Source organism: Heterodontus francisci, chromosome 13 (genome assembly GCF_036365525.1).
Source record: "Heterodontus francisci isolate sHetFra1 chromosome 13, sHetFra1.hap1, whole genome shotgun sequence".
NCBI lineage: Eukaryota > Metazoa > Chordata > Chondrichthyes > Heterodontiformes > Heterodontidae > Heterodontus > Heterodontus francisci.
The window spans coordinates 34654823-34770660 of record NC_090383.1 but is presented as its reverse complement, the minus strand read 5'-3'; the positions used below and the strand labels follow the sequence as shown (position 1 = coordinate 34770660).

The following is a 115838-nucleotide window of genomic DNA, read 5'->3' as shown; positions in this document are numbered from 1 at the left end:
ATTGGGTAGCCTCAGCAATGTAGTGGCTTCTACTTCCCTAGGCTGGTTCTCATGATCTGTTCCATGACACCCACTCCCTCTGTGACCCCAGAGGGGCATTATAAAACCGAGGAAGCACCGTCGCATGCATGCGTGTGTGCACACACACACACACAAAGAAACAGATAGAGATGGGAAGGTGTTTTTTAGTTGGGGGGGGGGGGTGTGGGAAAGAAAGGTGATGATAAATCTGTTGAATTCTCTTGAAAATCAAGTTCTAGATGGATGTAAGCCTGAGATGATTGTAGATTTCTCTCTTGATTGAAGGTTCTCCTGAAGATAGTAGGTTACTTCTAGCTCTCACTGCTGTATACTGTAGATGTTGGATTTTTTCAGCAGGGCACTGTGCTTCCTTGCTTGGCTGGAACTCAAGCTGTTACAAGTAACTTCACCTTCTGGGTCAGTCTGTCTGGCTGTCCTTTTTTAAAAAAGAAAGACTGTCACCTCTCACCTCCTGGTAGGAGACATTCTCACCTCTGCCCCATGGTGATTGCACAATGGCCCAGGACGTGGCTACTTCACACCGCCTTTGTTTCAGTTGAAGACATTCAATCCTGGAATGTTTTTAGGATAGGTGTAAAATGGGTTTCATTAACACCTTTTGGTTTTGAAGATTTGTCCTTTGTCTTTATCGAATATAAAAAGGCCAATCCTCTTTTCTTTGGTGGCCATTTTGGACCATTGTTCACTTTTAAAAATAAAGTTTCTTTTTTTAAAGACAAAGTCTGTTTTTCATAACTCTTCAAAATTAGTCCGTCATTGTCGTATCATCAGACTTTCAGTGTGCGTGACATGTTCCTGAATCAAATGATCCCGGACATTCAGGGCTTCCTGGTGAGACCTTCATGTCCTGTGCCATGCCCAGCCACCTCCTTTTGTAGCTGGCACCATCTCAGTGTTCTGCATCCTCCCACTCCATTTCATTCTCCTCTCCCACCTCCTGCTTCCTTCGAAGGCCTATCTCATTCCAGGATCTCACCGTCGTCAAGGTCTACACCACTCTGGAGGGCCATGTTATGGAGTGCACAGCAGACCATCACAATGAGTGAGACCGCTGCAGAAGTGTATTAGAGTCCAGGCACCTGAACTGTATCTTCAGAAACCCGATGGCTTGCTCAGTGGTTGTCCTAGTGGTAGAGGGGTGAGTGGCCATCTCTTCAAAGAATATCCCTTGTCCCCGAGGATCCAAACCCATAGTTTGAAGATTTGCAGCAGCCAGGACTGCCGGAGGATGAAGGAGTCATAGCAGCTGCCAGGAAAGAAAGCGCACAAATGGAGGAAGCTCTTAATATGGTCACAGACCAGCTGAACTTTGAGGGTGTGAAAGTCCTTTCTGTTGATTAATCTCACTGGCCTGTTCCTAGGCGCCTTGATGGCCACATTTTTTTTTAAAATTCATTCGTGGAATGTGGGTGTCACTGGCTAGGCCAGCATTTATTGCCCATCCCTAATTGCCCTTGAGAAAGTGGTGGTAAGCTTCCTTCTTGAACTGCTGCAGTCCTTGGGGTGTAGGTACACCAACACTGCTGTTAGGAAGGGAGCTCCAGGACTTTGGCCCAGCGACAGTGAAGGAATGGTGATATAGTTCCAAGGCAGGATGGTGTGTGGCTCAGAGGGGATCTTGCAGGTGGTGGTATTCCCATGCATCTGCTGCCCTTGTCCTTTTAGGTGGTAGAGATGAGGGTTTGGAAGGTGCTGTTGAAGGAATCTTGGTGAGTTGCTGCAGTGCATCTTGTAGCTGGTACACACTGCCACTGTGCATCAGTGGTAGAGGGATTGAGTGCTGAAGGTGGTGGATGGGGTGCCAATCAAGCAGGCTGCTTAGTCCTGGATGGTGTTGAGCTTCTTGAGTGTGGTTGGCGCTGCACTCATCCAGGCAAGTGGAGAATATTACATCACACTCCTGACTTGTGCCTTGTAGATGGTGGACAGGCATTGGGGAGTCAGGAGGTGAGTTACTCGCTGCAGGATTCCTAACCTTTGATCTGCTCTTGTAGCCATGGTATTTATATGGCTGGTCCAATTCAGTTTCTGGTTAATGGAAACCTCCAGGATGTTGACAGTAGGGGACTGAGTGATGGTAATGTCATTGAATGTCAAGGGGAGATGGTTAGATTCTCTCTGCCTAGCACTCGTGTGGTGTGACTGTCACTTGCCACTTATCATCCCAAGGCTGGATGTTGTCCAGGTCTTGCTGCATCTGGACACGGGCTGTTTCGGTATCTGAGGAGTCCCGAATGGTGAACACTGTACAATCATCAGGGAACATCCCCACTTCTGACCTTATGGACCTTAAGGGGTGCAATAATTATGCCCTGCACCTGGGGAAATCCAGCAATGGCAGCGAAACCCACTGCCCTCTGTCCCTGCAAGGCCTCATGTATCATGAAATTAATGATTTGTCCAGTTCGCACAAAAAGGGCATTAGTGGCCTGTGAGATGAAGTGGTGTGCTGCCATTTGTGATATGCCACCAAGGTCTGCAACAGATCCTTGGAGGGAGCCAGAGGTAAAGAAGTTCAAAGCCACAGTGGCTTTGACAACTACTGGCAGGGCATAGCAATCAGCACTGTGAGATCTTCGGCAGTGAGGGCACAGATGTCTGTGACGATCTGCTTACATGTTCTCCTGTGGCACTGGGTCTCAGTCACCTTCGAGTAGCTTCATTGGTGGCAGATCCTATGCAGAGGGTATGGCCTTCGTGTTCTTCCTGCTCCTTGTTCCTCTCTTGTGCCCTTCCTGCACAGGATGTTGCTCCTCATTGCCTTTGGGCCCAAAAATCTGAGAGTTGTGTCCCCATTTCCAGCTGCTGCTTCCTTAGTGCTCAGCTGGTTGCTTAGTTGTCTTTGGGTGCCTTGCCCCTGCTCTTCTGACCCCTGCCCCACAATGCCAGCAAGGTGATGATCCCCTGCATTGCCCGAGCACTGACTGCCCACTCTCCCTGCCAATTGCACAATGGCAAGGGCACCTGTCTCCCAATAGCCAAATCCTCCTCTGTACCAGTGAAACTTTTATGGCTCCTAGGTAATTCCCTGGAGTGACCATGACTGGCTCCCTATACTGTACCTGCCTCCCTTTACCTGGTCTGCCCCAGACAGTGTGTGTAGCCTGTGGGTCCCTGTGAAATTCTAAACGCCTTCCATCATTAATGAGCTCTTAAACCACCTCAGTTCCGAAGAAGGGTCACTGACCCGAAACGTTAACTCTGCTTCTCTTTCCCCAGATGCTGCCAGACCTGCTGAGTATTTCCAGCATTTCTTGTTTTATTTGTCTTAAACCACCTTAGTTGGCTTTGAAGTGGGACCAGAAGGGTAACATTAGTAGAATTAGTATTAGAATGTATTAATAAGTTTAGACAAATCACTGTAGAGGCCCATTGAATGATGGAATGCTTAACCACTATGCTGGGATTGCACAACTCTACTTAATTGCCTCCACATCTGTGTAAATATGCTGTCCTTGCTTCACTAATCAAAGAGATAAGGGGAAAGGTTGGAGACGAGACAAGATGCAGTAAGCAATAAACCATGGGAGCTGGCAGCTTCAAAGTTTGGGAGGAGATAGCAGGAGAATGTTTGTGGGGCAATATAATCCAGGTTATTGATCAAGCTGTAGACCTGAAATGTGTCAGGGTCGTGTGAACAATCAGTAATGGTTATTGTATTCTATAAATGTGTGCTACAGACTCTGTTTCACTTCTCCCTTGCATATGCTTGGAAAAATAAAGTCCTTATTTGCTTTAATCCTGTGGACTTGAAAGTGGTTATATTTTCTCCACAACATCCTTAAATCGGGGATCAGGTGAACATGTCAGGAGCGTCGTCGCAAAATTGGCCAGCACTGGTATTTTCAATTCCCATCGGTCTCCATTCCCATCCTCAGCGGGGACCGAAAATACAGCCACGGGTGTCCGATTGATTGCAACGTCTTCAGCAGGGGATCTGTGGAGGAGAGTGAAGTAGACAGCTGGCAGGTAATGGAAGGGAATTCCAGAGGTTAGGGCGTAGGCACCTGAAGGCACGGCCACCAATGGTGGAGCGATTAAAATCGGGAATGCACAAGAGGCCAGAATTGTTGAGCGTAGCTATCTCAGAGGGTTTTGGGGCTGGAGGAAATTACAGAGATAGGCAAGGGTAAGGCCACGTTAGGATCTGAAAACAAAGATGAGAATTTTAAAATTTAAAGTTACGTCATCAGGAGCCATTGTAGGTCAGCAACCACAGGGTGATAGGTGAATGGGACATAGTACAAGTAAGGACACAGGCTACAGCGTTTCAGATGATCTCAAGTTTACAGAGGGTAGAAGGTGGGGAGACCAGCCAGGATACAATTGGAATAGTCAAATCCAGAGGTAACAAAGGCATGAATGAGGGTTTAAACAACAGGTGAGCTGAGATACGGACGAAGTCCGGCAATGTTACGGAGGGAACAGAGTTTGGAAGGGGGCTGAAAACAATGGTTTCAGTCTTCCATTATTTAACTGGAGGAAATTTCTGTTCGTCCAATACTGGATGCTAGATAAGCAGTCTGATAATTTAACAAAAGTGGAGCAGTTGATAGAGAGACAGTGGCGAAGTAGAGCTGGGTGTCATCAGTGTACAAGTGAAAACTAATGCTGTGCTTTCGGATGGTGTCACCAATAGGAGGGGGCCAAGGAGATCCTTGGAGGACACTAGAAGTAACTGTATGGGAGCAGGAAGACATACAATTACTCTGGGTACAATTAGATAGCTAAGAATGGAACTAGGCGAGAGCAGCCCATCCTGGTTGACAGTGGAGAGGCATTGGAGGACGATGGTGATGTCAATCATGGCAAAGACTGCAGACAGGTCAAGAAGGATGAGGTGATTAGTTTACCTTTGTCACAGAGACATAGGATGTAATTTGTGACTTTGATAAGAGTCAGTTCGGTACTGTTCGGAGGGATACAAAAATGGAACTCCGGGAAAGCTGGGAATGGATTTGGTAGGTGACAACACATTCAAGGACTTAGCAGAGGAAAGGTTTTTTATTTATATATTTAGAGATACAGCACTTTTCGCATTTAACTATACATATGCGGACCCCAGGAGTTGGTACCCAATTTACTACGAACTGCCCTTACCATTATTCTTAACGTAAAATCCGGGACAATAATTCTTGATTGATGTTAAAGGGCGTTAATTGTGGTATTTCGCAAAACTACATGTTTTAAATCAAATGACAACAAATTTGAAAAGAGTAATAGGGCTAAGTATAATGACATTAGTCACAAATAGTGGCACATTTAAAATGCCATTTTCAAGAGAGATGCTCGATATTGCTTTGCTTCCCTTGATCCAGTGCGGTGCGGCTAACTGCCGCTTCACTCCTCTCCCGCGCTCCCGTCAGAGACCGTTACCGCTAGTCCTCCATTCGCGCCTTACATTTCGTCAAACCGCCTTAAAAGTTAACAACCGGGAGTTTTTTTTTATTTGACACACACACACACGCCGATGTTTGTTCAGAAAACATTCCACGACTCTAAATAATTTAATTTTTAAAAAGTAACCTTGTTGATAAAGAGCCGCAGCGAATGGAACACTAGCGAAGTTTGGTCGGTTGTCCTGGTAAAATGTCGGTGGCGGAGGAGGACACGGAGCTGCGGGACCTGCTAGTGCAGACCCTGGAGAACAGTGGCGTCCTCAACAAAATCAAGGTAAATGCCAATACGCCTTCACGCTCACTAGTCTAACTACTAGGCCACAGCCTATTGGCAGCATTTGTTGCGAGGCTGCTGGTTTTCAGAGGCCCAAGATTCCGGTGAAGCTTGTGTCACCCGATGATGAGTTAATTTAATGGACGAAACTTGAGCTCGTTCCTTTGGGGTTTTATCGATGTAGCCGGCTCCGAACGGAAGGGAAGGTGAAATTTATTTTCAGATCCTGCCTCCTCCTCTTTCTGCCTGTCACAATAAATAATAAGCCACTGCTATCCAGTTCAGAGCATTAGCTGTACGTCCCAAGTTCTCATGACCGAACCTTTCTAAAAATGACATCACGGGAAATCAAGTGTACCAACTCGGTGTAAGTCAGTGAATTGTCAACAGAAGTGGGAAAACGTGTTATTTTGCAAATGAGATGTCATACCAAGGTCCGGTCTGTCTTTTGACTTGGATGTAAAAGAGCTATGAATAGAGCAGGGAGTTTGCTCAGTATCATTGCAAACATTCAAGCCTCAGCCACCACCACCACAATCTTCTTTTGCTTGAAGAGCAGCATTAAATATTTTAAATGTTAATGCCCATGTTTGACATCCACTTTTTGGGTTCTGGTGATCGGGAGCAAGTAGAAGCTAATCCTGTGGGAAGGATATTTGTGAACAGTGGTCGACAAGAAGCTCCACGCCGTGGATAGCCTTTCCATAGTTGCACATTGGGCTAATCTTCATCTTCCATTTATGGTAGTAGGTGGTTGCAGTGCCCATATGAAGTTCTGATGTAGTTCACAGTGTATTTATACAGTGTTTTTAACATTTAAAAAATTCCCAAAAACATAATCAGACAAAAATAGATGCCAAGTCGAAGAAGGAGATGAATATTAGGAAGGGAGACTAAAATTTTGATCAAAGTTTTAAGGAAGAGATGGAGAGATAAATGGTTTCATGGCACAGAGCTTCTTGTCAACACTAGTTAGGCCACTGCTGGAATACTGCATGCAGTTCTGGTCAATGCACTACAGGAAGGATGCTATTGTATTAGAGAGGGTACAGAGGAGATTTACAAGGATGTTGCCTGGATGGGAGAATTTTAGTTATGGGTAAAAATTGGATAGGCACAGTTTGTTTTCTTTGGAACAGAGGAGGCTGAGGGGAGACCTAATTGAAGTGTATAAAATTGAGGGGTCTAGATAGATTGGATAGGAAGGCTCTATTCCCCTTGGTTGAGGAGACCATAATCAGGGGTATAGATTGAGGGTAGGAGGTTTAGAGGGTCTTTTTCAGCTTGGAAAGATGTAACTAGTGGAGTGCCACAAGGTTCAGTCGTAGGGCCTCAATTATTTACTATCTATTTTGATGACTTGGAGGAAAGGGCAGTGTGTAATATATCCAAATTTGCTGACGATACAAAAATAGGTGGGAGGGCATATTGTCATGAGGACATTTGGAATCTTCAAGGGGATATAGATAGATAGATTGAATGAGTGGGCAAAAACCTGGCAGATGGATTTTAATGTAGGAAAGTGTGAGGTCATGCACTTTGGTAGGAAGAATTAAAAGGCAGACTATTATTTAAATGGAGAGAGACTCCAAAAAAGTGCAGCACAGAGGGATCTGGGTATTCTTGTGCATGAAACACAGAAAGTTAGCATGCAGGTGCAACAAGTAATTAAGAAGGCAAATAGAATTTTGGCCTTTATTGCTGGGGGTTGGAGTTTAAAAATAGGGAAGTCTTGTTACAACTGTACAGGGTGTTGGTGAGGCCGCACCTGGAGTACTGTGTACAGTTTTGGTATTTAAGAAAGGATATACTGGCATTGGAGATCAAAAGAGATTCACTAGGCTGATTCCTAGGATGAAGGGGTTGACATATCAAGAACGGCTAAACAGGTTAGGCCTTTATTCATTAAAGTTTAGAAGAATGAGGGGTGATCTTATTGAAACATACAAGATTCTGAGGGGTTTGACATGGTAGATGTTGAGAAGATGTTTCCACTAGTGGGGAAATCTCGAACTAGGGGACATAGTTACAGAATTAGGGGACGCTCATTTAAAACTGAGCTGCGAAGGAATTTCTCCTCTCAGAGGGTAGTGAATGTCTGGAATTCTCTACCCCAGAGAGTTGTGGAGGCTTGATCACTGAAAGTATTTAAAGAGGAGGTAGATAGATTTTTGAAATATTGGGGAGTTGAGGGCTATGAGGAGCTGGCACAAAAGAGGAGTTGAGGTCTGGGGCAGATCAGCCATGATCTTATTGAATGGCGGGGCAGGCTTGAGGGGCCGAATGGCCTACTGCTCCTATTTCTTATGCTCTTATGATTTGAGGGGAAGTTTTTTCACCCAGAGAGTGATGGGGGTCTGGAACTCATTGCCTGAAAGGGTGGTAGAGGCAGAAACTCTCAAAACATTTAAAAGGTACTTGGATATGCATTTGAAATGCCGTAACCAAGAGGCTACAGACCAACAGCTTGAAAGTGGGATTAGGCTGGATGGCTGGCTGGATGGCTACCTGTCAGCCAGTGCGAATGGCCTCCTTCCGCATCATAAAATTTCTATGATTTTATGATTCTCGGGAGGGAATCTGGAGCTTGGAACCTAGAAGGCTGAAGGCATGGTCATCAATGGTGGGGCAAAGGGTTGCTTAAGAGGTCAGAGTCAAAGCCTATGAGGTTGGAGGACATTAGAGATAGGAAAGGGCCAGACTGTGAAAGTAGTTTAAACCATTATAATTCTACTCTTCCAGATTCCTTCAGTGAGACAAATTGGCTGGTCAGACATCAGAGCTTTGAAATATTACAAACCTGCATGGCCTGGGGATTAAATTACCAGGATCTGCATTAGAGGGTTGAATCTAGTCTGGGACTTGCATTGCAAACATGTCATCTTGGAGCTCCCTCAACTGCAGGGAACCCCATTCACTCTATTCTTTTCTCCATCTTCCCCCTTCAGTTGGTAATTAGACAAGACACAATGCGTGAGAGCTGCTATCCTGATGACTGCATGCAGCCTACTTTATTCCATTAACTAGATGTTCCATCAGTTGGAGGTAGAGAGCTATAGAAGCATCTGGTTGCAATTGATTCATGTACCGGCACTTAATTCTGGAATGTAATGTCTTCCAGCAGATGTGCCCCGAATTCCAGAGTTTCATCACCAGCTATACAATGGATTTCTGCCTTTACTCTAGTAGAAGGGGCTATACAGAGCTGCTTGTAATCCTAGTCGGCTTGATGTTCTAAATGTTCAAATTCAAACCCAGTACTAAGCTTACTCTTCACCAACTGCTTAGTCCAGGCCATAAGTGGAAAAGAGACAAGCTCACTGACTCTTCTGCCAGGGTAGCCAGTGGCCAGACAATGTAGTCTGGACACCTTTTATGTGTTTACTGTTTGTCCCAAGTACACCTAATGATTTGCTAGATACTCATGGATAGGATGAAGCCCATTAGTTTCAATTCTAAGGCTTCTGAAACATGAAAGAAAACTGTTTGAGAACATATTTTCTGCCACACGATTTAACCTACATTGAGACCATACGCTCACTGAAGAAAGACCAAATTACCCGTTGTCCTTTTGCATTACTGTTCGAAGGACTGTGTTCAGGCTGAAATTGACATCTACCGGGGACCCAGCTACTGAAAAATCGGGACAAATGCTTCTTGTGTCTTTTAATCAATACTTTTTGAAATATTCTTTTAAGCCATTGTCATGCTAGGCCCTCACCTGCCAAGAATGAGGCACATTAATTTTGTCATGAACATTGATTTTAAACTGTTACTGGAGTGAAGAAAGGATTTGTTAAACAGATCAACCGTGGCTGGAAAAGACATTTGCATATTAACAGATAGTGCTTGGAAGGACAAAGGACCATTCTCTGACACATTCAACCCACAATGGACCTTGATCACCAGGTATTGTGTGTAAGAGGAGCATTCCAGAGACTGCGAAGGTGATGCAATGCAAGACGTGGTCAGACCAGTTAGTCACATGACTAAACCTGCTTGGCAACCTGGGTTTTTCTGAATTGTACACAATTTGAACAGAGTGTGTCTGTTTGCTCCTGGACTGAGAAGATCTCTCCTGTCTGCTCCGATCTCTTTCTCACGCAACTCCAAATCCAATGAAGACACATGAACCCCAAGATAGAAAAGTCTCCTACAGCGAAGAATACTGGGCCCCAACGAAAAACAAGATCTGCTTACAATCAAGGACTCTACAGTGAGCTCGAAGAACCGTAACAAAAACTCTTCAGATATTGCCTCAAACTTTTCCACTTTATTTTTCTTCTGCTCTTTTCTGTCTCTATTTGCATGTGTGTATCGCATATACATGCTAACGTGGGTGCATCGTGTAGCCGTAGGCATTGACCGAATTAGAGTTTAAGTTTAATAAATTTCAACTTTTCTTCTTTAAGCCTAAGAAAACCTGTTTTTGCTGGTTTCTTTGCCTTATAATTGGAAAGCGATGAACAAGGATTCACCAAGGGGGAGATAAAAACATAGTGTGTTTAAAAATAAAACCCTGTTACAGTAAGACCAGGTGAAGGTTGAGAGGAACCCCTAGACATCTTTCTCACCTGGTCGTAACACTATGCAAAGCTGTAATGGTGCACTTGGAGGCCCCCAGCACTAGATATCACTAAGTCTATTGTCCAAGGCAGTGAGTAGGTGCAATAGATCCCTATAGAGTCCTCTATAATCTATCATCATATGTTAGAAATTATATGGACAGTCACTGTAAGGTCATACGCATAGAATGCTATCCAAAACATTGCTGATGCACTCAATGAATAAGATAGATGAAGGGAGACAACACTGCCCCACATCTCTTTCAAGAGACAAGTTCAATAAGTCTACCTTACTCGTCTCATCTTTGAGCAGAAGTATACTTTTTTTTAAATTTGTTTATGGGGTGTGGGCGTTGCTGGCCAAGCCGGCATTTATTGCCCATCACTAATTGCCCATGAGAAGGTGGTGGTGAGATGCCGCCTTGAACTGCAGCAGTCCATGTCAGGTAGGAACACCCACAGTGCTGTTAGGAAGGGAGTTCCAGGATTTTGACCCAGCAACAGTGAAGGAACAGCCATATAGTTCCAAGTCAGAATGGTGTCTGGCTTGTTGGGGAACTTGCAGGTGGTGATGTTCCCATGCATCTGATGCCCTTATCCTTCTAGGTGGTAGAGGTCGTGGGTTTGGAAGGTGCAGGCTAAAGAGTCTTGGTGCATTGCTGCAGTGCATCTTGTAGATGGTACACACTGCTGCCAGTGTGCGTCAGTGGTGGAGGGAGTGAATGTTTGTGGATGCGGTGTCCATCAAGCGGGCTGCTCTGTCCTGGATGGTGTCAAGCTTCCTTACTGTTGTTGGAACTGCACTCATCCAGACAAGTGGAGAGTATTCTTTCACACTCCTGACTTATGCCTTGTAGATGGTGGACAGGCTTTGGGAAGTCAGGAGGTGGGTTACTCGCTGCAGAATTCCCAGCCTCTGATTTGCTCTTGTAGCCACAGTATTTATGTGCTGCTCCAGTTAAGTTTCTGGTCAATGAAACCACCAACCCCCACCCCCCCCCCCCGCCCCCCAAACACAGGATGTTGATAGTAGGAGATTCAGCGACGGTAATGCATCAGGAGATGGTTAGATTCTTAAGTGGTGAAGCATGTTAGGAAGAATAAGGAGGCTACCTGCTCCTTGGAAAATATCTGTAAATGGGGAAGAGGGGCAAAGGAATCTAGGAATACTGTACCGATACATAATTCACTGAAAGTAGTGATGTAAATTGCTAATATGAAAACAAGAAATGCTGGAACCACTCAGCAGGTCTGGCAGCATCTGTGGAAAGAAAAGCAGAGTTAACGTTTCGGGTCAGTGACCCTTCTTCGGAACTGACAAATATTAGAAAAGTCACAGGTTATAAGCAAGTGAGGTGGGGGTGCATTCGCTGCTCACAGTGTGGTATCCTCTACATTGGGGAGACCAAGCGCAGACTGGGTGACCACTTTGCGGAAATCTCCGCTCAGTTCGCAAGCAGGACCCTGAGCTTCCGGTTGCTTGCCATTTCAACACTCCCCCCTGCTCTCATGCTCACATCTCTGTCCTGGGATTGCTGCAGTGTTCCAGTGAACATCAACGCAAGCTCGAGGAACAGCATCTCATTTACCGATTAGGCACGCTACAGCCTGCCGGACTGAACATTGAGTTCAATAATTTCAGAGCATGACAGTCCCCCATTTTACTTTCATTTTTAGTTATTTTTTCTTCCTTTTTTTTTTTACATTCTTTTTTACATTTTTTACCATCTTTTTTTTTTGCATTTATTTCATTTCATCTTAGTTTGTTCAGTTTGCTTACCCACTGTTTTTTTTTCAGGTTTGCACTTGCTGCTGTTCAATATTCAGTGTATTAACACCCAATCTGTACTAATGCTTTGTCTTTCAACACACCATTAACATATTGTTTGCCTTTGCTCCGTGACCTTTTGGTCAGCTATGTGGCCTGGTCCAATCTGCACCTTCTCCTTTGTTATCTCTTGCCCCACCCCCACCTCACTTGTTTATAACCTGTGACTTTTCTAATATTTGTCAGTTCCGAAGAAGGGTCACTGACCCGAAACGTTAACTCTGCTTTTCTTTCCACAGATGCTGCCAGACCTGCTGAGTGATTCCAGCATTTCTTGTTTTTATTTCAGATTTCCAGCATCCGCATTATTTTGCTTTTATTATGTAAATTAATAAGGCTATTTAAAAACAGCAAAGTTCATTTCGCGAGTGTATGTTAAAGTTTGACTCTCTGCTTTGTTTGTATAATAGTAACTATGTTACAGAGAAAATGGATTCATCAATTTGAGGTGCTTGAGCATTATGACAATATATATATAGTTTCTCTCTTTGCTTACCCTTTTCAACTGTGTCATTCTCTTGTTTGCAAGTTAAGCACTTTTCCGGCTCTCCATACAGCTTTAATGTGCACTCATAGCACCATTGACAGGATTGCGGCTGCCTGCAATGAATTTGGACTAACCATCAGCCTCAAGAAAACGAACGTCATGGGACAGGACGTCAGAAATGCTCCATCCATCAATATCGGCGATCACGCTCTGGAAATGGTTCAAGAGTTCACCTACCTAAGCTCAACTATCACCAGTAACCTTTCTCTCGATGCAGAAATCAACAAGCGTGTGGGAAAGGCGTCGGCTGCTATGTCCAGACTGGCCAAGAGAGTGTGGGAAAATGGCGCACTGACACGGAACACAAAAGTCCGAGTGTAGCAAGCCTGTGTCCTCGGTACCTTGTTCTATGGCAGCGAGGCCTGGATAACGTGTGTCAGCCAAGAGCGACGTCTCAATTCATTCCATCTTCGCTACCTCTGGAGAATCCTTGGCATTAGGTGGCAGGACTGTATCTCCAATGCAGGAGTCCTCGAGGCGGCCAACATCCCCAGCATGTACACCCTACTGAGTCAGCAGCGCTTGAGATGGCTTGGCCATGTGAGCCGCATGGAAGATGGCAGGATCCCCAAGGACACATTGTACAGTGAGCTCGTCACTGGTATCAGACCCATCGGCCGTCCATGTCTCCGCTTTAAAGACGTCTGCAAATGCGACATGAAATCCTGTGACATTGATCACAAGTCGTGGGAGTCAGTTGCCAGTGATCGCCAGAGCTGGCGACAGCCATAAAGGCGGGGCTAAAGAGTGGCGACTCGAAGAGACTTAGCAGTTGGCAGGAAAAAAGACAGAAGCGCAAGGGGAGAGCCAACTGTGTAACAGCCCCGACAACATTCTGCAGCACCTGTGAAAGAGTCAGTCACTAGAATTGGCCTTTATAGCCACTCCAGGTGCTGCTTCACAAACCGCTGACCACCTCCAGGCGCTTACCCATTATCTCTCGAGACAAGGAGGCCAAAGAAGACATATCTCCATTTAATGCAATACACTGTCCCAAACTATTACTGCACTTATTATGTCTCCAACATGCATTACTGGCAAGTGCACGCTGCTTCTTTTATTAGCTTCTACTTTATTGACTTTCAAGTTTTACACAGGCCTTAAGGTTGTATGAAGCCTTTCCTGTCGAATTTAAATGCTTTTTTAGAAATTTAGTATGCCATATTATGCAGCTTTTTGATATTCACTTGTGTTGTTGTGACAAAAATAAAGCTTTTTCATCTATAGGATTTCGCATGGTATAGGGAATCTTTAATTCTGTCATGATACATAAGGGATTTAAAAACTAGCTTCACCTATATAAATCATATCTGACATTCATTCAATGCATTTGTTACAGATTTTAGTTTCTGCCTGTTTGTGCCTGGTGTATTTGGGAAGAACCAAGCCATTTAATTCAAATATTGGCACTCTATGCAATTTGTTCAAATGTGTGTTTGATTGTTAGCTTTTTTAACTTAACAGATATTTATTTAAATCTACTTGTTTATAGTCATTAAACCGGTTTTGTTCAAATTGGGGAGTCAGTCTCAAGCCGTCTAAGGAAGATAATCATACTAGGTAGCTTTTGTAGTTGAGGGGAAAAAGCGTGAATGCAAGAAATAATATTGTATCACAGTTTAATGAAGCAACTGTGAACTCTATTGTTCTGTATTACTTTGCATTACATGAAGTTTAGTACCTCCTGTAAAAACAAATGACCTCAGCTATTTGGTTGCTCTGTTTAATGAATTTAACAGTTAAGTATACTCTGCCACCCTCCAAAGATGAGGGCACAGGAAATAAAATGAAGAATAATCTCTGGGCAAGTCATGGCCCTGAATTTTACCTAGATATATGGGTATGTGAAGACATTCTGGAATGTAGGAAGCTGGAACTTGCCTGCAAGAGTTTCCTGAGCCACAGAAACCAAAAAATATGTGGAGTAAAGAAACACCAAAGACATAACCCTCAAACCAAGTTGAGCAGGTTGGTCAGGCAGGATTTGCTGCTCCAAAGGCATATTAATACCTATTACTATGTAATTCACATAGGTAATTTTCATATTTGTTCCTTATGATCAGTTCCATTATTTTTCCGATTGTTGATGTAAGCCTAATGAACCAGTCGTATGGGTTTGCTTTGTTGCCTTTATTAAAATTGGGTACCTTGGTGACTTTTTTCCAAACCAATGGGACTTCCTTCTGTGTTTATTATTTCCTCATTATGGTAATTAACTCCTTGTAGACTTTGTCCTTAAACTCACTAAGTGCTCTCAGATATATATGATCTCTGAGAAATTATTGGCTTTCAGCCTTTTTAAACCTGTCAGATGTTAGAAAGAAAGTCATTAAGAAAGAAAATCATTAAGTGTAGTTGCAGAACTTCCTATAGTGAGCGGGTTTCAACTTTATCCTGTAGACGTAAGCAACATGAGAATGATTTATGGCATGCAGTATCCATACCCTTTTAATGATCAGGTTTGGTGCTGTGGGGCCCTTCCTGCCCCCGATAAAATGTATTAAATTTGGAGTCCCTGATAACCTTAGCATCAATGTTTGAAGAATGTAATTTCTCTGGAATAACCTTAAAGGGAAGTGAGGTTTAAGGAGAATACTTATTGACCCTGTCTGGCATTGCTTTGGCTTTTTTTTTAAGTTTTAATTTTTTTGGTAGCTTGGAGGCAGCCAAGTAAGGTTCCTCTTGCTTTTTGTAGTGTTAATTAGAACTAGTCATGGTGGGAGAGCTATCTTTAAGCTGACTTGAGGGAAACTATAGGCCCAACTGATTTTTTGCTTTAAACTGGAATGTTTGCTTTCTTTAACTCAAAAAAATCTGACTGAGATATGACTCTTTATGATTATGATCAGAGCAGTAACGCAAGCAGCTGATGCTTTAACCAGATGAACATGTTAATGACAGGAGCACAAGCTATTGGAATTACATCTTCTATGTTGCTGTCATGCATTTTCCGTCAGTGTCCCTTTTTTTTAATAGATTTTTTTTTCATTTGTTCGTGGGATTTCGACATCGCTGGCAAGGCCAGCATTTATTGCCCTTGAGAACATGGTTGTGAGCTGCCTTCTTGAACCTCTGCAATACATGTGGTGAAGACATACACACTGGGCTGAATTTTACCTGCCCCCCCGACACTGCGAATCGCGGCGCGGGGGCCGGTAAAATACTGTGGGGAGAAGCCTGCCTCGACCCCCGACGTTGAGAAGGACCTGCCGCGTATTACTGGCGGTGGGGGGGGGGATCTCGCTGCGGCACCACCCCCCTGCTGCTCGGCAGCAGCGGCACCCCAGTTACCATATTCAAAATGGTACTGACCTCTGCAGATTATGCAGCCCTCCCAGCTCTCAATGCACACTTCTGCATTTTACGTTGAATGGGCGGCCGTCACATGCAGTCCCAATCACGAACAGAAAAGCCGGCAGGTCATCAGAGGCTGAAGGTTTCGCTACGGAAGATAAGTTCTGATAGTCAGGGATCTCACTCTGCATTCTTAAAGGGAGGAGGGAGGGGGATATTCAGGGCTCTCACTCAGCATTCTTAAATGGAGGAGGGAGGGGTTGATATTCAGGGCTCTCACTCAGCATTCTTAAATGGAGGAGGGAGGGGTTGATATTCAGGGGTCTCACTCTGCATTCTTAAATGGAGGAGGGGGGATCACAGGGGGCTCAGCTTTTCATTCTTAAAGGGAGGAGGGAAGGGGGTCTGGGATTACTGGAGGGAAAGCTCTGCAGTTATGAAGGGAGGTACTGTGTATCCTCCCTCCGTAAACAGTGTATGCTCTGTGTTTGTTTGTGTGTGTGTGAAGGAGCAATGGCACTCTAGTCATCCTGTGTGTGGGGAGGGTACCAGAAAGGGGAGGAGCGTTAAGATTATATGGAAGGTGGGGGCAATCGATGCAGCTGGTAGGATCTTGATGTGGTCATGTTGTGCCACTCTGAGTGTTAGCCTAGATGAGCAGTGCCATGCCATGCCACATGGTTGATCCATGAAAGCACCTAATGTACCCCACCAATCCCTGCCCCGTTGGGAACCTTTGAATAAATGAAGGGTTGAATTTTATTTATCACATGGAAATTGGTATGGTTCATCCTTCATTGTGTGATCCTCTGCTCCTGAGGATCCGTATGCGCCGGAACCAAAATCAACAGGCAGGTGCGGACCATGCAGAGGGCCCCGGTCATGAGCAGCAGCTCCCAAAGGGAACTTGCCATTGCAGTCGCTGTGCATCTACAGGCCACACGTGACATGCCATTGGATATCAGAGCACCAGTAGCAGAGTCGATTGCGCATGTAGAGAGGGGGGGGTGACACATCTCTGTGCCTTGCTCAAAGATGACCTGCAGCTCATGGGCTTCGGTGAACATCCTATGCCTGCAGTCCTCATAGTGGCAGTGGTTCTCAAACTTGATGCCTGTGCAGCTTTTCAGGGGTTCATTGGAGACCTTTGTGGGGTCACACAGTCAGCAGTGCACCACTGCATCAGGGAGGTCACCGATGCCCTGCACCGGAAGGCCAGTGAGTATTTCCGCTTCAGGTCAGACTCTCACAGCCAGGTCCAGAGGGCCATCGGGGTCAGCACCATTGCTGGAGAACCATAGCTTTTAATGTTCATAGACTGCATCCATGTGGCCATCAGCCCTTTCGCCAGGCTACCACCTGCAGACGTCACCATTAAAGAAATCCGCTCAATCTAGGTGAAGCTGGTATGTGATCACCGGAGATGCTTCATGTAAATCTGTGGCCGCTTCTCAGGCAGCTGCCATGGCACCTAGACGCTGCCCCAGTCCCAGCTGCCACCGCTGTTCACTGAACTGGCTCAGATGGAGGGGTGACTTCTTGGAGACAAGGGCTATCCCTTGCAGACATGGCTCCCAACACCAGTGAGGGACCCTACCACTGCTGCAGAGGCGATATACAATGCCAGCCACTGAGCTACAGGAGCCACCTTTGAGCAGGCGATCGGCATGCTGAAAAAGCGCTTCCAATGCTTGGATAGATTGGGTGATGCCCTGAACAATGGACCGAAAAGGCCAGCTCCTTTCTCTGCTGATCGTTGTGCTCTGCACAACTACACACCCAATAGGAGGCAGGCCTGGTATGATGAAGAGAGACATCAACAGGATTCCTCTTCGGACTATGAGGATGCTGAGGACCCACAGCAGGAAAGGTGCATAGAGGGCAGATGGCACCCAGGCTCTGCATGCAGGGCTAACAGTGAGCTAGGGATGTACAACAGTGGCTTATCAGACAAAGGCTCTCTGCTCCATAGGAACTGACATGAGCTCTGCAAACCATACATCACTCTTGCTCACCTGCTGTGCACCAGTGCACATCTGCAGCATCCCTGTGTAAACCACTAGAGGCAGCAGACTGAGCCAATGTCCATGTCTCTACATGCATGGAGATGCTCATGAGTAATGGTAGCATGGCTATGTTATTGCATACGTTGGCTCTCCTGAAGGGCCAGCGGTGCAAAGGGATGTGACATTGGCGCTACACGCTGGCGCGCACCATTCACACAGAGAAAAGGACACACATGTTGATGAGGAATATTTAGTGAAAGACATATTTACATTGCTGTGACACCTACAAGAAGCAATGTAACACTTGAGTGGAAGAAGTTAATCGCAACTTCACAGGACATTGGGACGCAGCAGGGTAAGTATGTGGTAGCAAAGCAGAAATGCTGGGCAAACCCAGCAGGTCAAGCAGCATCTGTGGAGAGAGAGAAGCAGGGTTAACTTTCAGCTCTGTGAACTTGGCCTCCCTCTCTTTTTTTTTCTTCCTCTCTTTTTTTTTTTTCTTCCCTCTCTTTTTTTTCTCCTCTCTTTTTTCTTCCCCTGTTCTTGTTTTCTCCCAACCCCCCCTCCCCTCTTTTCCTTCTTTCCACAGAAGTACTACCGAGCTACTCCTGGTGTTGGACATTGAAGTCCCCCAACCAGAGTACATTCTGTGGCCTTGCTACACTCAGTGCTTCTTCCAAGTGGTGTTCAACATGGAGGAATACTGATTCGTCGGAGTAATAGGTAGTAATCAGCCGAAGGTTTCGTTGTCCATCTTTGGCTTGATGCCATGAAACTTCCTGTGGTCCAGAGTGAATGTTGAGGACTCCCGGGCTCAGACCCTCGCGACTATATAGCGCTAGGCAGCCACCATATCCAGGGACGTTAATGGAGGGGTCTGGGACATTGGCTGAAAGATATGATTCTGTGAATATGACTCTGTTAGGCTGTTGCTTGACTAGTCTGTGGGGCAGCTCTCCCAATTTTGCCTTAAGTCTCCAAATGTTAGTGTGGGGGGCTAGCAGGGTCAAGTGAACTAAGTATGCCTTTGTCGCGTCTGGTGCCCAGGTTGATGCCAAGTGGTCCATCTAGTTTTATTCTTATTTGACTTTTTTGTAGCGGTTTGATACAACTGAGTGGCTTACTCGGCCATTTCAGAGGGCAGTTAAGAGTCAGCCACATTGCTGTGGGTCTGGAGTCATGTAGGCCAGACCAGGTAAGGATGGCAGATTTCCTTTCCTTAAAACAATAGTAAACTGGGTGTTTACGACAATCTGGTAGTTTCATGGTCACTATTACTAAGACTAGCTTTTTATTCCAGAGTTACTTAATTTATTGAATTTAAATTTCCCAGCTGCTGTTGGGGGATTTCAACTCATGTTTCTGGAGCATTAGTCCAATTACATAATTACAGTTCTGATGAAATGTCACAGAGCTGAAACGTTAACTCTGCTTCTCTCTCCACAGATGCTGTATGACCTGCTGAGTATTTCCAGCACTTCCTGTTTTTATTACATATTACTATGCTACCATTCCCTTCACGGGTCAGATATAAAATGGTTCAAATTTATAAAACAGCAGAAAATCACAACTGAGCAAATAGGAAACCTACCAATGAACAAGCAGTGCCTTTTTTCATAACTTGGTGTCTCTGTAGGGAAAAAGCTGGAAATTTATAAGCACTTGCCATTCTAGAGGCAGATTTCCCACAGCAACAGAAATAAGTCTCTAATTTACACAGGATGTACATATTGTAGCACTTAGTTGCCAAGGATTCTTTGGGGTACTAAATGGACAATCTAGATTAAATACAACTCTTTTGTAGGATTCAGTTTTCCTCAGTGTAGTCTCTTTTCTCTGTGTCTCTGTTAGAAAAGGATTATCCAGAAATAAAGCTTCTCTAATTTTTGTGGTATTTAATTGTGCATTACATAGTTTTAATGCTTCACATTATAATACATGTATTATATGAATGATTGTGTACAATCACGCAAGAGATTTCTGTATCAATTCAAAATGATCACATACTATTTTGGTGCTGAAGCTTCACATGGTTCTGTTTCTGCCATGGGCTAATGTTGCTTAGAACGCTTGTTTATATACAGAGATGTTGCATGAATAGTTGAGGCTGTAGAACGCTTGTGAGTTGCTCTTGATAGCTAAGAACAATTTCTCCCAGGAACTTTTGAACACACAACAGTCCCCTAAGTGAGATCTGTGAAATATCTTTCCTAATTGGTGAATGTAGTTTGCCTGAAGCCCAACAACCAATGCCCCAGATGACTGACTGATATATAAAAAATTCTAAAAATACACTCTTCTGTAAAATAACAATAAATATCCATTGAATGTGAGTTAGTCTAGATGGAACATATATAGAGTATAAGGAAAGTTGAAAAATGTCACCAAGTCCCATTACTAGTCTGATTATAAATGTAAATCATGAGCTGCTGAAGGGTCTAAGTAGTTTATTTGTCTGTGCTGTTTAGCGAAAGAACCTTTTTAGATGAGCAAAAATCATAAGTTTGAGGCAACAGAAAATAGAATGAGATCAAACTGAGTATTTTATGTTTCAGGCTGAATTACGGGCAGCTGTATTCTTGGCGCTTGAAGAACAGGAAACCGTTGAGGTAAGTGCTGTGTAAGGCACTGGAGTCATTTTCAACAGCTGATAGTGTTCATTGAAAATAATTATGTAGAATGTACAACACAGGAATATGCTATTCTGCCCAACTGGTCCATGCTAGTGTTCATGTCCTACGTGAACTCCCTCTTCAACACACTTTATCATCTCATCATATCAACATATCTTTCTATTCCTTTCTCTCTCATGTGTTTATCTAGTTTCCTCTTAAAAGCATCTATGCTGTTCACTCGACTATTCCTTGTGGTAGCAATTTCCCCACTTTCACTGCTGTCTCGGTTAAAAAAGTTTCTCCTGAATTCCCTTTTGAATTTATTAGTGACTAACTTACATTTATGACCCCTAGTTTTGGTTTCCGTACAAGTGGAAATATCTTCTACACATTGACTCTATCAAACTCTTTCATCATTTTTTGAAGACCTCCGAAAGGTCACCCTTCAACCTTCTCTCTCAGAAACTAATCTGGAGGAATGTCCAACAGTGACAGGAACTAACCTCTGATTCATCTCTGGGATTAGGCACATCGAAATTGCTTTTATATAGTGCTCGTTTTTTCTTAGGATGTTCCAACATGCTCCACCTACAATATAGTGACTGCTGTTATGAAGGGTAATACTGCAGCTGTTTCATGCACAGCAAGATCAGGCAAGCTACTCAGTTAATCTGGGTCTTATTTTGGTGGCATTGGTTCATAGAATCATAGAAATTTACAGCACGGATGGCCATTCAGTCTATTGTGTCTGCTCTGGCTGACAAATAGCCATCCAGCCTAATCCCACTTTCCAGCTCTTGGTCCGTATTGTGGTAGTTTTCAGCACTTCAGGTGCATATCCGAATACTTTTTAAATGTTCTGAGGGTTTCTACCTCTACCACCCTTTTCAGGCAGTGAGTTCCAGATCCCCAGCACCATCTGGCTGAAAACATTTCCCCTTGAATTGCCTCTAAGCCTCCTACCTCTTACTCTAAATCTATGCCCCCGTTTATGGACCCCTCAACGAAGGAGAAAAGGGTCTTCCTATCTGCTTTATCTAAATCCTTCATAGTTTTATACACTTCAATTAGGTCTCCCCTCAGCCTGCTTTATTCCAAAAAAAACAACCCAAGCTTATCCAATCTTTCCTCGTAACTATAATTCTCCAGTCCAGACAATATCCTTCTAAATCTCCTCTGTACTCTCTCTAGTGCAATCAAGTCTTTCCTGTAGTGCGGTCTCCAGACTATTACAGCATGCAATACTCAAGCTATGGCCTAACTAGTGTTTTATAAAGTTTGAGCATAATGTCCCAGCTCTTATATTCTTTGCCTCAGCTAATAAAGGCTAGTGTCCCATATGCTTTCTTGACCACTTTATCTACCAGTCCAGCTACCTTCAGGGATCTGTAGACATGCACTCCAAGGTCCCTCTGTTCCTCTACACTTCTCAATATTCTACCTTTTATTGTGTACTCCCTTGCCTTGTTAGCCTTCCCCCAGATGCATTACTTCACACATCTCTGGATTGAAACATAGAAAATAGGAGCAGGAGTAGGCCATTTGGCCCTTCGAGCTGCTCCGCCATTCATTATGATCATGGCTGATCATCCAACTCAGTAACCTGTTCCCGCTTTCTCCCCACATCCTTGATCCCTTTCGTCTCAAGAGCTATATCTAACACCTTCTTGAAAACATACAATGTTTTGGCCTCAACTGCTTTCTGTGGTAGCGAATTCCACAGGCTTATCACTCTCTGGGTGAAGTAATTTCTCCTCATCTCAGTCCTGAAAGGTTTACCCGGTATCCTTAGACTATGACCCCTAGTTCTGGACTCCCCCACCATTGGGAACATCCTTCCTGCATCTACCCTGTCAAGTCCTGTTAGAATTTTATAGGTTTCTATGAGATCCCCCCTCACTCTTCATTTGCCATTGTGCCACCCACCTGACTAGTCCGTCAATATCTTCCTGCAGTCTGCAGCTTTCTTTTTCATTATCAACCACATGGCCAATTTTTGTCTCATCTGCAAATTTCTTAATCATACCCCCTACATTCAAGTCCACATCATTGACAGGTATCACAAAAAGCAAGGGACCTTGTACTGAGCCGCGCAGAACCCCAATGGAAGCAGCCTTCCAGTCACAAAAACACCCATTGACCATTACTCTTTGCTTACTGCCTCTGAGCCAGTCTTGGATCTAAATTGCCACTTTGCCTTGGATCCCATGGTCTTTTACTTCTTTTACTTTTGTGACCATGCTGCCATCTGGGACCTTCTCAAAAGCCTTGCTAAAATCCATATAAACTTCATCAAATGCACTACACCCCCTGCCCCCAACCACCACTGAGGTTGGGCTGACTGGCCTGTAATTACTTGATCTATATCCCTTTTTCCTTTTTTAAACAATGGTGCAACGTTAACTGTCCTCCAGCCCTCTGGCACCATGCCTGTAGCCAGAGAGGATTGGAAAATGATGATGGTCAGATCCTCTGCTATTACTTCTCTTACTTCCTTTAACAGCCTTGGATACATTTCGTCTGGACCTGGGGATTTATCCACCTTCAAAGATGTTTAACTTCTTAATACTTCCTCTCTCACTATGTTAATTTCATCTACTATTTCATACCCCTCCTACCTGATTGCAATGTCTGCATCATCCCTCTGTTTTTCCAAACAGACGCAAAGTATTCACCAAGAACCATGCCTATATCCTCCACCTCCACATGTGGGTTCCCTAATGCCCCTAATAGGCCCTCCTCTTTCTTATTCTTTATGTATTTATTTTAAAAACTTTAGATTTTCCTTGATTTTCCTTGCTAATATTTTTTTATACCCTCTCTTTGCTTTCCTAATTTTTAAAATTTCACCCCTACACTTTTTATATTCCTGTAGGATTTCTGCAGTTTTGAGCCCTAGGTATATGTCATAAGCTTCCCTTTTTTCTTCATCCTCTCCTTTTAAGCCAGGGGTCTCTGGATTTGTTAGTCCCACCCTTTTTCTTGAAGGGAACATACTTGCTCTGAACCCTCACTATCTCATCCTTGAATATCTCACACTGATCTGCCACTGGATTGCATTCAAGTAGCTGTTTCCAGTCAGTTTTAGCTAAGTCACATCTCAGCATGTACAATTACCTTTTCCCAAATTGAGAACTTTTATTCCTGGTTTATCTTTGTCCTTTTCCATAACTATCCTTCCACCTGTCCAGTTTCATTCCTGAGAACTAAATCCAGAACAATCCCTTCTCTTGTTGGGCTTGCAACTGCTAAAAATGTTCTCCTTAATGCATATTAAGAATCTGCCCCCTCTCTGCCTTTCTCACGAATTCTATCCCAGTTGAAAGCGGTCGGTTGAAGGAGGATTTTTAAAAATTGAATTTGGGTGATATAAGTGTAGTATGTGCAAGTATTATTACTTCTATTTTGATCAGTGTTACATACCACTAGAGGTGACCTAATATTGCCTCCTTTATCCAAGTTAGAAGGATTAGCTACTGTCCACAGGACTGTCACTGACCTCATCTATTCTGGAGATCTTCCCTCTACAGCTTCCAATCTCATAGTCCCACGGCCCCGGACAGGTTGCTTCTACCTCCTTCCCAAAATCCACAAACAGGACTGTTCTGGCAGACCTATAGTGTCAGCCTGCTCCTGCCCCACTGAACTTATTTCTTCCTATCTTGACTCTTTATCTTTTCTCTTCTGGTCCATTCTCTTCCCACCTACATCCATGACTCTTCTGACGCACTATGTCATTTTGACAATTTCCAGTTTCCTGGCCCCAACCGCCGCCTCTTCACGATGGACGTCCAATCTCTCTACACCTCTATCCCCCACCAAGACGGTTTGAGGGCTCTCTGCTTCTTCCTTGAACAGAGGCCCAACCAGTCCCCATCCACCACCACTCCCTCCGCCTGGCTGAACTTGTTCTCACATTGAACAACTTCTCCTTCAACTCCACTCATTTCCTTCAAGTAAAAGGTGTTGCTATGGGTACCCGCATGGGTCCTAGTTATGCCTGTCTTTTTGTGGGATATGTCGAACATTCCTTGTTCCAGTCCTACTCAGGCCTCCTCCCCCAACTCTTTTTCTGGTACATTGATGACTGTATCGGTGCCATTTCCTGCTCCTGCCCCGAACTGGAAAACTTTATCAAATTTGCTTCTAATTTCCACCCTTCTCTCACCTTTACATGGTCCGTCGCCGACACGTCCCTTCCTTTCCTCGACTTCTCTGTCTCCATCTCTGGGGATAGGCTATCTGCTAATATCCATTATAAGCCCACCGACTCTTGCAGCTACCTCAACTACACTTCTTCACACCCTGTCTCCTGTAAGGACTCCATTCCATTCTGCCAATTTCTCCGTCTCCGACACATCTGCTCTGATGATGCTACCTTCATGACAGCGCTTCTGTCTTCCTTTTTCCTCAACCGAGGAATCCCCCCCCCCCCCCACTGTGGTTGACAGGGCCCTCAACCTTGTCCGGCCTATTTCCTGCACCTCTACCCTCACCTCTTCCCCTCCCTCCCAGAACCGTGACAGGGTTCCCCTTGTCCTCACTTTCCACCCCAACAGCCTACATATCCAAAGGATCATCCTCCACCATTTCCGCCACCTCCAGCGTAATGCCACTACCAAATGCATCTTCCCCTCCCTTCCCCTGTCAGCATTCCACAGGGATTGTTCCCTCCGCGACACCCTGGTCCACTCCTCCATTATCCCCAGCACCTCGCCCCCTTCCCACTGCACTTTCCCCTACAATCGCAGGAGGTGCAATACCTGCCCATTTACCTCCTCTCTCTTCACTATCCCAGGCCCCAAACACTCCTTTCAGGTGAAGCAGCGATTTACTTGTACTTCTTTCAATGTAATATACTGTATTTCTTGCTCACAATGTGGTCTGCTCTACATTGGGGAGACCAATCGCAGACTGGGTGACCGTTTTGCAGAACACCTCTGCTCAGTCCAAACGCATGACCCCGAGCTTCCGATTGCTTGCCATTTCAACACTCGCCCCTGCTCTCGTGCTCACTTCTCTGTCCTGGGATTGCTGCAGTGTTCCAGTGAACATCAATGCAAACTCGAGGAACAGCATCTCATTTACCGATTAGGCACGCTACAGCCTGTTGGACTGAACATTGAGTTCAATAATTTCAGAGCATGATGGCCCCTCCCACTTTACTTTTATTTTTAGTTCTTTATTCTTTTTTTGTGTGTTTATTTTATTTCATCTTAGTTTGTTCAGTTTGCTTACCACTTTTTTTCATGTTTGTACTTGCGGCTGTTCAATTTTCAGTACGTTAACACCCTATCTGTACTATTGCTTTGTCTTTTAACACACCATTAACATATTGTTTGCCTTTGCTCCATGACCTTCTGGTCAGCTATTCTGTGACCTTGTCCTATCCACACCTTCTCCTTTGTTATCCCTTGCCCCACCCCCGCTTTACTTGCTTATTACCTTTCACATTTTCTAATATTTGCCAGTTCTGAAGAAGGGTCACTGACCTGAAACATTAACTCTGCTTCACTGTCCACAGATGCTGCCAGACCTGCTGAGTATTTCCAGCATTTCTTGTTTTTATTTCAGATTTCCAGCATCCGCAGTATTTTGCTTTTATATTATAAAAGGATTGGCTAAGTGTGTTTAGAGATTAATTTCAGTGATGGATAAGAAACTCTTTAAATTCCACTGTCAAAAATAGTCAATTTCCATGCAATTCTCTGTTCGCCAGTTTCTTTCCATCTCCTCTTTGTATAATTAGCAAGTAAAAATTGTCCCGTATATTCTTCCCCTTTTCAGCTCTCTCTTGTTAAATATACTTGTGCAACAGACTTTGAGTCTTTTGTAGTTTAAGCTGACTCAGCTGCCCAGTGTTTGGGGAACAAAAGTTCACCATTACAAGCATCAGAAATAGAGGTTGAGAAAGAAAGGTAAAGTTAACCAGAGAAATTGGAAATCCAAAAATAATCCTCCTTCTCTATTTCAAAGTGAACAGAAAAAGTGAAGAGATAATAATGCTGACAAAAGTAAAAGAGTAAAAAAATTAACACAATTAGCAAGTTTTAATGGGGTAGAAATTGGGTTTCAAGCAACTAATTCTAATCTGTTTTTACAGAACCAAACACCATTGGTTAATGAGAGTTTGAAAAAGTTTTTGAACACAAAGGATGGTAAGTGTTGTTTTATTGAATTCAAGTATGTGAAACAAATTAAGGCAGCAAATTCTTCATATAGACTGGGATAGTAATAGTGTAAAGGGCAGTGTGGGGGAAGAGTTTGTTCAGTGGAATTTTCTCAATCTGTATGTTTGCAAACCAACGAAAAAGGAGGCATTGCTGGATTTGATTCTGGGAAATGAGGGAGCCAAGTAGATCAAGCATCAGTAGGGGAACATTTGGGGGAACAGTGATCATAGCTAATGTAAACCTTATAATACAATGGAAAAGGACAAGGAGCAATCCAGAGTAAAAATACTTAACTGGGGGAGGGCCAATTTCAGTGGGGTGAGAACAGATCCGGCCCAGGCAAATTGGAATTAAAGATTGGCAGGCAAAACTGTAATGGTACAATGGGCTGCCTTTAAAAAGGAGATGGTTTGGGTACGGTCGGTAAATTCTCACAAAGGGGAAAGGTAGGACAAACAAATTCAGAGCTCCCTGGATCACTAAAGCTATAGAGAGTAAGATGAAGCAGAAAAAGGGTGCATATGACTGATGTCAGGTGGATAATACAAGTGAGAAACAGGTTGAATATATAAAGTTCAGAGGGGAAGTGAAAAAAGAAATAAGAGAAGCAAAGAGAGAATATTAGAAGAGACTGGTAGCTAACATAAAACGGAATCCAAAAATCTTCATAGACATTTAAATAGTAAAAGAAGGAGTTGGGACTGATTAGGAACCAAAAAGGGGATTTATGCATGGAGGCAAAGGGCATGGCTAAGGTACTAAATGAGAATATGGAGTTGAGGTTATAATCAGATCAGCCATGATCTTGTTGAATGGCGAAGCAGGCTCGAGGGCCGAGTAGCCAACTCCTGCTCCTAATTCATATGTTCGTATATTTGCTTCTTTCTTTGCCATGGAAGGAGATGCTGTTAGTCATAGCGACAGAGAGCCAGCACGGACACGACAGGCTGAATGGCCTCCCTCTGTGCTGTAACCAATATATGATTCTATGAAAATAATACTGGTAAATTGATTTAGAAATTGACTTCAGTTTTCCTTCACAGGCCGCTTGGTGGCTGGTCTTGTTACTGAATTTCTCCAGTTTTTCAACCTGGACTTTACTTTGGCAGTATTCCAGCCAGAAACAAACACTGTAAGTTAATTTCACAAACTGTTTTATTCTAACAGATCTATCGGGCAGGATTTTTATTGAAATGAGAGAGTGCAGAAACGGCAGCACGTGGTCGTTTAAACCCGCCACTCGAGTCGGCGTGCCGATTTCCTGACACGAAACTGACACGCTCAAAGAGCTGGAAGATCCAACCTGCCAGAGATCGATAAATGACCAGTTAAGGCTCTTAATTAGTTTTTTGTCAGCTTGTTAAGGGCCAGTTTTGAATTTTTCACACTGGATCTCAACCCGCCAGGGTGGAGAAGGTGCAGAGACAGGTGCAAGTCAGAATGGCAGGAAGCAGCAAAAAGCATCATTAAAGAGGGAAGGCTCAGAGAAGGCCCTCATTTGCAGACAACCAGTTGTACAGAAGCAGGAGAATTATCTGTCATACCTCTTCAGTTTTGACAAGGGCATTTTGGGGTGGGGGTGGGTGGTGCAAGTCCTTCTGCTTACAGACCTCACTGGTTCATGATGAACACTGCACATTCCAGTTGAAAGGAATGAAGGACATAACAGGAAATGGGATTAAGCTGCTCTGAGATGAGATTGACTGGAGATGAGGAGCAACCTCTGCAGGACTAGACTCCTGGGCAACAGGGGGCAGGAGGGCAACAAAGGCAATACTCTCAGTAGAGAGTCTACCGCCAAAGGAGAAGCTACCTGAACATGTTGGAGCGTCATTGCTGCACAAGGCTACGCCTGTAAGAGCAGATAGTTGCTGAACTGTGTGCCCTCGTCGAGGGTCATCTGAGGGTTGTAGAGCCATCAGGTCATAGAGAGATACAGCACTGAAACAGGCCCTTCGGCCCACCGAGTCTGTGCCGACCAACAACCACCATCCTACATTAATCCCATATTCCCTACCACATCTACACCATTTACCTACACTAGGGGCAATTTACAATGGTCAATTTACCTATCCACCTGCAAGGCTTTGGCTGTGGGAGGAAACCAGAGCACCCGGCGGAAACCCACGCGGTCACAGGGAGAACTCGCAAACTCCACACAGGCAGTACCTAGAACCGAACCCGGTTCTGTTACACCCGCGAGAAGCGCAGCGATGAAAGTACAAAAACAAACAGAAGAGTTATTTTTTTTAAAATTAGAACAATTTTAAAAGACTGGTACATTTGCTGTCAACAAAATGGAGGACAAGTCACATGACCTATATCAACTCCAGCACTAAAATACACATCCATGTCTACTAGATCTAAAACCAATTAACCCCATCGACATGGAAATTAGACAGCTAATCACACATGGATGTGAGCTATACACAAGCTGAGCTAAAACAAAGACACTCTCAGACTCTATGTCTCCAGCTACCCTTCACAATAGAGTGTGAACAGCCCTCTTATTATCAAAATGGGGCCATCAAAAGCAATCGTACAGCCCATCAGGAACTGAAACCTAAAGTCACATGGCCCAAACTTACACTTAAAAGGTCACCTTTAAGGATAATCGTTTTGAAGAATAAAAAAATCTTTCCAGTTCAGTCATCAAGCTATCAGCATCAGTCTGGTCTCTCCAGCCACACAGTCAACTTCGAAAGCCATCTTTAATTCCAGCATAAGGCCGAGAGAGAGAGAGATCAGTTCCAGCTAACACATTTGAACCCTGCTGAGACAAGTTCAAGGTCAACTGCAGCAGAGAAAAGAGAGGGCCTTTTAAAGCACTCCTCTACCTGTGAAAACTGAACTAAGAAATCAGCACCGTCTTCAAACTGAAGTGAACTGCCAGAAGTCTTCAGCAGCCCAGCAAATACAAGAAAAGTGACAAATAAGCCTGCAATTTTAAAACTTGCCTTCAAAGAGGATCCCACAGGTTTTTCCTGAAACAACAGACTTTTATACCTTAAACTCTTAACACCTCTTACCCATTCCCTTCTATCTATCTTCTCTGTGTGTATGTGAGAGCGAACACATGCATGGCTGCTGTTGCGAACATTTTGGGTGATGGATGTTGTTCAATAAATATTTAATCTTAGATTTTTTCTTGAGTTTAAACAGGTCATTGTCTGTTTATGTGGCCAACTAAACACAGGGGCTGAAACACTAATTTAAACAAAAACACTGTTCACCTGCCAACTGATCAGACAGTGGAAAACGTCCATGCCATCACCCACCTGGTCATAACAATTCGTAGGAACCATCGCGTGACTTTCCCGTGGCTGTAAAAGTCTCAGTGGCCTTGAGCTTTTTTGCAACTGGGTCCTTCCAAGCAGCGGCAGCAAACAAAGAACAGAACAGCACAGGAACAGGCCATTCGGCCCTCCAAGCCTGCACCGATCTTGATGCCTGCCTAAACTAAAACCTTCTGCACTTCCGGGGACCGTATCCCTCTATTCCCATCCTATTCATGTATTTGTCAAGATGCCTCTTAAACGTCTCTATGGTACCCGCTTCCACCACCTCCCCCCGCAGCAGGTTCCAGGTACTCACCACCCTCTGTGTAAAGAACTTGCCTCGCACATCCCCTCTAAACTTTGCCCCTCGCACCTTAAACCTATGTCCCTTAGTAACTGACTCTTCCACCCTGGGAAAAAGTTTCTGACTATCCACTCTGTCCATGCCGCTCATAACTTTGTAAACCTCTATCATGTCGCCCCTCCACCTCCGTCGTTCCAGTGAAAACAATCCAAGTCCTTCCAACCTCTCCCCATAGCTAATGCCCTCCAGACCAGGCAACATCCTAGTAAACCTCTTCTATACCCTCTCCAAAGCCTCCACGTCCTTCTGGTAGTGTGGCGACCAGAATTGCACGCAATATTCTAACTGTGGCCTAACTAAAGTTCTGTACAGCTGCAGCATGACTTGCCAATTTTTATACTCTATGCCCCGACCGATGAAGGCAAGCATGCCGTATGCCTTCTTGACTACCTTATCCACCTGCATTGCCACTTTCAGTGACCTGTGGACCTGTACGCCCAGATCTCTCTGCCTGTCAATACTCCTAAGGGTTCTGCCATTTACTGTATACCTCCCACCTGCATTAGACCTTCCAAAATGCATGACCTCACATTTGTCCGGATTAAATTCCATCTGCCATTTCTCCGCCCAAGTCTCCAACCGATCTATATCCTGCTGTATCCTCTGACAATCCTCATCACTATCCGCAACTCCACCAACCTTTGTGTCGTCCGCAAACTTACTAATCAGACCAGCTACATTTTCCTCCAAATCATTTATATATACTACAAACAGCAAAGATCCCAGCACTGATCCCTGCGGAACACACTAGTCACAGCCCTCCATTCAGAAAAGCACCCTTCCACTGCTATCCTCTGTCTTCTATGACCAAGCCAGTTCTGTATCCATCTTGCCAGCTCACCTCTGATCCCGTGTGACTTCACCTTTTGTACCAGTCTGCCATGAGGGACCTTGTCAAAGGCTTTACTGAAGTCCATATAGACAACATCCGCTGCCCTTCCTTCATCAATCTCCATCACTTCCTCAAAAAAACTCAATCAAGTTAGTGAGACACAACCTCCCCTTCACAAAACTATGCTGCATGTCATCTTGCAGGCAGCAGCACATCATTGCATCACGGAGGTAACGTATGCACTGTTCGAGAGGGCAGGGGATTACATTGAATTTAAGGTGGATAACGGCACTCAAGTTCAAAGAGCAGTGGGATTTGCCTCCATTGCTGGATTCCTTCAGGTGCAGGGGATGATCGATTTGCACCCACGTGGCCATCAGACCAGTCAGGGAGATTCCTCAACCAGAAGAGCTTCCATTCCTTAAACATCCAGCTGGTACGCGAGCATGGCAAGCACTTTATGCAGGTATATGCACGGTATCCTGGAAGCTGCTATGATGCCTCCATCCTCCGTCCATCACAGGCGTCACAGTTCTTCATGAAGCAATTGGAAATCCGTGGTTGGCTGTTAGTGGATAAGGATTATCTCATGAGGAGATGGCTGATGACTCCAGTGAGTAACCCTGCCACAGAGGCTGGGTGACACAATAACTGATGTCACTGAGCACAAGGGTCATCATTGAGCAGGCCATTGGGCTCCTGAAGATGAGGTTCAGGTTGGCTGGCGCCCTTTTGTACGCTCGCTCAAGGTTCTCATGCATTGTGGTGGTCTGAAGCACTAGAACAGCTGCTCGTAGGAGGGAGACGAGGAGGAGGCTGAAGGAGAACTGGAGAACAGTCCCCATGCTTCGCTGGGATGTTGCTATGGTAGGCAGTCCAGCTCCTGAGCTGATCAGGATGGCAGGGATGCTAGAGCCACTCTTATCCAGACACATTTCGCCTGAGCGACACTCAGTCTGCACAACATTTGAAGAGGAGATTCTTCTTCACCCGAGTGAGAGCAAGCATCTGTTAAGAGCAAAAGTCTGCAGCATTCCAAAGGCACAAAGACTGCAAGGTTTCTGAGTCTCCACCTTACACACTCTTTTCCCAATGCACTGCTTTGCCCCTCTAACTCTTATTTTCCATTCTCCTACCATTCGCCATGATGAAAGGAAAACCCACAAGTCTTCCTTACTGCAACAACATGCTCAGTGCTTTATTGCATTACAGTTTGATCTCATACAACAGAAACAATCAAATGTTCTACCAAGTTACATGACTGATGCGGTGGCCTGCGCTCATGGCCACTTCTGCGAGTTGCTCTCCCTGTGGCTGAGGATGTGGTGGAAGCAGAATGCTTATAAGTGCCTGTCTGAGACTGAGATGCCTGTGGCGGTTGACCTTGTGGAGGTGCTGGCGGTGGGGTGTGGTTCTCCAGGTAGAGCCGCCTGTTCTGTGATTCCCTAGATTCTGTATCTCCGGTTGTCCTCCATCCTCCAAGCTGGCTCTGCCTCCACTGTATCCTCCTGCTCTGAAGTGATTTTAGAATTAGAACATTACAGCGCAGTACAGGCCCTTCGGCCCTCGATGTTGCGCCGACCTGTGAAACCATCTGACCTACACTATTCCATTTTCATCCATATGTCTATCCAATGACCATTTAAATGCCCTTAAAGTTGGCGAGTCAACTTGTGAGCCTCACCCTGTGCTACTATCTTTAATAATGCACGAGGACCCATTGAGGTGCATGTATCTGTGCTGGTTGAGGGTGCACAGGAAAGATGGCGGTGCAGGCTGTGAGGTGTCTTCCTCCTCTGACTCCTCCAGAACAAGCTTGTGATGTCTTAACTCCTTCCCCCTTTGCAGCTGGCCCTATTGGGAGGCATAAGCGAAGGTGGTCATGATAAATTGGCACAATCAACACACTCTTCTGCTGCTTGAAATAATGAGATGACAGCTTATGCATTGACAGCTTGTTACACGGGGAGGATTGCTATGCAGCTCCGAACCTGGGGATGTTGAGAACTTTTCACCCTATCTATGTTGGATTCCCATTTTTCCATCTCCAAAGTCCTGGTGGGTTGCCGCTCGGGTCAGATCAAGGGTCAGCTCCTAGAAATGCATCAGTGACGTGATCTGGGGAACCCCACTGCCCAAGCGTGCCCTCTCGCTCTCCCTGGCGTTGCTCTCCTATTTTGCCTGCAAGCTGAAGAAAGATGATGTTTGGACAATGCCTCTCTCCCTCACCATTTGCAGCTTTTCATTCACGTAGGATGTTGCAGACTTCTCCGTAGCTTACTGTGTAGTAGCGCTCATAGACCTATGCCTATGGGTCATCAGTGATGGAAAGAATTTGCATTTATATAGCCCCTTTCACAATCTTGAGATGCTCCAATGTGCTTCACAGTCAATTAGTTGCTTTTGAAGTGTATTCATTATTATAATGTTTGTAAGCACGTAACACATCTCTTACAACCACACTGTCTAACTCCCAAATTCCTCACCTTTGGTCCTCTACTCTTCATGATGCCTCTGCAGATGTCAACTTGCTTAATTGTTCCATGCCTTTGATCTCAGCAAAGTTATCACTGTCTCCACCCTTGTTCTTGTACTTGATACAACTCCCATAACTCTAAGGAGTGAAAACTTAAGCAGTCTAGTGCACAACTGGTCTAGCCAACCATCACCAAATCTGACGACCACACTGAAGCACTATTGTGCTTCGTTGTTATCAGCTAAAACTGTCCACTGCTCCAGGATCATCTCAGAAGGCAAGGATATTACTAGTTTCTTTTCTGAAACCCCACTTCTACACCTCTTCACCCTTGCCTCAAACAGTAAGAGAAGCTCAGATTTCTTTGTCGCTAAGCTCAAGACCATTTGTGAAGCTGCCTCTGCTGCATCCTTTTTTTCCATCATAAAGATGCTTACTTTTGCCATTGCTACTTGGCCTGCTTCTACCCTACCTCAGCCCCTTTTGCCATTAGTACTCTCGTACACGTCTTTTGTTACCTTCAGATTTTATTACACCAATGCACTTCAATCTTCCACCTTCCACAAATACCAATTAGTCCTCATTTCTACTGCACGCATCCTGTCCTGCACTGTCCCACTTACCTATCAACTTTTCCCCTCTGACCAACAATTGTTACCTGTCATCAAGCATCTTATGTTTAAAACCTTAATCACTAAATTCCTTAAGGGACTTGCCCCCACTCTATTCCTCCAGCCCTATATTCCTCTCCTAAACAATTTGTTCTTCTAAGACTGACCGCACCCACCCCAAATATACACTCCATCTCTTCACTCCACTGTTGAAGCCAGAGCCTTCATTATGGGTCCTACTGTCTGGAATTCTTCCAAGTCTCTTTCTTCTCCCTTAAATACCTTTTATTTATTTTATTTTTATTTAGAGATACAGCACTGAAACAGGACCTTTGGCCCACCGAGTCTGTGCCGACCAACAACCACCCATTTATACTAACCCTACAGTAATCCCATATTCCCTACCACCTACCTACACGAAGGGGCAATTTACAATGGCCAATTTACCTATCACCTGCAAGTCTTTGGCGGTGGGAGGAAACTGGAGCACCCGGCGAAAACCCATGTGGTCACAGGGAGAACTTGCAAATTCCACACAGGCAGTACCCAGAATTGAACCCAGGTCCATGTAGTTGTGAGGCTGCGGTGTTTTTGGTCATCTCCTCCAAGTCCCTCCTTTTTTCCTGATGGTTTCTCATATGTCTAATTCTGAAATACTTCGACATTTGTTTTACATTAAAAACACTTTATAAATGCAAATTGTTGTACTGTTCACATTCAGTCACACATGAATTTGGCATACATGCTTCAAGTAATATGATCTCTACAAGAAACATTATAGAATATAATTGAAAACAGCTAGCAATCTGGTGCCACCTTATATGGCTGCTTTGTTATTAAATACAAACTACCAGGCTCACTTTTCTGCGTATCTACTGATTGTTTTAAGGAGGTTATAATTCCATCAGCTTTTGAAATAAAATGTTACAAAGGAGAGACATTGCAGTGTTTGCTGTATCATATTGAATGATCGGAGATACTGCACTGTTATTAGGCAGGACAAGTGAAGGGAAGGTACAGATAAAACTATTTTTTAAAGATAAAATGTACATTCACAATTCCTGTCACAGTTATGAATGGTAATAGATAAATTACATATCTTCAATTTAATGTTTGCTGCTTTTGTTTTGTACTTAGTTCACTGGACTTGACGGGCGAGATAATCTTGCTAGGGAGCTAGGCATCCATGAAGGAGATGGGTTGAAAGGAGCACCACTATTATTGGAGGTGATAAGAAGAGGTCAACAAAAGGAAAAAGACCATTATCTTTCTGATGTAAGTTACTCCTATAATGGTAATAAATGTTTAAATGATATTCCTGTTTCATTAGCTGCTGCCATTTGTGCTAAGTTTCAAAATTAAATTTTGGTTTATAAGTAATTATTTATAAGCAAAATCTTGTTCTCCCCAAAGCTTCAATTTGATTCTGAAATGCTTTCATCCTGTCTCGCCTAATTGTAGATTTCTTCAGTGTCTTCTTACATCAATTTGTGGAGAAATAAAACCAGAATTATAGTCTTGTAGGGGATTTACATATGTAGTTTAAAAACTGAAGAAATGACAATCCATACTTGAATGAAATGGTTTGTAATTTTAAAGTACTTTAAAAATGAATACTTGGGTTGCCCTGATACCTTGGTTGACTAAGTCAGTCTCTAGCCAAGGCCAATTAGACCTGATTTGTTACCTGGCCAATTTTCTGAGCTGTTCTTATTTGGGTTGGCAGGAGGCAGTTGGCCTCTGTTCATTTGGCTAGTGAGCAAAACTGGCCACAGTTCCTGCATTAAATGGGGACAGCGTTGGGCTTGGATGTGATTTCTCTGAGACCCTTTCCTCCAACTGCGGTTGAATAGCCTGCTGATGCTAGTTGTCAAGGCTTGAACTTTCCCACTTGTGTGAGCTGCCAGCGGTCAATTGGCAGCTGTGGAACTGCACCGCAGCAAGAACTCAACACCTTCATGAGAAGCGGGGTGAAAAATTGTTGGAGAAAAATAAAGATTTCCAGTGCCTAGTTTCAAAACGGTGCCTTACAGAAGTAATAAGAGTAACCCAGTCAAGGGTAAGGGCTGAATCAGGCTCAGCCGTGGTGCCCTCCTACAGTCAAATAATTTGCTGATGCCCATTGTCCGGAAATGCACTAGAAGTATGCCCACTTGGAGGAGGTATTGGAGAGCACTTTGTTCCAATAGAACAGTGCCTCAGCAAGGAGTGGCACTTTTGGGCGAAGAGGATAGGATGAAACTGATGATGGAAAAGTAGATAATAAAAGGCAAACTGTTGTGTGTACACCTCCCATATTTGTTGAGACTCACTAGTATAGAATTATAGAATAATACAGGACAAAAGGTGGCCATTTGACCCATTTGAGCTGAATTTTATGGCCATGGCAGAGCTCCTGGTGCGGGGTCAAAAAGGAGGGGGGCCTCGTTTTACTGGACGGCCTCCCCATATGATGGAGGCCCCCATCCCCCCAACCACTGCGCTGGCTTAATGCCAGCAACAGGGGGAAGAGGCCCTTAAGTGGCTGCTATTAGGCCTCTTGAGGGTCTCAATTGGCCTCTGGGCAAGAAGGCTGTCATCAGCCTTTCCCGCCCCCAACAAAATTGTGTTGCAACAGGGAGACGACAGGACGTCGGCCCCCAGCCCGCCTCCCATCGCAAATCTGGGCTCCCCTGCCTCCATAATTGTCTTGGGGGGGCCCATAAAATTCAGCCCATCGAGTCTGGCTGGCTCTTTCAGTGAGCAATCCCGTTAATCCCACTCCTCCGATCTTTCCCCATCTCCCCACATTTTTTTTTCTCCTTCAAGTGTTCATCAAATTCCCTTTTGAAGACCACTATTGAATCAGTATCTGCCATCCTATCAGACAGTGTATTACAAATCTTAACCATGTGTTGCATAAAGAAGTTTTTCCTCTTTTCACCACTGGTTCTTCTGCCAATCACCTTTTATCTGCCCTCTGGTTATCAACTCTTCAACTGTTCAAGATAGTTTCACTTTATTTATTTATCTAAACCCTTCATGATTTTAAGCACCTATATCAAATCTCCTCTTATTCTGTGCTCTAAGCTTCTCCAGTCTATCTGCATAACAATAATCCCTCATCCCTGGAGCTGTGCTAATAAGTTTCTCCTGTACCCTATCCAAGACCTTCATGCCCCTCTCAAAGTGTGGTGCCCTGAACTGGATACAACACTCCAGCTTGGACCGGAACAGTGTTCTATACAGGTTCAACACAACCTCCAGGCCCCCGTACTCCGTGCCTCTATCCACAAAGCCCAGGATCACATATGCCTTATTATCTTTATTTACTTGTCCTGCCACCCTCAAAGCACAAACACCCCCAGTTCTCTTCCCCCCCCATGCATTCTGCCCAAAACTGCACCATTTAGCCCATATTATCTCCTCATTCATCTCACTAAAATTCATCACCCACCCCAGCGAATTTCATCCGCCATGTGCCCGGCCATTTCATCAGCCCATCCACGTTCTCCTGAAGTCTATCACTATCTTCCCCAGTGTTTACCGTATCTCCAAGTTTTCTTATTTGCAAACCTTGAAATTATGCCCACCAAGATTGTGAATGAGCTGGTTCAGCCTCAGGCAGGCAGCCAGGGGGAGAGATGGAGTTGGTGGTTAGTAAACAGAGTTCCTAGCAAGGACCTAAGACGATGGCTTCGGTGTTCTCAATATTTAGTTGAGGTGCTGAATGTTGGACAAGCAGTCTGACAATTTAGAGATCGTGGAGGGGTCAAGAGAAATGATGGTGAGGTTGAACTGGATGTTGTCAGCATGCATGTGGAAACTAACGCTGTGTTTTCAGATAATGGTGCTGAGGGTTAGCGTGTAGATGAGAAATAGGAGGGGGCCAAAGATAGATCTTTGAGGAACACCAAAGGTAACAGTATATTTTTATTAAATGCACGGTTGAGTTCTATTTTAGTCATTTACCTTTTTGACCTTGATTTGCAATGTTGGTAGAATAATAATTAAAAATGATCATGAAATACGACACGACAGTATCTTCTGCCTTTCTCTCCTGAAGATAGTGACTCTTATTGAGTTATGGGTGTTGGCTGCTCTCTGATACCTTGCCCAAGTGTCAGTTTTCATATCTAGACAATCAGTAAGAAAACACCAAAAAAGACCATTTGACCCATCGTATGTAGCCCATCCAAAATTCCTGCTGCAATCTCATTGTGAATGCCCCAATATCGTTGACTCCACTTCTTTATCAGTATGTTATTGCAAATATTTATCAAGAAATATATTTCCTCAATAGCTTAATACTTTTTTAATTTTACTTTATATCTTCTCGACCTACAGATCTAACTTGCATCAAAGTAATATTTACATTCACCTTATCTATCTATGCCTTTTATTACTTTATATAATACAATGAGGCTCCCTTTTTAGATTGTGGACTTTAAGCCTTTCTAATCTATCCTCATAGCAAGTGTATTTCATAATTTAAATCATTCTTGCTGCTCTACTCTGCATTGTCTCCAGTGTATGCTTGTCCTCCTTGACACATACTGGATAAAAAATATACAGTGTTACAGGTGTGGTCTGATTAATGTATTGTAAAGTCTACACATAATCTATATAGACTTGTACACTACTGTTCCGTATCTAAAATTCTATTTGCTACCATACATTTTTCTCCATTATTGTGAGGTTGATGTGTTTACTTTTGTGGCTTTTCCTAGGTCTGCCATTTCCAGTTCTGTTCCTTTTATTGTTTGCCTATGTCAGCATATTCTTTTAACTCAATATTAAATTTAATTTGTCCATTTTATATAATTGATATAAATCCTGTGCAGTTCATTACTGTATTCTGTTTCTAAAGCTCTCCCTTTTGTAATTGTCTGCAAATTCAGCCAGTTTATAAATTATGTCAATTATGTGGATAAGGAACACAAGAGTACAGATCCTGACCCCTGTGGAACCCATTCAACACCTTCCACTTCCACCACCCCCAGTTCATTATTGAGTACTATGATGGACAGGTGGTAAGTGGTGTGGGTGGCTTCCACTTTTCACCTCCAAACTGACCGTAGATAGTGTTTTGTTAAAAATGGTTTGTCAATCCCTGAGTGTTTTTAAAGGTCAAATAAACAGACAAATGACAGGTTTTCTCTTGGGTTTAAAAAGAAAAGGTTAAATTTTTATTTAAACAGCAAAACCTGAATCATTCGCAACCTTTACCCACCCACGCATTCACACACGCATGCATACACAAGACTAGATAGAGAGAACAAGGGTAGGATGCAATTAAAGTCCAAAGCGATGTAAGAGTTCTTGGTACACAGGAACCTGTTGAATCGTCTCAGGAGTGAAGTCTTTTCAAAGCTGCAGGCCTGGATATTTGCAGTCGTGAACTTGCTGAGGTGTTGTAGATTTCTGGTAGTTAAAACTTCAGTCCAGAGGCAGTGGTCACTTTTTTAGTTCTCTGCTGCAGCAAGTTGAAGTATAGAATTAGCAGTAGGGCTTTTTCCTTAGCTGGACCGATCTCACAACCTTTGCTTGATATCCCCTGTCTCCAGAGGGCTATCTTTTAAGGTAACATTCCATCACATTTACGTCTCTGTCAGGTGACACAGGGACCTCTCATCTGGTGTGACCACACAGTGGTAGGATATGGAAACCTCCGCAGGCAGAGGCTTGCAATTGTATGATTATCCCCTAGAGACTAATGTCACGGATAGTGCTTGCAGTGAAGAATTGGCTGCCGATTCCGCACCTCCATTTCATCCCACCCTCTCTAGTCCCAAGCACCGCTGCCACACTCTAACTACAGATACAGTGAAGGCTGCCATCTGCCCTTGCAATCATGCGCACTGAATTGCCCTCCCATCTCCTCAACCTGCCTGCCAACCCTAATTAGACAGCAATCCCAGAGGTGCTCTCAAAAGAGATTGTACCGGCAGTCCCGCTGCTGCACAGTCAGGTTCTCAACCCACCAATAGTCCCACCGTCCAGAAGAAAATCAAAGGTGGGAAAATTTAGCTCAATATGTCTTAAAAGGTTATCTTTCATGAAAATTAAGATATCTGTTAAAAAATTTTTTTAAATATTTATGAAATTTGTCCCTATTTATTGGATTTCAACAATGAAAAAGAAAAAAAAAGTTGATTCAGCTATCTTGGAAAACCATTGTGTATGCTAAAATAGGTTGAGTTAAAGTATTGTTTTAAAAATACTTTGTGTATTAAATGGTAGATCTCTTGAAGGGTAGCTAGCTGATTTTCTTTTTGGAAATACATTATGTGTTCCTCATTTCGATAGGCAGCCAAATGAAGAAATAGATTGGTGCCCTTCATAATTTGAAATTATCTAAATATGTGCTTGTGCAAGTTTCAGTACTAGAACTACTGCTGTTTTTGATATATATTAATGATTTGGTCTTGGAGCTACAGTGCACAATGTTGTAATTTGAGATGAGACAAAACTTGAAAGTGAAATAAACAGTGAGGGAAATGGCAATAGACTTCAAGAGGACAGAAACAGGCGTGTGGAATGGGTGGGCACATGACAGATGAAATTCAGCACAGAAAGGTGTGAGAGGATACATTTTGGTAGAAGAACAAGGCGAGACTTTACAAGCTAAACGGTACCATTTTAAAGGGGGTGCAAGAATACAGGGACTTGGAGGTGTTTGCTAAAACAGTTAATAAAGCATATGGGATCCAGGACTTTATCAATAGAGACAGAGAACAAAAAACAAGAAGTTATGCTAAAGGTATATATAAAAAAAACTAGTTTGGTCCCAGCTGGAGTCTTGTGTCCATTTTTGTGCACCACACTTTAGGAAGGACTTGAAGACATTGGAAAGGGTACAGAAGTGGTTTATTAGAATGGTTCCAGCGATGAGGAATTACAGTTACGTGGATAGACTGAAAAGCTCAGGTTGTTCTCTTCAGAGCAGAGAAGACTAAGAGGAAATTTAGTAGTGGTGTTTAAAATCACGAAGGGTTCAGATAGAGTAAATAAAGAGAATCTGTTTCCAATGGCTGAAGGCTCAAAAAGATTTAAGGTGACTGGCAGAAGAACCAGAGGCAACATGAGGGAACACTTTTTTTTTACATGAGTGTTTAGGATTTTGAAATACACTGCCTGAAAGGGTGGTGGGTATAGATTCAATGGTAGCCTTTAAAAGGGAATTGAATAAATACTTGAAGGAGAGAGAATTTGCAAGGATATGGGAAAGAGCTGGGGAGTGTGCCTAATTGGATTGCTTTTTGAAAGAGTCAGATGTAGACTCAGTCGGCTTAATGGCTTCCTGTGCTGTACTATTCTATGATAGTCTTTTGCAATTGCATAAATGTGTCATTCAAGTATCATAGTGTTAAGACCAGGTGAAAAGCCGGTTTCCTTAGATTTAAATAAGAAAGGTAGAAGTTTATTACTCTTAAACTCTATTCAAGTTAACGACTACGAATATGCGACACGACCACGCTAGCATGCATACGCGATAAACACAGGCAGATAGAGACAGAAAAGTAGAAAAGAACAAATGGGTTTGAGGCAATATCTGGTAGTTACAGTCCTTTGAGTTCAATGTTGGGTCTTTGGTTGCCGGTAAGTCTTGCAATTCACTGGGGCCCAGTTCTCACTTCAACTTATTCCGATGTAGGAGTCTTTTCTCTTAAGGTTTATGTGTTTTCCGTGGGTCTGGTGGCTTGGAGAGAAAGCGAGAGAGAGAGAGAGGCTTCCTTGTTCCAGCTTCAGTTTCAGACTGCCTTCTGAATTCAAACTGTCTTCTGAATTCAAACTGTCCTGCATGACAATAGTTACTGAGAAGCATGAAATATGTGACATTGTGATTTTAGTGAACAAAAGAACATAAGTGACAAAGGGGTGATAAATGTACAGCTAGCTCATTTTATAAAGTTTACAACTGCATGACAATTCGTATAATATTTTTCCTCTTTTTGGGTTCAAAATTGGTTATGATTTTTTCCAGGAGTTGTCAGCAAAACAGATAGCAGAAGCCAAGAAAAAGTTTGAATTTTATGATAAAGTGAGTTTTTAACTTTCTGCCAATTTAACTTGGATTGTTGATCTATGCTAAAATGTGTGGAAACTGCAACTTCGTGTATGTTTTCATGCATTTTCATTATGGACTGATTTATGACCTAAACCAGTTGAAATTGTAGGGTTATTACGATGAAGATATATTTTTAAATCGTGGTGTAAATTTTGCACAAATGACATTTATAAGGATCAGTTCCCTGATTGGGCACTCCTAGCGAGTGCCTATAAGGAGAGCAGGTCAGGAAATCACCGCCCCATAGTCCCTAATTTTATGACCTTTTAATTTTAGTGGACAGATGATCATGACCCATGAGTCTGATTGTTCTAGCATGTGGTCTTTGTGATCACTGTTTCTTGCTGGCAATACCCAATTATGGAATCACCAGTCTAAATTCAGTTATTTTATTAGTGTTTTCATAGCTTGCGCCTGGCCTGCTGTAGCGAGTTAAAGCACCCAATTCAACATTAATATGTAAATGTTAGCGGCACTTTTCCCATGGGTAAAAATGTTTCAGTAGATCACATTTGTCCCCAAGGCAGGAATTAAAAGGGGAAAAAATATGCTCTAGGCCTATGGAAAAGTTCACAACATTTTTCACAGGTGAGGAAGATCATTCAGCCCATATTAGCTTATCCATCTAGAAAGATTCTACATTCCCCCAGTTGTGTCACTCAATTGTTTCTTAAATTGTTTTTTAAAATTTTTTTTCTGAGTACAGCACTTTGGCATAGACACATTTATTGCCCATTCGAGTTGCTGGATAATGATTAGGTGGTGGTGGGCCACCTTCTTGAGCAACTTGTGTGGTAGAGAATTCCAGGATTTTGGCCCAATAACACCAATTATATCAAGAATATCTTCAGATGTTCTTCAGCTCATCATCCATAACTTTAGCAGAATATTGGTGGAAACCACCAAGGCCGATTTGAGAGCACCTGAGGAGGCTTCCAGCATGTGTATCCAAGCCATTATGTTATGCTACTTGGAGGTGTTGATTTTACCATGGACTTGATCTTGATTTTGAAGAGTTTCTGAGAATGTTTAAATGGTTATTCATCCAGTGCAGAAGTGTGGTAAGTCAAGATTCTGTGATTTAAAAAATCATTCCAAAATGACCTCACTTCCCTCTTCCATTCAGCATACTTTAGTTAAAAAAAGCAAGCAACGAGCCCTCTTCTAATCGTCTGCTCTTGCAGTTCTGTAATTGGCTACTCGATGATTTCTGAAACCAGTTTGGCATCCCTCTTAAATGACAGTTGAGTTCAACCAATTTAAAAGTTCAAATTGTGAGGAGTCTACAAGTGCAAACTCCAGTCTTACTATCTATCCATGGTTCAGCATGCTGTATCAATGTGCCTCAGCACAGGGGGGCAAAATTTGCCATCTATAACATTAAAAAATCAAGCTTGGATCACAAAAATGACAATGAATCTCAACATCCTTCTTCCTTCCAATCAATCATTTACATTTGAGGCCCTCAGAGGTGAAGAGTCACATATGTTAATTTGTACACTCAAAATTTTCCCTGAACCCCGAAGTAATCAAGTAAAATGTCAAAAATATCAATCAAATGGTGGTGTTGATACAGTTTTGCTCTGACTGGTTGCTTTACAATAATGACATGATCTCAACAGGACAGAAATTATTGTATCCATTGAGACATTACTAGTTAACCATAGAAAATATACACTTGCCTGTTGTGTGGGAGAGATGATGGTGCCCAGAACAATGATCATATGACTACACAGGATTCTGTGCCAGCCACATTGTTAGCCATGTTCCAAAATTACACCTTTCTGTAAAAAGAATGTTAGTTTGATTGGGCTGAGAGGAAATTGGCTGTTAGCAGTTACTGCTTACAATCTCTTGGCAGTAAAGCTGGGTATGTTTGTAAACAAAATTTTTGAACATTTAAGCCTGACTGCTGAGTTACAACTTTATAAAGCCATTTATTTTTGCAACTTTGTTTACATTGCTAGGATGCAAAGTGGTGCTGTTGCCTCCCAAGACAGTTTCTGAAAGCAGCATCTCACCTAGCAGCAGCATCAATAATATCTGATTTACTGTTGGGCCTAAACAGCTCAGGTCATCTGTGTGAGCCAGCACGCTGTCCTGTATTCTCTGACTTTTGCTGTGCACCTTTAGTCATTGTAGCTTGGCCTCTATAAATTCCTCAATCATGAATCATGATTTTAAAACAGTTATACAGTTATGCATGTACAGTTTTAATGATGTAGCTTCTCTGGAAAGCTCCTTGCAATATAAATGAGCCAGTTTATAGTAACCAAGATCCAGAACCACTTATAGTTTAGTTTTAGTTTAGTTTAGTTTAGAGATACAGCACTGAAACAGGCCCTTCGGCCCACCGAGTCTGTGCCGACCATCAACCACCCATTTATACTAATCCTACACTAATCCCATATTCCTACCACATCCCCACCTGTCCCTATATTTCCCTACCACCTACCTATACTAGGGGCAATTTACAATGGCCAACTTACCTACCAACCTGCAAGTCTTTTGGCTTGTGGGAGGAAACCGGAGCACCCGGAGAAAACCCACGCAGACACAGGGAGAACTTGCAAACTCCACACAGGCAGTACCAGAATTGAACCCGGGTCACTGGAGCTGTGAGGCTGCGGTGCTAACCACTGTGCCGCCCTATAGTATTACAACATTTTACAGTACAGCAATCCATGTTCTTACACTGGCTTTCAAAACACTGTCGGTTAGTTTTATTACTCTCTTTTTTTCCCCATATGTCAAATTTTTCCTTCAAATATTTTTCATTTTCATTTGAAAAGCTATTATGGATTATACTTATACATTGCTTGTCATAACAACCCTCTGTATAAATTAATTTCTCCTAACCTCTTTTTTGCTTTTTCAGAATTTTATACCTTCTAGTTACTGACCCATTCACTAGTAGAAATATTTACCTTATCAAAAGGGCTCATGGTTTTCAACATATCCTTCAGAGCTCCTCTTAACCTTCTTTCTAGTGCAGAGAGATGTAATTTCTCTATTGTCTCCTCACAACTAAAGTCTTTCATCCCTGGTATAATTTTAAGTATTTGTCTTTAATACCCTTTCCATGGTAAGGTATCCAAAGCTAAACACAGTTCTAACTGTGACCAGTCAACGAATTATATAGGTTTAACATTAGTTGATGAGCTAGAGCCTGAGATTCAGAAACTGTGTGATGTATCAGAAAAGGGGAAAGTTACCTGGACACTTTGTTCCAGGAAGCAGTCACACCCCTTAAGCTAGGTACTTCGGATTTGGTCCATCCTCAGGGACGGGAGGGTGTGACTATGAGCGAGGCAGGTATGGGGATCTAGAAGGTAGCAGTGGAGGAGCCTCAACCCTTGTACTTGTCTAACAAGTTCGATATAGCTTGTGTGGACGAGAGCAGGGACTGCAGGGAGGATGACCAAATTGACCACAGCACAGTGGTGCAGAGGTCATTTAAGTTGGGGGGGGGGGGGGGGGTGTGGGGTAGTAAAAAGGAATGTAGTAGTATAGTTAGGGGAATAGATACTGTTCTCTGCAACTGTGAGTGTGAGTACTGAAGGCTGTGTTGCCTGCCTGGTGCCATGAATAAGGACATCTCATCGGGGCTGGAGAGGAACTTGGAGTGGGAGGGAAAACATCCAGCTAGGGGCTCAATTAAAAAGCACAACTGCAAAGGTAATAATCTCTGGATTATCACCTCAGCCACGAGCAATTGGCATAGGGTAAATAAGATTTCAGATTTGAATGCATGGCTCGAAGATTGATGTGGGAGAAATGGGTTTTGTTTTATGGGGCACTGGCAGCAGTACTAGGGAAAGAGGAAGCTGTACCGCTGGGATGGCCTTCACCAGAGCCGTGCTGGGACCAGTGTCCTGGCAAATCGTATAACTGGGGCTGTAGTGAGGGCTTTAAACTAAATAGTGGTGGTTCGGTGGAGGTTGAGGGAGGAAGGGTTCACATGAGGGGAGATTTGGAAAATTAAAGAGAAAAGACAAGGCAACAATGCAGGGTAGCGATATGGGTAGTAACCAGAGTGTGACGGGAAGGGACAGAGTGTACAAACATAAGAGTGCACCAGTAAATAAGGTCAGAGTAGGGAAAAATGGTAAAAAGACAGAATTAAAGACTATCTGAATGTGCGCAGCATTCGTAACAAAGATGGATTAATAGTACAAATAGAAATAAATGAGTGTACAATAGCCATTACAGAGACGTAATTGCAAGGTGACCAAGGCTGGAAACTGGGTATTTGACATTTTAGAAGGGTAGAAAGAAAGGAAAAGGTGGTGGCGTAGTTTTGTTAATAAAGGATGAGATCAGTAAATAGTGAGAAATCTTGGCTTGGAAAATCAAGATGTAAAATCTTGGGTGGAGATAAGAAATAGCAAAGGAAAGAAGTCACTGGTGGGATTAGTTTATAGGCCCCCTAACAGTAGCTACACTGTAAAAGTGTATAAATCAAAAATAAAATGGGAGCTTGTTGGAAAATTGTGGATGATTTTAATCATCTTATAGATTGGACTAATCAAATTAGCAAAGGCAGCCTGGAGAACAAGTTCATAGTGTATTCAGGACAGTTTCTAAGAACAATATGTTCTGGAAACAACCTGGGATCAGGCTGTTTTACACCTGGTAATGTGTAATGAGACAGGATTAAGTAATTACCTCATAGTGAAGGATCCTTCAGGCAAGAGTAATCATAACATGATAGAATTTCACATTCAGTTTGAGGGTGAGATATTTGGGAACCTAGTGTCTTAAACTTAACTAAAGACAGTTACAATGGAATGAAGAAGAGTTAAAAGAGGTGGCAGAGAAGCAGTGGCAGACATTTAAGGGGATATTTCATAATTCAACAAAGATATATTCCATTGAGAAAGACTCTGAGAAGGATGCACCATCCGTGGCTAACTAAGGAAGTTAAGGATGGTATCAAATTGAAAGAAAAGGCATACAATGCTGCAAGGATTGGTGGTAGGACAGAATATTGGGAAAATTTTAGAAACTAGCAGAGGATAACAAAAAATAGAGGAAGAAATTAGAGTGTGAAAGAAAACTAGCAAGAAATATAAAAACAGACAGTAAAAGCTCCTACAAATATATATAAAAAGGAAACGAGTAGCTGAAGTAAGCATTGGTCCCTTAGAGGATGAGACTGGAGAATTAATAATGGGAAACAAGGAAATGGCAGAGACTTTAAGCAAGTATTTTCTATTTGCCTTCACAGTGGAAGACACAAAAAGAATCCCAAGAATGGTAGAATCAAGAGGCAAAAGGGAGGGAGGAACTTAAAACTAAAGGCTGACAAGTCTGACCTGCATCCTAGGGTCTTAAAAGAAGTGGCTGCAGAGATAGTGGATGTATTGGTTGTAATCTTCCAAAATTCCCTAGGTTCTGGAAAGGTCCCAGCAGATTGGAAAATCGCAATGTAATGCCTCTTCCAGAAAGGAGGGAGGCAGAAAGCAGGAAACGATAGGCCAGTTAGACTAACATCTGTCATTTGGAAAATGCTAGAATCCATTATTAAGGAAGTAGTAGCAGGGCATTTAGAAAATCATAATGCAATCAGGCAGAGTCAACGTGGTTTTGTGAAAGAGGAAACCTTGTTTGACAAATTTATTAGAGTTCTTTAAGGATGTAACAAGTAGGGTAGATTTAGGGGAACCAGTAGATGTAGTGTGTTTGGATTTCCAAAAGGTATTCGATAAGGTGCCACATCAAAGGTTACTACACAAGATAAGAGCTCATGGTGTTGGGGGTAAGATATTAGTATGTATAGAGGATTGGCTAACTAACAGGAAACAGAGAGTCAGGATAAATGGGTCATTTTCAGGTTGGTAAACGGTAACTAGTAGAGTGCCACAGGGGTCAGTGCTGGGGCCTCAACTATTTACGTTCTGTATTAATGGCTTGGATGAAGGGACAGAGTGTATTATTGCCAAATTTGCAGAGCATAAGGATAGAGAGTTAAGTGAGTGAGAAAAAATTTGGCAGATGGAGTATAATGTGGGGAAATATGAGGTGGTTCACTTTGGCGGTAAGAGTAGAAGAGCAAAATATCTAAATGGGGAGAGACTGCAAAATGTGGTACAGAGGGATCTGGTGTCCTTGTACATGAATCACAAGTTAGCATGCAGGTACAGCAAGTAATTAGGAAGGCAAATGGAATGTTGGAAATTATTGCAAGCAGAATGGAGTATAAAAGTAAGGAAGTCTTGCTACAACTCTACGGGGTATTGGTGAGACCGCCCCTAGAGTACTGCGTACAGTTTTGGTCTCCCTACTTAAGGAGGGATATACTTGCATTGGAAGCTGTTCAGAAAAGGTCCACCAGGGCTGATTCCTGGGATGAAGGGGTTGTCTTATGAGATTGGGCCTATACTCATTGGCATTCAGAAGAATGAGAGATCTTCTCTTTGGCCTCCTTGTCCCGAGAGACAATGGGTAAGCGCTTGGAGCTGCTCAGTAGTTTGTGAAGCAGCGCCTGGATTGGCTATAAAGGCCAATTCTCCAGGACACATAATTCTGACGTTCCAGCTTGCAAAATGAAGGGCTGATAACTTTTTCCTTTTTTTGTCGTGCTGTTTGGTGCGGTGTTACAGTCCACTTGTCGGGCAATGACTGCGCTCCAAGCACCCATTGAAGCAGGTGGATTGTGGCGGGACAGAACCTTACTGACTGGGGGCTGCCCTGTTTGAGGCGGGCGGTAGCTGTCCAGTGAGATGCGATGACCTCTCCCACCGACACAGGCAACCCGTGGCGCCCAGTCTCTATGCCAATTGAGCTGGACTTGTAACCCGTAACTGCTGCCTTCCGTGTTGTTTTGGTCGCTGTGAGGCGACTATGGAATGACCTCTCCATGACGCATGCCTGGGCGGATGTATGGAGGTTGTGAGTTGCCCAAGCGTTAAAACCCCCCCTCTCGGCCTTCCTGGTGGGGTCCAAAGGAGTGCAGAGCACGACGTTTGGCACCGGTATGGCTGCAGGAACTGCCGGAAACATGCCAAAGGTGACACATGACTGCCTTAGGGGTTCCGCTCCGTATTTTCTGTTAGGGTTTACTCCTAGCCTTGGTCTCTCCCGAGACGCCCACAAGGCAGTGCGGTTGTTTGTGCCCCTGCTCAGGGATAGGTGGATGCCAGTGGGAGGAGGTGGGGGGAAGGGGGTGTGGGAATGAGAGGTGATCTTATTGAAACATATACGATTCTGAAGGGGTTTGATTTTTTTTTCCATTGTGGGGAAATTTAGAACCAGGGGGCACAGTTTCAAAATAAGGGATCTCCCTTTTAAGACTGAGATGAGGAGGAATTTCTTCTCTGAGGGTTATTAATGTTTGGAATTCTCTTTCCCAGAAAGCAGTGGAGGCTGGAGCACTGAATATATTCAAAGTTTTTTTGATCTACAAGGGTGTCAAGGGTTATAGCGGGCAGGCAGGAAAGTAGAGTAAAGGCCACAATCAGATCAGCCACAATCTCATTGAATGGCGGAGCAAGCTCGAGGGGCCTACTCCTGCTCCTATTTCTTATGATAGTGCTTCTTTTGCTTTTGTCCTTTGTGTCTCTAATTATTTAATGCTTTCTATTTTAGCTTTATCAACTAGTTATCTCACTGTTAAAGATCTGTATATTTGAAGCCCAAAGTCGCTCTGTGCTTTAATCCTGTTAAAGCTTTATAGTTTAATGTAATTCCATCTGTTTAGTGTTCCTCGCAAAATATATTGCCTCACATTTCTCCACATTAAATTTCATCTAACATCCATCTGTCCAATCTGCCAACCTGTTTTTGTTCTTCTGAAGTTACTTATGGTCCTCTTCACAATTAACTGTATTATTTTCTTTTCAGTCATCTGCTGGCCGTCCTCATTTAACTTATGCCTTTCTATGTATTATGGCATCGCAAGATTACCTACTATGAATGTTAGGCTGACTAATCTACATACAGTTACCTGGTTTATCTTTTTTTTTCTCGAAAGAGATGTATGCTACAGCCCTCTAAACTCTGCACAACTTAAATATACAGTGGGGCTATCTATAATGTGTGTACAGCAGTAAGGGGAGAGTGTTTGGGAATATGGACTAAAAAGGAGAAGGGGCTGGATTTTCAAAGCCTTTTGGGAGCAGAAGTAGGTGCATGCGCGATTTGAAAATCTCATTCTCGGAGGTTGGCACTGGGTTCCGCCGCCTCCAGAATGCAAAGCCATTTTTAAAGGGAGGCTGGGAAGGAGGGAACAGCAAACCCATATGCCTCCAATTAATGGCTTGTCGAGCTCATTGTGGAACTCATTAACAAGCTTGTCAGCAGCAGTTTGTGATTTTCAATAGAAGGGCATGGAGAAAATGCCCTGTCTGGACCACGGCAGGGTGTAGAAGACATGAACAATGCGGGGGGGCTATGATGGCTATGGGAAGGGCTGATTAACATAATGCAGAGATCCAAAATAAAGCTCAGCTGCTCCCAAAGTGCCAAGAGTAGCTATTGTTGGAGCTATAAGACTTGCTTTTTTCAGTGGTGAGTGATAGGAATCTGAAGAGGGACATGAGGCAGCTGGCATCACATGGGCAGCTGGGGTTGGCAGGGGAAGGCCTGGTGAATGCACGAAGCCCAGCTGAGGCAGTTCAGATGGAAATAGGCTACTCTGACATTGGACAGAACGGCCAGGATGAGTGTCAGAAGATGGAACCTGCTGGACAGGAGGAGGCCAGAGGAGCATAGCAGGCAGCTGCAAGGGGGAAAAGGCGCAACTGTAGACATTGTGTCTACTGCCCAAGAGTCAGCTACCTGAAAATTACAGAGCGCCAGTACCATAAGAGGCTATGCCTGTCCAGTCAGATGGTCTCAGACCTTTGTGCTCTGATCCACAATGACCTGAGGCCTCATGGCCCCATGGGAGTCCCTTACCTGCAGCCATCAAGGTCACCATTGCCCAGAGTTTTTATGCAACCGGGTCGTTCCAGGGATCATCTGAGGATCTAGATGGCATCTTGCAGTCGGCAGCTCATCATGGCATGAGGCAGATCACGGATGAAATATTCAGGAGGGCAGGGGACTGCATCCACTTTGACACAGATGGGCCAGCGCAGCCACAGAGGGTTTTGGCCTTTGCTTTAAGATGGAGATGAAGGGGAATTTTTTCTGAGGGTTGTGAGTCTTTGGAACTCTATTCTCCAGAGTGCGGTGGAGGCAGGGTCATTGAATATTTTTAAGTCAGCGGTAGATAAATACTTGACTAACAAGGGAGTCAAAGCGTATTGGGGTAGGCGGGAAAGTGGAGTCAAAGCAACAATCAGATCAGCCATGATTTTGTTAAATGGTGGAGCAGGCTCAAAGGGGCCGAATGGCCTACTCCTGCTCCTAATTCCTAATGTCTGTAAGGCACCAATAGACCAGCCAGTCAGATTCCTGACAGAAAGCGCTACCACTCATTGCATGTCAAGCTGGTCTGTGACCACTGAAAGCAATTCTTGTAGGTCTGCCGCCGGTTCCTGGGCAGCTGTCGTGATTCCTTTATCCTGTGAGAGTCCCAGGTGCCACACCTCTCAGGTCCACCTCCAGACTCTTTGGGTGGCTGCTGGGTGATAAGGGTTATCCCCTGAGGAAACAGCTCCTGACACCCATCTGTTGGATCCCATTAGTTGCACAAAGAGAGACGAAGTCCGACTGTACCTTTAAGAAACTTTATTGCAGTACTTCTTGGTTACATCATCAGCAAAGCAAATTACAACAACACCTTTGCCTCCACCTTTCTCCGGGCTGGTGCAGGGAAATCAAGCCTTTCTTATAGTTCTTCATACACATCAGTGACACCCCCTTTATGTTCCCAATTGGTTTACAAACTCTGCAGTTTCTTGGTGTCATGGCCTGATTGGGGTCCTGCCTTGTCAATTTGTTTTTAACTTCTTACTTCATTTTCTCATCCCCCTTATCTGCTTGTGAACCGTTAGGCTGACTGTTATACAAAGGGTTATTATTAAGCAGCCTGCAGCTGTCCTGCTAGTTTTGCTTGCTAGTCTACTCCTACTGATGAGCTGTCTGTGCATCCCTGAAGCTATGAAGTCATTCTGATAAGTTGTCCCTACAGCACTGAATGGGCTACTATTAATTTCTGATAAGCTGTCCGCTGAAGCTCTAAAGTTTATTAGTAGTACATGATTGATTAATTATTTCACCTTAAATGTCCCCATATTATTCTGTTCTCAGAGTCCCAGGTGCCACACCTCTCAGGCCCACCTCCAGACTCTGTGGGTGGCTGCTGGGTGATAAGGGTTATCCCCTAAGGAAACAGCTCCTGACACCTATCCGACACCCAGACGCGGATGGAGAGCGGCACCGTGACCAAAGCCATCTCCTAACGTGGACCTGCATTGAACAGAACATTGGCCTCTTGAAACTTCCGTTTCCTTGACTGGTCAGAAGGTGCCCTCCAGTACGAGCCATCCACAGTATTCTGTATCATGGTGTGTTGCGCACTGCACCACATGACACTGCAAAGAGGCCTGGAGATGGATGAAGAGGAGGATCTGGAATGCCACTCCACAGGGGAGGCGGTGGCATGCTGGTATTGTGGCTGGACTAGTAACCCAGAGACCCAGGTATTACTCTGGGGACGTGGGTTCGAATCCGACCACAGCAGAAGGTGGAATTTGAATTCAATTAATAAATCTGTAATTTAAAGCTAGTCTAATGATGGCCATGAAACCATTGTCGATTGTCGTAAAAACCCATCTGGTTCACTAATGTCCTTGAGGGAAGGAAATCTGCTGTCCTTACTTGGTCTGGCCTACATGTGACTCCAGATCCACAGCAATGTGGTTGACTCTTAAGCCCTCGAAATGGCCTAGCAACCCACTCAGTTCAAGGGCAATTAGGGATGGGCAATAAATGCTGGCCTGGCCTGCGACGCCCGCATCCCATGAAAGAATAAAAAAAAAACTCCACCTCTGAGGAGGAAGATGAGGAGGTGGAAGGGATCACTCGAGGTGACTGGTGCCCAGGCAGTGGAGGATGCCTGTCAGTGTCATCCCAGACCTCCAGGATGAACTGCAAACTTGCATGGTTGCAAAGGCAATGCTGATTCACCAGAGCTTCACCTGATCACTTTCGAGCCCTTGTGGCTGATGACCCCTAAACTCACCTTCCAGCATAGAGAGCTGTCGTATCACTATGACCTTTAACTGTGAGGTCCCATTGCCAGCCATGAACATGCAGATTGAAGGTTCCTCCGCCAACATTGTCCGACATCATAAGGCATGGACACGTAACATTCCCAGGGCCCTACAGCCCCACTACCCGCCCCATAATGCTACAGCCCCCTTCTGAGATGTGACATCAACAACGTACCTGTCTGAGTGATGACATAAACTAGTTATATTATGATGCAAACAAAAGAACAGACAGATGTAGACAATAGCACCCAGGTGACCCATTAAGTGAATTCAGTGGCGTTGCGTCCTCCTCTTTCTACTACTTTTACAGAGTGCTGCCCTGTGGCAGAGGATGAGGTGGAAGCAACCTGTTCCCTTCTCCCTACTTCCGGCTGAATTGCCCGTGGCTTCCATCCTCGTCATTCCAGGGGCTGCCTGTGTCACAGGGCCTTGGCACACTGAGTTGGAGAAGGCAAGAATCTGAAGGCTGATGCCAGTGCCCTCTGAGGGGTGGCCCCTTCGTCTGAAACTATGACTGTCTCGGTCCTTTCGTGGCACCCTTGGATGTTGGATGCAGCCGCCGACTGGGGCGCAGCTGGCATTCACTCAGGGCACCTCTGCACCTTCAGCGACACTGAGCAGTCAATGCTATAGTTTCACTCTTCCTGTGCATATCAGCGCGCTGCTCCTGCACCCACTCAGAGTGATGCTGCATATGGATCTCCAAGAGGTAGCCCAGTCTCTCAATGGAGGTGCTCATGCAATCAAATCCCTGAGTCATGACAGAGCACATGCACTGCATGGACTCCTCCTTTGCCTGGCCATGGCTCCTTAAGGCCTCAGAAATCCTGAAAACAGGAACTTAGCTGCCTCTGGTTCTCGAGGAAGGCCTTCCGTGTTTGTGATACCCGAGGCCCAGCATATTGCCTGGCGAAGCATCGCTGTGTCTGCCCACTATCCTGTAAGGGGGATTTCCCACAGCTGCCTCCCCTTCCTCCTGCTCACGCATGATGCGGGGTTCACCCAGTGCTCCCTTTTCTATGCTACTCTGTGGACCAACCGAGATGAGTGTGTCTGCGCTGATGGAAGGTGCTGAGGTATGATGTGATGGTGCAGGTTCCATGGAGTGTCATCTGTCTCCCTTGGCGAGGTTGGCGTGCCAATTCAACAGGTCCACTTTGCTCCCCCCTGCAACTGGCCCTGTGGAAACGCAAGAAAATGGAAATGAGGACTCATTTTCTTCATTAAGTGCCCCAGTACAACCATCCCTTCAGGTGACATTGGTCTTTGATCCATTGCACGCACTGGGCAGGAGTCTCCTCCATGCCCTTCACCTCATGAAAGAGCTATCCAATGAGCCTATTGCTCATGGCCACCTTTCTCACCATCCCCCACCGAATGCCTCAAAAGCACCCTGGGGATCACCAGCGCTGCCGCCTACACTGGTGTCAGAGTTTGGAGCAGGGGCAGTCCACTTCCTATTCTGGCCATCTCCCTAACATTATGGGCGTTCTCCTCCTGATGAAGAGAATGTGAGGGGAATGATTCATAATTGGGCTGCCCTTCCTCATCTCTTCCAGCATGACATACACATGGGCTGATGTTCCCCTCAGTGATGTCCCCATATGTCACTCCATACTTTAGGGTGGCTGATGTCTCAGTGTTGCGACCGTTCACTTACTCTGACAATGTTAGGGAGAACTGTGGATGTTCTGTGAGGTTAGTTCGCTTGCATTCTGGTGCTTAGAGAGTTGGTGCTCAATGAACCGGGTGTTGCGTGCCACTGACCTACCGGACTGCTAGAGATCATTGATCCCTGGGATGGTTCCTTGAGGAGAGATTGAGGAAACTGGAGAATATAGGCCCAAAGTTTAGAAGAATGAGAGGCGATCTCATTGAGCCATACAGAGCTCGACAGAGTTGATGCAGGAAGTATGTTTCCCCTGGCTGGGGAGTCTAGATCCAGGGGACAAAGTCTCAATAAGAGGTAGGGCATTTAGGACTGAGATGAGGAGGCATTTCTTCACTCAGAGGGTGGTGAATCTTTGGAATTCTGTACCCCAGAGCACTGTGGAGGCTCAGTCATTGAGTCTATTCAAGACAGAGATTGATCGATTTCTAGATATTAAAGATATCAAAGGATATGGGGATAGTGTGGGAAAACGGCGTTGAGGTAGAAGATCAGCGATGATCAAGTTCAATGGCGGAGCAGGCTCGAGGGGCCGAATGGCCTACTCCTGCTCCTATTTACTATGAACCTTCTTCTACACTGGATCCAGGTCCTCCGTGTGGGTCTTCGGTGGCTGACCTCTGTGGCCATCTCCATCAAAGCCCTCTTGGCCTTGGTTGGCGAACTTCTCCTTCCAGAGGTCAGAAAGAACAGCTCTCCTCTGTGAGACTGCCTCAGTCACTGCCTCCAGGGAGACATCAGAGAAACATGGTGCCACCTGGGGATGGATGCCCATGCCAACACAGGCCCTCCAATCTCCCTGCTGCTGCATTTCTGAAGACATCGACAAGCCCAGTCCTGGCTGCCATTTTCCTTTTAAAATAGCCCTTGGTAATGTGTTCCCACCTCCAGGACGCTTCTGGTGCCTCTGATTTGGCGCTGAATTTGCCCCCTGGCGCAATTGCCTACTTTGAAATTGAAAATTGCGTCACATCATTGACGCTGACGCAGCGCGGGGTTGGGACCCAGAAATGTTCCGGGTGTTGGGTACCCGATCCCACAATGGAAATTCCAGCCAAGGTCTTTGCCAAATGAAAACAGAAAATGCTGGAAATACTCAACAGGTCTGACAGCATCTGTGGCGAGAGAAACAGAGTTACGTTTCAGATCGATGACCTTTCATCAGGACTTGGAAAAGTTAGAGATGTAATGCGTTTTAAACAAGTGAAAGGGGGGAGGGTGGGAAAAAGAACAAAAGGGAAGGTCTGTAATCGGGTGGAAGGCAGGAGTGCTTAAATGGCAAATGATTAAGTTAGCTTCTGGAGCCCTGACATGCCTCCAGTATCTGATGAAAGGTCACAGACCTGAAATGTTAACTCTGCTCCTCTCTCCACAGTTGCTGCCTGCCTTGCTGAGTATTTCCAGCACTTTCTGTTTTTATTTATGGTTCATTATTCCTCTATTTATACCTGCCATTACTTCCACACTGGCTGTATTACATCCAGCAATTCTTTTTTATCCCTTGCCCAGTAATGGGAGTTTGAACAACTTGTTATCAAACTTACTCTGTTGTGATGCTCAACCTTTCCTTCCCTTCAGCATGCCATAGAGCTGTCACAAACTTTATAGCATAGAAGGAGACATTTGGCGCATTGTGCTGGCTGTTTGCTTCAGCAATTTAAAAGCTAATCTCACTGTCCTGCTCTCTCTATTGTCTTCTGTCTTCCTTTGCTATATTTACAGTATTTTAGATCTTTGCCAAGGAGTTTTTCCGATGTTGTGATGAACACAAAAAAGTGAAGATATTGTATGTTGCATACCAGGATGTTATATGGTTACTTGTGGCAGCACAATGTTGCTGTAATGAAGTACTTTAAAAATATTATACAGCTTTGCAACCTCTACTGTCCGTTTCTATGATAGGTAGCCCAAGATATTACTGATGTTGTACAGTCTCCACGCAAGCTTCCAGAAGGGAGGCAAAATGCTTTAAATACAGGCAGCAAGGTAAGAGGGTGGAGCTAACTTTGTCCATTACTTTGAATAAAGGTTTCCTTGAGTTCATATTAGCTGTTATCAACCATTTGTAAAAGGTTTTTAATCAAATAGTATTTACAGTGTTAATAGTATTGTAAAAGTACTATTGCAGTGAAGGCATTAGGCTTAATTAGCATAAACAAAATAAAGGGGTCATAATTCTTCTTTAAATTACTAAATTACAGTATTTACAGTCACTTTTTGTTCTCATTTAAAAAACTAAATTATTCACTAATTTTAACAAAGGAAAATAGATAATGGCAGAGTGGAAATTTAGTGGTTTTAACAAAATGAATTATTAGTTTGGATTCTGACGAGACAGTACAGAAGAATCTAATCTTTGGTATACAGTCAAATCTTTTAAATGTAAAATTGTCTGATTCAAGCTATCTGAGAATTTTGTTTTTAACCAGTAAATTCCCATTTTACTGTATTAATTACGTTGCTTCATTCAAATTATTGAGGTTTTTTTCAACACAACCATAAAATGACTGAATTATCAGGAATAGACTGTACAACCTTTCTGCCACTAGGTGGCATCAAGGTGTATTGCAGCGCTTTCAACATCTGCTGTCGGATCACATTTGAATTATCCAGTAATTTAATTTAAACAATGTCAGTAACAGCAAAGTGGGAATGTACTGCTTTAAAATTGAATTATCATAATTTTAAGCAACTTTAAATTGATCGGACTTGATAAAAAAAAAAAATTTTTTGCAGTACAGACTACTCAACCCAAAGTTGGTAAATTCAAACTCACTGATTATTTGGATTGTTTTACCAGTTAAATTCCCATTTTGCCCCATGTGTTACATTTAATTCAAGTTGTTGGATAATCTTTTTCGAGCAAGCACAACAAATGAGTGTGAATTTTCAGTAGTAGATTATAAATTTTCTGTCACTAGGTAGCAAACAATTGCTTTTTAGATACCTCACCAGCATGTATGACAGCTCATTCAAGATTTACTCTTAGATCAAATCCGCTTTGGATGAAAATGGAATGTTACTTGAACAGGCTGCTTCTAGTTAGTGAAATAGAAAATGCTATATTATGAGTTGAATTCGAGCAAATTTTTAAAAAGCTGCTTAAAAATGATGACTGCAACCATCCAGAATGTTGTGTGACTCCTGCTTCGTTCCTAACTTTGATATTTGTCTCAGTGGCCTGTTGACTGCCCTGCAGAACCTTCCAGCTGGCTTTCAGCAGGAATGATCATGGATGAAGCATACCTCCCATTCCAGCAGCATTTCAGACCGGATAAAGCTCACCACTGGGGGGGGGAGGGGAACAGCTCTCTTTATTTTTTCCTTGTCTTTCTTTTCTCCATCCCTTCTCTCCCTCCCTCCCTCCCCTCCTTGCTGGTGGTGCAGCCTCTCCTGTGGGCCATCTATGCCCATCTGCATTAGCAAGCACGCAGAATAAGCACAGTACTATCCTGAGGTAGTCGATCTTGAGGTCTGACCTCAGAAGTCTTTGGCATTGCAACTCAGTTACTTGCAATCAAGATTAGTATTCAAAACCAGTTCTCCAGTATTCTGCTGAAGCTAATGGTTGTGCACGCAAGACACTTTCAGAACTTCTCCCACACTCACTAACTCTTCTCTCTTTCATTCCCCTACAACCACAACCTCAAGGAATACAAGCCTCAAAAAATGCACATCCTAGGGATGGTTTCTGTACTGCAGCTTCTATGTAAAGAGAATTCAAGAAACATATAAAAGAAGGTTCACCTTCTGTTCTGTGGTAAAAACACAACTTGGTGTATTTCTAAACCTTAGGACCTGGTTTAATTGCTTGTCTATGCTGATTTAGCTGACAGAAGCTAGGCGGTTAGCTCCATTGCGTCTAATGGCCATAACTTAGAAAAATATGGCCCCCTTCTGAAACTTATTGTTTAGGGTCAGGTGGGAAGAATGGCAATTTGCTTGAGGTTTTGGTGGGCTACTGATGTTTTTGGAACTATACCTCAATAGGATTAAGCTTCTAAAAGAGGGAGGCAATAGAATAACTGCCCAGCTGATGTATAACCTTGCAAGAAATAAGCACTTTTAGTTGTTTTTACTAAACTATTTTGTGAGTTCAACATTGCTGTTAGCAGACTTTGTGAGCTAGTTTCCTCATTATATCATTGATAATTTAGGTGCTAAAGATCCTTGAAGGTGGCTGCAGCTTTGGGTTAGCCTGCCTTTAGTGCAAGATGCCATCTTGGTAGAGGAGTTTAAGTGTGCTTTAAGAACAGCCACTTCGAGGATGATTTAGCCTTTGGCATTTAAATTGGCTCCTAATGCCCATAAAAGAGGCTGCACAACATTTTGCTGACTAGTGCTGCATCCTCTCCTAACAATAACCAGGAGTATAAAGTTGGTGGTGAGGATTGCGAGTGCTACTTAAAGCCATGCTCAGCTTTTAGTGTGCATTTTCTGATTGAAATCGACTGACTACATTGCATTGGAAGAGGACTTTTGAGACACAGTGGGAGACTTTCTGCAACACCTGATCAAGATGTCACCAACGCTGTCAATATTTTTTCTAGAAATTTCTGAGGACTTAATCAGTGAGTGCTGTGCCACTGTATCTTATTGGAGACCTTATAGGTGTAACTAGGAGAAAGGGAGTGGTTGGTAATATGGAGCTTTCTAGGGGGCCCCCATTGGTCTGGAGGAGGAATGGAAAAGGGAGATATATCCAGGCAGAGCAGCACCTCAGGTGATGGAGGAGATGGGGAGAGGAGGGTTCTCAGCAGGAGGCCATATCTACCTTCGAAGACCATTCGTCCAACAAATCCCACTCATGAAAGGATTGAGAATGAGAGGGCACAGATTTAAAGTAAGTGGCAAAAGAAACAAAAGCGACATGAGGAAAACCTTTTTCACGCAGCGAGTGGTTAAGATCTGGAATGCACTGGCTGAATGGTGTACGCAAGTTTAATTGAGGCATTCAAAAGGGAATTATCTGAAAAGAGAGAATGTGCAGGATTACAGGGAGAGGAATAGCACTCGGTGAATTGCTCATTCGGTGAGCCGGTGCAGACACAATGAGCCAAATGGCCTCCTTTTGTGCTGAAGCAATTCTGTGATTTTGTGAAATTCACACAATATAAAACCAGTCCATGAGGAGGCTGTACTCTACCAAAGAAGTTGCACAGAGGTCTGTGGTCTCATGGAAGGAAGACTGTGATGTCGCAGCACAGCCAGAACTGCATTGCCTGTGGTGATCAAGTTCACACTAGCACTTAATTTTTATGCTATTGGAACCTTCCAGGCTGCTACAGATGCATATGTACTTCTGCATAAGGGACATCACCGAGGCTGTATATGCTCTGAACAATGACTTTATATCATTCCCTATTGCCAGAGAAGACCAGAGGCAGACAGCTCTAGGATTCAACAGGATTGCAGGATGCCCCTTGATGCAGGGAGCCATTGACTGCACATGTGGCCATGCAAGCCACTCATTTTAAACTTGGAGGTGTTCAGGAAGGGATTTCATTTCCTCTGTGCAGCCCATGTGCAACCACTGGAAGCACATCATGTACGTGCTATGTAGGGAGCTGCCACAATGCTTTTATAATGTTTCAGTCATCTGTTGCACAGATATTTGAATCCCAATGCATTGTGCATGGCTGGCTGCGAGGTGATAAGGGGTACCCTCTGATGCCATGTCTTATGAATCCCCTGAGAAGCCCTTAAACACCAGCTTAGCACTCATATGATGTGAGTCCTCAGTCACTGGGGATATCATTGAGCAGATCATTGGGGTCTTCAAGCAGAGGTTTAAATGCTTTAACCAGTCAGGAACTGCCATGCAGTATTGTGTCGAGAAGTTGCCCAGATTTGTGGTCACTTTCTGCATGCTTCACAATCTTGCGATTATAAAAGACCAGCTGTAACCACCAGCAATTGTACTGGAGGGTCAAGCTCAGGAAGTACAAGAGGAGGAAGAGGAGGGGGTTGAGGAGGAGCAATAAGACACCAGAGGGTTCCAGGTAGATGGTCCGCACCTGGAATGGATGCATTCCGCCATCTAATTGAAGACTGCTTTTGAGAGACGTTCCCCACCATCAGACATAGGAGCACTAGTGCCCACATGCCTTACCTTCCAGGACTGAGGGTTCATTAAGAAGTCCACCTTTTGCACTCAATTCTTTCAACCCTTACCCCATTAAGAACAGGATACAAAGACCATCAATTCCGCCACTGCCTAATTGTCATAGCCACTCTTTATCTATATCAAAAACAAACTATGAAACATTACAAAAATCAGCAGCACTTGGTGCTGACCCTTAGTAGCTATTCTCTAAGTGCTCTTACCTATTCTGACACTTCAGTCAGCGGACTCCAGACTAAACCTAGCTCGGTTAAAATTAAAACCCGACCTGGGCCCAACCCGACAACAGCTAACCTGAACCCGACCCGGGCCCGAATCCTTTAATTTTTGCTCATGCCCGACACAACCCGAAAATGTCAAGCCTGTTTATTTATTTATTTAGAGATACAGTACTGAAACAGGCCCTTCGGCCCACCAAGTCTGTGCCGACCAACAACCACCCATTTATACTAACCCTACAGTAATCCCATATTCCCTACCACCTACCTACACTAGGGGCAATTCACAACGGCCAATTTACCTGTCACCTGCAAGTTTTTGGCTGTGGGAGGAAACTGGAGCACCTGGCGAAAACCCACGCAGTTACAGGGAGAACTTGCAAACTCCGCACAGGCAGTACCCAGAATCGAACCCAGGTCCCTGGAGCTGTGAGGCTGCGGTGCTAACCGCTGCGCCATTTTTGAACCATAAAAAAATCATAGATTAAAAAGAAAACAATACAAGACAAAACAGTACAGTCCAGCCCAACACGACCGAAGCCCGAATGCTGGACAAAGAATATAGACCCTACCCGACCCGAACCCGACACACGAGGTCGGGTTCGGGTCAGGTAGCCAGGCTTTATTCCAGACATTCAGCGGACGTACATGGAGGCTAAACATGCAGGACTCGGCTTTAGCGCCTTTAGGCATGTTTGACTTATGACATTCACCAGTTATCCCCAGAATCGTAGGTGCAATTCTACATTTTCTGCTCCCATCAAGGCCAATATATCTTTCCTGATGTGTGGTATCCGGAACTGAACATTGTACTACAGCTGTGGTCTAACTAGGACTTTGTATAGCTGCAGCATGGAGTATAACCCCTTGTATTCTAGTCCTCCAGATATAAAGGCCAGCATCCCATCAACCGCTTTGATTTTTTTTTAACTTGTCTGAGACATTTTAATATTTATAGTCTCCTAAGTCTCTTTGGACATCCACTGATTATAGCTTTCCACTGTTTAGAAGTACTCTGATATATCCTTTTTAGGTTCAAAGTTGCCATTCACTTAATTAATATCTGTAATTTTATGCTTCCATCTGCACTGCTAACAATACTGCTTATCTTTGTGTCATCGGCAATTTTGGATATGTGGCTCTCAACTGTGTCATCTAAGCCATTAATAAAGACAGGCAAATTTTTATTAGTGTGTGTTTTCACCCTTTTCCTGAAATAACCTCCTTTGTGTCCCCTACACTTGGAAGCTTTTTTTTGCTAAATAACGAAACCCAGGGATTGTAATGGAGAAAACTTACTAGCTATACTAGCTGCTAAAACATGTTGCATGCCACCACACGATTCTCCCTTTTGAAAAACAGTAAGTGTACACCCTATCAGACTGAGCCTCAGGTTATAACTAACAGATGATTTATTTAAGTAATACAATCAAATGAACAGCACGCAGTAAACAATGAACCTCAGTAGTATCAGTACATAAAAAAAAAATAGATGTTATGTATACATTCTGTACATTAGAACAAGACAGAACTAGATGGTTTTCATCCCAGGGTTTTCAAGGAAGTTGATAAGAACATTGCAGATGCCCTTAACTATAACCTTCCAAAGTTCTTTCGATTCAGGAACCATTCCTTTTATTTGGAAAATTGCTCAAGAAATTCCTCTATTTAAGAAAGTTGACAGAGGGAAACCAGGGAATTGTCGACCAGTTAGCCTAACATCTGCCAGGAAATTACTAGAGTCTGTAATTAAGGATGGAGTGGCTGAAAAGGTTCAGCTGATCAGAGAGAGCCAGCATGGATTTGTGAATGGTAGGTCATGCCTGACTAACCTGATTGAATTTTTGGAAGAGGTGACTAAAGTATTGGACAGAGTCTGTGGACATTATTTATGTGGACTTCCAAACAGCACTTGATAAAGCCCCTCATAAGATACTGTTAGCTAAAGTTGAAGCTCATGGAATGGAGGGCAAATTATTGCCCTGATTAGGAGATTGGCTGAGCAACAGAAGACAGAGAGTAGGAATAATAGGCAGGTACTTTCATAGGCAGGATGTGGTTATCGGTGTCTCACAGAGATGTGTGTTGGGGCCTCAACTGTGCACCGTATTTATTAATGGCTTAGATGACAGAGTAGAGAGCCACATTTCCAAAATTACCGTTGACACAAAGATAGGCAGAATTGATAGCAGTGCAGATGGAAGCATAAAATTACAAAGAGATATTAATAAATTTAAGTGAATGGGAAACTTTGAACCTAAAAAGATAGATCAGAGTACTTCTAAATAGTGAAAAGTTAGAAGCACTGGAAGTCCAAATAGGCTTATGAGACCATACATATTAAAATGTCTGACAAATAAAAAAAAAAATCAAAGGGGTTGTTGGGATGCTGGCCTTTATATCTAGAGGACTAGAACACAAGGGGTTAGATTTCATGCTGCAGCTATACAAAGTCCTAGTTAGACCACAGCTGTAGTACAATGTTCAGTTCCAGATACCACACATCAGGAAAGATATATTGGCCTTAATAGGAGCAGAAATTTCCCCCAACTAAATATTGGGGGGAAGAAAGCCATTGTCTTTGGTCCCCACCATAATCTCCGTTCCCCAGCTACTGATTCCAACCCTCTCCCTGTTCACTGTCTGAGGCGAAACCAGACTCTTCGCAATCTTGATGTTATATCTAACCCTGAGATGAGCTACTAACCACATAACTGTTGCATCACCAGGACCACCCACATCCACCGATGTAACATCGCCCATTTTTGGCACTGCCATAAACTGATCTGCTGCTGAAACCCTCAACCATGCTTTTGTTGCCTCTAGACTTGACAATTCCAATGCTCTCATGGCCAGCCTCCCATCTGCCACCATCTGTAAACTTGAAGTCATCCAAAACTCTTCTGCCTGTATCCTAATTTGCATCAAGTTCCATTCACCTACTACCCTGTCCCTGTGCTCATTGACCTCAGTTGGCTCCCGCGCTGGCATTGTTTCAGTTCTAAAATTCTGATCCTTTTTCCCAAATCCCTCCATGGTCTCAAACTTCCCAGTCTCTGTAACCTCCTCCAGCCCCACAACATTATCCATCTCTGGCCCTGCCTCCACACAAAATGTGCTCTGGGTAGGGAACTTCAATGTCTATCACCCAGAGTGGTTCGATCGTACCAGTACTGACCGAGCTGGCCAAATTTTGAAAGACATATCTGCCAGACTGGGCCAGTGGCAGGTGGTGAGAGAGCCAACACGAGGGGAGAAACCTACTTGACCTCATCCTCACCAATCTACCTGTTATAGATGGATCTATCCATGACACTATCGCTAGGAGTGACCACCGCATAGTCCTTGTGGAGACGAAATCCCGTCTTCACACTGAGGACACCCACCATCTTCTTGTCACTGTGCTAAACGGGATAGATTCAAAACAGATCTAGCAACTCAAAACTGAGCATCCATGAGGCTCTCTGGGCCATCAGCAGCAGCAGAATTGTATTCCACCACTATCTTTAACCTCATGGCCTGGCATATCCCTCACTCTAACATTGCTATCAAGCCAGAGGACCAACCCTGGATCAACTAGGAGTATAGGAGAGCATGCCAGGGGCAGGCCCAAGCATACCTAATAATAGGTACAAACCTGGTGAAGCTACAGCACAGGAGTATATGCTTGCTAAACAGCAGAAGCAGCATGTTATAGACAGAGCTAAGCAGGCCATAACCAATGGATCCGATCAAAGCTCTACAGTACTGCACATCCAATTGTGAATGGTGGTGGTCAATTAAACAACTAATGGGAAGAGGAGGCTCCACAAACATACCCATCCTCAACAATAGCAGAGCCAAGCACATCAGTGCAGAAGACAAAGTTGAAGAGTTGGCAACCATCTTCAGCCAGAAGGACTGAGTAGATGATCCATTGTGGCCTCATCCTGGGGTCCTCAGCATCACAGATGCCACTCTTCAGCCAATTCGATTCACTCCACGTGATATCAAGAAATGGCTGAATGCATTAGATACAAAAAAGATTATGCATCCCAGCAACAGCCCGGTTGTAGTGAAGACTTGTGCTCCAGAACTAGCTGCACCCCTAGCCAAGCTGTTCCAGTACAGCTACAACATTGGCATCTCCCGACAAAGTGGAAAATTGTCCAGGTATGTCTATCCACAAAAAGGAGAACAAATCCAATCTGGCCAACTACTGCCCCATCAGTCTACTGTCAAAGTGATGGAAGGTGTTGTTGACCGTACTATCAAGCAGCACTTACTCATTAATAAACTCAATGATGCTCAGTTTGCTTTCCGCCAGGATCACTCCACTCCAGACCTCATTACAGACTTTGCCCAAATGTGAACAAAAAAGCTGAATTCAACAGGTGAGGTAAGAGTGCCTGCCCTTGGCATCAAGGCAGCATTTGACCGACTGTGACATCAAGAAGCCCTAGTAAGATTGAAGTCAATGTGAATCAGGGCAGTAGGAGGGGGAGGGGGGTGGGGGTGGTGAGGAGCTTTCCACTGGATGATATCATACCCAGTACAAAGGAAGATGGCCTCCAACAACTGCAACCAGTTATCTGAAACCCAGCGAATCGCTGCAGGGTTCCTCAGGGAAGTGTAATTGGACCATCCATAATCTTCAGCTGTTTCATTAATTACATTATCTCCAACCTAAGGACCGAAGTGGGGATGTTTACTGATGATTGCACCATGTTCAGTTCCATTCACAACTCCTCGGATATTGAAGCAGTGCGTGCCCACGTGCAGCAAGACCAGGACAACATTCAGGCATGGGGTGATAAGTGGCAAGTGACATTTGTGTCACACAAGTGCCAGGCAAAGACCATATCCAACAAGAGAGAATCTAATCCTCTTCCCTTGACATTCAACAGGATTACCATTGCTACCATCCACATCCTGGAGTCACCATTGACCAGTAACTTAACTGGACCAGCCATATAAATACTGTGGCTGCAGGAATAGGTCAGAGTCTGGAAATTCTGTGATAACTCACCTTCTGACTTCCTAGTGCCTTTGCACCATCTGTGAGGCACAATTCAGGAGTGTGATGGAATACTCCCCACTCGCCTGGGTCAGTGCAGCTCCAATAACACTTAAGAAGCCCAACACCATCCAGTACACAGCAGCCCGATTGATTGGCACCCCATCATTTTAAACATTCACTTCCTCCACCTCTGGTTTACTGTGGCAGCATAAGATACACCGCAGCAACTCACCAAGACATCCTCTACAGCATCTTCCAAACCTACGACCTCTACCACCTAGAAGAACAAGGATAGCAATGCATGGAAACACCACCACCTGCAAGTTCCCATCCAAGTCACATACCATCCCAACTTGAAAATATATCGCTGCTCCTTCATTGCCGGTGGGACAAAACCCTGGAACATCCTCCCTAATAGCACTCTAGATGTACCTGCGGAAAGTTGGGTGTACCTACACCACATGGGCTGCAGTAATTCAAGAAGACAGCTTACTACCAGCTTCTCAAGGGCAGTTAGGGATGGGCAATAAATGCTGGCCTTGCCAACGATGTCCACTTCCCATAAACAAATTTTTTAAAACCTACAGAGATCTTTGTGCTCCTCCAATTCTGGCCTCTTGCACATCTCTGATTTTAATTGCTCCACCATTGGTAGCTGTGCCTTCTGCTTCCTGGACCCTTGGTTGTAGAAATTCCTCCTTATACCTCTCTGCCTCTCTCTCTCCTTTGAAGCACTCCTTAAAATGTACCTCCACCTGTCCTAATATCTACTTATTTGGCTCAGTGTCAAATTTTGATTGATATCACTCCTATAAATGGTTTATTACATTTAAGGTGCTATATAAATGCAAGTTGTTTAAAACTGAAGCATTGTGAGGTTGAAAGGAAGTGCAGAAAGGAAGGAAGAAAAGAACGAGGTGATGAGCTCACTTCAGACACTGAAACTTGCTGCAGTTACAAAACTAGCCTCCTTGTGGCTGGAAAGCTGAAAACTGACTGTTTGCTAGCAGAAAGTCAGTCCCGATATATGATTCAACATCCTTTTGAAAATAACTGAACTGCTGCATTTACATTGTCAATGTTATATGTATTGCCAATCTTTGATGATGGCATAGGTTATTTATTATGCAAAGTGAAATCTGCATATTACAAAATTAGCAACTTAGCTACCCTGTTGTACTTTCCTTTGAGAAACATCTTGTGCGATTATACACTTTGAATTCCTCCATGCTGTTTCCAGAAATACTAAATACAAGTTTAAAAATTCAGACAAAATCCATTATTTTTTGATCATAAAGTCCAGTCACAAAGTGATGGGGCCTAGGTGTTTTTCAGCCTTTTTCCAACAGAAAATGACTTTAGCTTCAAGCTATGCAAGATAAAATCCATTTAACAGGTGACTAACATATTTGAAGCTTGTGTTTATAGCAACCATCTTGATTCGTATAATTAAATATGGAATCTACCTACAGGATTTTTGTGTTTTGAAAATTTGTTTAGAATGGCAAACAGAAGCTGAATATTTCAATTCTTTTTCTTGCCCTCTACTCCTTCCCTCCCTCCTTACACATGCCCCACTCTCAGTGATTCGGCTCATTTTTTAATCTTGAACCACAATTTTTTTTAGTGGATTTTTATCTTTGTATTTTATCTTTGTACTTAGATGCTAAAGAGTATGAGAAATAGCTAAACGCTCTTACTAACTCGGTTTGGTAGCACAGAAGTTTGCATTAACAGTGAACTGATAGTGGGAAGTGAAGTGTTGCAAGAACAGGTATTGTAAGCTTACTGCAATTTGTAAAGGAGAAGTACAATGCATGTTGAGATAGAGTTGTGCAAGCTGGGAAGATTTGATTCCTGGCCTGAGTTAGGCAATTTTGGTCTGAATGTTGATCCAATTGGCTTTCCTGTACCTGACTGGGAGAGGAGTTATCAAGTGTTCCCACTTGTGATTGCCTTCAACTGAATGAGTGCATGTGGATGTCAGGGTTGAGCTTTGCCTTGATGCACCCATGATTAAGTAGTGTGGAAATATGTGCCATCCAGGCTTGCAAAGAAGAACTCTGTTTATTTATTTATTTAGAGATACAGCACTGAAACAGGCCCTTCGGCCCACCGAGTCTGTGCCGACAATCAACCACCCATCTATACTAATCCCATATTCCTACCACATCCCCACCTGTCCCTATATTTCCCTACCACCTACCTATACTAGGGGCAATTTACAACAGCCAATTTACCTATCAACCTGCAAGTCTTTGGCTGTGGGAGGAAACCGGAGCACCCGGCGAAAACCCACGCGGTCACAGGGAGAACTTGCAAACTCCACACAAGCAGTACCCAGAATCGAACCCGGGTCCCTGGAGCTGTGAGGCTGCGGTGCTAACCACTGCGCCACTGTGCCACTGTTGCTGCCACCTTTGTAGCTTTGCCCAGCATGAATCAACTACTTCTTGGGAGAGGGCCCCAGAGGAGAGAATTGTAGGAGGAGAAATACTGCAAATGGGAATAATAAACCAATCCAATCATAAGGCAGTTTTGAACAGAAGACTAGTCAAGGATTGAAGGTATAGCAGTGCATTGGTTTAGCTCTGCCTTTTATTATCTCCTAGATATGACTTCTAATTTAGCTCTGACCAATTGAATGAAAGTTTCTTCTACGTGTGTAATCCCAACAACAAATTATGGTAAAGGTATAGCACCTTTAACCTAATAAAATGTCCTAAGTTCACAGGAGCATTAGAAAACAGGAAATGAGCTGAACCAGTCTAAACCCATTTCCAATCAATATCAAAACAATGGGGGTGGGGAGGGATTCAGTTTGCTCTAGCAGCAGGCATTCTTCTGAAATTGAGATTAAAGCTAGTTGAAAAACAGGGATGAGCGAGCTTTGATGTTCACAATGAGTGTAAAAATTGAAAAGTATTTTCTTTATCAACGCTGATCTTGATTAGATGAACATGAAACATTTGTTTTCTTCCCTTTGTTTCTTTTCTATTTTTAAAAATAGGATTCTGGTACATTATTTTTCTTAAGAATTTTATCCTTTGGTTTTTGAGTGTCTGAAGGAATACAATAGTAATTTCTTCCTGTTCATTCGAGCAGTTGTATAAAGGGTTTCAATGTGAAATAGAAGGGCTTTCTCTGTAATCTCACAAGTCAGATTTTACAAAAGTACAGCAATTGCAACTACCCTATAGAAAGAAGGAGCATGTATAAACATATCAAATTAATATTTTATGGACATGTTTATTGGATATAATCTACCCACACCATATAAACTGCAGTGGTTCAGGAAGGCGGCTCACCACCACCTTCTCAAGGACAATTAGGGATGGACAATAAGTGCTGTCCTTGTCAAAGATGCCCACATCCTATGAACGAATAAAAAAGAATTCTGACTTTTATATTTTTGTTAGAATCTTCAAAGGCTTTGTATTTATTGCATTTGTGTAGTTCATTATCTGCATTTTGAGGCACTACTCTCTTCACTGACTTTGCAAGTTTATTTTCATGCTTTCCTGAGAAGGATGAGGAGGTCAGTGTTACGTTATATCTTGTGTCTCTTTTGTTGTATTGCCACTTCTTAAAAAAAAAATTTTTTTTGAAACTGCAGATAATGTCAACGTTCTTACTAACAAGCATGATGGGCTTTTTTATTTTAATATGCATTGGTTGCTGTTTAGGTTCAAATTTGGATTGCAATAATATTGTTAAATCTGTGTTCTATTCAGTTTGTCACTTTGTAGTTCCTTCAATATCATAGTACAACAACTATAAACATTAGATTCTCAATTCCTACCATCTCACTTAAGTGCTTTCTTACCTGTTGGGTATTAATTCAACAGTAACTTTTCTTTCACGTGAAGCCACCCTTTGGAAGGAAATTTCAATGATTTAGAACATATAACCGAGGACTTCACCTTTACACCTGCTGACAACTTGGAGTCACTCACTCCATGCCAGATGTAGCACTAGTTAAATGATTTTTTTTTATGTTCATGTTCAGATACCTAGATACAAAGGAATTGGTAAAGTTAAAGAGAACGGGGAGAAAGCTGGTGAGAAGGTAACTGCATGTTGGCACAAACCTGGTGATGGCTCAAACATTACCCTTAGCACAGGCATGGCACACAAATTCCTAAACAAGCATATTGGGAATACCCATGGGTATTACAGGAAAACTAGAAATGACATAGCTATTAATACATCATGATTTATCATTTGGCATCATGGTTTATCATTTGGTTACTATAGTTTATGGAAATCAAGGAAACTATTAGTTAAATTGAAAGAGCAAGAACAAACCTTCATCACTAGGACTTGGCATGCCAGGGTAGATCAGTAGGTTTCCCAGCAATGCAGTCATAATGGATATGAAGATGTTTACTGACTATCATTTATTTTACGCTGGACACTGTTTTCATATGGTCTGTTACTGCATACTATATTTGAGAAAAATTACACTGTTTTGCGAAGTCCCTAATATCTTACACTGCCTTAATGACTACTTTTAAATTCACGATAAGACTTAAAATTCCGATAGTTCAGTCTGCTGTTTTGTAGTGGTGTTGCTGTGAGTTACTTACTTCTGTTATGTTTAGTTTCCCTGCCAGTTCATTATTGTGTGCTGATCTGTGCTAATGGTTAATGCACTATTGCAGGTGAATAGTCAGCTGTAGGCTTGTATATAGCTCAATACTCCACTGTCCCTTCCCCTCTAACAGTGTAGATATTATTTAATGAAGTCTTGCCTTTTCTAACATTTGATGTTTTGTTCAAAACTGTAAATATTTGATGGTGCTTCTTGTCTGTGACAAGCAGCCATTTATAAGATAGCATGTGATGTAAGCTCGTATGGCATAGCCATCTAGCAATGTGTTTAAGAAATCTGATGAACCCAGAATTCATGCTATAAGTACCTCAGATAGCAAAGCCCAAATGATTGAAGCAAAATGCTTAACATGGCAATCTACTCCTTCCTCACTTAGATTTTTACCTTGAGGTTATACAGCAACGCACTTTCAGCCACAAAATAATTGGAATTCTCCATAGTGTAAATCAGTGTTGATCTTTATTTTGAATTGGTGGGTGCTTTTAGATCTGTAAAAGGTTTGACTGCTATATATTGTGTTTGAAATTAAGAAAGTGCAACTATTGATGCAGTTATAATTATAGTCGATTTGAGGATTTTAGAGATTCTGTATTCAGTAATCTACTATATCCTTTACCCTTGTAGCTAGATGTGCAGAGGCTTAACAATAAGGTATTCAAAAATAACTTTTATTAATGCTGTATACTTTTTCAGTACTTCTGGTTGTATATTTATTAAAGTAAATTCAAATCTTTTGCAACAAGGTTAAAATGCATACAGCCCTATATTTTTATTGGTATTTTGTTAGTTGATAGTTGATAGATGGTGGCGTAGTGGTAATGTCACTGAGCTAGTAATCCAGAGGCCTAGGCCAGTGCCCTGGGGACATGGGTTCAAATCCCACAATGGCTGCTGGTGGAATTTAATTTCAATTAATTACTAAGTTCAATTAATTAATAAAAATCTGGAATTGAAAGCTAGTCTCGGTAATAGTTTCATGGTACTATCATTGATTGTCGTAAAAACCCATCTGGCTCACTAATGTCCTTTAGGGAAGGGAATCTGCTGTCCTTACCTGGCCTGGCGTAATTGACACTCCAGACCCACAGTAATGTGGTTGTCTCGTAAATGCCCTCTGAAATGGCCTAGCAAGCCACTCAGTTGTCAAGGGCAATTAGAGATGGGCAACAAATGCTGGTCTTGCCGGCGACACCCACATCGCATGAAAGAATTATAAAAGAAAGTAGCAATTGTTTTACAATTAGGATGTTGAATTATTCTACGTGTATATTTAAGCAATATCTTGTTGCTAGAGGAGTAGTAAGTTCTAGGATTTTGGTATCTTAAGCACTACTGCTCTAATCTACTAATTGATACAGTACAATCATTGATCTGTTTTGTATAATATTGTACTTATATTTGCATTTCCTAAGATCACCAACAACAGTCTTGGAGATACCAGTATAGCCTCAGGTGACATAAAAAGTATAACCAATCTGTCTTCTGGTGAACCAAAGCAAGACCTGATGCCTAACACCGCTACAAGTCTCCCAGAGTTGAAGAAAGATGGAAAGTTATATCTCCATGAAGATGAAGACTCATTCTTTGATGACCCATTGCCTGAACAAATGAAAATCTATGGCTGGTAAGCAAAAACATAGGCATACTAAATACAACAAATAGTTGCATTAATGTAGCACCTTTAACATTCCAAGGCACTTCACTGGAGTGTTACCAGACAAAATTTGACACTGAGACACTTGGAGATATCGGGGCTTGTAACCAAAAGCTTGGTTGAAGAGGTAGCTTTTAAGGAGCAACTTAAAGGAGGGGCGAGAGGCAGAGAGGTTTTGGGAGGGAATTCCAGAGCTTAGGACCTAGACATCTGGAGGCATGGCCACCAATTGTGGAGCAATAAAAGCCAGAGATGCTCAAGAGGCCAGAATTGGAGTAGCACAGTCATCTCGGGGTGGGGGGAGCTGGAGGGCTGGTGGAGGTTTACAGAAATAAGGAGGGCGAGACCATGGAACAATTTGATTGACCACAAGGTTTAGAATTTTAAAATTGAGGCATTGCCACACCAGGAGCCAATGTAGGTCAGTGAGCACAGGTGTAATGGGTGGATGGGACTTAGGGTATGGGTTAGCATATCAGCAGCAGAGTTTTCAATAAGCTTAAGTTTGCGGAAATAAAAGCAAAATACTGCCGATGCAGGAAATCTGAAATAATAACCGAAAGTGCTGGAAATACTCGAAGTCTGGCAGCATCTGTGAAGTAAGGAACAGAGTTAACGTTTCAGGTCTGTGACCTTTCATCAGAACTGGCAAAGGTTAGACTTTGAGCAAGTGAAAAGGGGGAGGGGGAAGAAGAACAAAAGGGAAGGTGTGTGATAGGGCAGTGAGCAGGAGAGATTACATGACAAAGATGTCACGGAACAAACACAAAGGGAGTGCTAATAGTTGTGTCAGGAGACAAAGCATTAATCCAGAGAGGGTGTTAATGGCAGAATAATGAACAGCTTTGTCCAAAAGCAATAAACCTGAAAAATATGTTTACAACAGGCACATGGTAAAAAATTAAAATAAAATATAAAAAAAGGGCAGACATGCTCTGAAATTATTGAGCTCACTGTTGAGTCCAGAAAGCTGTAAAGTGCCCAATAGGAAGATGAGTTTCTGTTCTTCGAGCTTGCATTGAAGTTCACTGGAACAGTGCAACAGGCCCAGGACAGAAGTTTTGGCATGCAAGCAGGTTGGTGAATTAAAATGGCAAGCAACTGGAGGTTCGGGGTCATGCTTGAGGACTGAGCAGAGGTGTTCCGCAACGTGGTCACCCAATCCGCATTTGGTCTCCCCAATGTACAGGCGACTGCATTGTGAGCAGCGAATACAGTATACTAAATTGAAAGCAGTACAAGTAAATCACTGTTTCACTTGGAAGGAGTGGATGGTGAGAAGAGAGGACATAAAAGGGGCAGGTATTACACCTCGGAGATTGCAAGGGAAGGTGCTGTGGGTAGAGGACGAAGTGTTGCTGGTGATGGAGGAGTGGACCAGGGTATTGTTATGAATGTTTCCTTTTTTTGTTAAAGTTTGCGAAATTATATTTTAAAACTGAAAAGGGATTCCATAGATGCTGGAACTTTGGGTGTTTTTTTTTAAAGGTTACTGGAAGGTTTGAACTGTAAACAGTTAATGGAAGGCACCTGTGTTCAAATAAAAACCCAGCAGGGGTTGTTTTGACTTGGAGAGATGTTTACAAGAAGTGACAAGCCAAGATTTATAAATGTCATGAGTCTGGGCTTCTGAAAAGCTTTGGCTTCATTTTTAAGCTATTACAATAGACAGGTTGGTGTTTGGTCTGAAACAGAAGATGACCCTGCTCATCTCTCTCTCGAAAACCAGGCCTATAACTCCAGTGTTTCAGATTCCTATGTCGTCCTGTATTTGAAAAAAACCTGCATGTTTGCAGAAGACTTTGCATGTCAAATGTGTGGAACTGAAACCTTGTTGCTGCATTCCTATGTGGAGCCTCAGTAGCTGCATCTCATAGAAAGCCTACCCAAACTGATAATCAACATTGTCTGTGTCATGCAGGCACCCACCTGCCAAGAATGAGGCACATTAATTTTGCCACATGGACATTAAATTTCATATTGTTGCTAGGAAGAAGAGAAGGCCTGTTACAAGGGGTTGAACAGGCCCCTGGCGGGAAAGACATTTTTACGTATTAACAGACAGTGCTTGTAGACAAAGGAGCTACTCCCTGCTCCAATTCAATCCACAAACCGATGTGGTCAGACCAGTTAGTCACATGACTAACTGGCTGTTGCAGAGTTTGAACTGAGTGTTTTAAATTGGAGAGACAGTGTTTGAACTGGCAGAAAGTAGAATCATCCTTGACTGGAGCAGACCTCCTCTCTTGCCTGCCTGTCTGCTCCCATCTCTTTCTTACAGAACTCCAGAAACCGACTGAAGACACATGAACCCCAAGAGAAAAAAGTCTCCTACAGTGAACAAGGTTTAAGAAGAATACTGGGCCCCAACGAAAAGCAAGATCCACCTACAAACAAGGACTCTACAGTGACATCAAAGACTCGTAACAAAAACTCTTCAGATATTGCCTCAAACTTTTCCACTTTATTCTCTTTTCTGTCTCTATTTGCATGTGTGTATTGCTTATGCCTGCTAGCGTGGGCGTGTTGTGTATCCGTAGGCGTCAACCGAATTGGAGTTTTAAGTTTAATAAAATTTCACCTTTTTTAAACCTAAGAAAGCCTGTTTGTGCTTGTTTCTGTCCCTTATAATTGGAAAGGGGTGAACAAGGATTCACTAAGGGGGAGCTAAAAACAATGTGCTTAAAAATAAAACCCTGTTACAGTAAGATCAGGTGAAGACTGAAAGGGAACCCTAGACCTCTTTCTCACCTGGTCGTAATACCTGAAAAGAAATGTTCTACGAAGATCCTAGTGACGGCCGCCTATGTGCATTTGGGGCGCCTAACCAAAACAAAGGACGTCTTTCCATACATTCTTTTTAGCCTAAGTTTTATTTTATTCCTTCTATTTCTTCCAAACAGTTGTAAATAAAAATCCCTTTTATTTTTTCCCAGTTGACCAGTGTGTATGTATGCGTGTGTGTGAGGGCTTCAATGTTGCAATTGATGTGTATGTTTTACTTTATTATTGGTTAAGACTTGGTTTATAATAAATGGATTATTTTCTTGTTTATTAAAGAAACTTGGTTGGTGTGTTTATTCTGGGGGAGAAATTAGAGTATATGATTGACTAACTGTATCAGTAAGTGGGAAATTTAAATATATGTTGTGACCTGTGGAGAGGTGGGACTGGAATAAACAGTGCACTCCTCCTGCCTCGGTCGTAACAGTATCGCAGAGGGAATGATCCCTTCAGAATACTGACGGGAGGAGAGGGGAAGATGTTGGCACTCCCTTTGCCTTTGTTCCGTGACATCTTTGTCATTTAATTTCTCCTGCCCTCTGCCCTATCACACACTTTCCCTTTTACTCTTCCCCCTCCCCCTTTTCACTTGCTCAAAGACTGTTGCATTTCTAACCTTTGCCAGTTCTGATGAAAGGTCACAGTCCTGAAGCGTTAACTCTCTTCCTCTCTTCACAGATGCTGCCAGACTTGCTGCGTATTTTCAGCACTTTCTGTTTTTGTTTCAGGTTTACTGAAGGTGGGCATTATATTTAAACGTGAACTGTGAATGGGTAGGTGTGGTGCTGCAGCTGGCTTCTGGTCTTCATAATGTCTTATCAAGCATAGTGTATAATGTGTTTTCTTTTACTTAAATGCATTCTTCCACAACAACTTATTGGTAAGACTAAATTCAGTGTAATGTAGTTTGCAAGATACTTTAGCGGGTAGTAAACTGAGGAATGTTTGTTGTGATGATAATTATCACCTCTGTATTGGTGATTTCTTTTCAGCAAGAGAAGTACCAGAAATCATATTGTAAAACTTTGCTGTGCTGCCACAGCTTACTGCAGTTGAGCACTTTTTGAGAATGATTTTATGCAATAAACCTGCATGAAAAGTCCCTCAATCTCCTTGTGATTTGAGTATACATTATTGCCTCATACCATCTTCCTGCCTTCCCTGTTTTTCTTCTCTGATCTAGAGTGTTCAGACATTGCTCAGATTGTACCAATGGCTGTGTATTATTGACTCGATCCATTGCTTCCATGTCTGAAAAGCAATGAAGACAACTGACCTATTTGGGAAGGGGGAAATCCTGTTGTTGTATTTGCATTATTCACTATGGAGTATGGGTCATAGTCATTATGGCACAGAAGGAAGCCAAGTGGCCCATCAAGTCCATGCCAGCTCTCTCTAGAGCAATCCAATCAGTCCCATTCCTCCGCTCTCTCACCGTAACCCTGCAAGTTTATTTCCCTCAAGTGCCCATCCAATTTCCTTTGGAAATCATTCATCATCTCCACTTCTATCACATTCGTAGACAATGTTCGAGGTTATTACCACTCGCTGCATTTTTTTAAAAGTTCTTCGCATCCCCCCCTGCAACTCTTGTCCAAAACCTTAAATCTATGTCTCCTAGACCTTGTACCATCAGCTAATGGGAACAGCTTTTCTTTGTCTCCCTTAACTAAACCTGTCATAATCTTATACACCTTGCAGGGTTTCCCAACCTTAACTACTCGCTCCCCTGCAAACCACCCCACCCCCCACCCCCAACTCTGAGATCACAGCTCAGTAAATATCAGGGCCTTAGAGTCAGTATCTTTGATAAAGTGATTTTTCCAAAACTTCCTAACAGTGGTGCTATGAGTCGATAACTCCTCATTGGTCGTTCTCTAGAATTATACTGGTCTGGTTGTACTTTTTAAAATCATTCACAAACCCTTATAGTTTTGAAACATTAGCCTATTTCATTATTTAGTGCAACACTTTAACCTTCCATAGGGCAAAGGGAAGAGGACTATTTTCAATAATCTAATCATTTACCTGCCAAGATTTTTTCTAATTTAAACATTCCTCATTAATTGCTGTTTTAAATATCTTGTAGCGATTGACCTCATTATTGATCTGTTCTCTTTCTCTTTTTTTAATCTGGTTCCATTTGTTCTTTTAATTTTCTACTGTGGTGTATCAGGCCATCACAGGGAGATAAAAGTGTTTCAGGGTTGCGGTCTTCAGATAGCAAAAAGAATGGCATTCAAAAAACGTAAGTACCTCCTTTATTCATATCTCTACCCGAGTAATCCATAAAGTGGAGATAGTAAAGAATTGAGTGATGATCTGAAAGTAGAACCAAAGTGCACAAAGGAACAAAACATTTTTCTACTACTTCTGAATCACTGAAAATGAGGTCAGGTCAAGTCCTTTGTGGCTTCCAAACCTATTATGACCGCTCTTTCTTGAGCTGTATGTCAATTTTGATATTTTTCATTGATGTTTAAAAGAATTTTAAACAATATGAATTTAAATAAGATTCCTTAGATGAAATTGATACAATGTACAGATGTATAAGAGTATTTAACCCTCACATGAGTTAGTTGCCCTGTCAGTGTAAGTTCAAGAAAGACCCATATAGTTGAAAAACAATTTCATAGCTACTAGGCTTTTAGTCTGTTTTGAATTGTTTCAAGTTCAAAATTCTAAGTACCTCCTGATGTATTTCCTCTTGTTAATGATTACTGTAATATTGTGCATGACATCTCTCTGTCCATGATGGTCCAGTTTTCATTTCTTTCCTTTCCTCTCCTTCTGATGCATTGCTTTCTCATGAGGCAGTATCTCTGGTAAAAACAGTGATACTGATCAAGATGCAGAGGATCCCTTTGTAGAGACAGGTGGTAGACAGAGTCCTCCAGAAAGGTGAGATCACCAGCATGATTTGATGGTTTGGTGATAGAGATAATTGTGGGTGGAGATCTTTTGAAACACAAGGGGGGAATTCCAGTCACTGAAAAAATAGAGAGCTTGTAAATAAAACATGAAATCTTAAGGCATTTATAATGCCAATGGCAAAACAAAAAAGTAGAATCAAAGATAGTACATTATGAAATGTTTCAACCTTCTTTGAATTTGATCATGTCAAAAAAATTAACACTTTAAATTTATATTTTGAGGGAATTATAGCTTGGGAAAACAATGTGTTTTTCAGTAAAATCCATCTGACCCCATTATAACATTGGTAGGTTTTGCGTATCATTGCACACCTTTTCCTGTTACATAATGTGTACAGAAAACCAGGGTCACTATAATTGTGTTAGTTGGTGCCAGCAATAAAAATGTATGACAACAACCAGTAAAGCCCTGAAAATGTAAACATGACCAAAATGCATTTATGTTTTTATTAAAAAAAACTGGCCCAAACTGAGTTTTGGATGACTGGAAAGCATATTCTTGTCTGTTATTTATTCTGTATAGTATATACTGATTTGCAGAATAATCAAATGCAGATTATTTCTTAAGAAAACTACAGTAGTGATGTTAGTTGCTGGTTCTTTCACAAGGATGTAGATTACAGTGACTGGGACTCCTGGCATGAAAACTGATCAAACAGAATAAAATGTTGATATATAGTTTAAAATATTGTGATTATAAAACAAAATGATTTCAAGACTTTATTGTGCCACATATTTTGTAAATCAAGTTTTGTGTTTGGAGGTTGTACCTGAACCACTTGATTAGATCACTGTCTTGTATACTGATTGTTTTAATTCCAGGTGGGCAACTGTTAATCATCACTTTAAAAACTTCCATTGATTTGTCATCTATATTTCACTATAGAAGACAAAACAAGACAAACTCAGAACTGAACAAAATAACCTCATCAAAATTCACTGTGCATATCTACATAACTGGAAAGCTTTGCATCTGGCAAAGTGTCTATGGCACATCAAGAATGCTGATTGAATCTTTTATTGAATGAGACACTTCAGTCAAAAAATATCAATTCTAAAAGATTCTACTTTCCGTATATCTCTCAGGGAATCTCTTAAAAGTTCCATTCAGTAAAAATTCCATTCACTAAAAGAACCACCACAAAAGCAGCAAATCTAATCCGTGGGACAAAAACTTTGACTCCTTTAGAGTACCAATGTTGGTTCCCTGGCAATGCCACACCAACTGCCCCAAAAAAAGTAATTACAATTTTTAAAAAAAAATTCTGGGGAAGAAAATCACAAAACTTAATTGCCTAATTTTAAAATCCCTCCAATAATCTTCTTTCACCCCTCACCCTCCCGTGGTCCACCCCATATGGCGACAGATTTGCCTTCAGCTCTGTTCTTGGAGTTCGGATTCTGTATCTAGCCCTTTTGCCATGTAATTTTATTCATTTAATCGTTATTCCAGTTTAACTGTTTTGGTAAGCTAATTATCGTACAGCCCCCACACTTACACCAACCCTGTTTATCCTTGTTACCATTACCATAGACATCAAGTACATGACAGCTTAAACTGTATTAAGCAGGCTGATTATTTACGTCAGCTCATTCAGCTCTTCTGTCTAGTGATTAAAAAAAGGTAATATAGTTGAAGTATAGAGAACTGGAGACTTTCAGACGAACTGTTCTTTAAATCACCTCCTTATTAAATGCTAATTTCTGAGATATTTACAAACGTGGTGGCACCAGTTCAGGAACTTTTGAATTGAATTAAAGTTGCTTACACGAGACATGATGCTCTCTGCTGGCCCATAGAGCTGGGAATATTCCTGACACTTGCGATTATATCTTAATAAAACTGGTGGCATTGACAATACTTTGGGAGCTCAACTAAAAAAAGTGTCAAATGTTATGCTAACCATAAGGGCCGAAACAGGTTTGCATGAACGAGTCCGCTATAAGTGGTGGATGTTATATTCCAGAAAACTTGTTGTTGGAGGATTATGCTGGAGCCAATCTTTGCTCAGTCTTGCATTTATGTTACAAAGTAAAATGTTTACAAACATGCAGTCCTCACTCAAACCTTCATCCAGTTTCAGGAAGTGTCTCTTTAGGGTCTTACTTGAGTGTATATAATTAACACCCTCCACTTGCATATGATTAAACACAATTAACAGTGGATACTGTACTGTAAAGGCAGTCACACAATTGTTATGGATAACTGAGTTTATTTATTGTTTGTTTCATTTCAATATACACATTACAGTGCAGCACAATAATTTTTTTTAAAACATGGCTATGGTACACCAAGTGATTTCACTCTGGGTAACTGGGAAATTTTGGGTCCATTCAGACGTAGTTACTTTCATCTTATCAGTAAGAAACCACTGAGACACAGGAAAAATACAAACAACGTCACACGAACACAAGATTCATCATTGAGCAAGCCATTGGGATGCTGAAGATGCAGTTCAGATCTGGGGATGTTCTTCATTAAGCACCAGCAAGGGCCTCCAGAACGATAATGGTCTGCTGCTTCTTGTACAACATAGCGCAGCAGAGAAGACTGGAGCTGCAGGAGGAGGAAGGTGAGGACTGCCCTGCATCTTCAGAGGGAGAGGAGATGCAACAGGATGAGCAAGAGAAGGAGCTTGCTGTGGCGAGGGCACCTGTAGCCACCAACGTAGCTGCCAGGGATGCACAGAATAGACTCATTCAGGCATGCTTCAGCTGATCATAATCAATTATGAACCCACTGTGCACACCCCTAGCACAAAACAGTCCCACAGCCAACAATCCATCCATCTGACACCCATTGCTCATCTGCTCATGTCATACCATTTTCCTCAAGGCCACTTGGAAGCGACAGGCAACAATGGAGATAACTGGCCAACGGAGCTTTGAAATACAGTTTATGGTGCACAAACATTTTCAATGAAAGTGACAGTTTAATAATCCTTTAAACACCTAAGTGAGTTCCCTTGTTAAACTATCCAGTCTTTATCTTCCTTTTCCTATTACTCCCTCATGGTGTTACCCCTGTGGCTTCAGCAGAGTTAGTCGCAGGCAGCTTGTTCCCCTCCTCTGACTGCTCAGATGCTTATGGCTGATGCCCTCTAGGTTTTGGAGCCTGAGAGAGGCAGACTCTGGCCAACTGGACAGGAGACAGCATTTGGGGCTGTGGCTGAGTGGGCGGAAGCAAGGGGGGAGGAGTAGGAGTGCCTTGAATTGAGTCCCCACTCCCATTTCCCCTCTCTTCATCTTCCTTCTCATGGTCCACCTGCATTTCCCTGTCAGCCAAAAGCTAGAGGGCATTTTTCTGCACTTCAGTGAGGTGCTGAACAGTCATGTGTAGGCCGTTGGTCAACGCCAGCATGCACTTGGTCGCCTGTCATGTCTGATGCTCCATGCAGGTGGCCACTCTTTCTATGGAGGTAGACATCAGCACAAATGCCCAAGACGCCATGGCACTCATGGTGGAGACTGATTCCTCCAAACACTCTCCAGTCATTTGCAGTGCCTCTGAAAATGCTCAGACTCTCACACATTTTCTGCTGCTGCTCCAGAACAGTCCTCAACATTGAATACCCCTGAGGCTCCGCATCTGTGCCCTCTGAAGGGGCATCTTCACTGCTCTCCCCTTTCCCCACCTGCTCACTTCTGATGTGTGGATCACCATGTGACAACCCAACTATCTGCCTTGGAAGCCCCACTGTGGTGTATGTATCTGAACTGGTGGAGGGTGCATATGGGTGGTGTTACAGTGATTCCTCAAAATGTGAGAACTCTTCTGACAGGTCTTGGTCCTCCTCCGGCATCAGCTCCTGAGTGGCATTTGAAGGACCTGTGGGAGGTGAAAGACATGAATTAGAATTGAAAAGGTGAAAGGGTTCAAAATAACAGCCTGCTCGGGTCTGTAAATGAAACCCGGCCCAAGCCCGACAGAACCACATCCAACCCGAGTCTGACCCAGCCCGAGTCCTTTCATTTTTTCCCGTGGCCGACCGGACCGGACCACTGGAATATAATCAACTTTATTGAAGAGGTTGTGCTCTACCTTGGATGGAATCGCTCACTGCAGACTAGTGCGGAGTGTTTTCTGCCTAGACATCCTGGCTGTCACTGTGTCCGACCCAAGCCCGAATCCTGGACCCGGAAGAGCGACCCAACGGGACCCGAACCCGACACATGTCGTCGGGACCCTTCGGGTTTGGATCGGGTAGCCATGCTCTAGTTAATGCTGATCACATTTTATTGGCAATTGACATCTAATCAACATGAGTGAGTATTGTATGCCATGGTGGCTTGGGATATCCAATTATGTCAACAGGGCCGGGAATTTCTCAGAAATTCCAAAGTCCCAACGCCTGGACCGGAAATGGGCGCTGTTGGGGCGGGGAGGAGGGGGTGGGGATGAGGTGCAGGTGGTGTTGCATTCCAAATCTTCTCAAGTCCGGCCAGTTAACTTCTGGCAGGTACGGGATCCATCGACTGAAGCAGCATGGGCAGGAGGAGGACTCTGCTTCATCAACGGTGGAACCCAGTAGTAGCTGCAAAGCCAGCAGCCTGGAGAGAGCAGCGAGGGAGCCGGAACACATCCGGAGATGGCAGGAGGGAGATTAAGGGTGGCTGCACAGTTCATGAATGCTTCCCTCCAGGTGCTCCTCCAGGCTGCTTGGTGCTGGCTGTTGTCAGTATGTTAAGTGGCCGCCTGCTGCAAAATTGCGGCAGTGCGGGTCCCGTGCAAGGCTCTGCCATTTTCTTCATCCGCCGCTGCTCCCAGTGGTGGGACAAGAAGATCCAGCCCACTGTCTTTGATGCTCCACAGATATGCGATCACTGCTGTGCTGACAATTTTTATTTATTTTTTTCACTCAGTGATGGACTAAACCAGCACATCTTATTCCAGCACAAGGGTCAATAAGCCAGACACTGACTCCAAGAGTACAATTTGGTGTAATAAAAACAAAAAGTGCTGGAAATACCCAGCAAGTCTGGCAGCATCTGTGGAGAGAGAAACAGAGTTAACGGCCAGATCTTGTGCTCAGCCCGGTGTCTGGTTCCGTGGGGGTGGGGGGGGGGTGGGGTTCGGTGCGGAGAATCGGAGCGGCAGCAGCTGCCATGGAAATGGCTATTGCTGGATGGATTTTCCTGTGGGTGGGGAGGCTCCGTGGCAGTATTCTGCCACTGTGCAACAGGATTCTAGTTTAAATATTTAAAATACCTCTCTGCGTAAATTTCAATGTGATCCACTGCAATCTTCCCATCTGCTCCTGATCTCAAGCTCGACGTGCACTCACGTGCCTTCACTTTTCTGTCCACGAGAAGCTGGCGTCACCGAGGAAGGGAGGTGGTCAACTCTGCATTATCTGTAAGGATAAGGGGCGACGGGGTCACCTCTGCATTGTTTTATGAATGGGGGGGATTGCAGGCAACTCTGCCTTTTGTTTGTAGCGCTGGCAGCCTTTTAAAAATGGCACCAGCACCTGCTCCCGCATCAGGTGACGCTGTTCACGGTGTCGCTGATGCCGCTCCCACCACGCGATTGTGGGAGGAGGGTTGGCAGCCGCCGTGTGTATGTTAAGCGGCTGTCCACCGCAGAATAACAGCAGCGCAGGTCCCATACGGGGCAGCCGCCATTTTCTGTGGCAGGACAAGAAGGTTACAGCCCAGCGTTTCAGGTCTGTGACCTTTCATCAGAACTGACAAAAGTTGGAAACGTAATAGGCTTTGAGCATATGAAAGGGGGGAGGGGGGAAGAAGAACAAAAGGGGAGGTGTTTAATAGGGCAGAAGGCAGGAGAGATTAAATGAGAGATGTCATGGAACAAAAGGCAAAGTGCGAAGAGTTGTGGTAAAAGACAAAGCATGGGTCCAAAGAGAGTGTTAATGACAGAATAATGAACAGCTCTGTCCGAAAGCAAAAACATGATAAACTAAGTTTAAAACAGGCACATGGTTAAAAAAATGGGAGTCATGCTATGAAATTGTTGAACTCATGTTGAGTCCAGAAGGTTGTAGAGTGCCTAATCGGAAGATGAGGTGCTGTTCAGCAAGCTTGCGTTGAGCTTCATTGGAACACTGTTACAGGCCAAGGACAGAAATCTGGGCGTGAGAGCAGGGTGGTGAATTAAATTGGCAAGCAACCGGAAGCTCGGGGTCATGCTTGCAGACTAAGCAAACACATCTTTACCTCCCTTCCCCTATTTTCAGAGCATGACTTTTAATTTTTTTAATTTTTACATTTTTTTTATTTTTTCTATTTTTTTAACCATGCACCTGTCTTAAACTTATTTTTCATGTTTTTACTTTTGGACAGAGCTGTTTGTTATTCTGCCATTAACACTCACTCTGGACTCATGCTTGGTCTTTTACTACAACTATTAGCACTCCTTTGTCTTTTGTTCATGACATCTCATTTAATCTCCCCTGTCCTCTGCCCTATCACACACTTTCCCTTTTGTTCTCCTTTCTCCCTCTCCCTTTCACTTGCTCAAATCCTATTACATTTCTAACTTTTGCCAGTTCTGATGAAAGGTCACAGACCTGTAACATTAACTCTGTTTCTCTCTCCACAGATGCTGCCAGACCTGCTGAGTATTTCCAGCACTTTCTGTTTTTATTTCAGATTTCCAGTATCTGTGATATTTTGTTTTTATTTTAGAGTAGAATTTAGTGATTCTATAATAGAATGACATTTTCACGAAGAACTTGCCATTTAATTACTGCTTCCATTTTATAATGAATATTGAATTTCATTGATCAAAAATCAGTAAATTAATTTACTGCATGCAATTGATTTAATTACTATATTTAAAAATCCATAATGTGGAAAACATTTTGTAAATCAGCATTCATAATAGTTCTGCATAAATTTATTACATTTCTAATTTCAAGATATGTTATAAACTCATCAGTTTTGTTATTGAGTAATGTCATGGGAGATTATATAGTTGATTAAAATGTTTTCACATCCTGGAGTGAATTCAAGGCAGTAATGTCTTCTTGAGGTTTAGTTGATTTAGAAATCGTTTGAGCATTATTGCAGCTCATAATAGCCAAACCCCTCAAAGTGCTATACACAATTTCCAATCATCATTTTTATATGATAATTATCTATAGCTACCTTCTGTTATATATGCCTTTAAACACCAACCTTGGAGCAACGAACTATTCATTTGGAACTAAAATGACTTGCAAGTGGATTGTTAAAGTTTTCATTTCAGTTTATCATTGCCACTGTGGGCGGTTGCGGAGGCAGTAGGTTTCAATATTTGTTATCTTGGTTTAACAGCTACCTGCTTTGGGTAACCAGTTTGGTTCAGTTTAAATATTCTCTGTTATGTAGGTCTAGGAAGAATTTTATTATGAAATTCTGCAGCACTCATACACTTTAAGATTGTCTTTACATTCAGTATTCCAGTGGTGCAGTATATTTGCACTCTAATGGGCTGTGTTATAGAGTGTTAAGACACTGTAGTGTTCCCACACTAGATTTCTTAGCTCAGCCAAGCCAATTGAGAAAAGCACTAAGTGAAGAAGTGACGATATGATGGGAGTATGATTCACTCATTGAAAAACAGCTCTAGCAGAGACGGGTCTGTGATAACTTCTTTGAATTTCTCCATTCACCAGAAATTCTGACAAGCTCCCATACTGTTCACAACTTTGTTTTGAAGTAATGAGCTTGTAAATAAATTATCTCTTTCACTGTTTTAAAGGAAGTTTTGTTCTTTTTGGTGACTAGGCATACAGATTTGAACAGTAAACCAACAGGTGGCCTTACATCCCTTTCAGATGCTCCTCCTCTGACAGCGAACTTGGGGTCCCTGGCAGGAGCACCTCCATTAAAAGAAGCTGACATAAAAGGTAGCTAGAAATTATTTAACCTTTTTAAAATGGTGCAGCTAAGAATATTAAATATTTAAGTCTGGTTTCTTGTAAATGGATGAGCAGTTTTTGGGTTATTTTACATAGGATGAAAATGGGATAATAAAAGATGCTATCATCTGGGCTATATTCAAACCCAAATTCTGGAGATGAAGGTTCTAAACCATGAGCGTTACACTCCCTCTATGCCTTTCTATCCTCTCACAAAAAAATTGTTCGACTAGCATTTCAAAAGATTGTTCTTCAAAATCATGATGTATCAAAATGTTGAAAGTCCAGATTTTATGTTTTCCGTTTTCTACATGCCATAGGAGTAAGTTTTCTAGCTTTACAGGTGGTGGTCGGAGGTGAGGGTGTTGGAGGAAACGCCATGATGGATGATTTCCAGTTAATGTATTTTGATACCAGCTTGGAAGCTGTGTTCTGTTTGTCCTCTCTGAAGTTGGTTGTTTTTTCAATTAAGATTGAAAAAGCTGTTTTCAATGTATGGTGTCTTAATAGGGAATTCTCATTCGTTTGTCATCTGTATGCCCAGTCAATCCATCAATAATTGTGAGACAATTACTAGGGCCATTTCCTCTTTCCCTTAATGTTTCATTTTTTTTTCCTTAATGCTGTCTTTGCTGACTTGTCTCCTGCTCTCTTCCTCCTCTCCAGTTGAGTTTTCTCACTCCTGCTATCCTATGTGTGTTTGTCTCTCTCTGTCTCCCACCCTCCTCAAGCACTCAATCTCATGCCTAAAATCACTCTTAAAAATTCTTGTCCTGGTTTGCACGTTCACTTTTTAGTGATGTTTTGGGTGTCGTGCAAGTGATGAAAATAACATGCCATTTCATATTAAACCAATAGCTAATGTGTATTGATCACTGAAGCATTAATATATGGAAGAATTGCACTTTAATTATTTATTTCTAATTTTTATGCGCTGATAAAAGTAGTAATTACTGAAATTACCATGAGTTAACTTTTTGTTTGCTGTGCTATTTATAGGCAGTAATAAAACCAAAGAATTGAGAATAGCAAAATAATGAAAGAAAAGATTTCTTCACTGGGATTAGGCAGTAACATGAACAATCTAATATAGTTACATAGACAGACAATTGAAAGGGTATTTTAAAATTATTATTTCTTGCACAAATTCTAATTTCTAATCTCTATTTTAGGAACAGGCGATGAAGAAGAGTATTATGATGATGATTTCATCAGGTAAAGCAAATTTTATCACCTAACTTATAATTTATCTTCATACTCTGTCAATAAGGCATGTTGGCAAGTTCAGATGTTGATTAAATGGTTTGGTCAGTAGTGAGAGCTTTGTTTTTCTGAGGACTTGACTGTTGCAATACTTTGGTCCTGGAATTGTTTCCAAAATGCAGTAAAGTTTCTGTATTAGATTTATACCATTCAAGTCTGCTAGTGAACCACGTAAAAGCAAAGTAAAATAATTCAGAGATTCAGCACATGAATTAAAAACGTTAAAAACGGACTTTAATATTGACAACAGTATGATAATATATTTGCACTTAAAATAACAAATGATGAATGAAAAGTATAATTGGAGAAATAATGTCAATCAGAAAAACCTTTAGTTGACCAGATGTTGAGTGTTGATACAGCCTAGTGTAACAGTTATAGAGAAGAATTTAGTAGTAGGGTGATAAGTAGATTACCCCAGCATACGTTCATAGAGTGATACATTCGTTGGAGTATAGTGGAGTATTGAGTTCAGGTCTGGCCACAGTACTTACGAAAAGATAAACATTCATATGGATTCAGAAAAGGGCAAACATGGTTACAAATCAGAGTTAACAACAACATGGTGATACTTATGAGACTTTTAGACATGTTCAGTATTCACCTATACCTTTCTGCTTAGGCAACACCATAATGGTGGGGGTTTTTTTATAAACTATTTAGAACAAAAGAACAGTACAGCACAGGAACAGGCCATTCGGCCCGCCAAGCCTGCTAATTTTAGGATGTGCTAATTTTCCCTTTAATAGGGTATGCTCCAGATTGTCAGTTGTGCAGTCCTTGTTTGACTTGGCAGTCAACTGGAGTGGGCAGTGTAAGAACTACCTGCTATCTTTTGGCCCTCTAGTTTGTGCTGCAGGTGGGTATTGCACTGTAATTGGGTGCATCAACAGGGGAATGTAACCAGACATGTGTGGCTCGGTCATATTTTTCCATTTGGTACACACAATTGTGCACCCTTATAATTCTAATATCCTGCTCCTCGGTGCTCTTTGTAGCAGGAGGGGTGAAGTGGCTGGCTGCTGCATTTCAGCCATTGGGACAGAGGTAGCCCTCACCTTGGTAAAATTGAAACCTCAGAAAGACCTGCTGTAGGCAACATCTCCTGTTGTGCTACAAGGCAAACTGGCCCTGGCAGCTTCCTGCATATATGAGCAGGCAACTAAAAAAGAAAGAAAGAATGTGATAATGACCAGATATCTGCTTTTGTAATGTTGATTGAGGGATAAGTATCGGCCAGGACACGGGATAACTCCCCTGCCCTTCTTTGCAAATGTGTCATGGGATCTTTTACATGGCAGGCAGATGGGGCCTCGGTTTAATGACTCATCCAAAAGATGGCACCTCTGACAGTGCAGCACTCCCTCTGTACTGCATTGGAGTGTCAGTCTTGATTTTTGTGCTCAAGGCCTGGAGTGGGACTTGAACCTGGAACCTTGTGATTGTGAGGAAACTGTTTTGAGCAAACTTGGTCTGCCATAGATACTTTCTTGTGTTCCAGGTTTCAGTTTTTCCTTTAAGCAGTCTTTTTTGGAGTAAGCTAACACTTGCACGATGATGTAACCTGCCGGTGTGACAAATCCCTGACGTACTGGATATTAGTGTCTTTCACGCCTGTACTTTGCAATCTGTCTGATAGCAGACAGCAAATACCAGGCGAGACCAAACTTGATGCAAATCAATAAGCTATTGCATTTCAACAGTAATGTGAACAAATAGGGATAAATGTTTGTCTTCACCACCTAAGTAGTAATCTGACAGAGCAGATTGCCTGAACTCTCCTGACTTTCATTGCATTGAAATCAGTGGAATAAACATCAAGGGGTTCGATAAAGGGCAGTTGATCCACCCTGCCAGATTATCACCCAGGCAGTGAAGATGAAAATCTTCAGAGTAGGAGTTATGATTGAAGCTCACTTGATTCAAATTTAATTTCATATATTAATACAAAATAAAGAACATGCTATGTTTCCCCTCATCAGTGGGCTGTCTTACTGAATGTAAGTAAGATCATTTTTAACTGTTCTCTCCTGCACTGCAACCTTCTCTCAGCCTTCTGCTGCCTACCTCATAGCATTCTAATTCAAAAACCTCTCCTTGACTACCTGACTTTTTTAATCCCTTGTTGTCAACAACAGATAGGGACAGCCTGCCTTAATTTCCTGTCAAACACTTGAATCAGCTACTCCCCACACAGTGCATGTGAGATGATTATTGAATACTGAGATAAACTAATAAGTAACTTACTATTTGAAATCTGTAAGGAAACATCAAAGCTAGCTCATTAGCAAGTGTCTATGGCCTTAGACCATTTTTTTAAACTATGCTTTAAAACACTTTTAACGTAATTCCTTTTCCAAATTCTTTCTGTGGAAAAATGGTCGAAAGATCCAGAAACATGACAGGATGGTATGCGAGTGGTACTGTCCTGACATACAGCATCATCATGACAGCACACACCTGCCAAGTTACTACTATTCTGGTTTGCTACTGATCAGCAGAAAAGCTGCTTAAATAGCACCAATGATGAATTCCTGAGAGATGCTTGTCTGTGTTCCAGTCCCAATCACTTGAAGCATGAAGAGACAGCTCTTTCCACTCTAGGATCCAGGGCACCTATGGCAGCAGTTACCACTTACATTGAAGTTGCAGCTGCCATTAGTTACTCTTTTGGAGGGGGTTGTGGGGCTCTGCTGCAGATAGTTATGGGGATTCTGCATACTTCAGGAGATCAACTACAGCGATTGAACATACATTCATAATGGTGTCACACATGTAGTTAGCAGATTCCTCCAACTTAGCTACTATCTGCAGCATGATCTGGTTCACCCATACCCAATAAATGCATATTTGTTTGATACTCTGCAAGTATCTTTTATCTAAAATGCAGAACCCCCTCAGATTGGGTTCTAAGGCTTCTGGGCTGAGGGCAAGCATCCCCTGACCCTGCAGACAACAATATCTGCCTCCTCATCTCCTACCTTCAGCTGTTCCTGCCCACTCATGCTTTGTGTAGGATCTTGTACTCTCACCTCAGGCTCACTAGTCCCCTGTTCTTTTCTTTGGAGGGAGATGGTGAGTGTTGCAACTGATCTTGAAGCAGACTGGCCAAGATCCTCTTGCTGCTCTTCCTTTGGTTTTTGCTGTGACACATTTAGGAGATCACAAAAAGAAGAAATGCATGCTTGAGCAAATGAGCAGCACAGTGACTATTCCATTTTAGTTTTAAAAAAAAGAGAGTTCCATAAGGTGTGAAGAGCATGAAGAGAGATGAATTATATAACCAGCATGCAGCTGATCCTCTAACTCCTTTCTTCCTCTCTCTCTTCCAAGAGTTCCAGGGATGAGAAATTGAGGTTTGGGGCACCACCACCTGGAAATGTTCTTTGTTGATATTATGAGCCATTGCCACCTTTTAAATAGAAAGCACACAATATGAAGACCCTTTGTTCGCCATCATATAGCATCAAGTGTCAGTGAGCATACCTTAATGTGGATGATAACCTGTGCAAGAACTATGCAAGTATTTGTTATAGAAAGCTTTTAATGCTGAATGAGTGAATGAACACTTGCATGGAAGAAAGAGAGTGTGAATAGTATTGTGGTAACTCCTGTACTTTGCTTGTAGTTTGTAGATGATCAACAAAATGAGGGTAAGGTGGCTGGAAATGGGGAATGTGTATTATTACAAGGCATGACTGCCTTCACTTATTTCATTTGTCCTATTGAGGTAATTGAACTTTTGATACCAGTTGCTGTGTATGGGTTGATGGAGATGGTACTGGTTGCCAAGGTTACCTCTTTCCACTGCACCCGGATTATTCTTTGCATTGACCGCCTTCAGTCATCCCAAATAGCTCATCCTTCCTTTTTCTTAGTTCCAGTACATAAAAATGCACGAGCTTGGAAGCTTTGTGCCCTACTGCACGACCTTCAGATGTGTTTCTTTGTGGTAATGTTCAATATTCTTGTTCTCACATTCCCAGCTAGTAACTTTGAACAGACTATTGACTGCTATATCTAGAAAACTCGATTAAGCTTGCCAGATATTGTCTCATTTGCTCACAGGTGGACAAGTCCAGTATATGGATCTGTGTGGACGCCAGTATTGAGTTCTGAGGTTTTATTTCCTTATTTTTGCCAATTCTGACAAACATCTGCACTATGTCCCAATCATCTAATCTTTTGCATTGTACATGACAATGCTACAGAATAACTTTTGTTATAAAGCGATGTTTAAAAATATTCATTGGCTTCAATTTAATGTTAGCTGTGACAACATCACCAAAGTATTATTAATGGACATTGAATTTTGATAAATCCGACTATTCTGCTCATTCTTGCGAGGACTGACTTGTTGGAGAATACCCTTGCTTCTTTAGCCACGATTTGAAGTTCTTTTTGTCTAATTTAAACATTTTAGCTATATAATCACAAGTTTTTGTGTAAAAATTAACCTGGACTGGTCAGCTGAGTCCATGTGTGATGATTGTTGAGTTACATTGCCAATTTGTTGGTTAAAAGGCAGCAATACAGCAAAGGAACAAAGAAAAAGCACATGTAAATTAAGATTGCATTAGATTTAGAGAATTTATAGTTGATTTCTATTGTGATATATTTTTACATTTTAAGTTCTTCCAATGAAAAAATCAAACAGTATTAGTAATCAGATTTATTTGTTATGCACTGTTAAATTGAGTTTTTCTCTATAGTTTTTTATGCTCAATAATCTCCAAGAGTTATGTTGTAAATACTATGTCTTTGTCCTAGTGGCAGTCAGCGTTCCGATAAAACCAAGAGTGAAATGAGCATTGGCGAAGAAATTGAAGAGGATATTTCTATAGAGGGGGAAGATATTAGTACCGGTGATAAGGTTTGTAGAATTACTGAGTTTTAGGAAAAATATTGAGGAACGAGGTGTTTTACAGCCCTCCGAATTCTAATAAAATGACTGTTGAGAATTTGTTCTCAAAAGTGGAATGGTGAGAATGCAGCATTCAACAGAGAATAAATATTTTATTTTTATAAGAAGCTGATAAACATTTATTGCAAACTTTAATAGCAACCTATAGCTTTTACCCATTTTTATAAATATCTACCCCATTTTTCAACTAGTTTCAATTTTTTGGAAAAAGAAACTGGAATGAACTTGATCTATTCTCAAATCGGGTTAGATTATTTAGTGTCATTTTTAAGATTTGTATCAATAGATTTTGTGATAACTTCACTGGTTTTGTGTAAAACAGTGCTTTTGTCACCCTTGTTTTGATTACTTTCTTGCAGCTCGATGATTTCACACTGGACCACACCATTTCGCACTGCAGTGATGTGGCAGATTATATAGAAGAGGTTGCATAGTTGTTTCGGCATTAACAGATAGTTCATTGTACAGATGATATACAGAGTAGCTGTTGCCGCTTCTGTTATTCTGATGAAGCTCTGAAGCAATGAAGACGGAATTCAGCTGATGGAATCCTTCAGGTAGCACTCAATTGGATGAACTTCTGGTGTTAAATTAATCTAACTGAAAACCACAGACCACATGTAACACTAAGAACTGATGCAATCGAGATGGTACTGAGTTATGCCAGTGACGGAGGGGGCATCCTCCGACTGTCTTCCAGTATCCAGTAGAAAAGGTCTATACCCATTTAGAAGGGATCAGTTTGGTCCTAAATTGTAATGTGTAAAGAAATACATGAAGTAAAAGCTATTTTTAATGCACATTTATTTTTTGAATGTTTTATGTGTTTGTATTGCATAAAATCTTACCAAGAATCTGTGTAATCTTTTTGGAGCTGATTGAAGACATTCAAATGAGTAATTACTTATCAAAAAATATAACGGTAATCAATTGCTGTAATGACATCTTGTGTTAAATTAGTTTGTTATAAATATATTTACATTCTTGACTGTCATTGGATGAGATCTATCAATAAGCAAAAATATTTGCAGGTGTCTGCAAATATCCAGAAATGTGGGGCAGCTAATGCTGTTCAGCTGGCTTTGGGATTAGGGTTGGCTTGAATGGATGGTTGGTGGTGAAGGGATTAGATATACTTCCTGCTGCTCATTGCTACCCAGTGATCTCTGTTGGACGTGTTTGTGTGGGCGTTGAGAACAGAATCAGTCTTGGCCGTGATATAATCCACAGTCAAATATCTTACCAGTGCTCACTTGGCTCACAGTTGAAGAATAGCCACTTGGGTGAAAAACCGGAGGCCTGCCAGTTCCCTTGGAAATCTATCCCAGTGTGAATTGTCACCTTTAGGAGAGGAAAGGCAGGAATCTATGGAGTGCAAACCTGCTGTGGGTTGATTTCTGATGTGCTTGTCCTTGAACAAAGGGTTATCATGAACTGGGGCTGCATTTCAGCTGCACAGGCACTCAATCTTATTATTGCAGTAGTTAAAGTACCGAATATCCTGGAACCATTCATCAATATTTACACCATTCAAATAATTTGACAGTCAGTATTCAAAGTGAGTGAGTGTGTGTGTGGGTGTGCACAAGTGCTTACGCTGAAATGAGAATTAGTGTGTGGTTCTTTTGTTCATGCCCTTTTGTTTCCACAAATGTCTTTTTTTTTTTACCAGTGTTGCCCTAGGTAAAAATTCAAAAAATGTTCACATTTCACAAAAATACTCATTTGGAATATTTTCTGATTTTCTTTTAATACCTTTATTCAGATTTTTATTTGAAGGCCTCAGCTTCACCCAAAAGCCTTGGTTTGGACTTGATTTTTTTTTTGTCCAGCATTGTCACTTTGTTAGCTTGAAGGTAGGTCCTGCAGTCTAAGCATATGCAGTTGTGCACAATCTCCCAGAATGTAACAAAAATATTAAAGCTAGAATGCTTCTGTAACAAAACCTTATTTGATTGTTTTTCAAAATTATTTGGAAAGTTAGAGGATACTTGTTATCTTGAATATTATCTCTGTTTTATTGATAATTAGATGATGTAAACATTATTACTCACATCTGTGAGTCAGATACTACGGAAAAGTGTGGGGCTGGGGTGTAAACAGAGAGAGACACATGCAGATTTGGGGCAAGATTTTAACTCACTCAAAACCCATTCACTTACACAGACTGAAAATCGGGCCCATCGGCTGGTGCTGCAGTGCATTGTCAACAGTGCTATCTTCAGATGAGACGTTTGCCCTGTTGGGGAAGGAACAAGATCTCATGGCACTATTCGAAGAACAGGGAAAGTCTCTAGGTGTCCTGGCCAATATCTCTCCCTCAACCAACATCACAATCATTGCTGTTTGTGGGACCTTGCTGTGTATAAATTGGTTATTGCGCTTCCCTACAATACATTGGGTACTACACTTCAAAGTTATTTAATTGGCTGTAAAGTGCTTCAGAACATCCTGAGGTTATAAAAGGCACTAGAGAAATGCAAGTTCTTTATTTTCTCGTAGTTTTAAACTTTCATAGGTAACTCGTTACCATAACATTATTAATTGATGAGGAAAAATGACTAGTGAAACCTACACCAATGTGTTGTCTTGATTGCATCTTTTAAGAAAATGTAGGTGGACACTAATTGGTTAGGACATAGGAAATGGTGTAGGGTAAAGGAAATGTGACAAGCGGTATTCTCCAGGGACCTGTACTGGGGCCTCAGCTTTTCACCATATAGATCAATGACTTTGATAAAGGAATACAGAGTTGTATATCCAAGTTTGGAGATGACACTAAGTTGGGAGTTGGGAGGCACAATAAATTTTGATAGGATCAGGAAGTTACAAAGAGACATTAGGTGAATGGGCAAACCGTGGCGATGGAGTTCAATGTGTGATAATCCATTCATAATCTAAGAAAGACAAATTGTAATATTAATGGTGAGAGATTAGAAACTGGAGGAGCAAAGTGATTTGGGTGGTAAGATAGACCAATCACTTAAAGCTAGTGCAAAGATACAAAAAAAAATCAAAAAGTTTAATGAAACGTTGACATTTGTCTCAATGGGGTTGGAAAACAAAGGGAAGGAAATTATGCTTCAGTTGTACAGAACCTTGATCGGACACCATCTGGAGTACTATATTCCACTTTGGGCACTGTACCTCAGGCAAGAAATATTGGCCTTGGAGAGCATACAGCAAAGATTCACAAGAACAATACCAAGGGTTAAATTATGAGAATGGGTTGCATTTGCATATTACTTTGCATTTAGAAGGTTGAGGAGTGATCTAATTGTTCAAAATGATAGAAGAATGCAATATAGAAACAGAAGCTTTTTCCTCTGGGTGGACAATCCAAAACAAGGGGCCATAATAAAATTATAACTAGATCATTCAGGATTGAAATCAGGAAGCATTTTTTAACCCAAAGGATAATGGAAAGGTTGAATTCTGTTCCGCCACAAAGGCTGTGGATGCTGCATCAATTATGGTTTTCAGGACAGAGATGACAGATTTTTATTGGGAAAATGCATAGAGGGATTATGGATCAAAGTATTGGAGAGGTTTGATGAAGGTAGTGCGGTGATATGTGTACGGGCTTTCAAAAGCCGTGTGATAAAGTACCACATAATAGACTTGTCAGCCAAATTGAAGACCATTATATTAAAGGGGCAGTGGTTGCGGAGATAGGAAATTGGCTGAGAGAAAGCAGAGAGGAGTGGTGAACGATTGTTTTATAGACTAGAGGGAAGTATACAGCAGTCTTTCCCAAGCTTCGGTATTAGGACCACTGCTCTTTTTGATATATATAAATGCTCTGGACTTGGGTACACAGGGCATAATTTCAAAGTTTGCAGTTGACATAAAATTCAGAAATGTGGTAAAAAAGTGAGGAGGATAGTAACAGACTTCAGGAAGACATAGACTGGTGAAAATGGGCAGACTCATGGCAGATACAATTTAAAGCAGAAAAGTGAAAATGAATGTATTTTGGTAGGAAGAAAGAGGAGATGCGATATGAACTAAATGCTATAATTTTAAAGGTTGGGCAGAAACAGAGTATCTGCACAAAAATCTTTGAAAGTGGCAGGACAAGTTGAGAAGGCTGCGGAGTTTGCAAGTTCTCCCTGTGACCGCGTGGGTTTTCGCCGGGTGCTCCGGTTTCCTCCCACAGTCAAAGACTTGCAGGTTGATAGGTAAATTGGCCATTATAAATTGCCCCTAGTATAGGTAGGTGGTAGGGGAATTGAGGGGATGTGGTAGGAATATGGGATTAATGGAGGATTAGTATAAATGGGTGGTTGATGGTCGGCACAGACTCGGTGGGCCGAAGGGCCTGTTTCAGTGCTGTATCTCTAAATAAATAAATAAATAAAAACATAGATTATCTATGGCTTTATAAACATTAGAACAGGAATGGCCATTTAACGCGTCAAGCCTGCTCTGCCATTCAGTGAGATCGTGGGTGATCTGCGACCTAACTCCATATACCCGCCTTTGCCCTTTTAACTTAATGTCTTTTGTTAACAAAAATCTATCAATCTTAGATTTAAAATTAAGAATTGATCTCGCATCAATTTCCGTTTGCAGAAGATGGAGTAGTAGGTGCAGGCAGGTAGTGCAGGAGCCCCATGTGGCCATCCGCCTCTCAAACAGATATGCCACTTTGGATACTGTTGGGGGGTGGGGGGGGAAGACCTCCCAGAGGAAAGCAGCAACAGCCAAGTTCGTGGCACCATGGAGGGCTCTGCTGCACAGCAGGGGAGGAAAAGAGTTGGAAGAGCTATAGTGATAGGGGATTCTATTGTAAGGGGTGCAGATAGGCGTTTCTGTGACCACAAACGAGACTCCAGGATGGTATGTTGCCTTCCTGGTCCTAGGGTCAAGGGTGTCTCGGAGCAGCTGCAGGACATTCTGAAAGGGGAGGGTGAGCAGCCGGAGGTCGTGGTCCATATTGGTACTAACGACATAGGCAGGAAGAGAGATGAGGTCCTGCAAAGTGAATATAGGGAGTTAGGCAGAAGGTTAAAAAGCAGGACCTCGATGGTTGTAATCTCAGGATTACTCCCTATGCCACACGCTAGTGAAGGTAGGAATAGGAGGATTAGGCAAATGAATGCGTGGCTGAAGAGCTGGTGTAGGCGGGAGGGCTTCAGCTACTTGGATCATTGGGATCTCTTCTGGTGCAGAGGTGACCTGTACAAGAAGGACAGGTTGCATCTAAACTGGAGGGGGACCAATATCCTTGCAGGGAGGTTTGCTAGTACTGTTCAGGAGGATTTAAACTAGTCTTGCAGGGGGGGTGGGACCCAAAGTAGTAGTCTCTCAGATGAGATAATTGAAGCAAATGTAGAGGTTAAAGCAAGCAAGTCCAGTAGGCAGGCTGGGCAGGGGCAGGACAGGGAGCATGGAAGGTCTGGTAGGCTAAACTGCATTTACTTTAATGCAAGAAGCCTTACAGGTAAGGTAGATGAACTCAGAGCATGGATCGGTACATTGGATTGTGATATTATAGCTATTACGGTAACGTGGTTGAGGGATGGGCAGGACTGGCAGCTCAATGTTCCGGGGTATCGATCCTTCCGGCGTGACAGAGGTGGAGGTGAGAGGAGGGGGAGTTGCACTATTGATTAGGGAGGACATTACGGCAGTACTTAGAGAGGATATCCTAGGGGGAATGTCGAGCGAGACCATATAGGTAGAACTTAGAAATAAGAAAGGGGTGATCACTTTGATGGGATTATACTATAGGACCCCCAATAGTCAGAGGGAAGTGGAGGAGCATATATATAGGGAAAGCACAGGTAGGTGTAGGAATTATAGGGTTGTAATAGTAGGTGATTTTAACTTCCCTAATATTGACTGGGACTGCCTTAGTGCCAAGGGATCAGATGGGGAAGAATTTGTTAAGTGTGTCCAGGATAGTTTTCTGAAGCAGTATGTGGATGGCCCTACTAGAGAAGGGGCTACACTCGACCTCCTCTTAGGAAATGAGGATGGGTAGGTGGTTGATGTGTCAGTGGGGGAGCACTTTGGGACCAGTAACCATAACTATTAGCTTCAAGATAATTACGGAAAAGGATAGGACTGGTCCTCAGGTTGAAGTCCTAAATTGGGGGAAGGCTAATTTCGATGGCATCAGACAGGAACTCTCAAAAGTTGAATGGGAGAGGCCGTTTACAGGTAAAGGGCGTCTGGCAAGTGGGAGGCTTTTAAAAGTGAGCTAGGAAGAGTTCAGGGCCGGCATGTTCCTGTGAGGTGGAAGGGCGAGGCTGGCAAGTTTAGGGAACGTTGGTTGACGAGAGATATTGAGGGTCTGGTCAGGACAAAGAAGGAGGCATATGTCAGGTATAGGCAGCTGGGATCAAGCGAGTCCCTCGAGGAGTATAGGGGATGTAGGACTACACTTAAGAAGGAAATTAGGAGGGCGAAAAGGGGCCATGAGATTTCCCTGGCAGATAAGATAAAGGAGAATCCTAAAAGATTCTATAAGTATATTAAGAGTAAAAGGGTAGCTAGGGAGAGAGTAGGTCCCCTTAAGGATCAGTGTGGCAATCTATGTTTGGAGCCATGGGAAGTGGGCAAGATCTTAAATGAATATTTCTCGTCCGTATTTACCGTGGAGTAGCTCATGGAAGCTAGTGAGTTCAAGGGAGGGAACACTGATATCCTGGAGCATATCAACATTACAAAGGAGGAGGTGTTGGAGGTTTTGAAGCGCATTAAGGTGGATAAATCCCCAGGGCCTGACCAGGTGTATGCTAGGACGCTATGGGAAGCAAGGAAGGAGATTGCTGGGGCCCTGGCAGAGATTTTTGTATCATCATTAGCCACGGGTGAGGTACCGGAAGACTGGAGGATAGCTAATGTTGTGCCTTTATTTAAGAAGGGCAGCAGGGATGAGCAAGGTAACTACAGACCGGTGAGCCTTACATCAGTGGTGGGAAAGTTATTGGAAGGGATTCTGAGAGACAGGATTTATGTGCATCTGGAAAGGCATGGTCTGATTAGGGATAGTCAGCATGGCTTTGTGTGTGGGAAATTATGTCTCACGAATTTGAGTTTTTCGAGGAGGTGACCAAGAGGATTGATGAGGGCAGGGTGATGGACGTTGTCTACATGGACTTTAGCAAGGCCTTTAACAAGGTCCCACATGGTAGGCTGGTCCAGAAGGTTCGAACACATGGTGAGCTAGCAAATTGGATACAAAATTGGCTTGGTGATAGGAGGCAGAGGGTGGTAGTGGAAGGTTGTTTTTCAGATTGGAGGCCGGTGTCAGTGGTGTGCCGCAGGGATCAGTGCTGGGCCCTCTGTTGTTTGTCCTATATATTAATGACTAAGATGTGAATGTAACGGGCATGATTAGTACGTTTGCAGATGACACCAAAATTGGTGGTATAGTGGACAGTGAAGAAGGTTGTCTAAGGTTACAACAGGATATAGATCAACTGGGAAAGTGGGCAAGGGATTGGCAAATGGAATTTAATGCAGACAAGTGTGAAGTGATGCATTTTGGGAAGTTAAACCAGGGCAGGACATATACAGTGAATGGCAGGGCCCTGGGGAGTGTTGTTGAGCAGAGAGACCTTGGGGTGCAAGTACATAGTTCCCTGAAAGTGGCAACACAGGGTGGTGAAGAAGGCGTATGGCATGCTTGCCTTCATCGGCCGAGGCATTGTGTACAAGAGTTGGAATGTCATGTTACAGTTGTACATAACGTTGGTTAGGCTGCATTTGGAGGAGTACTGTGTGCAGTTCTGGTCGCCGCACTACAGGAAAGATATGATTAAGCTAAAGAGGGTGCAGAAAAGATTCACAAAGATGTTGCCTGGTTTGGAGGGCTTGAGTTATAAAGAGAGATTGGATCGGCTGGGTCTGTTTTCCCTGGAGCGAAGGAGGCTGAGAGGGGACATGATAGAGAGGCAAAGATAGGGTAGATAGCCAGAGTCTGTTTCCCATGGTAGGGGTGACTAAAACTAGAGGGCATAATTTAAGATGAGACGGAGGAGGTTTAAAGGGGATCAAAGGGGTAAATTTTTCACACAAAGAATAGTGGGTATCTGGAATGAGCTGCCTGCAGAGGTGGTGGAGGCAGGAACAGTAGCGACATTTAAGAGGCATCTGGACAGGTACTTGAATGAGCAAGGCATAGAGGGATATGGAATTAATGCAGGCAGGTGGGATTAGTATAGATAGGCATTATGGTGGGCATGGACGCTGTGGGCCGAAGGGCCTGTTTCTATGCTGTACTACTCTATGACTGTATGAGAGAGTTACAAATTTCTACCACCCTTTGCATTTAGAAATGTTTCCTAATTTAATTCCTGAAAGGTTTTTTAGGCGATACACCCTAGTCCTAGACTCCCCAGCCAGTGGAAATAATTTCTCTATCTATCTTATCTGCTGCCCTTAATATCTTGAAAACTTCAATCAAAACACCTTTTAATCTTCCAAAATGCAGGAAGTACAATTCTAGTTTGTGTAACCTCTCCTTATAATTTAACTCTTGGAGTTTTGGTATCATTCTGGCATACCTGTGCTGCACTCCTTCCAAGGCATGATACCCAGAACTGCTCACAGTACTCCAGGTGTTGTCTAACCAGTTGAAACATGACTTATACCCACATGTATTCTAGTCCTCTAAATATAAAGGCTGGCATTCCATGAGCTTTTTTGATTATTTTCTGGACCAGTTCATGACATTTTAATGATCTGTGTACCTGGACCTCAAAGTCTCTTTGGACCTCCACTATTTCTAGCCTTTCACCATTAGAAAGTGCTCTGTTCTATCCTTTTTAGGTCCAAAGTAGATGACCTCACATTTGCCTATATTGAAATCCATTTGCCACAGTTTGCCCATTCACTTAATCTATTAATATTACTTGGTAAATAGTTGAGGCTCCAACAGAGATTCCTGTGGGACACCGCCAGTCATCCTGCCAATGAGAGTACCATTATCCCTACTCTCTGTCTCCTGCCACTCAGTCCATTTCCTAACCAGGTCAATAATTTGCCTTCAATTCCATAGGCTTGAACTTTAGCTAACAGTCTCATTTATGAGGGACTTTATTACATGCCTTCTAGAAATCCATATAAATAATATCCATATCCCCTGTCCACTACTTTAGTCACCTCTTCAGAAAATACAACCAGATTCATCAGGCATGACCAACCCTTTACGAATCCATGCTGGGTCTTTGTGATCAGCTGAAAATGTTCAAGGTGTTCTTTCATCCTTTCCTTAATTATGGACTCTAGTAATTTCCTAGCAACAGATGGTAGGCTGGCTGGTCTATGACTCCCTGCTTTTCCTCTCTCACCTTCTCAAATAGTGTACTATTCTATGATTCTAACAATGCTTTTCTCTCCTCAGGACTGGGACCTGGTTGGAAGCAGACACATTGAAATCAAACTCACTCATTATTGATGTACTAAGATGACCATGCACATGCTTAAGTAGCGAACCCAATTCCTGATCCAAGCAGAGACAATGCGAGTCATTTTAACTGCCCACAAACAATGGGCAGTGGGTGTTAAATCGTTAAGTATGTGAAATGCACCACGAGCTCACCTATCTCTGTTTTAATCATGCTGGATAGGGGACATCAGAGTTGTCCATGATTACAATATTGAAATGAGGCTTCATTCCTCAGGTTTTGGCACCCATTTAAGTTTAATGCTGGAGAGCCAGATTTCCCAGAGTTTGGCAAACCTAGCAGCGAAAGGAAGGTGGATGCTGCTGGCTGCAACAAGTAAGTGCTTTTAGAGCACTGATGAAGGGTCAAGAGGAGCAGGGGTGCTGCCCTTGGCCCTTCAAGCAAACCTGCTGCCTCGACCTGCCTCCCTGAAATCTCCAGACCTTCCCTTTGCTCCGTTATGCCCCAGTCTTTCCCTCCCGTCCTTGCTGCTGCACTCCAAGTCCCTTCACCATGTCCCAAACTGTTTTGATTGCCAGGGTCTGTCCCTAGTGGTTGTCATGTCACGAACACGTGCTATGCCGAATGATGATTTTTTAATCCATCAGCTGGAAACCTGAATTAAATTTTAAAAAAGGAACAAAAAAAAGAGTGCTGGCAGCTGAAATGGTCACTGAAATTTGCATCAAAATACCTTGCATTCCACTGTAATGAGAGGGAGTTGGGCTGACTGACCAGTCCCCTCCAGAACAATGACTTGAGAAGTTTAGACTGCCTCACCTGGCCAGTTTCCATTAACAAGGCATTACCTTTGAGTGGTCCGTCTCCACCAGTTTAATCACTTGAACAATGGGACCCGGATGGAGAGAAGGGAAGTCCTAGACATAAACTAATCAAGCTGCAAGAGGAAATCTACATTGAGCTACCATGCGAGTGGCCCACCATCTGTATGTTTCAGGCTGGCTTTTCTATATCTGCAGCAGACAAGCAACTGGACACTAATCAATAGAGACCCAAGTGGGGTGTCTCTCTTTCTTTCTTTCTCTCTCTCTCAAGAACACCAGTCCAGTTGGTTCTTTTATGATCATAGCACGTAAATAGTGAAACACTCACTGAATTGGCAAGTACATTCACTTTTAAAAAGAAATAAACCCTCTTGCGGTCAAGCAAGGAGAGGGGAAAGAGGGGAGCCCTTTGACCTTTCGCCTGATCATAACAACCATAAAAACCCAACTGATTCATTAATATCCTTTAGGGAAGAAAATCTGCTATTCTTACCTAGACCTATTTTACCCAATTTGGTCTGTTTGTGGTTGATTTATAACTACCCTCTGAAGTGGCCTAGCAAGATACTTGATTAGTATCAAATTATCGGCAGTACAAGAAGGGCAACCATGTTATAACTCAGACAGCCAGGTGGTGAAGGATGGAACATTGGAGCCTAGTCTTTATACACTCACAAGCTTTTATTTACAGATGCAGACGTTACTGCCCTGCACTTCCAACCACCAACACCTCTTTTAGTCTGCACCTATATATGTGAGGACAGGTGAGTCCCCAAATAATGCCTACCACCTAAATACAATTAACCCTCAATTGACATACCATTCACACACCACCAGTGTAACTAGGGATGGGCATTAAATGCCACTTCAGCTGGAGATGCCTGCATCCCAAGAAGTAAAGAAAAGGTGAAAGGTCACAGACCTGAAACATTAACTTTACTTCTCTCTCTACAGATGCTGCCAGACCTGCTGAGTATTTCCAGCATTTTCTGTTTTTATTTCAGATTTCTAGCATCTGCAGTACTTTGCTTTTATTTAAGTAAAAAAAAAGTGTTGGGCAAATGCCTGAACTGTAATAATTGGTGGTTAGTATGGTGGGATAAATATCACTCCCAGACTATACATCTGTTTGAAGCACATTGCCAAAAACACACAAAATACTGAGTACTAAATTTCAGAAAAAGAGTTAGAATTGGCCTGTCTGATAGCAGAGGAAAGTCAGTGCCATCATGAAGTTCGAATACGTAGAGTGGTAATAGAGGAAGAAAAGGGGCAGGATTTCCCCTCCAGGGTTGAGAAACTGACATCAGAACCATTTTCAGGTCCCACACCGCCCCAGGAGGGGAAGTAGTTGCAGCCTGCAATTTTGCAGAGGTGAGCTGCTAATTGGTTGGAAGGCAGTTTGGCTGGCCAATTATTATCGTGGGTGTGTGGGGCGGCAGGAAGTTGATCAAAGACGTTTATGCTGAGAAGCAGAGCAGCCATGTGGGAGGCTTACCTAAGCATAGTTGGTGGTTTGACGTTCAATAAATTGCTCTGTTGAAGTGTCAGCCAGATATTCGACTCTGGGAGGCATCACAATAAGGCCCATCATCTTCATCAGCCTCCTTGGCCCCTCTGACTCAGGAACCAGTGGAGGAATCAGCCCAGTGACTGAGACTGCCTGTTCAACAGCTATAAAGTCTAAGAAAAAGAATGAAATAGGATGGACCGCCCGGAATCGACCAAGGCACTGGAAATGACAACAGCTAGCCCAGCCCTGTCAACCCTGCAAAGTCCTCCTTATTGACATCGGTGGGCTTGTGCCAAAATTGGGAGAGCTGTCCCACAGATTAGTCAAGCAACAGCCTGACAGAGTCACTCACGAAATCATACCTTACAGACAATGGCCCAGATCATGTGGCGAGTAACTCACCTCCTGACCCCCCAAAGCCTATCCACCATCTACAAGGCACAAGTCAGGAGTGTGATGGGATACTCTCCACTTGCCTGGGTGACTGCAGCTCAAGAATTTCGACACTAACCAGGACAAAGCAGCCCACTTGATTGGCACCCCATCCACAACATTCACTCCCTCCACCACTGATGCACAGTGCAGCAGTGCGTACCATCTACAAGATGCACTGCAGCAACGCACCAAGGCTCTTTTGACAGCATCTCCCATGACCTCTACCACCCAGAAGGACAAGGGCAGCAGATGCATGGGAACACCGCCACCTGCAAGTTCTCCTCCAAATCACTTACCTTCCTGACTTGGAACGATATTGCTGTTCCTTCACTGTTGCTGGGTCAAAATCCTGGAACTCCCTTCCTAACAGCACTGTGGGTGTACCTACCCCACTTGGACTGCAGCAGTTCAAGAAGGTAGCTCACCACCACCTTCTCGAGGGCAGTTAGGGATTGGGCAATAAATGCCGGCCTAGCCAGCAACACCCACATCTCATGAACGAATGAAAAAAAAAGCTTGGACAAAAAATAGGGTTGTGAAGGGAGGCTTAAAGGTGGAGATTATGTTGCAGAGGGATCTGGACAGACTACATAGGGAAAAACCGTTCCCATTGGTGGAAGGATCCCAAACCAGAGGACACTGGTTTAATGTGATTGGTAACGGTGACATGAGGAAAAACTTCTTTTAATCAGCGAGTGGTTAGGATTTGGCATGCACTGCCTGAGATTGTGGTGGAGGCAGATTCAATCGAGGATTTCAAAAGAGAACTGGATAATTATCTGAACAGAAAGAATTTGTAGGGCTATGGGGAAAAGGCAGGGGAGTGGGACCACTCTTGCAGAGAGCTGGCACAGACATGACAGACCAAATGGCCTCCTTCTGTGCTGTAACTATTCTGTGATTCTATGGGTGGAGGAATGGAGGTGGGACGAAAGAAGTGCAGGCCCCATTTAAACCCATCATAATGGCTGCTATTTGCAGAAGAAAATTCAAGCACCAGGGATGGAGAAAGAGGCAGGGCTGGCACCTGGGGCAGGGCCTCCCCTTGATTCTCCGATGTAACCTCGAGGACCCGGAGGCAGTGAGGCAGAGAAGCGAGGTCCTCTTTCCAGAGGGTGAAAGGAGAAGGCCGTTCTCCCAGTCAAAGCAGGCATGGCTGCAGATTATGGAGATTGTCAGCAGCAGAAGTGTGTTCATCGGAACTGGGTTCAATGCCGGAAAAGGTTCAGTGACCTTTTGCGCTCTGGTGAGGTGAATGCAACACCAGACCCTGATGATAGGCTTCTGGATATTCAACCTGCAGCAGACACTTCTGCTGAGGAGCATAAGGATGCATGCTACCCTGAACATGGGAATAATGTTTGCCCAGGGTACTTACTGACCCCTCAGCAAGGCTCAGAAACATAGTACTGTTGAGTACTTGCCAGCTCTAATACATACAGCTTCTTATGTGAGTGGCCGATGGCATTGTCACAGAGGCCAGCAATGCCTTATCATGCTCTCTCTTCTCTCCTTGCGGGAGAAAAGGGCTCACAATGCCAGAGAAAGGGCTTTAACAGGGAGCAAAGTGCCCTGTCTCCACATTATGACTGCCATGGAGATTGCAAGAATCACCCCGCAGGAGAAAGTCGGGGAAGGAAGGAAGGGCACACCAGGTGGAGAGAGTGAAAAGATATTGCAATCTGTCGATGAAGGGGATGGTGTGCATTTCTCCCCTTCTGACAGCATGCCGAAGACTCAGCTGCATTGGAAAGCCTCAGCATTGCAGTGGCATCTGCTCTCCAAGCTAGTTCTCATGATCCCTTCTTCCATCTCTCATGGGTTCTAATATGGAGGGGGCATGCCAATATCCTTTCGCGGCACGAGGAAACTCACAAGAAACCATTACAGCAGAGCCAGCACTTTCACATCTTACAAGCGCACCCTCCAGATACACTCACATTGGTGGGTTTTCATGTATGATTAGGTGGGGTGGCACTGGGTGAACAGCATGCAACAAGTGAGCAGGAGGAGGTGAGAGAGGCAAAGGCAGCTGTGGGAAATCTCTCTCAGAGGATGGAGGACAGACACAGCTACACTTAGCTGGGTGCAGATGCAGGTTCTCAGGAGTCGTAAAAGAGGACTCTCTAATTAGACCAGCAGCAACAGGCACGTGCCCACATGTCAAAGATCCCTGAAGCAGTGTGGTGTCATGGGCCGAGAATGGAGGAGCCCATTCAGCTCGTGCACCATCATGGCTTAGGGCTTTGAATGCAGGAGCTCCTCCATTAAGAGAGTGGGCAACGTCATGGAGAGCCATATGTGGCACACCCGGAGTGGATGCAGGAGCAGCACACTAACATGCACAGAATGCATGTCACACTCTGTAGCATGGACCAGTCAGTAGTGCTGATACCACAGAGATGTTTGGAGTGGATGCCAATGGAACCCCAGCTGGTGGTCCTCTCCAGCCATCCGGAGTGCTGGCCAAGGGCTGCGAAAGTCACCGAGGTAGATGAGAGTAACACCCCTTATGGGGTGTCATCATCATCATCAGCAGCAGCAGGAGCCTCCTTGGCCCCTTTGACTTAGGGACCATCTGTGTAGCAGGGCCCAGTGACTGAGACTGCCCCTACATTGACACCAGTGCAGCAGCCTCTGGACGACTGCCGTGTGAATCTCAGCTGCAAGCAAAGTCAAGCCAACAGGCTGCTTCCACCTCATTCGAGGCCACAAGGGAATAATCGTGTAAAAGTGGCCGAGAGCAAGGCCACCACGTCAGGCAGAACATTGAGTAGTTCACTGGGGTTTGCCTCACCTGTAAATGTGCACTTTTTCATTTTTTGAGCACCTGTAATATGGACACATGATGCCAGACATGTGAGCTTCCATTCTTTAATGGCAAGACTGGAAAAGAGGGAAGAGTTTGTGAAGGGAAGCAAAGTTCATTGAAAGGGGACAGTGAAACCTCTGGACAGATGTGCATCATTCATTGGCAGTAAGGTTGGATCTACCTAAGGCTGCCTATTCAATGGAAGTGTCCTCACAGGCAGCTCAAGGTGAGTTCCAGACCATGCTGTTCTCCTTGGTTGGAAGAACTCAGCTGAAATGTGCTCAGGTCAGATGTTTCCTGACATTGACATCATCTTGACAAGACCCTCGAGTCCAGCGCCGGGCCAGACCACCTCCCTGTGCACCCGGGGCACCTTTGTGTTCTGCATCTTCCTCCTCCTCCTTTTCCACCTCCTACTCCTGCTGTTCCTCCAATGAACTGTGTCATTCCAGGTTTAAAGGGGATCAAAGGGGTAAATTTTTCACACAAAGAATAGTGGGTATCTGGAATAAGATGCCAGAGGAGTTGGTGGAGACAGGAACAGTAGCAACATTTATGAGGCATCTGGACAGGTACTTGAATGAGCAAGGCATAGAGAGATATGGAATTAATGCAGGCAGGTGGGATTAGTATAGATAGGCATTATGGTGGGCATGGACGCGGTGGGCCGAAGGACCTGTTTCTATGCTGTACTACTCTATGACTCTAATTGATGATACCTTGCACCTGGGGGAATCCTGTGAGTCCCCATCTGTTGAATATAATGTTCAGCTATCACAATAAGGCATCAGTGACCTGCAAGATGCAGTGGTGTGCAGACGTTTGTGAGATGCCACCAAGGTTCTCTGCTGATACTTGGAAGGAGCCAGAGATGAAGAGGTTCAAGGCCGCAGTGAATTTGACAGCTACTGACAGGGCATAACCATCAGTCCTGTGACATGTGAGGTCTTCCACCACGAGGGTACAAATCTCTGTGGCCATCTGCCAAGTTGGAACATCCAGGGAGGGGGATAGATGATGCAACATCAGAGAGGGGGAGACGTACCTGGGTACTTTGTACCAGAGGACAGTCACACCCCTTAGAACAACTGTTTTGGTCAGTGGTGAGGGACAGGAGGGTGTGACCACGAGTGAGGCAGGTAAAGGGACCGTAGTGGAGAAGCCTCAGCCTTTGCAATTGTCAAACAGGTTTAAGATGCTTGCAATCCCTGTGTGGACAAAAGCGAGGTCTGCAAGGTGGATGAGCAGACTGGCAATGGCACTGTGGTACATAAAGCCATTCAAGCGTGGAGAGAAAAAAGGAAAATATTGGTAGTAGGGGACAGTATAGTGAGGGGGATTAACACTGTTCTCTGCAGAAAAGAGCAAGAGTCCAGAAGACTGTGTTGCCTAACCAGTGCCAGGGTTTGGGACATCTGACCAGGGCTGGAGAGGAACTTACAGTGGGAGGGGGAGGATCCAGTCATCATGATCCATGTAGGTACCAACAACAGAGGCAGGAAAGAGGTTCTGCACAGGGAGTATGAGGAACTAGGCACAAAATTAAAAAGCAGAACCTTAAAGGTTATTACCTGACCCATGTGCCAGTTGGCATAGGGCAAATAAGTTTAGAGAAATGAATGTGTGGCTCAAAGACTGGTGTGGTAGAAGTGGGTTCCAGTTCATGGGAAACTGGCACCAGTACTGGGGAAAGTGGGGGCTGTACCGTTGGGATCATCTACACCTAAACTGTGATGGGACCAGTGTTCTAGTATATGTAGGGAAGTAGAGAGGGTTTTAAACTAAATAGTGAGGACAAGGGATCAAATTTGGGAAAATTTGGTAAATCAAAGAGTAGAGACAAGGCAAGAGAGAAAGGTATTAATATGGGAAATGATAAGACTGTGATAGGAAGGGACAGAGATTACAAATCTAAGAGTAAATCAGCAGATAGGCTAGAGGTTACAAAAATAATAAAAGGACAAAACTAAAAGCTTTGTGTCTGAATGCATGTAGCATTCGAAACAAAATGGATGAACTGATAGCGCAAATAGAAAAATAAGTATGATCTGATAGTCATTACAGAGACATGGCTGCAGGATGACATAGATTGGGACCTGAATATCGAAGGGTACATGAAATTTAGGAAGGACAGGAAGCTAGCAAAAGGTGGTGGGGTGGCTATGTTAATTAATGATGGTATTAGCACAATAGAGAGGGATGACCTAAGTTCAGGAGACCAGGATGTAGAAATGGTTTGGGTCGAGATCAGAAATGATAAAGCAAGAAGTCACTTGTGGGTGTGGTGTACAGGCCCCCTAACAGTAACCACACAGTAGGATGGGATAGAAAGGAAGAAATAACGGGAGCTTGTCAAAAAGGTACGGCGATAACCATGGGGGATTTTAATCCGCATATAGACTGGAAAAATCAGATGGACAAAGGTAGCCTAGATGAGGAGTTCATAGAATGTTTTCGGGATAGTTTCTTAGAACAGCACATTCTGGAGACAACCTGAGAGCAGGCTACACTAGACCTGGTATTATGCAACGAGATAGGTTTAGTTAATGACCTCATTGTGAAGGTGCCCCAAGGCATCAGCGTTCGTAATATGATTGAATTTTACATTCAGTTTGAGGGAGAGAAGAATGGGTCTAAGACTAGTATTTTAAACTTAAATAAGGGCAATTATGAGGGCATGAATGCCGAGCTAAAGTGAACTGGTAAATTAGGTTAAGGGATAGGTCAATAGAGATGCAGTGGCAGACATATAAGGGGATATTTCGGAACACACAGAATAGATACATTACAATGAGAAAGAAAAATTCCAAGGGGAGGATCTACCATCCGCGGTTAACTAAAAAAGTTAAAGATTGTGTCAAACTTAAAGAAAAAGCATATGATTGCACAAAGATGGGTGGCAGGTCAGAAGATTGGACCTTATATTAAAAAAAAGCAAAGAATGACTAAAAGATTAATAAGGAGGGAAAAAATTAGAGTACAAGAGAAAGCTAGCTAGAAATATAAAACCAGATAGTAAGAGTTTCAATAGATATTTAAAAAAGAAAAGTTAACAAAGTGAGCATTGGTCATATAGAAAGTGAGCCTGGGGAATTAATAATGGAAAATAAGGGGATGACAGATGAATTGAACAGGTATTTTGCATCGGTCTTCACTATAGAGGATACAAGTAACATCCCAGAAATAGCTGTAAATCAGGAAATGGAAGGGAGAGAGGAACTCAATAAAATTACAATCACCAGGGAGCAGGTACTGAGCAAATTGTTGGACTTGTGGGCTGACAGATCCCTAGTTCCTGATGGACTTCATCCTAGGGTCTTAAAAGAAGTGGCTAGTGAGATAGTTTATGTAAATAAAAACAGTTTTGATGCAAGGTCACAGATCTGAAATGTTAGCTCTGCTTCTCTCTCCACGGATGCTGCCTGACCTGCTGAGTATTTCCAGCACTTCCCGTTTTTATTTCAGATTTCCAGCATCTGCAGTATTTTGCTTTTATTTATATGAGATAGTTGATGCGTTGTTTTTAATTTTCCAAAATTCCCTAGATTCAGGGAAGGTTTCATTCGATTCAAAAAGGAAGGGAGACAGAAAGCAGGAAACTACAGGCCAGTTAGCTTAACATCTGTCATAGTGAAAATGTTAGAAGATATTATTAAAGATGTTATAGCAAGGCAGTTAGAAAAATTCAAGGTAATCAGGCAGAGTCAACATAGTTTTGTGAAAGGGAAATTTTGTTTAACCAATTCATCAGAGTTCTTTGAAGAAGTAACATGAGCTGTGGATAAAGGGGAACCGGTGGATGTACTGTACTTAGATTTCAGAAGGCATTTGATAAGGTACCACATCAAATATTATTGCGGAAAATAAAAGTTCATTGTGTATGGGGTAACATATTGGCATGGATAAAAGATTGGCTAGCTAACAGGAAATAGAGAGTAGGCATAAATGGGTCATTTTCTGGTTGGCAAGATGTAACAAGTGGTGTGCCACAGGGATCAGTGCTGGTGCCTCAACTTTTTACAATTTATGTAAATGACTTGGATGAAGGGACCGAAGGTATGGTTGCTAAATTTGCTGATAACACAAAGATAGGTAGGAAAGTAAGTTATGAAGAGGATATTGGGAGGCTACAAAGGGCTAAGGATAGGTTAAGTGAGTGGGCAAAGATCTGGCAAATGGAGTATAATGTGGGAAAATGTGAAATTGTCCATTTTGGCAGGAAGAACAAAAAAGAAGCCTATTATCTAAATGGTGAGAAATTGCAGAGCTCTGAGATGCAGAGGGATCTGGGTGTCCTAGTGCATGAATTGCAAAAGATTAGTATGCAGGTACAGCAAGTAATTAGGAAAGCTAATAGACTGTTATCGTTTATTGTGAGATATGAAAGTAATTGAATACGAAAGTAAGGAGGTTATACTTCAGTTATACAGGGCATTGGTGAGACTGCATCTGAAGTACTGTGTACAGTACTGGTCTCCTTTATTTAAGGAAGGATGTAAATGCATTGGAAACAGTTTACAAAAGGTTTACTAGACTAATATGTGGAATAGGCAAGTTGTCTAATGAGCAAAGGTTGGACAGGCTAGGCTTGTATCCACTGGAGTTTAGATGAGTAAGAGGTGACTTGATTGCAACATGTAAGATTCTGAGAGGTCTTCGCAGGGTCGAGGTGGAAAGGATGTTTCCTCTTGTGGGAGACTCTAGAACTAGGAGTCACTGTTTCAAAATAAAGGGTCGCCTATTTAAAAATAGAGATGAGGAAAGAAAAGTTCTCTCAGTGGGTCGTGAGTCTTTGGAACTCCCTTCCTCAAAAGGTGGTGGAAGCAGAGTCTTTGAACATTTTTAAGGCAGAGGCGGATAGATTCTTGATAAGCAAAGGGGTGAAAGGTTCTCAGAGGTAGGCAGGAATGTGGAGTTGTGGCTAAAATCAGATCAGTCATGATCTTGCTGAATGGTGGAGCAGCAGAATGATGCCACACCTCAGGAATCCCTTCGTGAGCCAAACCATACATTCCAGCCCCTAACAGAAAACTAGTATGCCGGTACAGCAGGTAATAAGGAAGGCAAATGGAATTTTGGCATTTATTACTAAAGGAATAGAGTATAAAAGTAGGGAAGTGTTGCTGCAACTGTATAAGGCATTAGTGAGATCGCACCTGGAGTATTGCATACAGATTTGGTTCCCTTACTTGAGGAGGAATGTAGTTGCATTGGAGGCAGTTCAGAGGAGCTTCACTAGATTGATTCCAGAGATGAGGGGTTTGTCTTATGAAGAGAGATTGAGCAGTTTAGGCCTTTACTCTCTAGAGTTTAGAAGAATAAGAGGAGATCTAATTGAGGTATATAAGATGATTAAAGGGATTGACAAAGTAGACGTAGAGAGGATGTTTCCTCTTGTGGGGCAATCTAGAACGAGAGGTCATACTTTTAGGATAAGGGGTAGCAGATTTAAAATGGAGATGAGGAGAAATTACTTCTCTCAAAGGGTCGTGAGTCTGTGGAATTCACTACCCCAGAGTGCGGTGGATGCCGAGACATTGAGAAAATTTAAGGAGGAGATAGACAGATTTTTAATTAGTAATGGGTTGAAGGGTTATGGAGAATGGGCAGGAAAGTGGAGTTGAGGCTGAGATGAGATCAGCCATGATCGTATTGAATGGCGGAGCAGGCTCAAGGGGCTGAATTGCCTACTCCTGCTCCTAGTTCTAATGTTCTTAATTCTGCCAAACCCCTGGTTCCCCTTCGGTAATATTGCCAAATGCCAGCCCCTCTCATAAGTGTCAACAAACTTAGAACCCTCCCCCTTTCTCATTGCTGGTAATTTCCAGGGACCAACCTTCAGCCTGGTACTTGTTGCCTTCTATCTTACAATGTATTCCTGAACTTTAACAAAGGAATTAGATCAAATCTTGTGTAAAAGGTCACATAATCATTAAGGCTTCAACCTTGCAATTTTCATGGAAGTATAGAGTTATAAAATTCAAACCCAAAAATACCATTTAATAAAAATCCAATTTGACTTATTCACGGTAAACCAATGGCAATGATAATGTCCATTCGCTGGGAACTTTGAAGTCAGGATTGCTTAGTGTTAGTGTCAGGAGGGAGGTCCTGGGGTTGGCAAGCAGTTGCAGTGGTATCCTATGGGGAGTGGGACTGGAGATCGTGGCGTAAGAAGGCCTAAGGGGACAACGGAAGGGATTTAAGGATCTGGAAGGGTTGAGAAGAGAGCTCTTGGGATCTGTAAGCATTAGGTTAGGGCATGGTACTGCTGGACAGCTCAAGTTTGGCGTACAAGTATGGAAATATGGAGTGCATATGCTCTGGTAAAATTGAGAGGGAGGAACACAGTAAATTGGAGGCTTCAACTTTTATTGTCCTTCCCTGCTCCCCTGCTAGTTGGTGCATTGTACTAAATTTTAACCTGAACATCATGCATGCTCAAAAATCATTTGACTTGCCATAGAAGATGGAATTTTGATTAAATAGTTTGACATTGAAGATATTCCTAACACACCACTAATTTGGGGGAAGAAACCTGCCGCTTAAACAACGAAGGCAAGGTTGGAGTTAGTAGAGGAGGTCACCAGCAGGAGTGTCACACTCCTGGAGTCAATGCAGAAAGTGGTTTAATGATCTAAGCAGGGCAGGAAAGGTGAATACAGTGCCACATTCACCTCCTTCCTACTGTGAGCATCAGCCCACCCCCTCACTCTGCCTTCTCAAGCCTACTCTTCACAAACCAACTTGCCTTGCAGGTACATTTTTCCTTGTATCACATCTGGCATCACACCTACTTACCCTCATCCTTATGCAATGTCATGCATCTACCTCATAGTCCCCCTCTCTAAATGCAGTCTATCCATTGGGTGAACACATGTCATAAATTTCACTCCTACATCTCTCCTTTTCCTCCTCGCAGGATAACTTGTAACATTCTCACCTTGTGACAATTATTTCATGTCTTTTATCTCCTGTGGAGCATTTATGGGTGGAGCAGTAATTGGTGGATGTGGCAGATGACAAATACTTAAAGGAGCTGAGTCTTTCCTGCACTGTGATAGAATTCATTCAGAGCATGCGCCAGCTCAGATACTCACACCTCATTGGGGCAATAAGGCAAATAGTTGTTTTTTCACCTGCTGACTTGCGCTTCACAAGTGATCAAGATCAGATAGTGGAGTCGGAGAGAGCAGTGGGAAGTCCACATTTGAGGGCACAGCCCTCTCCCAGATCTACTAAGCTGAGTATAGATGCTGTGCCCCAGGGACTGTCTATGAAGAAGAGATTCATTGAGCAGCAGCAGACAATCTGCAATGCACTTACAGGCCTTCAAAGTGGACTGAACTGATTGCAGCGAGATTGGCTGAGTCCATCTCAAGCATGAGGTGAGGGGAAGGGGCAATAATGTCATAGGCCACTGAAATAATGTCTTCTTCCAAGGATAGAGTGGCCAGCGCCATGGACTATCATATGCTCCAATCAGATGAGTCCATGCACAGCTTCAGCACCACCGTGCAGACCCTAGATATCAACATGTCTGCCACATTAAATAGGTTGACCTTAGCCTTGGCCTTACAATGCCACTCTGATCTGCACCAAAGTACTCTTCAGCACAGCAGTAACAATGAAGTGCAGTTGGGCCATCAGAGGGGTGATGGCAAGAGGGATCAGAGGGGTGATGGCAAGAGGGATCATGGAAGTGGGAACTCCACTCAAAGCGATTCCACTAATCATCCACACCCCATCTCTGTCAGTAGCCCACATGCTGCCTCGATTCCAGATACCGCACAGGTGCAGGTGAAGCAGTCTATGCACAGCCCTCAAAGGCTCCAACACATTAAGGACACCAACCACGAGCATTTCAGCAGTCAGAGCAGGGATCTGAGCAGTTTACTTCTAACTCTGCTGAAGCACAGGCATTGCACCATATAGGAAAGAGAAAAGTAAAATTTTGTATTTTCATAAAGGTATGCACATAATAATAACTGTCTGTACAGAGTGTTTGGAAAAATGTTATGTTGTGAAGTTTCTATTCTTTATTTACATCACATAAATGTTGTTATTTTTCACCAGTTTGCGATCTTATCCATTCTTGGGGGCTGCTGGGTGGTAAGTGACCTTTGAGAATGTTTGATGATTAATATGAGGACATGAATTGATGGGGACCAATGGGGGATTGTTGAAGGGGTGGTTGGTTGCAGGACTGCTTTGTTTCAATGGCATTATTGAAGGGGCTGGGGCAGGAAGAGTTGTGTTTGCATTTCCTGTGGCATGAATCCACTGGTGCAACCTAAGTGCTCCTCACATTAATAAGGCCACCCC

At 43.1% G+C, this 115838-nt stretch overlaps 1 protein-coding gene across 7 annotated transcripts; it reads left to right on the top strand.

Moving 5' to 3' along the window:
• Positions 1-5398: 5398 nt before the first annotated feature.
• Positions 5399-94517, top strand: cep43 (centrosomal protein 43). Of its 7 annotated transcripts, XM_068044648.1 has the most exons (14): positions 5401-5715; positions 20511-20564; positions 26674-26728; positions 27787-27875; positions 35442-35579; positions 42271-42327; positions 57091-57174; positions 70539-70598; positions 72557-72768; positions 77759-77830; positions 86247-86368; positions 87553-87595; positions 92414-92516; positions 92927-94517. In XM_068044648.1, exons 1-14 carry the CDS (start codon positions 5632-5634, stop codon positions 92999-93001), a joined length of 1248 nt encoding a protein of 415 aa, XP_067900749.1. In that variant the 5' UTR covers positions 5401-5631; the 3' UTR covers positions 93002-94517. The 7 variants fall into 7 exon arrangements, with proteins under 7 accessions (XP_067900752.1, XP_067900749.1, XP_067900750.1 ...); XM_068044651.1 differs by lacking the exon at positions 77759-77830 and having other exon boundaries at positions 5399-5715; XM_068044649.1 differs by lacking the exon at positions 42271-42327.
• Positions 94518-115838: the final 21321 nt, after the last annotated feature.

Bases quoted from the DNA above. Each gene is read 5' to 3' on its own strand.
- cep43 (XM_068044648.1), top strand. From the start codon at position 5,632: ATGTCGGTGGCGGAGGAGGACACGGAGCTGCGGGACCTGCTAGTGCAG. The intron at 20,565-26,673 runs GTAAGTGCTGTG...CTGTTTTTACAG, and splicing joins AAGAACAGGAAACCGTTGAG to AACCAAACACCATTGGTTAA. The intron at 77,831-86,246 runs GTAAGTACCTCC...TTTGGTGACTAG, and splicing joins AAGAATGGCATTCAAAAAAC to GCATACAGATTTGAACAGTA.